The sequence below is a fragment of the Fundulus heteroclitus genome, chromosome 7, assembly GCF_011125445.2.
Source record: "Fundulus heteroclitus isolate FHET01 chromosome 7, MU-UCD_Fhet_4.1, whole genome shotgun sequence".
NCBI classification, from domain to species: Eukaryota; Metazoa; Chordata; class Actinopteri; order Cyprinodontiformes; family Fundulidae; genus Fundulus; species Fundulus heteroclitus.
The window spans coordinates 10,595,572-10,720,230 of NC_046367.1; the positions used below are offsets into that span (position 1 = coordinate 10,595,572).

At 41.2% G+C, this 124,659-nt stretch overlaps 6 protein-coding genes and 2 long non-coding RNA genes across 9 annotated transcripts; 6 read left to right on the top strand and 2 right to left on the bottom strand.

The window, feature by feature from the left end:
* Nucleotides 1-3,523: 3,523 nt before the first annotated feature.
* Nucleotides 3,524-5,014, top strand: LOC118563807 (trace amine-associated receptor 13c-like). The gene is made up of 2 exons (XM_036139732.1): nucleotides 3,524-3,864; nucleotides 4,198-5,014. The coding sequence occupies exons 1-2, from the start codon at nucleotides 3,692-3,694 to the stop codon at nucleotides 5,012-5,014; spliced, it is 990 nt and encodes a 329-aa protein (XP_035995625.1). The 5' UTR covers nucleotides 3,524-3,691.
* A 10,026-nt stretch (nucleotides 5,015-15,040) lies between these two features.
* LOC118563595 (trace amine-associated receptor 13c-like) lies at nucleotides 15,041-16,698 on the top strand. The gene is made up of 2 exons (XM_036138680.1): nucleotides 15,041-15,219; nucleotides 15,493-16,698. The coding sequence occupies exons 1-2, from the start codon at nucleotides 15,047-15,049 to the stop codon at nucleotides 16,316-16,318; spliced, it is 999 nt and encodes a 332-aa protein (XP_035994573.1). The 5' UTR covers nucleotides 15,041-15,046; the 3' UTR covers nucleotides 16,319-16,698.
* A 19,996-nt stretch (nucleotides 16,699-36,694) lies between these two features.
* Nucleotides 36,695-38,186, top strand: LOC118563808 (trace amine-associated receptor 13c-like). The gene is made up of 2 exons (XM_036139733.1): nucleotides 36,695-37,035; nucleotides 37,370-38,186. The coding sequence occupies exons 1-2, from the start codon at nucleotides 36,863-36,865 to the stop codon at nucleotides 38,184-38,186; spliced, it is 990 nt and encodes a 329-aa protein (XP_035995626.1). The 5' UTR covers nucleotides 36,695-36,862.
* A 3,741-nt stretch (nucleotides 38,187-41,927) lies between these two features.
* On the bottom strand, nucleotides 41,928-42,397 carry LOC118563596. Its single transcript, XR_004931289.1, has 3 exons — nucleotides 42,261-42,397; nucleotides 42,073-42,170; nucleotides 41,928-41,980 (listed from the first exon to the last, which is right to left on the bottom strand). It is a non-coding gene; the product is annotated as an uncharacterized LOC118563596 (long non-coding RNA).
* Nucleotides 42,398-46,090: 3,693 nt separating this feature from the next.
* Nucleotides 46,091-47,134, top strand: LOC118563597 (trace amine-associated receptor 7e-like). The gene has a single exon (XM_036138681.1). It carries the CDS (start codon nucleotides 46,140-46,142, stop codon nucleotides 47,010-47,012), a length of 873 nt encoding a protein of 290 aa, XP_035994574.1. The 5' UTR covers nucleotides 46,091-46,139; the 3' UTR covers nucleotides 47,013-47,134.
* Nucleotides 47,135-58,596: 11,462 nt separating this feature from the next.
* LOC105923009 (trace amine-associated receptor 13c-like) lies at nucleotides 58,597-60,033 on the top strand. The gene is made up of 2 exons (XM_036138682.1): nucleotides 58,597-58,769; nucleotides 58,971-60,033. The coding sequence occupies exons 1-2, from the start codon at nucleotides 58,597-58,599 to the stop codon at nucleotides 59,785-59,787; spliced, it is 990 nt and encodes a 329-aa protein (XP_035994575.1). The 3' UTR covers nucleotides 59,788-60,033.
* A 9,381-nt stretch (nucleotides 60,034-69,414) lies between these two features.
* Nucleotides 69,415-70,201, bottom strand: LOC118563598. Of its 2 annotated transcripts, none has more exons than XR_004931292.1 (3): nucleotides 69,931-70,201; nucleotides 69,576-69,754; nucleotides 69,415-69,504 (listed from the first exon to the last, which is right to left on the bottom strand). It is a non-coding gene; the product is annotated as an uncharacterized LOC118563598 (long non-coding RNA). The 2 variants fall into 2 exon arrangements; XR_004931291.1 differs by having other exon boundaries at nucleotides 69,576-69,815.
* Nucleotides 70,202-97,560: 27,359 nt separating this feature from the next.
* Nucleotides 97,561-99,596, top strand: LOC105923136 (trace amine-associated receptor 13c-like). The gene is made up of 2 exons (XM_036139734.1): nucleotides 97,561-97,640; nucleotides 98,400-99,596. The coding sequence occupies exons 1-2, from the start codon at nucleotides 97,561-97,563 to the stop codon at nucleotides 99,214-99,216; spliced, it is 897 nt and encodes a 298-aa protein (XP_035995627.1). The 3' UTR covers nucleotides 99,217-99,596.
* The last annotated feature ends 25,063 nt before the right edge of the window (nucleotides 99,597-124,659 follow it).

Genomic DNA, 124,659 nt, shown 5'->3' on the forward strand with positions numbered 1-124,659 from the left:
TTAACAATGACCAGCCGCTTTGACGTTTTCCAGTCAGGTTTTGGTGCTCACCACAGCACAGAGACCGCCCTTATCAAGGTGTTTAATGACATCCATATAAATGCAGACCATGGAAGAACCACAGTGCTGGTATTAATGGACCTCAGTGCCGCATTTGATACTGTCGATCACTCCATTCTGTTAGAACGCCTGGAAAACTGGGGTGGCCTTTCTTGTACAGCACTCAATATAAATCCTACTTAAAGGACGGGGACTTTTTCGTGTCAGTAGGTAACTACGTCAGATATGACAAAAATCACATGTGGGTTTCTCCAAGGGTCCATCCTGGGTCCCCTCCTATTCAATATCTACATGTTCCTTCTACTTTAGATCATAAAAAACAAAATCAGCTACCATAACTATACCAACGATACACAGCTCTACATCACCATGTGACTATGAACCCATTCAAGCACTGGGTAAATGCTTAGAAGAAATCAATGCATGGATGTGCCAACATTTTCTTCAATTGAACAAAAACAAAACTGAAGTAATAATCTTTGTACTAATAAAGGAGAGATCAAAAGTTGGCACACAGCTTCAGTCGCTTCAGCTAGAAACCACTGATCCGGCCCAAAATCTGGGAGTAGTGATGGACTCAGGCCTGAAACTCCAAATGCATGTAAAGAAAATTACAAGGACGGCCTTCTATCACCTGAAGAACATTTCCAGGATTAAAGGACTAATGTCTCAGCAGGATCTGGATACATTATGTCAAGTTACATTTGTAAGAACGAAAACAAGTGAGGAAACCTAAATAGATTAGAACCATGGTCAAGAAAAGAACTTTAATAAGCAATGTTTAACAAATGAGTGATCAGTAAATGGGTTTACCTTTGCTGAAACAAAAATCTTAGGTATTTTAAAAAGGGTTAATGTTTTAAAAACTGAAGGGGTGACACATTATTCAAAAGAGAACCAAAAAATCAGCTTGGATGACCTTTAAACTTAGAGAAAACCTGTAGTGTTAGCTTGACGCTCCCATTATTTCTGGCATAATTCTTAATAAAAAGTAGATAAATACATAGTTCCTAGAGATGAGGTACACTTACTTCTCTGCAAAACAGTATAGGAAATAGGAAAAAACAACTTTTCCGCTATTTGTTAATGAAAATGGAGACATAAAATGAGAGGCGATAAAACACTGTTCAGCTCAAGTCCACATTTTGTCCCTCTGGACTTTTTTCCCGTCTCATGAATCCAGGGCTTTGTTAGCAGTATAAGTAGGAGGTCGCCATAGACCTCACTCACACCATTTTAATTGAACAATTATTAACAGTTTATGCAGACAACACAATTAAATATTTTGTTAAAGACAGAAGTTTTACTAACCATGCATATGCTTACCTATATGTAGCCAATCTGTCCTGACTCATCTGTTTTATGTACTCTGCGTTGTGCGTATATGTTGACCCAAGAACCAGCAGACCAAGACCAACAATAGGGCAGGTGTATTCTGTTTAAAACAAATATTTTCAACACAGAAATTTAATCAACCATGCACACCTCTCCCCAGCCCAGCTCAGCGCGAACTGAAGTGAGCAACAGGAACACATGGGAAATGATGCAAACAAGAAGTAAGAAAATAAAAGCTTCTTCACCAAAATAAAATACAATATGTAAACCAAGAAAGACAAACATGGACAATAAAAATGAATTTGGGATAAAATATTAACTTGGATTTGTTCATACCTGTTACAATCAAGAAGTTAATTACCAATCAGGATAGATGTAAGTTCTACATATTTACAATACGCAAATTGCGAAAGACGAGTTATGCGCAGGCCAAGGGAAATAGTTGATCAGTCTTAGAAATACAAAGATGACAGTCATATAAGGTGTTAATTTCAGTGATGAACTGGTAAATAAGATATTTTGGAGATTAATACACGAAAATGTATTGTAAATGGGAAATTTAGTCATCTCAATTTGTCTTATATGTTAGAGGGAATTTAACATATCTAATGGCTAATTACACTTTAAACCTGTTTAAAACACAGGGACAAATGAGTTTTAAAAGACAAATTTTAATTTGTCCATAAGAAAAGTTGAACATGGAGTTGACCAATGTGTTAAATTTTGTTTAGTTGCAGATAAACTAAATAGCTTAAAGGACTTGATATTATAACATAAATGCAAGGAAGTTATTTGGTCCATGATAAACAATATTCTTTAACGGATCTATAAGGCCCGTTTACACTACACTTTTTTAACCGAGCCGAGACCAGTCCGGGCTCGGTAACCGAGATAACTCTTGTGTGTAAACGGTCAGCAGACTTGTAACGTTGTCACAATTATCTGACAATAACAGTTTTTTTTTAATGAAGGATAAATTATTAACTTATAACTTATAACTCTCTAAATTGTCCTTAGGTGTGAGTGTGTGCGTGAATGGTTGTTTGTCTCTGTGTTGCCCTGCGACAGACTGGCGACCTGTCCGGGGTGTGCCCCACCTCTCGCCCAGTGAACGCTGGAGATAGGCACCAGCAACCTCCGCGACCCCGTGAAGGATTAAGCAGGTCAGAAAATTGATGGATGTTCCTATATCTTGGGGTGGAGTCATGGTTCATGGACGACTGCGTGAAGTGTTATCGAACAAGACTGTGACTGATGAGATACTGAGAAAAGGTGAGTATACTCAAGCAATCTGTTTATGTAATGACTCTGCTTCATACTGCCCACATATTTGCATATTCTGCAAAGATTGAACTGCTATTTTCTCTGTTCTTAATCATTTTTGTGTTTTTTAAAGTGGGCTGGCATAGTTTGTGGTTTTGTTTTGATTTATGTTTTCAGGTGGGTGATCCAGGAAAGTATCTATGTTTTGGTAGTTACTGTCTGTTCAGCCTTCAACCAGCCTGTTTAGTCTTTACCAGCCTGTTCATCTCGTGTTCAGCCTGCCATTTCTGTATGTCAATAAACCTTTTAGGTGCAACACCTTGTCCAGCTGAATTATCAGGTTCTCTCTTAATTTCTTAATAGTACTACATTCTTTGTATATTTCTATACTTTATATTCATGATTATTCAATATTTTATTTATCATTTATTCATCCTAATTACATTACTTTAACCCGACCTCCTGCTCAAACTAATTGGTTTCCCCTATGGGTATGACAAAGTTTATCTTATCTACATACTAATAATTATATGATTGTTAAAAATATTTGTGTGCTCATTTACTCCACTTAGGTGATGACTCAGTCAAACAGCTCTCTTTCCACCATCTTCCCTGCTTATGACATTCAAGGCTCGCTAAAAGTCCTCCTCATTACTCTTAAACATTTTTTCACTTCAGGACTTCTCTTAAGGACTAAGAAGTTTTGCTTTTGTCTTACAGAGGTAAAACTATGAGAAAAAAATCTTAGTATTCAAGAAATTCTAAGATTTTTCAAAAATGACACCACTAAGAGCTACTTTCCGTATTAGGATTTTTTGTGAATACAGAGTACAGATTGTTTGCATCACAACAGGCCACCAGGTGCTTCACCTCCATTCTGCAGGCGAGTTTGCTGTTGTCCTTGATGAGACCCACCTCTGGTAAAGTATCCAATCGACTCTGTCAGATGGAAAGCAGGAGGAGTCAGTTAGTCAACAAATGCTTCTTGACATAGTTTAACTTCAGCAGGAGGGGTTGCTGTTAATCACTGAAGATGAAGACTCAGAACAGTGTAGACCTCTGCTATCCACATCTCTACAATAACTCCTGCAAAAAGCCTCTGTCTCTTTGGACTGAAGTTGTTCTTGTTCAGATCATACTGTCCTTAATATCTATGATCACTGTGGTTCTCAACTTGCTTGTAATCATCTCAGTTTCCCACTTCAGGTAGAGATTTTATTTTACCTACCTATCTTCTTATTATGCCTGTTAAAATAGTAGTTTGTAATGAATAATTTTGTCCCTGGTAGCATTAGACTTTTAACAGATTCTTAAGTAAAAGATTGGTGGTGCGCGTAACCGTCAAAGGCAAAGCTTTCTTAGTTCCTTGGTCGTGGGCTCTCATCACTTGGGGATTTTAAATCAAATCTTCTGAATGAAAAGGATTTGTCTTCATCAAAGCCTGCCGATCAGGAAAACTTTGTGTCTGCAGAGATGCAATGTTTAGAGAAAAAACATTGATACCTTGTTGGTATAATTGTCTTTTTCTCTTCCATCCAGGCAACTCCACACACCCACTAACATCCTCCTCCTCTCTTTGGCTGTGTCAGATTTGCTTGTCGGTTTCTTAGCAATGCCAGGGGAAATCTACCGAAACACAAGCTGCTGGTTTCTTGGTGATAATATTTGTTGTATATATAATTACTTGTGCTTTATCATCACTGCTGCCTCAATAGGGGATATGGTGCTCATATCAATTGATCGTTATGTGGCTATTTGTGACCCCCTGCATTATCAAACTAGAGTCACTGAGAGACGAGTCAAAGTCTGTGTCTGTCTGTGTTGGCTCTGTTCGGCTCTCTATGTAATTTTATTTATAAAAGATGATCTGATTCAGGCAGGAATGAATAACTCTTGCTATGGAGAATGTGTGACAGCTTTTGACATCATTGCAGGAACTTTTGATCTTATTCTTACTTTTATTGCTCCAGTTACAAGCATTATAGTCCTGTACACGAGAATATTTGTGGTGGCTATGTCTCAGGCTCGTGCCATGCGCTCTCACATTACAGCCATCAAATTACAGCTTTCAGTTACAACAACAGCAAAGAAATCTGAGCTGAAAGCGGCCAGGACTCTTGGTGTTCTTGTGGTTGTGTTTCTAGTGAGTATCTGCCCATTTTATTGTATCTACCTCACAGGGGTTGAGTTGTTCAGTAGCTTCTCTGTGTTAGCAGTGGATTATCTGTTCTATTTTAACTCTTGTGTAAACCCTGTGATTTATGCCCTGTTGTACCCTTGGTTTAGAAAAACTACTAAGCTTATTGTTACACTACAAATATTGAAGCCTGGCTCCTGTAAAACCGTAATACAGTAACTGAAATAAATGTTTAAAAAATCGAAACAATTTCCAGCGTTTAAATACTTGTATTTGTCCGTTTTCACACGTTCCAAACAAGTGTCCTTGTTGTCGAAGCGCAGATATTTCATCATTATATCTTGAAACCGGTTTCAAGGCATTGTGGCTTTGATATGTGAATTCCCAAAGTCTTTGGACCACAAATCCCGCATGGCGCCAACACTCCCCTGTGCTGCCTTCATGAACAGAACTGCAATGAAAGCCATCAGCTCATAAACACTCATTTTCCAGCCCTGCTCTGTTCTGCGACCCTGGTAGACTGTGCAGTCTCTGATGGTCATCAGCATACCAATATCCACCAAACAGAAGATGCTTTGGAGGCGACTTGTAGTTTTACGTCTTTCCGTCAGTTGGCCCTCCTATCTATCTATCTATCTATCTATCTATCTATCTATCTATCTATCTATCTATCTATCTATCTATCTATCTATCTATCTATCTATCTATATATATATATATATATATATATATATATATATATATATATATATATATTTATGTATGTGTCATGGTTGAGTTCTGGTTTGACTTTATTTATTGTTAGTTTTCATTGTCATCAGTTATTTTCTGTCATCTTCACTTCACCTCCTCAGTAGTAAGTCACACCTGTTAACAATTTACCTGTGAATTAGCCAGACTCTTGTTCCACCTGTTAAGTGCTCTATTTAAACCTCCCTCTGCCTTCAGTTCAGCACTGGGCCGTCTTCTGCTATCCACCACTCCATGCCAGTCCCGCTGTAAGTCTTTGTGTTCTGCTGTTCGTTCCTGGAGAAGCTCTGCTCTGTGTCCTGGTGTCTCCTGATAACTGCTAACCTGATTAGCCACCCAGAAGAAGTTCTGCCCCAGTCCTGGTGTTGCTATGAGGCCTGCTATCCGAGCAGCACTAGCGAGTGTGGACTCTCTCTCTCTCCGGGCCGTTAGCTTCTGCCATCACCTACATCCCTGACCTTCTGCAGCCCTGAACCTCCAGTCTTCATCATCCACCATCCAGCACACTTCCTTTAAATAAAGACTCTTAAACTTTAGTCCCGTGTGCGCTTCCTGAGTTCTTCGGTAAACAAGTCATGACAATATATGTGTATATATGTATGTATATATATACGTGTGTGTGAGAGATTGCGCTGAAGTGACTTGAGTTATATTTGTCCCCTAGTAAATAGAGCAGATGGTCATTATTGTATAAATATTCTTGTTGTCCCTCTGCATCTCTTCTGCCTTAGATTGCCTGCGAGCCTGACCCTCTCTGTCCATGAGTTACCGAGCCTGCCTAACCCCTTGTATCTCTGAACCTGCTTGTTATCGGACCTGGATCCACCTTCTGGATTGCCCCTTTGTACAGCTGTTTTGGATCTCGTTCTCTGGACATCGAACCTGGACCGTCACTGAATCACGCCAGTCAAAGTCCCCAGCAGACCGTCAGCCACTCCCGCAAGCCTTGTCCGCAATTGGACGTCCGCCCCGGACCTTAGCCCATCTCAGAGCCGGTCCCAAGTTCTGAAACCCACTGACAGGGGATTTCCAGCCTGAGAGCTACCTGCGCGCTCCCAGCGCTGCACTTGTTTATCCTCCTAAATAAAATCTGTTGCATTCCACTGACCTGTCTGCGTTGAATCTTAGGTCCTATTTCCTGTACGTTACAGCCCCAGGTCGATGTAGAGTGGAAAGGACAGTCCAAAGAAGGATACACCAAATGTAAAACTTGCAGGCCGACATTATGAACCGCAGCGGGTGGCTAGCCAACAGCTGCAACGGTGTCGAGTCGAGAAGACAGGTGGAGAATGAGGTTAGTTAACCTCATTCAGAGACAAAAGCATCGGGATGGCAACAATGTAAGGATGATCAAAGCGAAGGCGAGTGCTTTTCCTATCACTTGAGTGTAAATACACGGCCAAGTGATCCATAAAAACGTTAAAAATAACTTAAAAACAGGTAGCGGAGCGGCTGCAAAACGCGCCAACTTCTACTCAACCGGCCAACCAACTTAAATGGTAAACTAATATGCCTGTTGTCTCGCAATGGTAAAATTCTGGCATAACAGTGGCAAAAACAATTAGACTGGATACACCAGACTTACCCACTAGATTTAATAATATAATACATTTATACTGATTTTCTAAAGCAAAAGAGAATGGACATATCAGAGAGGAACAGAATACAGCAACATTTTAATTAGTTAATATTCATGCAGTGGTCAGGTCAAAATATAAGAGAGCATATGAATTTATATAATGAGGTGAGAGAATTATACTATATTGTACACTGCATGAAAAGTGAGATTTTCGTCCCCGTAAACTACCGCAGATCTCCCTCATTTTCGGCAGTTAACGACAATTTGCAACCCATGCTTGTCGCCGTTTGTCAGTGCCACAAATTGTCGGAACCGGACTCTGACGTATGTGGAGAGCGATCAGCTGTACTAATGGCCCTAATTAGCATATGAATGCAGCGAACCCGCGTGGCTGGCCAGGTCTGGCTTGAATAACCTACTCAGTATTGGCTGAAACCACTATTTTCACTATTTTCCCAAGTAAAATCGCTCGTGATTGGCAGCAGAACCACACGTGGCCAGGCCAGGCTTGAATGTTCTTACTCGTGATTGGTTGGCATATATATATATATATATATATATATATATATATATATATATATATATATATATATATGTATATGTGTATATATATATTCATATTCATATTCATATTATGCTGTATATTCATGTTATCCTACACTACTACACTATTATTAGGCTACCAGGAAATGAACATTTGCCAGGAAGATGTTTATGCAATGAAAGAACTTTATTAAAACAAACACAACTATATACAACGCGAGGATCTGCCCACACATGCGTATCCAAAAACTACAACTCCGTGAACTGTCCGTTTGCCTCCTCTGGGTTGTAGGTAAATGCTGGCAGCATTCTCTCCGAGGCAGGTTCGATGTGCAGACGCCTACTGTGCGTGGCTCTGCACTTCGGCGTCGCCTCTAACCGGGACTGCAGCTTCACACAGAGTTCAGAGAAATCCGGTGTTGTGCGCAATTCTGTTCCCCCGTGAAAATGTATGTATGTGTCATGGTTGAGTTCTGGTTTGACTTTATTTATTGTTAGTTTTCATTGTCATCAGTTATTTTCTGTCATCTTCACTTCACCTCCTCAGTAGTAAGTCACACCTGTTAACAATTTACCTGTGAATTAGCCAGACTCTTGTTCCACCTGTTAAGTGCTCTATTTAAACCTCCCTCTGCCTTCAGTTCAGCACTGGGCCGTCTTCTGCTATCCACCACTCCATGCCAGTCCCGCTGTAAGTCTTTGTGTTCTGCTGTTCGTTCCTGGAGAAGCTCTGCTCTGTGTCCTGGTGTCTCCTGATAACTGCTAACCTGATTAGCCACCCAGAAGAAGTTCTGCCCCAGTCCTGGTGTTGCTATGAGGCCTGCTATCCGAGCAGCACTAGCGAGTGTGGACTCTCTCTCTCTCCGGGCCGTTAGCTTCTGCCATCACCTACATCCCTGACCTTCTGCAGCCCTGAACCTCCAGTCTTCATCATCCACCATCCAGCACACTTCCTTTAAATAAAGACTCTTAAACTTTAGTCCCGTGTGCGCTTCCTGAGTTCTTCGGTAAACAAGTCATGACAATATATGTGTATATATGTATGTATATATATACGTGTGTGTGAGAGATTGCGCTGAAGTGACTTGAGTTATATTTGTCCCCTAGTAAATAGAGCAGATGGTCATTATTGTATAAATATTCTTGTTGTCCCTCTGCATCTCTTCTGCCTTAGATTGCCTGCGAGCCTGACCCTCTCTGTCCATGAGTTACCGAGCCTGCCTAACCCCTTGTATCTCTGAACCTGCTTGTTATCGGACCTGGATCCACCTTCTGGATTGCCCCTTTGTACAGCTGTTTTGGATCTCGTTCTCTGGACATCGAACCTGGACCGTCACTGAATCACGCCAGTCAAAGTCCCCAGCAGACCGTCAGCCACTCCCGCAAGCCTTGTCCGCAATTGGACGTCCGCCCCGGACCTTAGCCCATCTCAGAGCCGGTCCCAAGTTCTGAAACCCACTGACAGGGGATTTCCAGCCTGAGAGCTACCTGCGCGCTCCCAGCGCTGCGCTTGTTTATCCTCTTAAATAAAATCTGTTGCATTCCACTGACCTGTCTGCGTTGAATTTTAGGTCCTATTTCCTGTACGTTACAGCCCCAGGTCGATGTAGAGTGGAAAGGACAGTCCAAAGAAGGATACACCAAATGTAAAACTTGCAGGCCGACATTATGAACCGCAGCGGGTGGCTAGCCAACAGCAGCAACGGTGTCGAGTCGAGAAGACAGGTGGAGAATGAGGTTAGTTAACCTCATTCAGAGACAAAAGCATCGGGATGGCAACAATGTAAGGATGATCAAAGCGAAGGCGAGTGCTTTTCCTATCACTTGAGTGTAAATACACGGCCAAGTGATCCATAAAAACGTTAAAAATAACTTAAAAACAGGTAGCGGAGCGGCTGCAAAACGCGCCAACTTCTACTCAACCGGCCAACCAACTTAAATGGTAAACTAATATGCCTGTTGTCTCGCAATGGTAAAATTCTGGCATAACAGTGGCAAAAACAATTAGACTGGATACACCAGACTTACCCACTAGATTTAATAATATAATACATTTATACTGATTTTCTAAAGCAAAAGAGAATGGACATATCAGAGAGGAACAGAATACAGCAACATTTTAATTAGTTAATATTCATGCAGTGGTCAGGTCAAAATATAAGAGAGCATATGAATTTATATAATGAGGTGAGAGAATTATACTATATTGTACACTGCATGAAAAGTGAGATTTTCGTCCCTGTAAACTACCGCAGATCTCCCTCATTTTCGGCAGTTAACGACAATTTGCAACCCGTGCTTGTCGCCGTTTGTAAGTGCCACAAATTGTCGGAACCGGACAATGACGTATGTGGAGAGCGATCAGCTGTACTAATGGCCCTAATTAGCATATGAATGCAGCGAACCCGCGTGGCTGGCCAGGTCTGGCTTGAATAATCTACTCAGTATTGGCTGAAACCACTATTTTCACTATTTTCCCAAGTAAAATCGCTCGTGATTGGCAGCAGAACCACACGTGGCCAGGCCAGGCTTGAATGTTCTTACTCGTGATTGGTTGGCATATATATATATATATATATATATATATATATATATATATATATATATATTATGCTGTATATTCATGTTATCCTACACTACTACACTATTATTAGGCTACCAGGAAATTAACATTTGCCAGGAAGATGTTTATGCAAAGAAAGAACTTTATTAAAACAAACACAACTATATACAACGCGAGGATCTGCCCACACATGCGTATCCAAAAACTACAACTCCGTGAACTGTCCGTTTGCCTCCTATGGGTTGTAGGTAACTGCTGGCAGCATTCTCTCCGAGGCAGGTCCGATGTGCAGACGCGTACTGTGCGTGGCTCTGTACTTCGGCGTCGCCTCTAACCGGGACTGCAGCTTCACACAGAGTTCAGAGAAATCCGGTGTTGTGCGCAATTCTGTCCCCCCGTGAAAATCTGTTTCCCCCGTGTCGGGAGCGCGCTTTGCCGCAGGTTTTCCCGGCGCTTCTAATTGATTTCTCGGTAAAACAACTCATATAATCATGTCGAGGTTGTAACATTCAGTTTAATCCGCAACTGTTTACAAAATTGTAAAATAAAACAAAACAGCGTAAGAAGACCTTGTTTATTTATTTTTATTTTACAATTTTGTAAAAAGCTGCCAATTAAACTGACTGTTACAACCTTGACATGATTATATGAGTTGTTTTACCGAGAAATCAATTAGAAGCGCGGGGAAAATGGCTGCAAAGCGCGTTCCCGACACGGGGGAAACAGATTTTCACGGGGGGACAGAATTGCGCACCACCCTACGAAATGACGGCGGCGGTACAATCCATCCGGAGACTCCGCCAACGACGCCATCTTCTTCGCCAGACATGAGGTCGATGGTGGCGGACTTCCAGAGTTCCACTTACTCATCCGCCAGCTGTAAAAAAACAAAAACCAAAAAAAAAACAATGAATCAGTACTATGCGATGGGATGCACTGCGTATGGACACAACACATCTATCAATGCACCTGAAAAATAGTCACCAAATAAAGTGTTACCCTCTTTCTTCTAGCTCGACTCCGAGCTGAATTCGTGGCAGCTTCAGCTCCTGCGTACCGTCTCATAATACGTCTTACAAGCGGCTGGAAAACAATTAAATGAGAGTGGTATGAATAAAAATCAAACGCAAGTCACAGTAACAAGGAAGGAGAAAACAGTAAAATAAGTCACTTACACACAATGTCGTCTTTATCAACATCGTGTAAATCTGGACTTGCATATATTGCTCAGAGCAAATAGGAGGTCACCGCCTCATTATGAGGCGAGATTAGTCTGTGAAAACAAAATGTACAGTTATGATCGGTATCTATCCGTATCTATTTCCTTTTACCGCAGAATGAAAGCATATTCTTTAAATCTTACCCTTGCGCCGGTTCATAGCGCCTGCAATTTGTCTCCGAGTTGTGAAGACGGCGTCCTGCTTACTGAGAATCACAAAAAATACACTTTAATCAAGCTTGTTCTTGCAAGTTGAAGGCGAGTTGAACGCGAGACGTCATCCAGCCATTGATCACTTACCAGCTGTGGTGGTTTTATTTCATCTTCAGGCTCAGAAGAGGACATGAACACACAGTAGCGGAGCGCTCAGCACGTTTTTTTTTTCTTCTTCTTCTTCGTCTTCTTCTTCTCTTCTATCATGGCGGATCGCAAGCAACTTTAAGGTGCATACCGCCACCTACTGTTAATGAGTGTGTAGCAACACTGTTTTACATCTATTAAATTCTATTTGTTCATTTTGTATTCTGAAGATAATAAATAATAAACAAATAATGCTTTCCTTAATCTATAAATATCCTTTATATTTCCTTTATTTCCCAATTATCCTTTAAGACACCATTCTTGGCATGTCCTTTTATTCCCAACAAGTTTGTAAAATTGTTGAAGTTACATTTTCATCCATACTACTTTTAATTTTCATCCAATATACTAAACCTAATTTCATTCTTCTGAATTCCAGTGGAGTTTCTCCAGTCTCTACTAAAAGAGTGTTGATAGGTGTTGTTTTCACTGCTCCTGTGCATATACGTAAAGCCCTACTTTGTAATCGATATATTCTTTGTAATGTTGTTTTAGCTGCTGCTCCATAAATAAAACTGCTATAATGTATTATTGATCTCATGAGAGCCCTATATATGTTTAATAATGATTGTCTATCTGCACCCCAATTATTTCCAGCCACAGCCTTCAGTAAATGTATAACTTCTAACTAAATAACACATTTTACGAAGTGATCAGTCCACAAGTGAAAAACCAGGAGACTTGTTGATGAAACTTCTGGCCATGATGCTTTTGTCATGGCAATCAACCTTCAAGATTTCTGACAATGCCATCACATCATTCTTCTGTGCATCAAGTCTGTGAAATGTGGCTCTGTCTTGCTAAAGGTGCGTTTGTATAGCTCACAGCATTTTCATTTACATGTTAAAGCCTCCCCTAGAATTAGAAGGAGGGGGGTCATGGGGGGACAACTGCCACGTCAATTTCTGACAATTCATGGCAGTTTTCGGTGTTGACTGCAAATTACCGTGAACAGCCGTTAACCTGAACTTCCACGACAATCTACAGTGCCGCATAGTGACGAAAATCACACTTTTCAAGCAGTGTGTTATCAAAGTCTGTCAACATTATTTCTGCTAGGGCTAAAAAGCATTCTTTCACTATTTCAGAATCCATGAATGGCTTTTTTGCCCTTGCCAAAATCCATGAAATCTCAAAATATGCCTCTTTTAAGTGCTCTTTTATAGAAGTTGTCCTGTGTTTAAGGTTTTGTTGTTCCTGAAGCGATACGGAAAGCTGTGCTATTTGTCTGTTTCTGAGTTCGCAGCCAAGTGGGTAACTTTTGTTGAATTTTGGATGTGTGATTTGAAATGTTGCTCTAAATTACTTCATTTGAAACACGCACAGCTTAGTTTGCAGATTAGGCACAGTGGATTCTTGCCGTGAAGAACAAATTAAAAAAAAGAATCCGTCCTTTTGTCCTGAAATTTTCTGTGTTCATCTTACTGTGAATGTGCACCTGCCTCTTGGCCCCCTCTCCCAAAGCATCTTTGTGTTGAATTTCGTCTTTTTGTCGTCTGAATCCTTATCCTCTATATTCCTTACAACACTGGAAGTGGATCTGGTCGAGTTTATACATAAAAGACAATGTGTAGAGCTGAATGATATAGAAAAAAGCACAGTGATGAAATAGAAATCCTATTGATCAATATTGATTGATCAATAGAACTCTGGATTCAAACTTAACCCTTTATCCTATCAATGTCATAGTTCTGTTTCTGTTTAGTATAACTTTACACTTTGAAGACTTTTTCTGTTCATTCGTTCACCATTTCAGCGACCAGCAGTTATCCTTCCAGCTCAGTTTGCCTCCAGCCACTACCCCACTCTAGATTATCTCCACCTGTTCCCACTAATTAGTTACTCAGCTCACCTGTTCACCAGCCTAGTTATACCTGCCTCTGCCTACCCTTCTCTGCCAGAACGTCTCACTCACTTCTTCCTGCTCCTCATCGCTCACTTTCTTCTTAGTTCTCCCCGTGTGGTGTGCCTTTGCTTCACCTGCTCATGAGTACTCTGCCAGCTAGACTCTCCTGCTAAGGTCGCCGGTATCTGCACGCTGCAGTTCAGCCTGTTTCCTGCTCTACCGGATCCTGTGTGCCCCGCCAGCTGAATTCTCCTAGTTGAGATTGCCTGAATCTCCATGCTGCTATGTTACCTGTTCCTCCGTGAGTCTCAGCTGCTTGCTTACCCGTTCTGGTGGTTCTCCAGTCCACACAGCCTGCTGGTTCTGTCACTGGCTATAACTCCTGGTTCTCTACTTGTCCTGGTAAACCAGCCCTTTCTACCAGGATTCTCTGCCAAAACTGTAACTGTCTGCCTGCTTCATCTGCCATTATTCACCCCTTCAACAAAAACCTTTGAAACGTAATTCTGTGTCTGGCTGAAAATCGGGTTTACCTGCATTAAAGTGTGACAATCAACATTTTACCAAAACTGGAACTTTTTGAAAATGGAAGACAAAATGGAAGACATGCTCTCTGGACTCTTTGAAGGGGGCGGAGCTTGGTGACGGAGCATTCTTGGGTCTGTGTTTGTGATTTGTTGGGAGGATGTAATGACTATAATATTAACTTACATGGCTATAAATATAAAGGAAGGAAAACTGTCCTTCTGTTGAACCTTTCAGCGGCTCTTTTTTTCTATCAACGATATATTGATCAATGTATATTGTCATTGAATTCTCGTCCAGCCCTAATGTGCAGACTTTGTATCGCATTTTTCTGTGAAACATTGATATATCATTGCCTGCAGCTTCTGCACGAAGCCACCAGCAGCTCTCACTTGATACTTGACACCATGGACAACAAGACCTTTATCTGTGAGGTAGAAAATACAACTCATCCCTTTTATAAAGACATTAGATAGAGAGATTAAAAGAGCAGGTATGCGAGACGTGGGTAGTACTGGCCTAATAACGACTTCACTGGATTGTTGTTCTATTTATAGCCTACAAGTACACTACTATGATGCAATGATGCAATTCATGTGTGATCTGAGTCCAACTGTGCAGTGGTGCTCTGCTCTAAAAAACTCCTAGTGGAATAGGATGCCTGGCAGAAAGTGCGGCATAGCTGCACTACAGCACTCCCGTAACACTTCCACTTTCAGTGGAACCCCTGGGTCACTACAACTTGGGTAAATTATCCAATACACTCTGTCAGAAGGAAAACAGGAGGAGTCAGTTGCTCAACTGATTCTTCTTAACATAATGGTTTGATATCAGCAAGAGGGGATAGTCTCTACTGATCACTGAAGATGAAGACTCAGGACAGTGCAGACCTCTGCTACCCACACCTCTACAATAACTCCTGCAAAAAACCTTCATCTCCCCGGACTGAAGTTGTTCCTGTTCAGATCACACTAGCCTTAATCTCTATGATCACCGTGGCTCTCAACCTGCTTGTAATCATCTCAGTCTCCCACTTCAGGCAGAATTTTTATTTTACCTTTCTTTGTTGTTTTTTTTAAACCATGATTATCAAGCTTTTTATACGTGTAATGCTTTATTAAGATTTTCTGTCTTGCAAAGTCATTTTTAACAGATTTTAAAGTAAAAGGTTGAATTTCAAACAAAAAAATGTGTAACTACAGATGAGATACATTAGGCAAAGCATTTATTTTTGCACTGTGAATATTGTGATTTTAGAACAAAAAATGTTGTTGCCTTGTTGGTTTAATACCATTTTTTCTTTCCTATCCAGGCAGCTCCACACACCTACTAATATCCTCCTCCTCTCTCTGGCTGTGTCAGATTTGCTCGTGGGGTTCATATCAATGCCAGGGGAAATCTACCAAAATACAAGCTGCTGGTTTCTTGGTGATAATATTTGTTTTATATATAATTACTTGTGCTCCGTCATCACCGCTGCCTCAGTAGGCGATATGGTGCTCATATCAATTGATCGCTATGCGGCTATTTGTGACCCTCTGCATTACCAAACTAGAGTCACAGAGGGAAGAGTTAAAGTCTGTGTCTGTCTGTGTTGGCTCTGTTCAATTGTCTACAGCATTTTATTTATAAAAGATGATCTGATTCAGGCAGGAAAGAATAACTCTTGCTACGGAGAATGTGTGACTGCTGTTGACTTAATTTCAGGAACTTTTGGTCTTGTTTTAAACTTTATTGCTCCTGTTATCATCATCATAGTCCTGTACATGAGAGTATTTGTGGTGGCTGTGTCTCAGGCTCGTGCCATGCGCTCTCAGGTCACAACCATCAAACTGCAGCTTTCAGTTACAACAATAGCAAAGAAATCTGAGCTGAAAGCAGCCAGGACTCTTGGTGTTCTTGTTGTTCTGTTTCTAATAACTTTCTGCCCAGGTTATTGTGTCTACCTTGCAGGGGTTGAATCATTCAGTGATTCCTCTGTGTTTGCAGTGGATTTTCTGTTCTATTTTAACTCCTGTGTAAACCCTGTGATTTATGCCCTATTTTATCCTTGGTTTAGAAAAACTGCAAAACTCATTGTCACCCTGCAAATATTGAAGCCTGGCTCCTGTGAGACCATAATACAGTCAATTAATTAAATATAAAAATATCAATTTTTTTTCCCAAGATAGTATCAAAATATCATTGTTATTTTCAGTGTTCAAAGCCACTTAGATTACCAAATGTTTTGATGTTGTTTTAATGTGTTATGAGTTGTTTTATTTCCCACCTCATCATCTACATTAAGGAAATGATTCTTCTCTTGAGAGAAATCATGCAGTGGTGGATTTCTCATTATCAGTTCCCTTTTAACTTGCTTAAACTTGTATCTATGGGGAAATTCTAGCAGAATCATCACTTTCTTAAGCAAAATTTATAGATTTTCTTGGAGAGCAGATAACAGGAATCAGCTTTTTATTGGCCACCTAATGTCTTTTCATAATGTCTGCACTGTGTATTCTAGCTTCTGTTATTGTACCAGCTGACATTTGTAATGCTCTTGTTTCTTAAATATTGTTTATTACCTTGTTTTATAAGATATATATATATATATATATATATATATATATATATATATATATAGTTAAATTTCAAGGGATATTAAAATTTTAAAATATATTGAATGAAAGCATCTAATCAGTACTTTGATTTTGAAACATATCATGAATGAAAAGAAGCACCATGAGCAAGAAATGTATAATAGACATCCTAACCTTTAGTGTTAATTCTGAACGTGAGACCATGCCTATATACTGCAATTAATATTTGTCATGTTTGCCTTGAGATGTCGGGCCCACATGCAGAAAACACACTCGGTAACTCAGGTCAGAATTCAAGGGTTTTATTTTTAACTCGGGAGCACACGGAGCGCAGCGCTAGTCTGCGGGACGGGAAACGATGACGGCTCGAACTACCCTGGGACCAGGGGACCGGACCAGTCTAAGGAGGTAAGGGGAATGTGATTAGTAGTGGTAATGAGTGGGAGATAAGGCTACAAACGTAAGCTTACCACGAGGATTGGATAACCGAACGGGGAGACGGTAAGGAGGACTCAGCTGGGTTGTCTTGAGCAGGCGTTCGGGTCGACGGAGAGCGGGGCGAAGGGGTCCGAGCAGCACCGAGGAAGTCCAGGGGTCCAGAACAGCGAGAGGAACCGGAGAGAGGGTTGGTGTGACTCGCATCCAGAGTAGAGGTACGTCTGATCGAGTCGGAGAGCTCGAGAGTCACGCAGGGTTCACGCCGACACAGGGAAACCTTGAGAGAACAAACGTAGAATTAGCTTCTAGAAACTAGGGCTGGCTAGAGGTCGAGGCTGTCACGCATACCGCAACGAAACCACTCTGGCGTCCTCTCGCTGTTCGAACGCAGTTCTTGTAGGACGCTCAGATGCTGCCGAATGAGCCACAGGTGTGCGCACTCCGCCCACCGACCAACCACGAACACCTGTGGAGAAGCAGAGGTAACGGAGCTGGCAGCAAGCTGCACAGCCCTGCCAGCTGAGTCCTGACACCACCCCCCCCTCAAGGGTCGCCACCTGGCGGCCCAGAGGAGGAAGTGGAGGGACGGGAGGAGAGGAATGCATCAATGAGAGACTGGTCAGGAATGGAGGAACCGGCGAGCCAAGACCGCTCCTCAGGACCGCAACCTACCCAGTCGACGAGGTACTGGAACCCCTTACCTCGCCGACGGGAGGCCACAATCTGCTGGACCTGACGTCCCTGATGGTCCTGGGCGGGTGGAGGGGGTTCGGCCGGAGGGCACAAGGAACTAGTGAGAACAGGCTTGATCTGTGAGACGTGGAACGTGGGATGAACCCGGGAGTGGGACGGGGGAGACGAAGGTGAACGGTCATAGGGCTGACTATGGAGGTGATCTCGTAGGGGCAGGCGAAGCGTGGAGACAACTTCCTGGACGCTGCTCGGGAGGGTAGGTCTCGTGTGGAGAGCCAGACTCGCTGACCGGGACGGTAACTTGGAGCTGGGGTGCGTCTACGATCAGCGAATCGGCGGTTCTGTTCTGCAGTGTTCTTGAGAGCTTGAATAGTCTGAGTCCAGTAATGCCTGCACCGGGTGATGTGGTCCTTTACTGAGGGAACTGTTACTCGTGGGTTGTCATCAGGAAGCAGAGGGGGCTGATAGCCTAGAGAGATCACGAAGGGGGACAGGCCGGTAGCTGTGGAGACGTGACTGTTGTGTGCGTATTCGACTCAGGGGAGAAACTTATTCCATTCAGAAGGGTTCTGGGAGGTTAGGCAACGGAGGGCGGTCTCCAGCTCCTGGTTCATCCGCTCTGTCTGACCGTTGGTCTGTGGGTGATAGCCGGAGGTTAGAGTGTACCGGGCCCCAAGGGCCACGGCAAACTCCTTCCATACCCTGGAGATGAACTGGGGACCACGGTCAGACAGGATCTCCCGGGGGATTCCGTGGAGGCGGAACACGTGTCGAACCAGGAGCTGGGCCGTGAGAAAGGCGGAGGGGAGCTTACGGAGTGCGATGAGGTGACAGGCCTTAGAAAAACGGTCAACAACTGTGAGGATGGTAGTCATCCCCTGGGACGAGGGGAGCCCGGTGACGAAGTCCAGGGCGACGTGGGACCAGGGACGATCGGGGACGGGTAGCGGCTGTAGGAGGCCTGCAGGTGGTCTGTTCGACGGCTTGTTCTGAGCACACACGGGACAGGAGAGAACAAAAGCCTTCACATCCTGGGACACGGTGGGCCACCAGAAATGGCGGGAGATGAAGGTGCGGGTTCGGTAGACGCCAGGATGGGCAGAGAATCTTTCAGAATGCGCCCACTGGAGCACACGGGAACGAACAGAGGCGGGGACATAGTTCCGGCCGGGTGGTCCAGTACCTGGGTCAGGGTCTGACTGCAGGGCCTGAGCGATCAAGTCCTGAATCTCCCACTGGAGGGCTCCAAAAACACAGGATGAAGGGAGAATGGTGGCTGGTCTCTCTTCAGAATCGGGGGGGGGGGAGTAAAGGCGGGACAGAGCATCAGGCTTCTGGTTCTTAGATCCGGGGCGAAACGTGATGGACAAATTAAAACGAGAGAAGAAAAGGGACCAGCGGGCCTGTCTGGGATTCAACCTCTTCGCTGTCTGGATATAGGCCAAGTTCTTGTGATCGGTCCAGATAAGGACGGGCTGCTCGGACCCCTCAAGCCAGTGTCGCCACTCCTCCAGGGCGAGCTTGATGGCGAGCAGCTCTCTATCCCCCACATCGTAATTGCGTTCAGCCGGGGTCAGGCGCCGGGAGAAAAAGGCGTAGGGGTGAAGCTTCTGGTCCGACTGTGAGTTCTGGGAGAGAATTGCTCCGACTCCTGTATCGGAAGCATCAATCTCCACCACAAACTGTCTACTGGGGTCAGGATGAATGAGGATGGGCGCTTGGGAGAATCTTTTCTTGAGGTCGGTGAACGCAGAGTCTGCTTTGGGGCTCCATGAGAAAGAGGACTTGGTGGATGTGAGTGCGTGGAGAGGAGCGGCGATCTGGCTGTATCCCCTAATGAACCGTCGATAGAAATTAGCAAAGCCAAGGAAACGTTGCAGTTGTTTCCTGGTTTCGGGAACCGGCCAGTCGAGTACCGCCTTAATCTTCTCCGGGTCTGAACGGACTTGTCCTCCCTCTAGGATGAGCCCGAAAAATGACACTGAGGACTTGTGGAACTCACATTTCTCCGCTTTCACAAATAGCTTGTTCTCTAGCAGGCGTTGGAGGACCTGTCGAACATGGTCTTGATGCTCTGAGTGATTACGGGAGTATATGAGGATGTCGTCAAGATAAACGAAAACAAATACGTTAAGGAAGTCACGGAGGACATCATTGACCAGAGCCTGGAACACAGCTGGGGCATTGCATAGGCCAAAAGGCATAACCCGGTACTCGAAGTGTCCCAGGGGGGTCTTGAAGGCTGTTTTCCACTCGTCCCCCCGACGGATCCGCACCAAGTGGTAAGCATTACGGAGATCTAGTTTGGTAAAGACCTTAGCTGACTGGACTGGTTCTAGGGCGGAGGAGAGTAGTGGAAGGGGGTACTTGTTTTTAACAGTTATCGCGTTCAAACCCCGATAATCGATACACGGACGCAGAGAACCGTCCTTCTTGGAGACAAAGAAAAATCAGACCTGCCGCTAAAGACTCCTTTATGTACTTCTCAAGGGCCTGACGCTCAGCCAGAGAAATATTATAAAGGCGGCTAACCGGCAACCGGGCACCAGGCAGAAGATCGATAGCACAGTCATAAGGCCGGTGCGGCGGCAAAGAACAGGCTTGGGATTTGCTAAAAACCTGTCTTAGATCATGGTAGCACTCGGGTACTAGTTCCACTAACTCAGGATCTGCCTGGACGGAGGACTGCGAAACGGCCTGACAGGGAGGGACTGCAGACTGTAAACAGACAGCATGGCAACTAGAGGACCAGGACTCTACCCGACGGTCCACCCAATTTATGTGCGGGTTATGCCGCTGTAACCAAGGGACACCTAGAACTAAGGTGGCATGTCTTACTGGGAAAACAAGAAACGCTAACCGTTCTCTGTGATTACCGGAAACTACTAACTCAAGTGGTCTAGTGCTATGAGTAATGCTAGGAAGGACCCCGCCATCCAGGGCTGAGACGTGAAGGGAAGAATTCAGCGGAACCGTTTCGAGTCCGGCCCGACGGACGAAAGCACTATCGATTAAGTTAAAATCACAACCGGAATCCACTAGGGCTGATAATGAAAAGGAGTCACGAGAGGATACTACAGTCGCCTTTAAACAAAGTCGCGGAGGGGAAGAAGACGTTAACTGAGGCTGGTCCGTCGGCTCCTCCGCTACAGCCGGCGGACCTGATCTTTTCGCCGCTCTGGGCATTCCCTAATAAAATGAGCAGGGGAGGCACAGTATAAACACAGCCTAGTGGACATTCGCTGCTCCCTCTGCTCAGGAGTCAACCGCACCCGGCCCAGTTGCATGGGTTCAGGAGGCGGGGAACGAGGTTCCGCTGGACTAGGTGGTCTTCGCTCGGGGGGATGAGGACGGAAAACGAGAGGCCCGAGGGGGCGACTCTTAGAGAGGGAGCGAAGACGATTATCTAACCGGATGGCCAATGCAATAAACTCATTGAGAGTAGCGGGTTCCTCCTGACGTGCTAGCTAATCCTTAAGAGACTCATCTAACGCCTGAAAAAATACAGTCTTTAAAGCGCGCTGCTCCCAGCCAGCCGCAGCGGCCACTGTACGGAATTCAACAGCGAAATCAGCAAGGCGTCTTCCCCGCTGCCGGAGAGCTAAAAGCCGCCTGGAATCCTGCACCTGATCTACTTCAGCTGCAAAGACCATCTTAAATTCAGACAGGAACTCGTTAAAAGTACAGCCAAACTGCTGGCAATTGGGGAACCGGGCCTCTGCCCACCTGAGAGCGCGGCCCGTGAGTAAACGTAAAATAAAGGAAATCTTAGCCTCATCTAAAGCAAACAAACGAGGGGACCGATTAAAAACTAAGGAGCATTGGAAAAGAAACCCCCCACAATCACTGCTGTCTCCGGAGAATTTCTCCGGAGCGGGGGAGGAAGTCTCGGGACCGGATGGTGACGACACCGAAGGCGGAGCTGGGTCGGAGGCGGAACTAGGAGGGGCCGAGGCTGCGGGCTGCTGGCTAGCACTTAGCATCACCGTTAGCTGGTTGATCTGACCGGCTAGGATCTGTAAATGGCCCTGTAGGCTTAAAACTGTGGACTCTAAGCCCCGAATCTGATCCTGTTGGGCCGCTAACGCCCCACCGAGTGTGTCTGCTGGGTCGCTTTGTTGGCCAGAGTGTTCTTCTGTCATGTTTGCCTTGAGATGTCGGGCCCACATGCAGAAAACACACTCGGTAACTCAGGTCAGAATTCAAGGGTTTTATTTTTAACTCGGGAGCACACGGAGCGCAGCGCTAGTCTGCGGGACGGGAAACGATGACGGCTCGAACTACCCCGGGACCAGGGGACCGGACCAGTCTAAGGAGGTAAGGGGAATGTGATTAGTAGTGGTAATGAGTGGGAGATAAGGCTACAAACGTAAGCTTACCACGAGGATTGGATAACCGAACGGGGAGACGGTAAGGAGGACTCAGCTGGGTTGTCTTGAGCAGGCGTTCGGGTCGACGGAGAGCGGGGCGAAGGGGTCCGAGCAGCACCGAGGAAGTCCAGGGGTCCAGAACAGCGAGAGGAACCGGAGAGAGGTACGTCTGATCGAGTCGGAGAGCTCGAGAGTCACGCAGGGTTCACGCCGACACAGGGAAACCTTGAGAGAACAAACGTAGAATTAGCTTCTAGAAACTAGGGCTGGCTAGAGGTCGAGGCTGTCACACATACCGCAACGAAAACACTCTGGCGTCCTCTCGCTGTTCAAACGCAGTTCTTGTAGGACGCTCAGATGCTGCCGAATGAGCCACAGGTGTGCGCACTCCGCCCACCGACCAACCACGAACACCTGTGGAGAAGCAGAGGTAATGGAGCTGGCAGCAAGCTGCACAGCCCTGCCAGCTGAGTCCTGACAATATTAATAATATTCTGTCATTAAAACATTAAATGATTGTAAAATGTATGAATTTAAAGTTGTGTCTCATATTCGTCCATTCAAAAGGACATACAGTGCCTTACCAGTTTTCCACAGTCGTTAATCATATCCAAACTTCATCATATTAAAACTACAAACCACGTGTATTTTATTGGATTTTAAGGAGGTAGACCAAAACAAAATTATTTATTAGATCACTGGGAAGCAGAATGAAAATGACAGATGGCTTTCAAACCTTTCCACAAATAAAAATCTGAACTTACACATTTGTTATTTATCAAACCTTTATTTAATCAGACAAAAGACCCAATGAGATTGAGCGGTTTTGCAAGGGGGACCTGGCAGCAACACATGTCATAGTGGACAAAACAAATAGAAAAACAAAAAAAAAACATTGACAACATAAAGTTTGAATGGAATTGACACATTACTTTCATACTCTTGCAGTGTAATTAAGAGTAATGTCATGATTTGGGTTTTGTTATGGTTTATGCTGCTTGATTAAATAGTTTACTCTCCTGCCTTAAGTTCAGTTTCTGTTTTAGGTTTGGTTTCTAAAGCTTGTGTTTTGTTTAGTCTTAGGTTTAGGTTCCATATCAGTTTTGGAATAGTTTGGGTTTTATTGTGGTTTGAGTTTGTTTTATGTTATCAGTTTTTCTGGCTTGCTCCGAACACTTCTCTCACTTCTCTTCTTTCACCTGCCAGCATTGTTTCACCTCTTAGTCACCACCCTGTCACTCCCCTTTTCCAGTCACCATCCTTTTAGCTTCAGTTTACTTCCAGTCACTTCCCTTTCTCTGATTAGCTCCACCCATGCCAGTAATTAGTTTCACTCCATTCACCTGCTCACTCCCCTACTTATACCTGCCTCTGGCCCCTGCAATCTGCCACATCATTGTTTTTTTTTTTTTTTTTTTTTTTTTTCATGCCTATGTGTGAGTTTTGTCCAGCATTTCCTGTTCCCTGTTATATGTTTCTCCTGCCTGATCTGACTGTGTGCCTTTTTTGCCTTGGACTGTTTATTTACCACAAGCTAGTGATGGGTTGATGAGGCGTCATAAAGTGTTTCGACACATTGCCAAACTATTGATACTGTGCCACTAAATACTGATACCTGTTGGACCTCAAAAATCCCTACAGGCAACCTAGTTGACAGATTTAACTGACACTGATTTGATGACCTAGTATACACAATATTTACAATTTAAGTCATTGTATGTTGCATAGAGCTGTGCAGTGGGTAGCATTGTTGCCTTGCAGCAAGAAGGTTCTGGGTTCAAATCCAACCCTGGGTCTTTCTGCATGGAGTTCGCATGTTCTCCCTGTGCATGCGTGGGTTCTCTCCGGGTACTCCGACTTTCTCCCACAGTTCAAAAAAACATGACTGTTAGGTTAATTGGTCTCTCTAAATTCTCCTTAGGTGTGAGTGTGTGCGTGAATGGTTGTTTGTCCTGTCTGTCTCTGTGTTGCCCTGCAACAGACTGGCGACCTGTCCAGGGTGTACCCCGCCTCTCGCCCAGTGAATGCTGGAGATAGGCACCAGCAACCCCATTAGGGATTAAGCGGGTTAGGAAATGGATGGATGGATGGATGGAAAAAAAGTGTTGCAGCTGTCCCCAGTCTCCCCCAACATTTGAAAAATTTAAAACCAGTAATAAGTAAAGATGTAAAAGCACAAGCACTGTTCAAATGATTCCCGTTGTCAATTTCTCAAGATAGAGTGGAAGGCTCTCTGTGAAACAAGTTCTGATAGTTTCAGTGGTGATTGCAGGGTATTCGAAGTAGAGGGAGCAGATAAATTGAATATTGTTTGCCTTTTCAGTCCAAACATGTGGTACAGAGAGATGCAAAATGTCCTTAGAATTTAACACATATCTATCAGTTCTCTCCAAACAAAAGTACACAAATAAGTTGGAACCAAACCACTAACAGTCTTCTTAACCAGGGTCATCCAATATGTATAGAGCCTTACACTCAAAGGCATGCCCACTTTAGCATACAGTTCAAAGTGATTAATGTGGAAGCTACAACCGGTAATAAATCTCAATGCACAGTGGTAGATAGGAGTCAAAGACTGAAGGCAGCTGGTTAAAGCACACCCTCTGGGGACCACCACAGTCCCATAACCAAATACAGGTAAAACAAAGTAGCTGATATCAAAGCTGTCCAAGCTCTGAGGGAGGAATACCATTTTTTTCTAAAATGGAACCAAAGTGTTACCTTTAATTCAGAAATTGATCTTGTATGTGTCATGGTTTTCAGGTGACGAGCCCACATGCAGATACGATTGGGAGGCAAAGCACAGTTTTAAGATGTTTATTTTGGAAACAGGCAGATCTACGGACGGAACTACAGGCGATTCGGCAGGGTCAGAACGTCACGGCTGGAGAGTCTGCAAGAGAGAGGGAGTAAGTGACTCTGAAAGGAGAACCAGGAGAACTGCTAGAAGTTGCGCTGCTTACCATTGGGCTGGGCGGACCTAACCAAGAAGAAGTAGCGTTGAGGGAACTCTATGATTCTACTCTGCTGATGATAGGCGGCTAGTGGCTGAGGACGGCAGATGTAACTGGCGAGGGATCCTGAGCGAGCCTCGTCGGCAATGGTGACAGATGGATTGACCAGAGTGAACGCAGAACCAGCAGAATCCGGGAGAGGGGATCTCAGGCCTCGCTGGGTAACATCCAGGAAGTATGAGTGGAGCGCCAGAGCAAAATCTGAGCAGACGGATTCTGCCGGTCTGTTTCTTCGGACTAGACGTCAAGACAGGTGAGTTTTTCCAAGCACCAAAAATCTGAGACAAAAACAGGGAGAACTGAAAATTAGTCAAAGTCAAAAGAGCAAAAAAAACCTCACAAGCTGGTTTCCGAGAGTTGGGACAGAGGCCACGTCGTACCACGACTGGTTAAGGCTCTGGCGTCTTCCATCTGTCAGCGCTCTGCTTAAGAAGCCAGAGGAAGCCGCCTGCAACGAGCTGCAGGTGTGGGCCACGCCTCCTCAGCCAACTAGACACACCTGAGGAGTAAAGTTAGAGCAGAGCAGCACAGAGAACCCTGACACTACCCCCCCCCCCCCCAACGGCCGCCTCCTGGCGGCCCAGACGAAGAGGTGCTGGGTCGAGTAGCCCAAAAATCTAAAATCAAATCCTTATTTGGGATGGTTGCTGCAGAAACCCACGAGCGCTCCTCAGAGCTGCAACCCTCCCAGTCGACGAGGTATTGGTGGCCCCTACCTCGCCGACGGGCATCCACAACCCTGAGAATGCGAGGGTTCTGACTGTCCTGGGAGGGTGGAGGGGGTCTGGAAGGAGGGCACAAGTTGCTGTCCAAAACGGGCTTGATCTGGGAAACATGGAAGATAGGGTGTACTCGGGAGTGAGGGGGCAAACGTAGACGGACGGTGGTCGGGTTGATAATTGTCTCTATCTCATAGGGACCAGTGAACCGGGGAGCAAGCTTCGTAGCGGACGGGTTGGACAAAACGTCTCTGGAAGATAACCAAACCTTCTGACCGGGGCAATAATGGGGATCTGGTCTGCGGTGCTGGTCGGCGAACCTCTTGCTCCGCTCTGCGGTGCGAGTGAGTGCTGTAATAGTAGTTCTCCAGATGTCCTGGCAGCGAGCAATGTAGTTGTTGACGGGGGTGAAGGGAATCCAGAGTTCATCTGTGGGTAGGAGTGGAGGTTGATATCCTAAAGCAACTTCAAATGGTGAACGTCCAGTGGCTGAGGTGATGTGTGAGTTAAGGGCATACTCTACCCAGGGCAAAAACTTATTCCAGTCACAAGGTGAAGATGACGTGAGGCAGCGGAGGGTGGTCTCTAGTTGTTGATTCATGCGTTCAGTTTGGCCATTGGTCTGAGGATGGTATCCGGAGGTGAGTGTGTAACGGGCACCCAGAGCAGAGCAAAAGTGCCGCCAGACCTGGGAGATAAACTGAGGGCCCCGGTCAGAGAGGATGTCAACTGGGATGCCGTGAAGTCTGAAAACATGTTTGATGAGGAGCTGGGCTGTCTGGAGGGCGTTGGGTAATTTACGGATGGGAATAAGATGACATGATTTTGAAAACCGATCAACCACTGTCAAAATAGCTGACATACCTTGGGACAAAGGGAGACCTGTAACGAAGTCAATAGCAATGTGGGACCATGGACGTTTGGGGATGGGGAGAGGATTTAACAAACCGGAAGGTGGCTGGGTAGAGGACTTATTCTGGGCGCAGACAGGACAGGCTAAAACATACTCTCTAACATCCTTGGTCCATGATGGCCACCAGAAGCGCCGGGACACCTGAGACTGGGTTCTAAAAATACCTGGATGGGCGGAAAACTTAGCATCATGACTCCAGCGTAGAACCTCAGGACGAACAGACTGGGGAACGTACTTAAGTCCAGGTGGACCTGTACCTGGGTCCGGGTCTAATAGTTGGGCCTGTCTGATCCTGTCCTCCAGATCCCAATGCAGGGCTCCAACAGTACAAGTAGGGGGAAGAATCGGTTCCGGCTCCCCTTCCTGTTCAAAAGTGGCAAACTGATGAGAAAGTGCATCGGGTTTGACATTTCTGGAGCCAGGTCTGTAGGTGATGGTGAGGTTAAATCGAGAGAAAAACAAAGACCAGCGGGCTTGTCTGGAGTTGAGTCGACGGGCTGACTGCAGGTAGGAGAGGTTCTTGTGATCTGTCCATATTATGATGGGCTGCTCGGATCCCTCTAGCCAGTGCCGCCACTCTTCCAAAGCTAGTTTAATGGCTAGTAGCTCACGATCACCTTCGTCATAGTTCTGCTCAGCCGGGGACAAACGACGGGAGAAAAACGCACAAGGATGTAATTTACTGTCAGCCTCAGACTGTTGGGACAAAACCGCTCCCACCCCGGTATTAGAGGCATCGATCTCTAGAATAAACTGTTTGGCTGGATCGGGGTGAACGAGTATGGGAGCCTTGGATAAACGAGATTTGAGTCTATTAAAGGCCTCCTCAGCCTCAGGACTCCAGATGTATGGGACCTTGGAGGAGGTGAGAGCATGTAATGGAGAGGCTACCTGACTATAGTTCCTGATAAAGCGCCTATAGAAGTTTGCGAAACCTAGAAAGCGTTGGAGCTGTTTGCGCGACTCAGGAACGGGCCATTCCACTACTGCCTTTATTTTCTCCGGGTCTGACTTCACTTGTCCGCCTTCTAAAACAAGACAAAGAAAAGAAATAGAAGTCTGGTGAAAATCACACTTTTCGGCTTTAACGAATAAGCGATTCTCTAATAGTCGCTGGAGAACAAGACGAACATGTTGTTTGTGTTGTTCTAGATCACGAGAGTAAATCAGGATGTCGTCCAGATAGACGAAAACAAAAACATTCAAAAAGTCCCGAAGGACATCATTCACCAGTGCCTGAAAAACTGCCGGAGCATTGCACAAACCAAAAGGCATGACTAAGTACTCGAAGTGACCTAACGGGGTCTTAAAGGCTGTCTTCCACTCATCCCCCTGTCTCACCCGAACCAAATGATAAGCGTTGCGCAGATCAAGCTTAGTAAAAATCTTGGCATTCTGGACTGGCTCGAGAGCTGAAGATAATAGAGGAAGCGGGTACTTATTCTTAACGGTTATTTGGTTGAGCCCTCGATAATCGATACAGGGTCGAAGGGTCCCGTCCTTCTTGCCGACAAAAAAGAAACCGGCGCCTAATGGGGAGGATGAAGGACAAATTAACCCTGTAGCTAGAGACTCCCCTATATACTTCTCGAGTGCTTGACGTTCTGACCTAGAAATGTTGTAAAGCCGACTCACCGGTAGTGGAGCCCCGGGCAATAAGTCAATGGCGCAATCGTAAGGGCGATGTGGAGGAAGTGAACAAGCCTGAGTCTTACTGAATACCTTCCGTAAATCGTGGTATTCCTCCGGAACGCGAGAGAGGTCAATAACGTCTCCGGATTCTGTCAAGGTGGTAGGGGAAACAGATACGGGGCGAGCGGACTGTAAACAACGGGAATGACAAGCTGGGGACCATGATTCCAGTCGGGACTCAGCCCAGTTAAACTGTGGGCTGTGGACAGTTAACCAGGCTAAACCCAAAACCACGGGTGAACGCTTGACTGGGAAAACAAAAAATGAAAGTTGTTCCCGGTGGTTACCAGAGACTATCACCACTAGTGGTCGGGTGCGATGGGTGATCAAAGTTAGCCTCTGCCCATCTAAAGACGAGACCTGAAGAGGTTCGGGTAATGGCTCGACAGGCACACGGAGCTGGTCCACTATGGCTTGGTCAATAAGATTAAAATCTGAACCAGAGTCTACTAGAGCCGAAACATCAAAGCTATCCTGGTATAACATTAAAGTGACTGGCAAACATAAGCGAGAGAGAGAAGGCGCCTTAGTGGCTACCCGGGGAATTGTTCCGTCACCGTCCACCGTTCTCCCCGTTACGAACGGCGGACTCGGTCTTTTGGCCGAACAGGACAGTCTCTTAGGAAATGACCTTCACCTCCACAATAAAGGCATACATTTCCTGAGATGCGCTGCTGACACTCCTTATTAGTTAAACCGACGTGCCCCAACTGCATGGGTTCTGGAGGTGGTGTACTGGACCGGGGTCCCCTATGGGTAAACGTAGAAAAAGTGGATGATCGCAAGGCACTCCTAGACACACCTGAGGAGTAAAGTTAGAGCAGAGCAGCACAGAGCAGAGCAGCACAGAGAACCCTGACAGTATGTTTTATTTATTTGTTTGGATTTCAAACCAGTGTCAATTTCTCCAAGTGAATCTGCTCTGTATTGAAAGCTTTATGAAGAAAGTCAAATGCCTTTGTAAGGCAAGGTGTCATGGTTTGTCGGTGTTTGGCCAACATGCAGAACACAGTTGGGAGACAAAAAGCAGTTTAAGATGTTTTATTGTAGGCTCGGAGATACACTGAGAAGTAATGCTCAGAGTGAGTGATCAAGATGCCGGGATCGCAAACACTGTGGGAGAAAAAGGAGATAAGTTAACTGAGGCAAGTGCGGGGATTTGTTTATTTATTCATGACTGAACGTTTTATTTCACATACTATTATTAATGTACTGTCATTTTTAACTAAATATTAAAATAATGAAATATGCGTCAGCTCTGATGGCAGCTACAGTTTACAAGATTAAAATACAGGAAATATAAACCAGAATAAAAGCAAGTAGGAATAAAATGTAGAAAAATGTAAAAAAATAGAAACTAAAAGCATACATTAAAAACAGTTGGACTACAAAGTTGAACTAATGATGTTTCAGTAAAACAGTTTAACTAGAACAGTCGAGGGCAATCCTAAACAAATGTGTTTTTAATCTTGATTTAAAGGAACTCAAGCTTTCCGCACTTTTACAGTTTTCTGGAAGTTTGTTCCAGATAAGCAGAGCATAGGAACTAAATACTGCTTCTCCTTGTTTAGTTCTGGTTCTAGGTATGCAGAGTAGGCTGGAGCCAGAAGACCTTAGTGGTCTGGAAAGTTGATACACTGATAACAAGTCTGTAATGTATTTAGGTGCTAAGCCATTTAGGGATTTATAAACTAACAGAAGTGTTTTAAAGTCTATTCTCTGAGATACAGGGAGCCAGTGTAAGGACTTTAGAACTGGGGTTATGTTCTCTACTTTCTTAGTCTTGGTGAGGACGCGGGCAGCAGCGTTCTGGATCAGCTGCAGCTGTCTGGTCCACTTTTTAGGCAGACCTGTGAAAACACCGTTGCAGTAATCAATTCTACTAAATATAAACGCATGGATTAGTTTTTCCAGATCCTGCTGAGACATTAGTCCTTTAATCCTGGAAATATTCTTCAGGTGATAGAAAGCTGACCTTGTAACTGTCTTTAGGTGCTTTTGAAGGTTCAGGTCTGAGTCCATCACTACACCCAGATTTCGGGCCTGATCAGTGGTTTCTAGCTGAAGCGACTGAAGCTGTGTGCTAACTATTGATCTCTCCTGTATTGGTCCAAATATTATTACTTCAGTTTTGTTTTTATTCAATTGAAGAAAGTTTTGACACATCCAGCAAGATGTGCACCAACAATTTGTCCTCCTTTGAACTCACCCATGTCACCCATAATGTTGTGTGCATTGCAATATTTTGAGCAAAACTGTGCTCTTACCCTGCTAATTGGACCTTCACACTCTGCTCTTATTGGTTCAATGTGCAATTAATGATGATTGGCCACCAGGCTGGTCCGATTTAGCCATGAAACCTCCCACACTAAAATGAGAGGTGTTTCAGTTTCATTGTCCAACCCCTGTATATAGTGTATTTCACTTAATGAATTGAGTTACTGAAATAATTGTCTATATTTTTATTTATTAAGATTTAATTCTAGTGTTTAACTAAGGCAGACGTTACAAATGTAAACGTTACGACCTTTTGTTTGGACCGTTTTTGCCTTTTCTTCTTTCTATAAGAAATGGCTCTAAGAGAAGAAGTGGAAACAACGCCCCCAAAATGACGCTTGTGGCCAAAAAGTGTATTACGTCAGTAGTGGTTTAGAACTACCATAGCAAATGAATGGCAAACGTTGACTGTCGGCTGTCGCCAATTAGCTCATTAGCTGCGTCTCAGATCGATATACGCAGTTTGCATCTCTGCAGACACAAAGTTTTCCCGATCGGCAGGTTTTGATGAAGACAAATCCTTTTCATTCAGAAGATTTGATTTAAAATCCCCAAGCGATGAGAGCCTACGACCAAGGAACTAAGAAAGCTTTGCCTTTGACGGTTATGCACACCACCAGGCGGGCGCCTTCTTCAACTTCTTCAGAAGTTGAACGATTCTAGTTAAACAATGTTGCCACTCCTCCACCTTTCCTCTGTCTGCTCTCACAAAGAAAATTGTAGTTTGGAGGAGTCGACCCCAATGGAATATGTGCTTCATTAAGTTCATGTAACTATGTTTCTGTTTAAAAACACAACATTAAGATTATTGTCAATAATGAAGTCATTAATTAAAAGAGGTTTTCCTGACAGAGATTTAATGTTTAATAAACCCAGTTTATATTACTTAGTGGTTGATGTCTCTGCGGCAGGTTGCATCTGACAGATTATGGCTTTTAAGTACTTTTATTCCTGTTTGTTATCTTTTTGTTTTTTGTATTTCTGCCACGTATCATCAGATATTCCATAATAATAATAATAATAATAATAATATAATAATAATAATAATTGAACTTTATTGATCTCACAATGGAGAAATTCACTTCTGCATCTTAACCCATCCCCTTGGGGAGCAGTGGGCTGCCACTGTGCGGCGCCTGGTGAGCAATTTGGGGTTAAGGGTCTTGCTCAGGGACCCAGAATGGCAGCTTGTGGGAGTTGAACTCAGAACCTCTGGGACTGAAGCTCTGTGCTCTAACCACTAGGTCACCACTCCCCCAAATCTCCGACAAAAGGCCCAAGCTGATGCTGGAAACTGTCATGTCTGATAAACTTGCTGCTAGGGCCCGCTGTGTATCACAGAGAAGTGATCTGAAGGTCCTGAGCAGAGGCATGTTCCGTAGAGGAGGAGGATCTGGGGCTCTGCGGCCTTTGGAAGATGCTGGTTTAATCACAGCGCTGGGGTTGTCAGAATGGCTATGTGGAGAGGATGTCAGCTAGACGCCAATCTTAAAAACTTTGTTCATGTTATGAGAAAATTCCAGAAAAGGAACATCTGGGCTTCATGGAGAAGAAGGGGAGGTGGGTGCAGTCTGGACCGATGTTCGTGGGGATGGAGGTTTTTGGTCATACCGTCTGATTTGACTCAAATAATAAACACGTCCCTTCTGTCATGAATTTTCCCCCAGTTCCCAAAAACAGCAATTATCAAGCAATTGTTTAAAATTAACAATTTAGACAAACTACTACTGCAGAACTACAGGCTGTTGAAAACATCTTGCTTCCCCGGGTTCGTTAATTCATGTGCAGGACTTAGAACAAAAAACTCAGCCATGGACGCAGAATTCAGTTTCACCTTCGCGAAGGGAGAGCAGGTGCGCCCGCCGCATCTGCGGGCCGCGACTCTGACTCTCCCTGCCGTTTCAGCTTGTTTTATTAACTTCAAAAGAGTCACACGAACAAAATGACACATACAGTTCTGTTCTACTCCCTAACATCTGGTATACCATAAATGGAGTTGTTGTTCTTATTTCTTGGTTCGCTGGTGGTGGCCTTGAAAACATTTCCTCTGCTAATTGCTGACCTGGCCTTGGGACTCTCCTCCGGTACCTTGCACGAACAGCACATTTTACCCTAATCTACTCCCATTCTACTTTGAAGCATATAAAAGCATATAGAAGCATATAAAAACATGTGAAACCTTCATACAAGTGTATAAAAACGGATCAAAGTTAATACATTCCACAAGGCCCATCTCAAACCTCTCCTTTATCAGTAAGATTATTGTAAAAGCTGTTTCTCAACAATTAAACACCTTCTTAACAATGACCAGCCGCTTTGACGTTTTCCAGTCAGGTTTTGGTGCTCACCACAGCACAGAGACCGCCCTTATCAAGGTGTTTAATGACATCCATATAAATGCAGACCATGGAAGAACCACAGTGCTGGTATTAATGGACCTCAGTGCCGCATTTGATACTGTCGATCACTCCATTCTGTTAGAACGCCTGGAAAACTGGGGTGGCCTTTCTTGTACAGCACTCAATATAAATCCTACTTAAAGGACGGGGACTTTTTCGTGTCAGTAGGTAACTACGTCAGATATGACAAAAATCACATGTGGGTTTCTCCAAGGGTCCATCCTGGGTCCCCTCCTATTCAATATCTACATGTTCCTTCTACTTCAGATCATAAAAAACAAAATCAGCTACCATAACTATACCAACGATACACAGCTCTACATCACCATGTGACTATGAACCCATTCAAGCACTGGATAAATGCTTAGAAGAAATCAATGCATGGATGTGCCAACATTTTCTTCAATTGAACAAAAACAAAACTGAAGTAATAATCTTTGTACTAATAAAGGAGAGATCAAAAGTTGGCACACAGCTTCAGTCGCTTCAGCTAGAAACCACTGATCCGGCCCAAAATCTGGGAGTAGTGATGGACTCAGGCCTGAAACTCCAAATGCATGTAAAGAAAATTACAAGGACGGCCTTCTATCACCTGAAGAACATTTCCAGGATTAAAGGACTAATGTCTCAGCAGGATCTGGATACATTATGTCAAGTTACATTTGTAAGAACGAAAACAAGTGAGGAAACCTAAATAGATTAGAACCATGGTCAAGAAAAGAACTTTAATAAGCAATGTTTAACAAATGAGTGATCAGTAAATGGGTTTACCTTTGCTGAAACAAAAATCTTAGGTATTTTAAAAAGGGTTAATGTTTTAAAAACTGAAGGGGTGACACATTATTCAAAAGAGAACCAAAAAATCAGCTTGGATGACCTTTAAACTTAGAGAAAACCTGTAGTGTTAGCTTGACGCTCCCATTATTTCTGGCATAATTCTTAATAAAAAGTAGATAAATACATAGTTCCTAGAGATGAGGTACACTTACTTCTCTGCAAAACAGTATAGGAAATAGGAAAAAACAACTTTTCCGCTATTTGTTAATGAAAATGGAGACATAAAATGAGAGGCGATAAAACACTGTTCAGCTCAAGTCCACATTTTGTCCCTCTGGACTTTTTTCCCGTTTCATGAATCCAGGGCTTTGTTGGCAGTATAAGTAGGAGGTCGCCATAGACCTCACTCACACCATTTTAATTGAACAATTATTAACAGTTTATGCAGACAACACAATTAAATATTTTGTTAAAGACAGAAGTTTTACTAACCATGCATATGCTTACCTATATGTAGCCAATCTGTCCTGACTCATCTGTTTTATGTACTCTGCGTTGTGCGTATATGTTGACCCAAGAACCAGCAGACCAAGACCAACAATAGGGCAGGTGTATTCTGTTTAAAACAAATATTTTCAACACAGCAATTTAATCAACCATGCACACCTCTCCCCAGCCCAGCTCAGCGCGAACTGAAGTGAGCAACAGGAACACATGGGAAATGATGCAAACAAGAAGTAAGAAAATAAAAGCTTCTTCACCAAAATAAAATACAATATGTAAACCAAGAAAGACAAACATGGACAATAAAAATGAATTTGGGATAAAATATTAATTTGGATTTGTTCATACCTGTTACAATCAAGAAGTTAATTACCAATCAGGATAGATGTAAGTTCTACATATTTACAATACGCAAATTGCGAAAGACGAGTTATGCGGGGGTCAAGGGAAATAGTTGATCAGTCTTAGAAATACAAAGATGACAGTCATATAAGGTGTTAATTTCAGTGATGAACTGGTAAATAAGATATTTTGGAGATTAATACACGAAAATGTATTGTAAATGGGAAATTTAGTCATCTCAATTTGTCTTATATGTTAGAGGGAATTTAACATATCTAATGGCTAATTACACTTTAAACCTGTTTAAAACACAGGGACAAATGAGTTTTAAAAGACAAATTTTAATTTGTCCATAAGAAAAGTTGAACATGGAGTTGACCAATGTGTTAAATTTTGTTTAGTTGCAGATAAACTAAATAGCTTAGAGGACTTGATATTATAACATAAATGCAAGGAAGTTATTTGGTCCATGATAAACAATATTCTTTAACGGATCTATAAGGCCCGTTTACACTACACTTTTTTAACCGAGCCGAGACCAGTCCGGGCTCGGTAACCGAGATAACTCTTGTGTGTAAACGGTCAGCAGACTTGTAACGTTGTCACAATTATCTGACAATAACAGTTTTTTTTAATGAAGGATAAATGATTAACTTATAACTTATAACTCTCTAAATTGTCCTTAGGTGTGAGTGTGTGCGTGAATGGTTGTTTGTCTCTGTGTTGCCCTGCGACAGACTGGCGACCTGTCCGGGGTGTGCCCCACCTCTCGCCCAGTGAACGCTGGAGATAGGCACCAGCAACCTCCGCGACCCCATGAGGGATTAAGCAGGTCAGAAAATTGATGGATGTTCCTATATCTTGGGGTGGAGTCATGGTTCATGGACGACTGCGTGAAGTGTTATCGAACAAGACTGTGACTGATGAGATACTGAGAAAAGGTGAGTATACTCAAGCAATCTGTTTATGTAATGACTCTGCTTCATACTGCCCACATATTTGCATATTCTGCAAAGATTGAACTGCTATTTTCTCTGTTCTTAATCATTTTTGTGTTTTTTAAAGTGGGCTGGCATAGTTTGTGGTTTTGTTTTGATTTATGTTTTCAGGTGGGTGATCCAGGAAAGTATCTATGTTTTGGTAGTTACTGTCTGTTCAGCCTTCAACCAGCCTGTTTAGTCTTTACCAGCCTGTTCATCTCGTGTTCAGCCTGCCATTTCTGTATGTCAATAAACCTTTTAGGTGCAACACCTTGTCCAGCTGAATTATCAGGTTCTCTCTTAATTTCTTAATAGTACTACATTCTTTGTATATTTCTATACTTTATATTCATGATTATTCAATATTTTATTTATCATTTATTCATCCTAATTACATTACTTTAACCCGACCTCCTGCTCAAACTAATTGGTTTCCCCTATGGGTATGACAAAGTTTATCTTATCTACATACTAATAATTATATGATTGTTAAAAATATTTGTGTGCTCATTTACTCCACTTAGGTGATGACTCAGTCAAACAGCTCTCTTTCCACCATCTTCCCTGCTTATGACATTCAAGGCTCGCTAAAAGTCCTCCTCATTACTTTTAAACATTTTTTCACTTCAGGACTTCTCTTAAGGACTAAGAAGTTTTGCTTTTGTCTTACAGAGGTAAAACTATGAGAAAAAAATCTTAGTATTCAAGAAATTCTAAGATTTTTCAAAAATGACACCACTAAGAGCTACTTTCCGTATTAGGATTTTTTGTGAATACAGAGTACAGATTGTTTGCATCACAACAGGCCACCAGGTGCTTCACCTCCATTCTGCAGGCGAGTTTGCTGTTGTCCTTGATGAGACCCACCTCTGGTAAAGTATCCAATCGACTCTGTCAGATGGAAAGCAGGAGGAGTCAGTTAGTCAACAAATGCTTCTTGACATAGTTTAACTTCAGCAGGAGGGGTTGCTGTTAATCACTGAAGATGAAGACTCAGAACAATGTAGACCTCTGCTATCCACATCTCTACAATAACTCCTGCAAAAAGCCTCCGTCTCCTTGGACTGAAGTTGTTCTTGTTCAGATCATACTGTCCTTAATATCTATGATCACTGTGGTTCTCAACTTGCTTGTAATCATCTCAGTTTCCCACTTCAGGTAGAGATTTTATTTTACCTACCTATCTTCTTATTATGCCTGTTAAAATAGTAGTTTGTAATGAATAATTTTGTCCCTGGTAGCATTAGACTTATAACAGATTCTTAAGTAAAAGATTGGTGGTGCGCGTAACCGTCAAAGGCAAAGCTTTCTTAGTTCCTTGGTCGTGGGCTCTCATCGCTTGGGGATTTTAAATCAAATCTTCTGAATGAAAAGGATTTGTCTTCATCAAAACCTGCCGATCAGGAAAACTTTGTGTCTGCAGAGATGCAATGTTTAGAGAAAAAAACATTGATACCTTGTTGGTATAATTGTCTTTTTCTCTTCCATCCAGGCAACTCCACACACCCACTAACATCCTCCTCCTCTCTTTGGCTGTGTCAGATTTGCTTGTCGGTTTCTTAGCAATGCCAGGGGAAATCTACCGAAACGAAAGCTGCTGGTTTCTTGGTGATAATATTTGTTGTATATATAATTACTTGTGCTTTATCATCACTGCTGCCTCAATAGGGGATATGGTGCTCATATCAATTGATCGTTATGTGGCTATTTGTGACCCCCTGCATTATCAAACTAGAGTCACTGAGAGACGAGTCAAAGTCTGTGTCTGTCTGTGTTGGCTCTGTTCGGCTCTCTATGTAATTTTATTTATAAAAGATGATCTGATTCAGGCAGGAATGAATAACTCTTGCTATGGAGAATGTGTGACAGCTTTTGACATCATTGCAGGAACTTTTGATCTTATTCTTACTTTTATTGCTCCAGTTACAAGCATTATAGTCCTGTACACGAGAATATTTGTGGTGGCTATGTCTCAGGCTCGTGCCATGCGCTCTCACATTACAGCCATCAAATTACAGCTTTCAGTTACAACAACAGCAAAGAAATCTGAGCTGAAAGCGGCCAGGACTCTTGGTGTTCTTGTGGTTGTGTTTCTAGTGAGTATCTGCCCATTTTATTGTATCTACCTCACAGGGGTTGAGTTGTTCAGTAGCTTCTCTGTGTTAGCAGTGGATTATCTGTTCTATTTTAACTCTTGTGTAAACCCTGTGATTTATGCCCTGTTGTACCCTTGGTTTAGAAAAACTACTAAGCTTATTGTTACACTACAAATATTGAAGCCTGGCTCCTGTAAAACCGTAATACAGTAACTGAAATAAATGTTTAAAAAATCGAAACAATTTCCAGCATTTAAATACTTGTATTTGTCCGTTTTCACACGTTCCAAACAAGTGTCCTTGTTGTCGAAGCGCAGATATTTCATCATTATATCTTAAAACCGGTTTCAAGGCATTGTGGCTTTGATATGTGAATTCCCAAAGTCTTTGGACCACAAATCCCGCATGGCGCCAACACTCCCCTGTGCTGCCTTCATGAACAGAACTGCAATGAAAGCCATCAGCTCATAAACACTCATTTTCCAGCCCTGCTCTGTTCTGCGACCCTGGTAGACTGTGCAGTCTCTGATGGTCATCAGCATACCAATATCCACCAAACAGAAGATGCTTTGGAGGCGACTTGTAGTTTTACGTCTTTCCGTCAGTCGGCCCTCCTATCTATCTATCTATCTATCTATCTATCTATCTATCTATATATATATATATATATATATATATATATATATATATATATATATATGTATGTATGTATGTGTCATGGTTGAGTTCTGGTTTGACTTTATTTATTGTTAGTTTTCATTGTCATCAGCTATTTTCTGTCATCTTCACTTCACCTCCTCAGTAGTAAGTCACACCTGTTAACAATTTACCTGTCAATTAGCCAGACTCTTGTTCCACCTTTGAAGTGCTCTATTTAAACCTCCCTCTGCCTTCAGTTCAGCACTGGGCCGTCTTCTGCTATCCACCACTCCATGCCAGTCCCGCTGTATGTCTTTGTGTTCTGCTGTTCGTTCCTGGAGAAGCTCTGCTCTGTGCCCTGGTGTCTCCTGAGAACTGCTAACCTGTCAAGCTGCTCTGGTGAAGCTCTGATCTGTGTCCTGGTGTCTCCTGATAACTGCTAACCTGATTAGCCACCCAGAAGAAGTTCTGCCCCAGTCCTGGTGTTGCTATGAGGCCTGCTATCCGAGCAGCACTAGCGAGTGTGGACTCTCTCTCTCTCTCCGGGCTGTTAGCTTCTGCCATCACCTACATCCCTGACCTTATGCAGCCCTGAACCTCCAGTCTTCATCATCCGCCATCCAGCACACTTCCTTTAAATAAAGACTCTTAAACTTTAGTCCCGTGTGCGCTTCCTGAGTTCTTCGGTAAACAAGTCATGACAATATATGTGTATATATGTATGTATATATATACGTGTGTGTGAGAGATTGCGCTGAAGTGACTTGAGTTATATTTGTCCCCTAGTAAATAGAGCAGATGGTCATTATTGTATAAATATTCTTGTTGTCCCTCTGCATCTCTTCTGCCTTAGATTGCCTGCGAGCCTGACCCTCTCTGTCCATGAGTTACCGAGCCTGCCTAACCCCTTGTATCTCTGAACCTGCTTGTTATCGGACCTGGATCCACCTTCTGGATTGCCCCTTTGTACAGCTGTTTTGGATCTCGTTCTCTGGACATCGAACCTGGACCGTCACTGAATCACGCCAGTCAAAGTCCCCAGCAGACCGTCAGCCACTCCCGCAAGCCTTGTCCGCAATTGGACGTCCGCCCCGGACCTTAGCCCATCTCAGAGCCGGTCCCAAGTTCTGAAACCCACTGACAGGGGATTTCCAGCCTGAGAGCTACCTGCGCGCTCCCAGCGCTGCACTTGTTTATCCTCCTAAATAAAATCTGTTGCATTCCACTGACCTGTCTGCATTGAATCTTAGGTCCTATTTCCTGTACGTTACAGCCCCAGGTCGATGTAGAGTGGAAAGGACAGTCCAAAGAAGGATACACCAAATGTAAAACTTGCAGGCCGACATTATGAACCGCAGCGGGTGGCTAGCCAACAGCAGCAACGGTGTCGAGTCGAGAAGACAGGTGGAGAATGAGGTTAGTTAACCTCATTCAGAGACAAAAGCATCGGGATGGCAACAATGTAAGGATGATCAAAGCGAAGGCGAGTGCTTTTCCTATCACTTGAGTGTAAATACACGGCCAAGTGATCCATAAAAACGTTAAAAATAACTTAAAAACAGGTAGCGGAGCGGCTGCAAAACGCGTCAACTTCTACTCAACCGGCCAACCAACTCAAATGGTAAACTAATATGCCTGTTGTCTCGCAATGGTAAAATTCTGGCATAACAGTGGCAAAAACAATTAGACTGGATACACCAGACTTACCCACTAGATTTAATAATATAATACATTTATACTGATTTTCTAAAGCAAAAGAGAATGGACATATCAGAGAGGAACAGAATACAGCAACATTTTAATTAGTTAATATTCATGCAGTGGTCAGGTCAAAATATAAGAGAGCATATGAATTTATATAATGAGGTGAGAGAATTATACTATATTGTACACTGCATGAAAAGTGAGATTTTCGTCCCCGTAAACTACCGCAGATCTCCCTCATTTTCGGCAGTTAACGACAATTTGCAACCCGTGCTTGTCGCCGTTTGTCAGTGCCACAAATTGTCGGAACCGGACTATGACGTATGTGGAGAGCGATCAGCTGTACTAATGGCCCTAATTAGCATATGAATGCAGCGAACCCGCACGGCTGGCCAGGTCTGGCTTGAATAACCTACTCAGTATTGGCTGAAACCACTATTTTCACTATTTTCCCAAGTAAAATCGCTCATGATTGGCAGCAGAACCACACGTGGCCAGGCCAGGCTTGAATGTTCTTACTCGTGATTGGTTGGCATATATATATATATATATATATATATATATATATATATATATATATTCATATTCATATTCATATTATGCTGTATATTCATGTTATCCTACACTACTACACTATTATTAGGCTACCAGGAAATGAACATTTGCCAGGAAGATTTTTATGCAATGAAAGAACTTTATTAAAACAAACACAACTATATACAACGCGAGGATCTGCCCACACATGCGTATCCAAAAACTACAACTCCGTGAACTGTCCGTTTGCCTCCTCTGGGTTGTAGGTAACTGCTGGCAGCATTCTCTCCGAGGCAGGTTCGATGTGCAGACGCCTACTGTGCGTGGCTCTGCACTTCGGCGTCGCCTCTAACCGGGACTGCAGCTTCACACAGAGTTCAGAGAAATCCGGTGTTGTGCGCAATTCTGTTCCCCCGTGAAAATCTGTTTCCCCCGTGTCGGGAGCGCGCTTTGCAGCAGGTTTTCCCGGCGCTTCTAGTTGATTTCTCGGTAAAAGAAGTCCTATAATCATGTCGAGGTTGTAACATTCAGTTTAATCCGCAACTGTTTACAAAATTGTAAAATAAAACAAAACAGCGTAAGAAGACCTCGTTTATTTATTTTTATTTTACAATTTTGTAAACAGCTGCCGATTAAACTGACTGTTACAACCTTGACATGATTATATGAGTTGTTTTACCGAGAAATCAATTAGAAGCGCGGGGAAAATGGCTGCAAAGCGCGTTCCCGACACGGGGGAAACAGATTTTCACGGGGGGACAGAATTGCGCACCACCCTACGAAATGACGGCGGCGGTACAATCCATCCGGAGACTCCGCCAACGACGCCATCTTCTTCGCCAGACATGAGGTCGACGGTGGCGGACTTCCAGAGTTCCACTTACTCATCCGCCTGCACACTCTGCCTCGATTCCAGCAGCTGTAAAAAAAAAAAAAAAAAAAAAAAAAAAAAACAATGAATCAGTACTATGCGATGGGATACACTGCGTATGGACACAACACATCTATCAATGCACCTGAAAAATAGTCACCAAATAAAGTGTTACCCTCTTTCTTCTAGCTCGACTCCGAGCTGAATTCGTGGCAGCTTCAGCTCCTGCGTACCGTCTCATAATACGTCTTACAGGCGGCTGGAAAACAATTAAATGAGAGTGGTATGAATAAAAATCAAACGCAAGTCACAGTAACAAGGAAGGAGAAAACAGTAAAATAAGTCACTTACACACAATGTCGTCTTTATCAACATCGTGTAAATCTGGACTTGCATATATTGCTCAGAGCAAATAGGAGGTCACCGCCTCATTATGAGGCGAGATTAGTCTGTGAAAACAAAATGTACAGTTATGATCGGTATCTATCCGTATCTATTTCCTTTTACCGCAGAATGAAAGCATATTCTTTAAATCTTACCCTTGCTCCGGTTCATAGCGCCTGCAATTTGTCTCCGAGTTGTGAAGACGGCGTCCTGCTTACTGAGAATCACAAAAAATACACTTTAATCAAGCTTGTTCTTGCAAGTTGAAGGCGAGTTGAACGCGAGACGTCATCCAGCCATTGATCACTTACCAGCTGTGGTGGTTTTATTTCATCTTCAGGCTCAGAAGAGGACATGAACACACAGTAGCGGAGCGCTCAGCACGTTTTTTTTCTTCTTCTTCTTCTTCGTCTTCTTCTTCTCTTCTATCATGGCGGATCGCAAGCAACTTTAAGGTGCATACCGCCACCTACTGTTAATGAGTGTGTAGCAACACTGTTTTACATCTATTAAATTCTATTTGTTAATTTTGTATTCTGAAGATAATAAATAATAAACAAATAATGCTTTCCTTAATCTATAAATATCCTTTATATTTCCTTTATTTCCCAATTATCCTTTAAGACACCATTCTTGGCATGTCCTTTTATTCCCAACAAGTTTGTAAAATTGTTGAAGTTACATTTTCATCCATACTACTTTTAATTTTCATCCAATATACTAAACCTAATTTCATTCTTCTGAATTCCAGTGGAGTTTCTCCAGTCTCTACTAAAAGAGTGTTGATAGGTGTTGTTTTCACTGCTCCTGTGCATATACGTAAAGCCCTACTTTGTAATCGATCTATTCTTTGTAATGTTGTTTTAGCTGCTGCTCCATAAATAAAACTGCCATAATGTATTATTGATCTCATGAGAGCCCTATATATGTTTAATAATGATTGTCTATCTGCACCCCAATTATTTCCAGCCACAGCCTTCAGTAAATGTATAACTTCTAACTAAATAACACATTTTACGAAGTGATCAGTCCACAAGTGAAAAACCAGGAGACTTGTTGATGAAACTTCTGGCCATGATGCTTTTGTCATGGTAATCAACCTTCAAGATTTCTGACAATGCCATCACATCATTCTTCTGTGCATCAAGTCTGTGAAATGTGGCTCTGTCTTGTTAAAGGTGAAACCTCCCCCTGCAACACTGATTTGCGTTTGTATAGCTCACAGCATTTTCATTTACATGTTAAATCCTCCCCTAGAATTAGGAGGAGGGGGGTCATGGGGGGACAACTGCCACGTCAATTTCTGACAATTCATGGCAGTTTTCGGTGTTGACTGCAAATTACCGTGAACAGCCGTTAACCTGAACTTCCACGACAATCTACAGTGCCGCATAGTGACGAAAATCACACTTTTCAAGCAGTGTGTTATCAAAGTCTCTCAACATTATTTCTGCTAGGGCTAAAAAGCATTCTTTCACTATTTCAGAATCCATGAATGGCTTTTTTGCCCTTGCCAAAATCCATGAAATCTCAAAATATGCCTCTTTTAAATGCTCTTTTATAGAAGTTGTCCTGTGTTCAAGGTTTTGTTGTTCCTGAAGCGATACGGAAAGCTGTGTTATTTGTCTGTTTCTGAGTTCGCAGCCAAGTGGGTAACTTTTGTTGAATTTTGGATGTGTGATTTGAAATGTTGCTCTAAATTACTTCATTTGAAACACGCACAGCTTAGTTTGCAGATTAAGCACAGTGGATTCTTGCCGTGAAGAACAAATAAAAAAAATAATCCGTCCTTTTGTCCTGAAATTTTCTGTGTTCATCTTACTGTGAATGTGCACCTGCCTCTTGGCCCCCTCTCCCAAAGCATCTTTGTGTTGAATTTCGTCTTTTTGTCGTCTGAATCCTTATCCTCTATATTCCTTACAACACTGGAAGTGGATCTGGTCGAGTTTATACATAAAAGACTGAATGTGTAGGGCTGAATGATATAGAAAAAAGCACAGCGATGAAATAGAAATCCTATTCATCAATATTGATTGATCAATAGAACTCTGGATTCAAACTTAACCCTTTATCCAATCAATGGCATAGTTATGTTTCTGTTTAGTTTAACTTTACACTTTGAAGACTTTTTCTGTTCATTCGTTCACCATTTCAGCGACCAGCAGTTATCCTTCCAGCTCAGTTTGCCTCCAGCCACTACCCCACTCTAGATTATCTCCACCTGTTCCCACTAATTAGTTACTCAGCTCACCTGTTCACCAGCCTAGTTATACCTGCCTCTGCCTACCCTTCTCTGCCAGAACGTCTCACTCACTTCTTCCTGCTCCTCATCGCTCACTTTCTTCTTAGTTCTCCCCGTGTGGTGTGCCTTTGCTTCACCTGCTCATGAGTGCTCTGCCAGCTAGACTCTCCTGCTAAGGTCACCGGTATCTGCACGCTGCAGTTCAGCCTGTTTCCTGCTCTACCGGATCCTGTGTGCCCCGCCAGCTGAATTCTCCTAGTTGAGATTGCCTGAATCTCCATGCTGCTATGTTACCTGTTCCTCCGTGAGTCTCAGCTGCTTGCTTACCCGTTCTGGTGGTTCTCCAGTCCACACAGCCTGCTGGTTCTGTCACTGGCTATAACTCCTGGTTCTCTACTTGTCCTGGTAAACCAGCCCTTTCTACCAGGATTCTCTGCCAAAACTGTAACTGTCTGCCTGCTTCATCTGCCATTATTCACCCCTTCAACAAAAACCTTTGAAACGTAATTCTGTGTCTGGCTGAAAATCGGGTTTACCTGCATTAAAGTGTGACAATCAACATTTTACCAAAACTGGAACTTTTTGAAAATGGAAGACAAAATGGAAGACATGCTCTCTGGACTCTTTGAAGGGGGCGGAGCTTGGTGACGGAGCATTCCTGGGTCTGTGTTTGTGATTTGTTGGGAGGATGTAATGACTATAATATTAACTTACATGGCTATAAATATAAAGTAAGGAAAACTGTCCTTCTGTTGAACCTTTGAGCGGCTCTTTTTTTCTATCAACGATATATTGATCAATGTATATTGTCATCGAATTCTCGTCCAGCCCTAATGTGCAGACTTTGTATCGCATTTTTCTGTGAAACATTGATATATCATTGCCTGCAGCTTCTGCACGAAGCCACCAGCAGCTCTCACTTGATACTTGACACCATGGACAACAAGACCTTTATCTGTGAGGTAGAAAATACCACTCATCCCTTTTATAAAGACATTAGATAGAGAGATTAAAAGAGCAGGTATGCGAGACGTGGGTAGTACTGGCCTAATAACGACTTCACTGAATTGTTGTTCTATTTAAAGCCTACAAGTACACTACTATGATGCAATGATGCAATTCACGCGTGATCTGAGTCCAACTGTGCAGTGGTGCTCTGCTCTAAATAACTCCTAGTGGAATAGGATGCTTGACAGAAAGTGCGGCATGGCTGCACTACAGCACTCCCTTAACACTTCCACTTTCAGTGGAACCCCTGGGTCACTACAACTTGGGTAAATTATCCATTACACTCCGTCAGAAGGAAAACGGGAGGAGTCAGTTACTCAACTGATTCTTCTTAACATAATGGTTTGATATCAGCAAGAGGGGATAGTCTCTACTGATCACTGAAGATGAAGACTCAGGACAGTGCAGACCTCTGCTACCCACATCTCTACAATAACTCCTGCAAAAAACCTTCATCTCCCCGGACTGAAGTTGTTCCTGTTCAGATCACACTAGCCTTAATCTCTATGATCACCGTGGCTCTCAACCTGCTTGTAATCATCTCAGTCTCCCACTTCAGGCAGAATTTTTATTTTACCTTTCTTTGTTGTTTTTTTAAACCATGATTATCAAGCTTTTTATAAGTTCAATGCTTTATGAAGATTTTCTGTCTTGCAAAGTCACTTGTAACATGTTTTAAAGTAAAAGGTTGAATTTCAAACAAAAAAATGTGTAACTACAGATGAGATACATTAGGCAAAGCATTTATTTTTGCACTGTGAATATTGTGATTTTAGAACAAAAAATGTTGTTGCCTTGTTGGTTTAATACCATTTTTTCTTTCCCATCCAGGCAGCTCCACACACCCACTAACATCCTCCTCCTCTCTCTGGCTGTGTCAGATTTGCTCGTGGGGTTCATATCAATGCCAGGGGAAATCTACCAAAATACAAGCTGCTGGTTTCTTGGTGATAGTATCTGTTTTTTATACAATTACATGTGTTTTATCAATACCTCCACCTCAGTAGGCGATATGGTGCTCATATCAATTGATCGTTATGTGGCTATTTGTGACCCTCTGCATTACCAAACTAGAGTCACTAAGAGAAGGGTCAAAGTCTGTGTCTGTCTGTGTTGGTTCTGTTCGGTTGTCTACAACATTTCATATATAAAAGATGATCTGATTCAAGCTGGATGGAATAACTCCTGCTATGGAGAATGTGTGACTGCTGTTGACTTAATTTCAGGAACTTTTGGTCTTGTTTTAAACTTTATTGCCCCTGTTATCATCATCATAGTCCTATACATGAGAGTATTTGTGGTGGCTGTGTCTCAGGCTCGTGCCATGCGCTCTCACATTAGAGCTGTAAAACTGCAGCATTCAGTTACAACAACAGCAACAAAATCTGAGCTGAAAGCAGCCAGGACTCTTGGTGTTCTTGTTGTTCTGTTTCTAATAACTTTCTGCCCAGGTTATTGTGTCTACCTTGCAGGGGTTGAATCATTCAGTGATTCCTCTGTGTTTGCAGTGGATTTTCTGTTCTATTTTAACTCCTGTGTAAACCCTGTGATTTATGCCCTATTCTACCCTTGGTTTAGAAAAACTGTAAAACTCATTGTCACCCTACAAATATTGAAGCCTGGCTCCTGTGAGACCATAATACAGTCAATTAATTAAATATAAAAATATAAATTTTCCCCCCCAAAATAGTATCAAAATATCATTGTAATTTTCAGTGTTCAAAGCCACTTAGATTACCAAATGTTTTGATGTTGTTTTAATGTGTTATGAGTTGTTTTATTTCCCACCTCATCATCTACATTGAGGAAATGATTCTTCTCTTGAGAGAAATCATGCAGTGGTTGATTGTATGTTATCATTTCCCTTTTAACTTGCTTAAACTTGTATCTATTGGGAAATTCTAGCAGAATCATAACTTTCTTAAGCAAAATTTATAGATTTTCTTGGAGAGCAGATAACAGGAATCAGCTTTTTGTTGGCCACCTAAAGTCTTTTCATGTGTCTGCACTGTGTATTCTAGCTTCTGTTATTGTACCAGCTGACATTTGTAATGCTCTTGTTTCTTAAATATTGTTTATTTCCTTGTTTTATAAGATTTTAAATATAATCATTTGGAATTAGTTAATATATATTATATATATAGTTAAATTTTGAGGGATATTAAAATTATAAAATATATTGAATGAAAGCATCTAATAAGTACTTTGTTTTTGAAACATATCATGAATGAAAAGAAGCACCATGAGCAAGAAATGTATAATAGACATCCTAACCTTTAGTGTTAATTCTGAACGTGAGACCATGCCCATATACTGCAATTAATATTAATAATATTCTGTCATTAAAACATTAAATGATTGTAAAATGTATGAATTTAAAGTTGTGTCTCATATTCGTCCATTCAAAAGGACATACAGTGCCTTACCAGTTTTCCACAGTCGTTAATCATATCCAAACTTCATCACATTAAAACTACAAACCACGTGTATTTTATTGGATTTTAATGAGGTAGACCAAAACAAAATTATTTATTAGATCACTGGGAAGCAGAATGAAAATGACACATGGCTTTCAAACCTTACCACAAATAAAAGAGTATGAAAGTAATGTAAGAGTAATGTCATGATTTGGGTTTTGTTATGGTTTATGTTGCTTGATTAATTAGTTCACTCTCCTGCCTTAAGTTCAGTTTCTGTTTTAGGTTTGGTTTCTAAAGCTTGTGTTTTGTTTAGTCTTAGGTTTAGGTTCCGTATCAGTTTTGGAATAGTTTGGGTTTTATTGTGGTTTGATTTTGTTTTATGTTATCAGTTTTTCTGGCTTGCTCCGAACACTTCTCTCACTTCTCTTCTTTCACCTGCCAGCATTGTTTCACCTCTTAGTCACCACCCTGTCACTCCCCTTTTCCAGTCACCATCCTTTTAGCTTCAGTTTACTTCCAGTAACTTCTCTCCGGGTACTCCGGCTTCCTCCCACAGTTCAAAAAAACACGACTGTTAGGTTAATTGGTCTCTCTAAATTCTCCTTAGGTGTGAGTGTGTGCGTGAATGGTTGTTTGTCCTGTCTGTCTCTGTGTTGCCCTGCAACAGACTGGCGACCTGTCCAGGGTGTACCCTGCCTCTCGCCCAGTGAATGCTGGAGATAGGCACCAGCAACCCCATGAGGGATTAAGCGGGTTAGGAAATGGATGGATGGATGGATGGGAAAAAAAGTGTTGCAGCTGTCCCCAGTCTCCCCCAACATTTGAAAAATTTAAAACCAGTAATAAGTAAAGATGTAAAAGCACAAGCACTGTTCACATGATTCCCGTTGTCAATTTCTCAAGATAGAGTGGAAGGCTCTCTGTGAAACAAGTTCTGATAGTTTCAGTGGTGATTGCAGGGTATTCGAAGTAGAGGGAGCAGATAAATTGAATATTGTTTGCCTTTTCAGTCCAAACATGTGGTACAGAAAGATGCAAAATGTCCTTAGAATGTAACACATATCTATCAGTTCTCTCCAAACAAAAGTACACAAATAAGTTGGAACCAAACCACTAACAGTCTTCTTAACCAGGGTCATCCAATATGTATAGAGCCTTACACTCAAAGGCATGCCCACTTTAGCATACAGTTCAAAGTGATTAATGTGGAAGCTACAACCGGTAATAAATCTCAGTGCACAGTGGTAGATAGGAGTCAAAGACTGAAGGCAGCTGGTTAAAGCACACCCTCTGGGGACCACCATAGTCCCATAACCAAATACAGGTAAAACAAAGTAGCTGATATCAAAGTTGTCCAAGCTCTGAGGGAGGAATACCATTTTTTTCTAAAATGGAACCAAAGTTTCACCTTTAATTCAGAAATCAATCTTGTATGTTTTATTTATTTGTTTGGATTTCAAACCAGTGTCAATTTCTCCAAGTGAATCTGCTCTGTATTGAAAGCTTTATGAAGAAATTCAAATGCCTTTGTAAGGCAAGGTGTCATGGTTTGTCGTGTTTGGCCAACATGCAGAACACAGTTGGGAGACAAAAAGCAGTTTAAGGTGTTTTTATTGTAGGCTCGGAGATACACTGAGAAGTAATGCTCAGAGTGAGTGATCAAGATGCCGGGATCGCAAACACTGTGGGAGAAAAAGGAGATAAGTTAACTGAGGCAAGTGCGGGGATTTGTTTATTTATTCATGACTGAACGTTTTATTTCACATACTATTATTAATGTACTGTCATTTTTAACTAAATATTAAAATAATGAAATATGCGTCAGCTCTGATGGCAGCTACACTTTACAAGATTAAAATACAGGAAAAATAAACCAGAATAAAAGCAAGTAGGAATAAAATGTAGAAACAAAATAGAACCTGGAAAAATAGAAACTAAAAGCAAACATTAAAAACAGTTGGACTACAAAGTTAAACTAATGATGTTTCAGTAAAACAGTTTAACTAGAACAGTCGAAGGCAATCCTAAACAAATGTGTTTTTAATCTTGATTTAAAGGAACTCAAGCTTTCTGCACTTTTACAGTTTTCTGGAAGTTTGTTCCAGATAAGCGGAGCATAGGAACTAAATGCTGCTTCTCCTTGTTTAGTTTTGGTTCTAGGTATGCAGAGTAGGCTGGAGCCAGAAGACCTTAGTGGTCTGGAAAGTTGATACACTGATAACAAGTCTGTAATGTATTTAGGTGCTAAGCCATTTAGGGATTTATAAACTAACAGAAGTATTTTAAAGTCTATTCTCTGAGATACAGGGAGCCAGTGTAAGGACTTTAGAACTGGGGTTATGTGCTCTACTTTCTTAGTCTTGGTGAGGACGCGGGCAGCAGCGTTCTGGATCAGCTGCAGCTGTCTGATCCACTTTTTAGGCAGACCTGGGAAAACACCGTTGCAGTAATCAATTCTACTAAATATAAACGCATGGATTAGTTTTTCCAGATCCTGCTGAGACATTAGTCCTTTAATCCTAGAAATGTTCCTCAGGTGATAGAAAGCCCACTTTGTCACTGTCTGTAAATGCTTTTGGAGGTTCAGGTCTGAGTCCATCACTACTCCCAGATTTCGGGCCTGATCAGTGGTTTCTAGCTGAAGCGACTGAAGCTGTGTGCTAACTTTTGATCTCTCCTCTATTGGTCCAAATATTATTACTTCAGTTTTGTTTTTATTCAATTGAAGAACGTTTTGACACATCCAGCAAGATGCGCACCAACAATTTGTCTTCCTTTAAACTCACCCATGTCACCCATAATGTTGTGTGCATTGCAATATTTTGAGCAAAACTGTGCTCTTACCCTGCTAATTGGACCTTCACACTCTGCTCTTATTGGTTCAATGTGCAATTAATGATGATTGGCCACCAGGCTGGTCCAATTTAGCCATGAAACCTCCCACACTAAAATGAGAGGTGTTTCAGTTTCATTGTCCAACCCCTGTATATAGTGTATTTCACTTACTGAATTGAGTTACTGAAATAATTGTCTATATTTTTATTTATTAAGATTTAATTCTAGTGTTTAACTAAGGCAGAGGTTACAAATGTAAACGTTACAACCTTTTGTTTGGACCGTTTTTGCCTTTTCTTCTTTCTATTAGAAACGGCTCTAAGAGAAGAGGTGGAAACAACGCCCCCAAAATGACCCTTGTGGCCAAAAAGTGTATGACGTCAGTAGTGGTTTAGGACTACCATAGCAAATTAATGGCAAACGTTGACTGTCGGCTGTTGCCAATTAGCTCATTAGCTGCGTCTCAGATCGATATACGCAGTTTGCATCTCTGCAGACACAAAGTTTTCCCGATCGGCAGGTTTTAAAGAAGACAAATCCTTTTCATTCAGAAGATTTGATTTAAAATCCCCAAGCGATGAGAGCCTACGACCAAGGAACTAAGAAAGCTTTGCCTTTGACGGTTACGCGCACCACCAGGCGGGCGCCTTCTTCAACTTCTTCAGAAGTTGAACGATTCTAGTTAAACAATGTTGCCACTCCTCCACCTTTCCTCTGTCTGCTCTCACAAAGAAATTTGTAGTTTGGAGGAGTCGACCCCAATGGAATATGTGCTTCATTAAGTTCATGTAACTATGTTTCTGTTAAAAACACAATATTAAGATTATTGTCAATAATGAAGTCATTAATTAAAAGGGGTTTTCCTGACAGAGATTTAATGTTTAATAAACCCAGTTTATATTACTTAGTGGTTGATGTCTCTGCGGCAGGTTGCATCTGACAGTTTATGGCTTTTAAGTACTTTTATTCCTGTTTGTTGTTATCTTTTTGTTTTTTGTATTTCTGCCACGTATCATCAGATATTCCATAATAATAATAATAATAATAATAATAATAATAATAATAATAATAATATAATAATAATTGAACTTTATTGATCTCACAATGGAGAAATTCACTTCTGCATCTTAACCCATCCCCTTGGGGAGCAGTGGGCTGCCACTGTGCGGCGCCTGGTGAGCAATTGGGGGTTAAGGGTCTTGATCAGGGACCGAGAATGGCAGCTTGTGGGATTTGAACTCAGAACCTCTGGGACTGAAGCTCTGTGCTCTAACCACTAGGCCACCACTCCCCCAAATCTCCGACAAAAGGCCCAAGCTGATGCTGGAAACTGTCATGTCTGATAAACTTGCTGCTAGGGCCCGCTGTGTATCACAGAGAAGTGATCTGAAGGTCCTGAGCAGAGGCATGTTCCGTAGGGGAGGAGGATCTGGGGCTCTGCGGCCTTTGGAAGATGCTGGTTTAATCACAGCGCTGGGGTTGCCAGAATGGCTATGTGGAGAGGATGTCAGTTAGACGCCAATCTTAAAAACTTTGTTCATGTTATGAGAAAATTCCAGAAAAGGAACATCTGGGCTTCATGGAGAAGAAGGGGAGGTGGGTGCAGTCTGGACCGATGTTCGTGGGGATGGAGGTTTTTGGTCATACCGTCTGATTTGACTCAAATAATAAACACGTCCCTTCTGTCATGAATTTTCCCCCAGTTCCTAAACACAGCAATTATCAAGCAATTGTTTAAAATTAACAATTTAGACAAACTACTACTGCAGAACTACAGGCTGTTGAAAACATCTTGCTTCCCCGGGTTTGTTAATTCGTGTGCAGGACTTAGAACAAAAAACTCAGCCATGGACGCAGAATTCAGTTTCACCTTCGCGAAGGGAGAGCAGGTGCGCCCGCCGCATCTGCGGGCCGTGACTCTGACTCTCCCTGCCGTTTCAGCTTGTTTTATTAACTTTAAAAGAGTCACACGAACAAAATGTGGAGTTGTTGTTCTTATTTCTTGGTGTGCTGGTGGTGGCCTTGAAAACATTTCCTCTGCTAATTGCTGACCTGGCCTTGGGACTCTCCTCCGGTACCTTGCACGAACAGAACATTTTACCCTAATCTACTCCCATTCTACTTTGAAGCATATAAAAGCATATAGAAGCATATAAAAACATGTGAAACCTTCATACAAGTGTATAAAAACGGATCAAAGTTAATACATTCCACAAGGCCCATCTGAAACCTCTCCTTTATCAGTAAGATTATGGTAAAAGCTGTTTCTCAACAATTAAACACCTTCTTAACAATGACCAGCCGCTTTGACGTTTTCCAGTCAGGTTTTGGTGCTCACCACAGTACAGAGACCGCCCTTATCAAGGTGTTTAATGACATCCATATAAATGCAGACCATGGAAGAACCACAGTGCTGGTATTAATGGACCTCAGTGCCGCATTTGATACTGTCGGTCACTCCATTCTGTTAGAACGCCTGGAAAACTGGGTTGGCCTTTCTTGTACAGCACTCAATATAAATCCTACTTAAAGGACGGGGACTTTTTCGTGTCAGTAGGTAACTACGTCAGATATGACAAAAATCACATGTGGGTTTCTCCAAGGGTCCATCCATATAAATATATATATATATATATTTATATGTATGTATGTGTCATGGTTGAGTTCTGGTTTGACTTTATTTATTGTTAGTTTTCATTGTCATCAGCTATTTTCTGTCATCTTCACTTCACCTCCTCAGTAGTAAGTCACACCTGTTAACAATTTACCTGTCAATTAGCCAGACTCTTGTTCCACCTGTGAAGTGCTCTATTTAAACCTCCCTCTGCCTTCAGTTCAGCACTGGGCCGTCTTCTGCTATCCACCACTCCATGCCAGTCCCGCTGTAAGTCTTTGTGCTCTGCTGTTCGTTCCTGGAGAAGCTCTGCTCTTTGTCCAGGTGTCTTCTGTGATTTGCTAACCTGACAAGCTGCTCTGGAGAAGCTCTGCTCTGTGCCCTGGTGTCTCCTGAGAACTGCTAACCTGTCAAGCTGCTCTGGTGAAGCTCTGATCTGTGTCCTGGTGTCTCCTGATAACTGGTAACCTGACTAGCCACCCAGAAGAAGTTCTGCCCCAGTCCATGAGTTACCGAGCCTGCCTAACCCCTTGTATCTCTGAACCTGCTTGTTATCGGACCTGGATCCACCTTCTGGATTGCCCCTTTGTACAGCTGTTTTGGATCTCGTTCTCTGGACATCGAACCTGGACCGTCACTGAATCACGCCAGTCAAAGTCCCCAGCAGACCGTCAGCCACTCCTGCAAACCTTTTTCCGCAATTGGACCTCTGCCCCGGACCTTAGCCCATCTCAGAGCCGGTCCCAAGTTCTGAAACCCACTGACAGGGGATTTCCAGCCTGAGAGCTACCTGCGCGCTCCCAGCACTGCGCTTGTTTATCCTCTTAAATAAAATCTGTTGCATTCCACTGACCTGTCTGCGTTGAATCTTAGGTCCTATTTCCTGTACGTTACAGCCCCAGGTCGATGTAGAGTGGAAAGGACAGTCCAAAGAAGGATACACCAAATGTAAAACTTGCAGGCCGACAATATGAACCGCAGCGGGTGGCTAGCCAACAGCAGCAACGGTGTCGAGTCGAGAAGACAGGTGGAGAATGAGGTTAGTTAACCTCATTCAGAGACAAAAGCATCGGGATGGCAACAATGTAAGGATGATCAAAGCGAAGGCGAGTGCTTTTCCTATCACTTGAGTGTAAATACACGGCCAAGTGATCCATAAAAACGTTAAAAATAACTTAAAAACAGGTAGCGGAGCGGCTGCAAAACGCGCCAACTTCTACTCAACCGGCCAACCAACTCAAATGGTAAACTAATATGCCTGTTGTCTCGCAATGGTAAAATTCTGGCATAACAGTGGCAAAAACAATTAGACTGGATACACCAGACTTACCCACTAGATTTAATAATATAATACATTTATACTGATTTTCTAAAGCAAAAGAGAATGGACATATCAGAGAGGAATAGAATACAGCAACATTTTAATTAGTTAATATTCATGCAGTGGTCAGGTCAAAATATAAGAGAGCATATGAATTTATATAATGAGGTGAGAGAATTATACTATATTGTAATGTTCTGGCACTGAAGCTGATCTGATTACAACTCTTTACACCTGCTCCATTCCTCTCCCTCTGCAATTAGTCCTCACTGGTTCCACCTGTTTAACACTCATATATACTCAGTCCAGATCAGTCTCCAGTGCCAGAACGTGTTGTATTATCATCACCCGCAAGCTACTCGGTAAGAGCACTTGACCCTTGCTTGTTTTAGTTTAACCTGCCTGTCTGCTAGTTTTTGCTCGTACGTTTTCCTGCCCGCCTGTTTTTGGAGTCCGATTCTGTCCCAGCTTGTTTCTGTTCTTTGCCTGAAGTCTGCCTTTTTGCCTCCTGGATTTTGTTAATAAACCCTTTTTTTAAGCTCCAGCTCTGTGTCCTTTACTTTTGGGTTCTTCCATCACAAATAATCACATTACGTTCTGGCCTCATGAACCCAAAGCCGACACGTTGTTTTCGTTCTGGAAGAGCTATGCTTATTCAGGCTAGCGCTCCACTCACCCTCCACAGTCGAGATGTTCTCTCACCAGACGTCCGCTGTCAGCCCTCCTCTGCTCTGTTCGTTCCAGACCCAGAGATTTTTATGGAGGTCGAAGCGGAGGTGGTGCGGGATTTGCACCCGGATCTTTTCCCGGAGCCGGCTCTGCTGGAAGCACCAGCTTCGCAGCAAGTTTCTCCGCCACGTCGTCGGAGGAGGAAACGACAGGCTGCGGCTTATTCCTGCTCGGCGGGCCGGCGTCCTCCACCTTCCGGTGCTGTTACTCCCACAGCTCCTCCTAGTGGCACCACAGACGGTGACCACAGATTGTTGGAGGACAAAATAAGATCCTTTGCCCCTGTGATTAAACGTCTGAGGGAGGCTCTGCTTTTCCGTTACTCTGAGGATTTGGATGCTAAATTAAAGAAGGTGGAGGGGTATTATAGGTCGGCCCTCCGGACATTCTACAGCCGAACCACACCTGCCCCCGAGGGTCCGGTCGACGCCTCGTTCCCTGAGTCTGTTCCCGAGGTTCCGGAGGACGCCTCGGTCCCTGAACTTGTCTCTGAGGGTCCGGCCGACGCCTCGGCCCCTGAACCTGTCCCCGGGGGTCCGGCCGACGCCTCGGCACCTGAACCTGTCCCCGAGGGTCCGGCCGACGCCTCGGCACCTGAACCTGTCCCCGAGGGTCCGGCCGACGCCTCGGCACCCGAACCTGCTCCCCAGAGTCAAAATGGAGCCCTGGAAGGTCCGTCCCCATCCAAGCATTACAAGGAGGTCCAGGAGATCCCGCCTCTGTCCAGCCTCTTAGAGGGGGTTCTGAAGGGTCTGCCTCCGCCCAGGTCCCTAGAGGGCGTCAGGCAGGACCCGCCTCCGCTCAAGCCCCCGGTGGAGACCCAGGAGGGTCAGTCGCCGTCCTGCGACGCGGCGACCCAGGAGGATCAGTCGCCGTCCTGCGACGTGGAGACCCAGGAGGGTCCGCTGCCGGCCCATATTGTGTCGACCCAGGAGGGTCAGTCACTTCCCCACAGTGGTTGGGTCCAGGGGGTCGGGGCAATCGCGTTCCCCGCCGAGGCAGAAGAGGACGCATACGTCGCCCAACTCCTCGATGGGTTGGCCGACCCCTAGGGTCTCGGAGGAGGGCCAAGAAGTCAAGATTCCCTCAAGACCTTAGAATCTCTGGACTTCCCCAGAAGTGTTCACCTCACGCCTCTCCACTCACCCTGTGTGACAGTCAGCTGTCTGAGTTTTTATACTGGCTGTCACTCCCGGAGCCCCTTCAGAGACTGATTGGGCGATTATTCTTTGTCAAAGGACTGGCTGAAGCTTGTAGCCCGGGGCCCCCTGAAGCCTGTAGCCCGGGGCCCCCTGAAGCCTGTAGCCCGGGGTCTCCTGAAGCCTGTAGCCCGGGGCCTCCTGAAGCCTGTAGCCCGGGGCCTCCTGAAGCCTGTAGCCCGGGGCCTCCTGAAGCCTGTAGCCAGGCTTCCCCTGTAGCAGCCTGTAGTCAGGCTCCCTCCTTAGCAGCCTGTAGTCAGGCTCCCTCCTTAGCAGCCTGTAGCCAGGCTCCTTCTTCAGTCGCCTGCAGCCAGGCTCCTTCTTCAGTCCCCTGTAGCCAGGCTCCCTCTTCAGTCCCCTGTAGCCAGGCTCCCTCTTCAGTCCCCTGTAGCCAGGCTCCCGCACCGGTCCCCTGTAGCCAGGCTCCCTCTTCAGTCCCCTGTAGCCAGGCTCCCGCACCGGTCCCCTGTAGCCAGGCTCCCGCACCGGTCGCCTGTAACCAGGCGCCGCCGTCTGTAGCCATTAACCAGGCGCCTCCCTTAGCATGTAGTCCGGCGCCCCCCTTAGCCTGTAGTCCGGCGCCCCCCTTAGCCTGTAGTCCGGCGCCCTCCTCAGCCTGTAGTCCGGCGCCCTCCTCAGCCCGTAGTCCGGCGCCCTCCTCAGCCCGTAGTCTGACGCCTTCCTTAGCCGGTAGTCTGACGGCTTCCTTAGCCCGTAGTCTGGTGCCGGGTTCTGTTTTCTCCCTCTCCAGGCCCCGCCGACAATCTCTGAGGGTCCTGCTGTGCCGTTGGTCACCGAGGTTCCTGCTCCGCCGACGGCCTCCTGGACGTCCGCCGGAGAACCTGTCTCGCCGGGGCCGTCCGCCGGAGAACCTGTCTCACCGGGGCCGTCCGCCGGAGAACCTGTCACGCCGGGGCCGCCCGCCGGAAAACCTGTCACGCCGGGGCCGTCCGCCGGAGAACCTGTCTCGCCGGGGCCGTCCGCCGGAGAACCTGTCACGCCGGGGCCGTCCGCCGGAGAACCTGTCTCGCCGGGGCCGTCCGCCGGAGATCCGGTCACCTAGATTGTTTGGACTCTTTATTTTTGGGATTCGCGCTTTGAGGGTTGTTTTTTGTTTTGGACTTGTATTTGGTTGTGTGTTCTTTTTCGGACTCTAAGTCCTTTTTTAAGTCTATTGATAAGGCTCTAATTTCATTCATATGGAATGGGAAGAAGCCTAGAATACAGTTAGAACTGTTACAGAGGCCTAAAAACCAAGGTGGCTTAGCCCTTCCAAATCTATGTCACTACTACTGGGCCTCAAATGTTCAAAAAATCATGTACTGGCTCCACACTCCTGATGCAGATTGGTGCCACTTTGAAGCTGTGTCTTGCACTCCACTTCTCTCAGAGCCCTTATTACCCCCAGCCTTCCCCTCCCTTCCTCACAATACACTAACAATCCTATAGTCATAAACACCCTCAAAATATAGTCTCAGATTAGATGGAGCTTTGGGTTTAAAAACCTTCTCCATCTGGGTCCCATACACAATAATTCACCGTTTGCTCCCAGCTAAGATAGACTCTGAATTTAGTCTTTGGCAGAGACGTGGCATTCATAATTTTGAGGTGACCCAGTTGATATCTCAACACCTGATTAAACTGCATTTTCATACTTCATAATTTACTGCCATCTCCTTTCAATGCCTTTCATAATCAATGTGCCCCCATCTCCTTTAGTCTTGAATGAGTGAAGTGTGAGAAAACAGCTTTATTTCTCTGTCAAATAACTCATGTCGCTCATGCATTGACTTTTTCAGCAATTCTCTGCCACTAACCTGCTTTTTCCGCAGCAACAGCATTGTTTCTTATGGTTTAATATTCTCCATATGCCTTCATTATAGATTTCTAATTCCACTCACGGGAAATGCGCACTTCCAGGCTTCTGTGCTCGCTGAATTCAGATGCAGTGCGCAACTGCGCATGCGCGCAGCTTCAAGGGAACAGAAGTCACAATGCCTCTGATAAAATATCCAATCCACTCTGTCAGAAGGAAAACAGGAGGAGTCAGTTACTCAATTGATGCTTCTTAACTTAATGGTTTGATATCAACAAGAGGGGCTAGTTGCTGCTGATCACTGAAGATGAAGATTCAGGACAGTGCAGACCTCTGCTATCCACATCTCTACAATAACTCCTGCAAAAAGCCTTCATCCCCTTGGACTGAAGTTCTTCTTGTTCAGATCACACTATCCTTAATCTCTATGATGACCGTGGCTCTCAACCTGCTTGTAATCATCTCAGTCTCCCACTTCAGGCAGAATTTTTATTGTTATTTATTTTTATTTTACAGATTTACAGATTTTAAAGTAAAAGATTGAATTTCAATGAAAGACAACAACAGATGAGATACATTAGGCAAAACATTTATTTTTGCATTGTAAATATACTAACTTTAGTTTTAGAGCAAAAATATGTATGCCTTGTTGGTTTAATACCATTTTTCTTTCCCATCCAGGCAGCTCCACACACCCACTAACATCCTCCTCCTCTCTCTGGCTGTGTCAGATTTGCTTGTGGGGTTCATATCAATGCCAGGGGAAATCTACCAAAATACAAGCTGCTGGTTTCTTGGTGATAGTATTTGTTTTTTATATAATTACTTGTGCTTTATCATTACCTCCACCTCAGTAGGGGATATGGTGCTCATATCAATTGATCGTTATGTGGCTATTTGTGACCCTCTGCATTACCAAACTAGAGTCACTGAGAGAAGAGTCAAATTCTGTGTCTGTCTGTGTTGGGTCTGTTCGATTGTCTACAACATTTTATTTCTTAAAGATGATCTGATTCAAGCAAGATGGAATAGCTCCTGCTATGGAGGATGTGTAACTGTTGTTGACTTATTTTCAGGAACTTTTGATCTTGTTTTAACCTTTATTGCTCCAATTACCATCATCGTAATCCTGTACATGAGAGTATTTGTGGTGGCTGTGTTTCAGGCTCGTGCCATGCGCTCTCACATTAGAGCTGTAAAACTGCAGCATTCAGTTACAACAACAGCAACAAAATCTGAGCTGAAAGCAGCTAGGACTCTTGGTGTTCTTGTGGTTCTGTTTCTAATAACTTTCTGCCCAACTTACTGTGTCTACCTTGCAGGGGTTGAGACATTCAGTGATTCTTATGCATTTGCAGTGGATTTTCTGTTCTATTTTAACTCCTGTGTTAACCCTGTGATTTATGCCCTATTCTACCCATGGTTTAGAAAAACTGCAAAACTCATTATCACCCTACAAATATTGAAGCCTGGCTCCTGTAAAACCATAATAGAGTAAAGTGATTAAATGTAAAAATATCAAATTTTTTCCTGAGATAGTATCAAAATTGATTATAATTTTCAGTGTTCAAAGCCACTTAGATTACCAAATGTTTTGATGTTGTTTTAAGGTGTTATAATATATTTTTTTCCACCTCATAAACTAAAATGAGGACATAACTCATCCTAAGAGAAATCATGCAGTGGTTGATTTCTTGCTATTAGTTCCCCTTTTAAATTGCTTAAACTTGCATCTATAGGGAAGTTCTTGCAGCATAGTCACTGGTCTTAATGTTATAGATTTTCCTGAAGAACAGATAATACAAACGGCAATCAGCTTTTTATCGGCCACCTAAAGTCTTTTCATAGTGTTTGCACCATGTATTTTAGTTTCTGTTATTGTACTAGCTGACATTTGTAATGCTCTTGTTTCTTAAATATTGTTTATTTCCTTGTTACATAGGATTTCAATCCCATTCAGATTTGTTTGTTAGTATATATTACATTTATAGTCAAATTTGGAGCATATAATTAGTACATTGATTTTGAAACATATTATGAATGAAAACAGGCACCATGAGCAAGAAATGTATGATAGATATCCTACCTTTTAGTGTTAATTCTGAAAGTGAGACCATGTCCATATACTGTAATAATATTAATAATATGCTATTGTTAAATCATTAAATTATTCTAGAATGTATGATTTTAAATTTGTGTCTAATAATCATCATGTTCATTGGGAAGCAGAATGAAAATGACAGATGGCTTTCAAACCTTTCCAGACATAAAAATCTGAACGTATACATTTGTTAGTTATCAAACCTTTATTTAATCAGACCAAAGGCCCAATGAGATTGAGCTGTCTTTTACAAGGGGTACCTGGCAGCAACACTTGTCATAGTGGACAAAACAAATAAAAAAACAAAAAAAAACATTGACAACATAAAGTTTGAATGGAATTGACAATTACACTGCAAGAGTATAAAATGTAAGAGTAATGTATTTTCAGTAGGGGAAAGTGGGGACTGTTGCAACAAGGGACAGTTACAAAAAGCGTTTTTCCTCAGATCAGAAACATGCTGGATTGATTACATTGAAACTGTATGTGCCCAGTTGGACCCTCCCCTCTCAGCAACAGGACAGAAGATACATTCAAGATCATCTAAGTTTTTTGGAAAAAAAACTTGTTTGTGGGGTATGAAAGTAATTTTTTATGAGATATTTTTGTGATATTGTGCTGAGCATTTGTATGAATTAATTAGAACTTAGTTAGATTGAATCATTGTTAAATTTACTTCTAAGTTGCATTGCTAGCATGTGGTAAAATAGTGTTTAATCAGCACGTAATAGTAATATCATCTTTATTGTCATTGAAACATACATTACAACGAAATTTGTTCTCTGCTTTTAACCCATCACACTTGGGGAGCAGTGGGCTGCCATGTGCAACGCCCGGGGAACAATCTGGGGTTGAGGGTCTTTCTCAGGGACCCTGAGTGCAGGCAGTTGGAATCGAACTGGGTACTTGCATCCTTCTCAGAGTTCAAGCGCGCTGCTCTAACCACTCGGCCAGCAGGGGTGCACATGCTGGCACTAGGGGGTGCGCGAGATAAAGAATTTAATGGCGGTCTGTCAGTCTTTTTTCCCCACACACTGAAAAAAACAACTCATAAGATACTTAAAAAATATATTGTAAGTATTTGCACTCAAAATTTAAGTAAATTTTAATGATGCAATATCAAGTAACACTCACTTGCCAGTATCAAGTGAATTTTACTTTCCATTAAACATTACAGTTGTGAAGATATTAAGTAACATTTACTTAATTATATCCAAGTTTTAAGTTAGATTTACTTAAAAAAAATTAAGTAAAGTGAACTTGCATTTTACTCAAAATTTTAAGTAAATTTTATATTCCTGTAGAATTTGCTGTTGTGAAGTAATTATGAAGATTTTATTATTTTCCTGTGCTTGAGTTTTACTTTGCTTCATTATGTTACATTACTCACTAATATTAGGTAATCATTAAAGATGATCAATAAAGATGATATTACTATTACATTACTACTATTAGTATCTTCCTAACCAGTCACAACGCAGACCCAGGAACCAGGCTCCAACCCCTTCAAAGAGTTCAGAGAGGATGCGTACTTTTTTTCTTTTTTAAAAACTTGCAGTTTTGGTAAAAAGGTGGTTGAATAAAAGGTTGAGTCTGTGTTTGTATGTTTTATCTAAAAATGGGTTGCTAAACAACAACATAAAATGGCTATGGCTGATTTTTAAATATATGTTTTGAATTTGTTGATAATTATTGATATCAATCAATATGATTTCTACTTTTACTATTAATAAGGTTTTTCTCTATATCGTCCAGCCCTACTGTCTGCTCAATTTCACATGAAAAATTTCGCATGGAAAATACAATTCTATAAGAGTTGCTTGCGAAATACAACCGCAATGGTAGATGGCAGTAATTCCTACACAATGTCCCTTCAACCCGCCATAAAAAAATATTTTTAAATGACTAAAATCATGCCATACCAAGCAGTCTTCAAAAAGTTCATCTTCCTTCTCCCCAAGGTACAGTACAAGGGTGCGAATAACGGTTTCTCGTCTCATCTCAATGCTCTGTTTCTGTGAACAGATTAAGAACATGAACATAACCATTATATATACACAATGAACTGTCAGGTGTAAACTCCCTGATGGACATCATTCTAAAAATAATTTTCTTCCCATAAAGACAACATTTGGAGGGAGTGGGGGCTGGTTTTGCCCGCCTTGTCGGGAACGAGGCCTTCAAAGCAGCAGTTGGTCCCATCGATGGGTGCCACGTGCGAATTGTTCCACCTGCAGAGCCACAAAAGAAAGAATATTTAAACAGAAAACTCTTCCCCTCAATCATCCTGCAGGTTGTGTGTGACGCACAGGGAAAGATTTTGAATGTTTGCATCAACAATATCGGCTCTGTCCATGACTCACCGGTACTGTGGCGCTCTCCGTTGTATAAAAATGCTTTATACCCACCTGAGGGCTTTTTTCTACACTGCAATGGTGCATTACCATGCCTCCGGTACCCGATCACCCTCCTGACGCCCTATCGCCAGCCTGTTGCCAGTAAGATCTCTTACCTTCTTGTCCTTAAATAGAGCCAACAACGACACACTATTGATACATGGATTATATTAATTGGATAGAAGATTAAGACATATCAGCATATTACCTAAATTACAAGTTATTTTATATTTGGTACAGGTCAAGTGAAGGCATGCTACAACATTTTAGTTAATCTGTACAATATCCTTCAACCCTGAGCTTTCTCTGGTAACACCAGAAATGTGGTGTGAATAATACATAATGTGAGCTAATATTATACCAGTGTGCCACTTCTTTTTTGCCTGCTTTTGTGTGACCTTTAGGCCAGAGGTTCTCACAAAATCACTAGTTGAATAGAAAAGAAGTTAATTGTCACAAGAGCTGAACATAAACATTTAGGTAAAAATTACTTACTGCCATTTGGTTTTGGAGGAGTTCCTCGTGTCAGTAAATGGGCCCTCTTTGGGAACATGCCAGTTGATGAGGGCCTGGATTCCTTCTGTGGCCCCTGTTTAAAATATAAATGTCAATTAAGGAATTACTTCATAAAAAAAGACGAACAGACAATAGAACCCATGTTAAAACTAAAAGCAAGCCCATTTTCCGACTGCTTCTGCTATGTGTAATTAACATGACATTCGCAGACCGAACATATTTTGTAACCTATATAATAGCTGGTAACTAACCGCTTCTTCTGCTTATTCGTTTTGTCTTGAATCCTGCTGTCGTCCGTGGGAGACATTTACAATTTATTCCAGCAAGTATTGAGTTAATAAAGCAACACAAATCAGTCAGATAAACACAAAACAAATGAACGTTTTGCACAAACAGATACTTCGATATATACACATTTTAGCTTTTAACTGTTTCCAGTGTCTAAACAGAATAACCATCTCATATCTATGAATCAATGCTACTCTTTTAATCCAAAACCGAAAATGCTGTACTGTCCCTGTCTCTGACTCGCTTCACACAAGCAGAAAGTTCGCTAGCATTAGCATTAGTTAGCTTTTGATGAACATGTCCCCATAGACATCACATACGTGGACGCTGCCGGCTGCTACGCTGACGTGCCTACAGGGCAGCCATCTTGGGTCAGACCACAGATCAGACAGCTACTGTCAGAATGAATAGGAGGCAGCTCAGATCTCATTTTAATCATATGTTCACAATGCTGGTGACCTTTCAGACAGTTTATACATATCTATTCAGAACCAAAACTATTTAAACTGAAGTCAAACTGGATGAAAAATGTACACGCACTTACATATTTTGCAGTTACATATTAATCTAATATACACACAAATTATACACACATAAATCTCTCTCTTACTTTCTTTCAATATATATATATATATATATATATATATATATATATATATATATATATATATATATATATATATATATATATATATATATTGGCCCCTGTTTAAAATATAAATGTCAATTAAGGAATTACTTCATAATAAAAGACGAACAGACAATAGAACCCATGTATATATATATATATATATATATATATATATATATATATATATATATATATATATATATATATATACACACAGACACCGATCTACAGACAACAGCACTTATCTACATAGGAGCAAAACTATATACAGACAAGTGAGAGCAACGGTGCTCATAACAGCATTTAAAAATTATATAATACAAACCGTGATCTGGGGAAAAAAAAACACCTAATAACGCATCTTAGCAGGGACGTGCAGAGACCATTGGAGGGGCAGGTGCTCCAAGTTAAAAGAGGGCACATGGGGCACTGATTTAAAACATGATACAGAAACATACCTTGCTATACAACCGGTTGAAATGTACCAACTCATACTATAAAGAATGTAACATGGAATCAAGGGTGTAGGTTAGATTTGAACTTTGATTTGAACTTTAAACGTAGGGACACTTCATCGGTCTGACATCATTGGTCCTACGCAATATGCATGCTCCTATTTCTTTATGCTTGACTTGAGCGTCATGAAGTTTTTCTTCTGTCTAAAGAGAAAAGCAGTATTTATTGCTACATTTATACCAATTTTATAACAATGACACACACTAGATGCTTTTTCTTAATCTGGTGGCCTAGTGGTTAGAGCATTGAGCTTGGGTCCCAGAGGTTCTGAGTTGAACTCCCACAGACTGCCACTCTGGGTCCCTGAGCAAGACTCTTAACCCCGATTGCTTCCCAGGCCCCGCACAGTGGCAGCCCACTGCTCCCCAAGGGGATGGGTAAAGATGCAGAAGTGAATTTCTCCATTGTGAGATCAATAAAGTTAAATTATTATTATAAAGGAGCATCCGATCTGATGAATGTTGAATTGGGACTTTTTTCCCCACTTTGAAAAAGTTTGCATTTGAACTTACCAGCAACAGAGACAGATGGTAAAAATGTGCCAATTAAACCAAATATATTGAAAATATGTCTGTTTCTAGATATATCCTGTATTTTCTTTAGAAGATATAGAAATGTGCAGAGATAAACCCCGCCCTTATTTTTTTTATCTAAGATACTCTGTCTGCATCATAAAACACAGCAAAAATGTACATTCAAGGGACTGCAAATAAATGTATTGTATTTACTTTGCACTGGAAGTAGAAGTGTCACTGACACTGACAGCATTTCAAATATTAAATTCAAACTTTAACAAAAGTACAACTGGGCTGTGTAGCCCATTTCATGTAATTTATCTTAACATTCCAAAAACAGTTCTTACATCATATATCTGAAGTGTAGATAACAGCTTCTCCTTACCTACATCCTCTCAGACAACTAATTATTTCCCTAACAATAGTGAGTTGTCAATGTTTAAATGTGCAGTAAACCTTTTTTTTTTTCTTTCCCAGTGTCCTGTCTAGCAATGTGGCAATAAGAATTGATGTCTTAATGCCAAATAGAGCTCAACAGATTTTGCTTTCACAAGTAGAGCAAACAGCTTTCGCCATAGTGCTCCGCTTGATTTGTGCATGTAAATAGCTTTATTGTGATTCCTGAAGGGAGAATTTCAAATTATATGGACACTGGGAAAATAGGAGAGTAAAGGGAGAACAAGAAGAGAAAAAAAAGAAAGAGAAGAGGTGAAAGAAAGAAGAGATAAAAGGGAGAGAATGATAAAACGTCCTCTGTCTGCTCCATCACCTGGAAAGAGACACAAAAAGAACAGCACAACCAACAGACATAAAGCAACAGATACAATCGAGTAACACCTTGATGCCATTGCTAAATCATATGTATTATTATTTAAGCTAACGTGTTATGTAATACCTGAAAAAAGAAAGGAAATCTGCAACCCCCCCCCCCCCCCCCCCAAAGGAAAGAGGTGAGACGACCCCGAGGAAATCCCCCAGCCACCGCAATGCCAACGCCCCCAAGAGCTCATGGGCTCGTCCCCGCAGTAAACCTAAACCTAAACCTTATGTAAACCTTATGTAAACCTTATTAAATTAATTTTGTGACCACATCAAAAGATTAAATAATTTTTACTTTTTTGGTGTACCAAATTACCCTCATATTGATGTAATATTTTATGGGCTAAGCCCCTGGTGATTAAAATGTCTAGCTCTGCCCCTGGTTTGCACTAATTTACTAATGAACAGTGTGAAAACCATTGTACAACAAAAATCATGTAAATGGTGTTCCTCGGTTGTATTTGTCGGAATTCTAATTCTAAAAGTAGAAATAGTGAAATAAATAACACTATTATTATGTGGAATCCTAATTATGCTATTATAAATAAGCAAAAGTCTAAACAAAATATAGCAATTGTTTATGTGGCATCTAGTGTTGTTGTGCTGTATATCATGTAAAAGAAATAACACCTGCTATTTATACCTGAACTGCATCAAAGGGTCAACAAAAAATGAAAGCAATAATAGCAACGGAATATTGGTTTCTTTTTTCAGGCAGCTGTGGCTAAGAATCTGAATTTTTAATATCCTACAGTCTTTGCTTTTCCATCTTTCCAGCAGTCTTCAGAACTCCTGCCTGGCACAGAATATTTAGTTTTCTAAAAGAGATTAGGTTTCTGTTGATAAATGTGTTATACTTTAGAATTAGATGCTATTTTGAGATGTTAACATTGGTTACTTACATTTCTCAAGTCCACAAATCAAAACAGTCTCTCCAGCTTCTTTAAAGAACTGCACTCAGCGGCTTTGACTTATTTTAGTGCTGATAGTATTTAGTTTCTTAACTGGGACTAGTTTCGTAATCTAGTATTAATTGTGGTAAGCGCAGTATCCCGGTATGAATCAAAACTTAAATCTCGCGCTCCTAGCAAGAACGCACACGCACGCACTAGAAAACAGCCAATCAGAAAGAGGGGAGGCGGGATTTAAAGCAGTGTAACCAATGACAGTGGAGTTAAACAGGACAGAGCACAGTCACGTGTGCTGCAGATTCAAAGGGGCAGGACAGACCGGGCAGAGCGGCAGTAGCCGTGAGGCAGCGGAGCTGCGAGAGGAAAAGTGAGGGCACGTTATGTGGATCATGTAACCGGCTACGGTTACCATGGCACGGTAGATCTAAATTATTATTGCTTTTGGACATGCACAGACACACACACAAACAAACACACACACATAAAAAATAAAATAAAAAATAAAATAAAAAAATAACACTGACAAAAGGGCACTTTGGGCATCAAGGGGCAAAGGGGCAGGTGCTCAAGCACCCTCCGCACCCCCCCCCCTTGCACGTCCCTGCATCTTAGAATCAAATACATTACAAAATCATAGCAAAACCAAAAATACTGTATAATATTTTACACCCCCCCCCCCCATAAATCATGCTTATCCAGTAATTTAGGACTATTTTGTTTGTTTTTGGTGTTTAATGTACTTTTCTCTACTTCCATCCCTGCTACCCATTAGCACATATTGTGTTTATGCCGGAAAAACTGTAACTGTAAAGCATGAGGATGATCTATCAGACAATCTTCCTTATGCAAGGTAATTCCCCAGGATCTGGTTCCTAGTGTCCTTTTATTTGTGCACCCATAAGCGGAGTAAAAGTCGGGCTTCCTGGGATGTAGCTCTGGAAGTTTGCTTACTTTCAATACAAAATCGAAATTATTTATTAAGTTAGACAATCATTTAATTCAATCAATTGGTCCCATGTAGCCCCTAAAGGGGTGACGTCAGTTGATTTATCTGGAAATCGGGTGAAAATTCACCGGATTCAGAGTGTCTGAAAAGATAAAGTACATTTTCCTGAATTGACGTGTATGTCTGACTGCAGCTTGGTCTGACCTAAGATGGCCGATCTGTTGGCACAACTCTATGGCAAGCCGATGGGGCCAAATATCGTCCGTACAATAACGCGCAGTTCCAACCCGTATTTTACGCGAGCACGCGTTTTTTACGTCACCACGCGTTCTGGGTGGAAACGCGGGGTGACGTAAAATACGTGTGGTGGCGTTAATAACGTTTGGTGGCGTTTTTTGCGTATTATATTATCAGGAGGTTGTCTTTTAAAGGTGTTTTACCCAATAAGAACACTGCAGCACCAGACACAACCAGGAGGTCCCTGATCGTTGGGGAAAGGCAGAAAGAAGATACACCTTTCTTTCTGATCCTGTCTAAATCCTGCTTAGTTCAATAATAAAGTCTGATATTACACAAAACTCACTCTGCTTGTTCTCCTTACTTATGCCCTTGGTGAAGATAAATGAAATCTTTAACAGAAATGTTATTAGTAATGCTGAAAATATTATCAAGGCTATGGCTTAAAACCGGTCGGACTTCAAATGCGCAAAGCAAGTTGCTGAGTGAACATAGATAAATATTGACTGGACTAATTACTGTTTTCCTAACACACTCCAGGTCCTTCACATCATGTGTTCCACCAACCAGCTTTCTTAAGGCCATTTTTGTTCAGGTTGCAATTGAAAGCTTCATTTATATTTTTCACCAATATGATTGTTACAATTTGTCAATTTTTTTTTTTTTTGATTTAGTCCATTTAACGTATTTAATGTATTACTATGCAAGAAGGATCTGTGTCTATCATCACAGTGTTGCTCCAAAATCAGACTGATGCAAACTTGTAAAGCATGTTGCTGTGTGAGCAAAAATAAAACTGCACTGCTCTATACTTGATGTTTTTTTCTTGCTTTGGTGCTCATAACCTATGGATCAGCCTCAATTATATTGTAGAGTATGCTTAATTTGCACACATGCTTCAATTTTACTCCTTAGTGGGATATGTTTCATCTCAAACAATGGGCCATCTTTAAGTGCACAGCAATTTTGTATAGTATGGTTCAATGAGTCCATAATATAAAGCCTTAAACTGGTTTACAGTATACATCTAAGAGAACCATAAGAAAGGTCAGAAAACGGATAACCTTTGAAACTTTTATTATCACCAGGTTTTTTTTTTTCCAAAGCCATGTGAGCCCTTGATGGACATTTCCATCATGGCTTTAAATTGCTCCTCACACTCCACTCCTCTTGGAAGGAAAAGGGTGATGCTGCAGGTAGAGGAGTATGGCAGGCGTTGCTCTCCTGGTTCCTGGTCAAAAAATTCAACTGTTGGGTTTGGTGAACCCAAGCGGGGGAATGGTATCCGCCCCTGACACAAACACAAGTATTTGCTCAAAGGAGATGTCTACTTCTCCATCTGTAGAAGGATAGGGAGAGGTCACTCACCATTGATTCAAATGCAAATTAAGGAAAGGTGTGTAAATTTACCTTGAATAGCAACCAGCCACCAATCCCACCAGAAAATGGTCTGCTCTTCAGCCTCCCTGCGGTTGCTTCCAGGTGGACTCCATTGTATGGTGAAGAGAGACTGCATGCAGCTTCTCAAAAAGTTTTTCACCTACGTTTGTAAACACAGGGAGAAACTGCATGCAGTGTCTTTCCACCACCTGCCAGAAACCCCCACATGAGTTGAACCCACTTATATATTGTTTCACCATGCTGGCCAATCTGTAAGTAAAAAAAAATGTGTAAAAACACACTCGTCTTTTGATTTTCTAATTATAACAACCAAACAAACAAAAATCTCCTTCAATACTTTTATTGCATTTGTAGTTGTTTTTACCTGTGGAAAACATAGTGCTCAACAACTGCTGAACGCAGGGATGGCAAGTCCTCCATTGTAGCCCCATAGATGCCAGGCATGCCACAGGAAGCCACCCAGTCCCCCAGGTCTTCCTTCAGCTGCTCCAGCAGGTCAGATGAGGAACAATTCCAAACCTTCAAAAAAATATCATTTATACTGTTGAGTACAATTTATTATTTGGGATTGCCTAGCAATATTTGATCAAGCTTAAGGCTTTGTTGTGTTGTGACGTAAAATAAAAGCAGAGGCTCCGTTTCTCTCCTGCAAAGTGTTGAATTCAATATGTTGTATGCTGAGCAAACTGGAGTAGTGCAGCTACAGATTAAACAGAATATAATGTCTGTGTCGAAACGTACGGCCTAACTGAGAGCACTCAGTTAACTGACTGTTAGGACCGATAACCAGTACTTTTCGCTTGCAGGTGGTCACGTGACTTTGGCGCAGGAAGACATCCCAGATTAAACAACAATTACCATTTATTTTTAATTTATAATAAATATACCAAATATTACTAAAAAGTTTTTTTTGAAAACTAAATTAACTTTGTAAGTTATGTCACACTCTGGTCTATTCGTAAAACATTGCCTGCTCTATCTTTGCTCTCTCACACCAGCAAAACAAACCCCATTAGGCATTGTGAATGCTCTGCTCTTGGTAAGCATTCTGAGATATATCTGCCTGTCTAATGACCTTTGATGTACACTACTTTTCAAGTTTCATTGTGGGAAAATTTAAGTGCACTACTACTTCATACAGTAGACATTCGAACACCCCTACAAAATGGCGTAACCTCTAGTGCTCTATGTAGGGGTTAGGACGTACGTTCGGACATAGCCAGTGGTTCCTGTCCATTACAGGATTAGTGACTAAGTCAGTGGATCTGCAAGGATGTCTGTCAGAGATCTAGACACTAAAGAAGGGTGTATCTTGTTTTAACAAAAGAACTGCTGCAGAAGAGTCAACATATCCCAATGATAAACCACATGTCACTACAGTGACTTAAAATAAACTTTAACTATTTGATATTAGCTAAAATGTTGCACATTTCAGATATAAGGCACTTCTTTAATGTTTCCTTTAAAAAAACAAGTTTTAGAAAACTGACACTCCTGAATTGAAGGTTTAACTCTATTACAAAGTTTGTGAGAAAGTCTGTTTCAGAGATAAACTTTGCACTTACACATTACCTTTCAATGTTCTGTTGAACATTGGAGTCAACAGGCAGATCTGGCAGCTGTGCAGAGACATCTGCTCTCTGACCACACATCATGTGGTAGAGGGTCTTATTAAGTCCTCGAGGGCCTGGGCCATCGTGAAAGATTGCCCATGCGGTCAGCTTCCCGGCCAGAAAATATTTATTTTTCGAAAGTGCCTCTACATCATAGGTGAAGAACATGTTCCCTGGCTGACCCTCGAACACTCCTAATGAGGAGTGTACTTCCACCATCAGAAGCCTGGAACCAGATGACCAAATTAAATAACCATTTCTACAGTAGTTATATTATTAAATAAAATAAAATAAAATAGATAATACCTAAGAAATTCCCTTTTGGGACCCCCATAGTCATCCGCCATCTCGCCCACAAAGTCCACTTGTGAAATCTTCTTCCAGCAGAAGCTCTGTCTCGCCATAGCCATGGAGATGCTTTGAATAGACTTCTGTTGGCGTGCAATCACTGTCACCTTTTCTTCTTCTTTGTTCTTAATTTGAAAAATTTGAAGGATTTCTCCGAGTACCAAATCACTCTGTAAATACAAAACCCAAACATTTTACAGTATATAGCACTGTAGTATGTAGGAGTAATGTCTGGTATCACAACGTAATCTCAAGATGTTGCCTAAAAAATACCTGTTCTAATATGAGGGACGAAGAAACAACAAAACATAAATAAATGTACATATAAATATATATTATTAAAAAATATACATAAGAAATTTGGTGAGTTGGTGATCTGAGGCTGCTGCCTGCTGTTAGCTTCTCCAAAACGCGGTTGGTCGTGATGGTCCCTAAGTGAACACCATGCAAGGAAAAGCGAGCAGACAGAGAGCAGCAGCCCCAGATCAGCCGACAGATCAGTTGCTCTGGTGGCAGACCCCTCCGAAACTGCAACATCTTTATTTCTCTCAATTTTGTTTGCCAATGACCTTAAGTCAATAAAGCCACTTGCATTCCCATTTCATGTCTTGCCAGGTGAATCTCTGGAGGGTTTAGAGTAGGCCTTAAACTATATAAATAAAAGGCAGTATTAAAGTTGTTTTTTGGAAATGACTTTTCAACAACTGGATGCTTACCAGGATTGTTCAGCTGATGGTGGGTGCTGTCTGTCAGAAACTTAAACCAAATTTGGTTATTGAATCACTTTCAGTTGATGACTGATCATGAAACAAATTGAATTATAATGCAAAACAAAAAAAATAAAAAAACAAGGAAGAAGTCCAAATGATGGCTTCATTTATTCACGGGACAAAGTTATTCAAAGAAACCAAGCCCCATGCGAGAAGTAATTGCCCCTGTTGAAAAAATACTGTTTCACATCATTGTACGTTTTTTTGTGTAGAATATCCATGTTTCTGCACCAATAGCAAGAACCACCACCTACTGGGTATAGATTTGACCGACTGCTCTGTTGCTGTGGATTTTCCCAGGGCATGTCTCCAGCAGAGGAATTACCTCCTGTCTCCCGTTAATCCGGCAAAGCTCAAAGCTCTCAGTGAGCTCAGGAATAGCATTCCTGAGAGCTAGCCTGCATTGGTGGGAATCTTGATTTAGGGGAACCACTACCCTACAGGTAGCAGTGGCATCTGAAAGAAAAAGTCAACATTACATTTTTGCTTATAAAGATCTCAGTAATATTCATTTTGCAGAAATTAAATCCAACCCGTTTTAAAGTTACATTTGTAAAGTCACATCCTATGTTTAATAAATTTACTTACCTTTCCATGACAGAAGGTACCCTATAAGTTGTATCACCTTCTTCGTTTAAAATGCGATCAAAATTAGCATTAAGACGATCTCTTATGTCGCTCAACCTTCTCCTGTAATCCGCCATAATTTGAAAGGTAGGTGTTGGCGGGAGGTAATGGGTTAAATAGCAAACGGAACTACTTAATGCAGCGCAATAAAATATTTTACCAAGTTCTTGGTGCGTTCGCACTGCGCATTTATACCTTTTAGTGAAGGATTCTGGACCATTAATTAACGCGGTAGTTACTCTGCCGATACACTTTGGCAAGTCATATAAACTACTTCTCACCGCAACGCTAGAAGAACTATGCCTCGAAGAGATTTTATTTTGCGTTGCCAGAACGTCTTCAATGACTGCATAAGGCGTGTGGAAATGAACAACGGACCCGAAGTGCGCAATGTGGTGATGCTCAGGTAATCCTACACTACCTTTTTGCTTTGCTTAATGTTAATCTCAAGATATTGAAATGAGCAATTATAATGGTCAACGCTGCTATATCAAGAGACTAGGTGAAGATTTGTCTTACTGCTTAGCACATAGGACCAAAAACAATTTTTTTATTTTTTTTTATTTTGGTAGGCTTGAGGCAATACAGAGAAGCCTACAGTGGCCCCGGGGAGATGGGTTAACGAGACATCCGCTGATCGTACTTTGACTGACTTGGCAGAACTAATGGAAGTTATCAGAACCTCATCTCACTCGGCTCAACAAGGTAATCATTGCCCCCCGTTTGTGACTCCAAAATTGGTTCTATATATGACTAATATTTAATACCACAATTGAGGTTTTACACTACACCCTCCTCTTTGTATTCTCTGCCTTTTTGTCTTTTTCTTTTTAAAGGGCAATAAAGAAATAAATCAAGAAGCAAATTAAAAAATGAATAAATTAAAATAAATAAATTAATAAATATATACTGTCTCCATACCTAAAAACACTGCATTTTCTGGATATTTTCCTACAGACAGCTATGGCTTTGAGGCTCCATTAGTCACTAGTGGATCCAGGCTACAGTATCGCCAGGGAACAGATGACCTTTTTAAGATCCTGTGGATTCACAGCATCATAAATGGCGGCTGCTATGAATGTCTCTGTACGAACTGTCAAGCAACGCCTAAGGTAATGCTTTCCTTTCTGAAAAATAGTACTTTAATCAGTAATTAATAGAAATTCCCCTTCAAGACAATGCAATGTATATTTTTGTGTTTTTGAATTAGTTACCAGCATTCTGTCTACCACCTTGAAATTTTGTTCTGTCATTTGCTTGCAGAGAGACGCTGTGAGAAACAACCATTTAACATGACATTTTACGTTTTCCACAGATATTAGGTTGATTAGAACAAGTACATTATGATCCAAAGATAAAAGTAAAATAATTGGGCCTTTTTTGGGGTATCAGAGGTGTTATTGTCCTGTTTAATTTAAAAATGTTAGAGTTCAGCTCTTGATCACATCAATCTGGTACCTCTTTTTAGATAAGCTTGATTCTGTTACAGCATAATATATAAACGTCGGCCCGTCCATCCATCTATCCATTATCCATCCCTCCATCCATCCATCTTATGCTTATCCGAGGTAGGGTCGCGGGGGTAGCAGCTCTCCTCAACACCTTGGCTGCACCTAGAAATTCTGTCTATAGAAGTTATAAATACAATCTGTGATAAAGGGGAACCTTGTCAGAGTCCAATTGTCACCTAAAACAAGTCTTACTTACAGCGGACCAAGCTGTGATTTTGGTGATAAAGAGACCTAACAGCCCTTTTTAGAGGGCCCAGTACTCCATACTCCAGGAGTACGCCCCACAGGACACCCCACAAGGGACACTCAGAAACATTCTTATCCACCCCTGGAGCCTTGCCAACAAGGAGCTTTTAGACCACCTGGGTGATCTCGGCACCAGAAATGTAAGAACTCCAGGCTCTGCTTCCTTAATGTAAGACGTTTTGGTGGCATTAAAGAGGTCTTTGAATCATTCCGCCCACCGCCACACGACGTCTCGAGTTGAGGTCAGCAGCATGCAGTTAGCACAATAAACAGTGTTGGTACTGCACTGCTTTCCCTTCCTGAGACACCAGATAGTGGACCAGAATATCCTCAAAGCCGTAAGGAAGTCTGCCTCTTCAAACTCTTCCCACACACAAGTTTTTGCCTCAGCGACCAGCAGAGTCGCCTGCCACTTTGACTGCAGGTATATATCAGCTGCTTCCAGAGTCCCACAGGCCAAGAAAGCCCAATTGGACTCCTTTATCAGGTTGACAGCTTCACTCTTGTAATACTCCGTGGTCTAGGTGCGGGCCTGTTTTCCTTGCTCTCTCTTCCCTGCAGGGTTGGCCGGGCAGGTGTGATTCATCAGAGCTAATTGCCACCCTTTATAAGGAGCTGGAACCTGGAGGAGGGCGTCAGTTCGTTTGCGCTCTTGCGTGGTACAGACCTATCCTATGTTCTCTTGTGATTTCCTGAAACCCGTTACTAACCTTGTTCTTGTTGCCTCCTTGCTCCAGAAACTAGTTCATCTGACTTCAGCCTGGAAACCTTGTCACATTGTCAGAAGCCAACCTGGATCAGTCCACAAGAACCGAGCTGAACCTACGGAACCCTGTTTGCCGTCCTGCCTGCGCTCACCTGCCTGTCCACCCTCCAACCAGTCACAACACCGAGAAGGAATCAGGACTTGCACCGACAACCCGGACGTATGCTCAGTACCTCTCCTCTGCACCAAACCCAAGCTACCGCCTAAGTGAGTTCCCGACCAAGTCTCATCTTCACAATAACTAAGCTCAAGTTGTTCACCACCTTCTCCATCATTCTGGCAGAACCCGTGAAACCTTCAAACCTCAGAAAGAACCATCCATCTCCAACCATACAATAAACCTTTTAAAATCTACCTTTTCGTCAGTCATTCTTCAGAGTCACATTTACATAGATATGACAACTCTCTGCTCATATATAAACACTATGGTTGCATTCTCCATAATCACCCTTGACAATGTTGTCAAACAGTAAAAATACCAGGTTTTATACTATTTTATACTTCAAAAACAGTATAAAATAGACAATGAAAGAGAAGTCACAGAGCTATCTTTTTATGCTCAGCAAAGGAAAGGGGCTTTGATTTGCTGACCTAATACACAGGACATCCAGATGCTGCACCTCAGAAAAGGTGTACACCCCTTAAAGGATTTAAATAAAGAATAATTATTAAGCTAACTTTGAAAGGGAAATCTTACAAAGTGGATCTTGTTATTCCATAGATTGGAAGACACAGTAAGAAGATTGGGTATCATGAATGTTTTGACCAAACTTATCACTATTAACAATAAAACTACAAAGATACTGCAATGGTGAAGGGGCAGAAAGCATGACCCATATACAGATGCTTCAGAATGCAACAACCATCCTGGGTTTTGTTCCCAACTGCGTTCTGGTACCGTGTGTGTTTCGTCTTCAAATTTTTCTCTAAGTAAGACTAATAAAGAATTAAATTTAATTATGAGCTTTATTAGCCATTTAATAACTATTACATATGCTAATCATCTCTTCCCCCACACGTTGGTAACAATCAGGCCTAACACTGTGAGGTTTTTATTGACATCTGTAACAAATTTATTTTCATTTCTGATGCAGTTTTGACTCTGTTCATATTTAAAGTAAAATTTAGTAATTACATGTTTTACAATATCTTCATGCGTTGCACTTTCTTTTCCTTCAGACAGTTCCAGCGTCGTCGATCATATGCTGACTTGAGTGAAGCAGCCTTGGATGAACTGGTGCAGCAAATTGTGGCTGGAAATGACCTGATTGGCCCGGAATCTGTTCGAGCATCTCTACGATCACAGGGGATAAAAATACAGAGAAGGAGAGTTAGGGAAAGCATGATCAGGATAAATCCAAGAGGTGTTGCTTTGGGAGGGCTTTCAAACAGACTACAACGCCACTGCTACAGGGTTGCTGGCCCAAACTCATTGTGGCATATAGATGGCAACCACAAATTGATCAGGTAATAAATTATGTCTTTTTATGATTTCATTGTAGAATTACATATGAATAGCTGATTGTAACCTTTGGATCTCCTTTTTCTACTCTCCACAATGTGCTTTTTATAGATGGCGGATTGTCATCCATGGGGGTGTAGATGGGCACAGTCGGCTCATTGTGTTTCTGCAAGCTTCCAACAACAACCGCAGCAGCAATGTCTTAAACGCTTTCCTCCAAGCCATTGCTCGCTACGGCCCACCTTCAAGAGTCAGGACTGACAGAGGTGGGGAGAACAATTCTGTTTGTGCCTTAATGAACATCTTCCGTGGACGTGAGCGTGGAAGCGCACTTAGAGGCAGGAGCACACATAATCAGAGAATCGAGAGACTCTGGGGAGACCTGTGGCGAAGAATGACAAATGTGTATTATGATTTCTTTTATTTTCTCGAAAGTGAGGGCATCATTGACATTGACAATGAACTGCACATATGGGCTCTTCTTTATGTTTATCTTCCTCGAATTAAGAAAGACCTCAAACACTTCATGGGCACCTGGAATCATCATGGATTGAGGACTGAGCATCACATGACTCCCCTGCAACTTTTTGTAAGTGGTTGCCTACAACAGCAGAGACGTCAGACAACGGCAATGGAGGACATTTTTGGAACAAGCCAAAGTAGACAGATCACTGCAACAGATGTTATGCCAGCTGTGGAAGTTCCTGCCAGAGCAGATTTGGCATCCTTCAGACACCTCCACATCTGGAACACATGATCATTTGCTGGACTGGCCTGAAAGAGTCACTGTGCCACCTGTTAACTGTGCATTGCCAGAAGAGTTGATGGAACATATAACAACACAATTTGATCCACTGGGAGGTGAAAGAGATGATTTTGGGTTGCATATCATCACAGGATTAATGTTGTTCTTACAGTCTGAAGCAGTACTGTTAGTTATGTCACAAAATAAACTGATTTCTGCAAATGTACCATTGATTTATTTACAGGTTTGAGTGAATGTACAAGGACTAAGCGGAACAGTGATCTTTCTGGTTATATGGAGAAATTTTACACATCACGGTCCACATTTCATTTTTTTATTGGCAAATTAACAGTTTATATTGCATTTATCTGTATTTGAAGGTTTAAGAACATTGCACAGCACTGCAAAAAAGGTAACTAAAAGTAGGTAAAATTTCTGGAAATGTATATTTTTGTCTTAGATATGAAAAGGGATGTGCGAGTACTAGCAGACTCCAATTAGTACTTTTTGCATGCTTTAAACTCTATAGAAAAAAATATTAGTATTTGTTGTTTACTATGTTATTAGCTGCATCTTTTGTCTATTGTCTGTTGTTTGTAACTTAAGCCATGCCCTAAAAAATGTCATTAAAGTAAGATGCCTTGACAGCTTCTTGATTTTAGTTTTTTTACTTCTGAGGCAAGGCAAATGTATGCGTATTAGATTATTCTTGTTTTTGACACTCATTTTTAATAGCTAAGCTAGTGCTTACTCCTTGTCAACTTGTAAAACTTAAATTAGTTGGAAATTGTATTTTTTTAATATCAGCAAGCCATACAGTATTTGGTGTGACAATTTAATTCAGGATTCTGGCTCCTGGAGCTTTGTTAGACTAACGTACAGTCTGTAAAATTAGGTTATAATACAAACAGTAGTACTGAGGCATTTAAAGAAAGACACAAAGATAATAAAACAGTACATACAGACAAATAAAATGAAGCTTAGCGTCACATAATACTGTTTATTCCCTGGAAAATGGTATAGTTTCATGCTCACTTTGCATTCTTGGAAATTTAATATGTTTAGACCGCCCACTGATGATTCAAATCACAAAAAAGTGGTAGACAGACGTTTAAAAATTGACTTCAAACATTTAATCTCATGAATTTGGGCTTTCACTGCCATCTGCTGTCATATGAGAGTAACTACAACTTGACGACCATAAGCTTTTTCACATTTCTTTTGTCATTTTAAACATGAAACTACCACAGCACAAGCCAAGTAGTAGAACTAAATGTTGAAAAGAAATTAAAAGCTAAATCAAATAAACCAGGTCACTTAATAAAGCTGCATTTTCTGTATGCTTTGTATTTATATTCACATGATAATATTTTCAGAATTAATAACATTTCTGTTAAAGATTTCATCTTCTGCACCAAGGGCATAAGTAGGGAGAACAAGCAGAGTCAGTTTTGTGTAATATCACACTTTATTATTGAACTAGGATCAGAAAGGAAGGTGCATCTTCTATCTGCCTTTCCCCAACGATCAGGCACCTCCTGGTGCTGCAGTGTTCTTATTGGGTAAAACACCTTTAAAAGACAACCTCCTGATAATAAAATATGCAAAATCACCTTTATATCTAGTGGGCGCGCTTTTTTTACCTCACTGCGCGTTTCCAGCCAAAAAGCGCGATGACGTAAAATACGGGTTGGAACTGCGCGTTATTGTACGGACGATATTATAACCCGGAAAATTAGGGATACATATATATATATATTAAAAAAATGATTTTGGGGTACCTATTTGCATGCTTCTTGTTTCCATTTAATCATAACTTGTTTAGCCTCTCTACACACTAACTCTGTAAACGGGCCATAAAAGTATAATGTTATCACCTCAAACGATCTTAAAACATACTCTTAAAGAACAACAGCAGCAGCTGCAGAAAATGTATTTTTTTAACTTACCACTTTGAGAGCTCAGTGGTCCAGAATCAAGCTGCGGCCGCGGAGTATTCTGGGAAGGGGCCAGTCGTCTGCTCTGATGCAGGGTCGTTTCCGGGGAGCCAGCCCTTGGCCAATAGTTGTGAAGCTTTGCAGGTGACGCTGCCCCTTCCCTCCCCCTCCCTCCCTGGCATCGTTTTGACATTACCAGCTGCAGTCAGATGGACCAAGTAGAAATACACAAAGTGGAAATACACAAAGTGGAAATACAGACAGAAATAAAAAGGGCAGGCAAAAATATGTTGGGTAAAAAAACAGTTAGAAATGTTGGAGGCAGAAATAAATGATTGTTTCAGAAATAGAAGGTTAAAATAAAATAGAAATATTTATGGTGGAGTTAAAACATGCTTTAAAATGTTGTTTTAAAAACACGAAATAGAAATACACTAAGTGGAAATACAGAAGGAAATAAAAAGGGCAGGCAAAAATACGTTGGGTAAAAAAAACTTTTAGAAATGTTAGATGCAGAAATAAATGATTGTTTCAGAAATAGAAGGTTAAAATAAAATATAAAGAAATATTCATGGTGGAGTAAAAACATTTTTAAAAATGTTACTTTAAAAATATGAAGTAGAAATAAACGAAGTGGAAAAAGGGGAGAAGGAAATAAAAGAAAATCCTTTGGGTAAAAAAACTGTTAGAAATGTTAGAGATAGAAATAAATCATTGTTTCAGAAATACAAGGATGTTAAAATAAAAGGAAAGGAAATATATATGATGGAGTGAAAACAGGCTTTAAAAATGTTGTGTTGTAAATAAGAATGAAACAAAAATTAAAACATATTTTAAAAATGTTGGTGTAAATAAATATCAAACAATTAAAAAGGTTGCAGTGGAAATACGGAACCAAAAAAACCCACTTGAAATAAATACACAAAGACAAAATAAAGACTTCAATAAAAACGTATAACAGAAAACAAGTGGGTTAAAAATAAGTCAGCATAAAAACAAGAAGAAAAGTAAAAATAAAAGTGTAAGTTAAATTATATATTTTTTGATGAATAATTGATCAATTGTTGAAGAAATGTCTTCTTTTTGTTATTTTGCCACATTTAATGGCACACAAATTCATATTATTAGGTACTTTTTCAGGCCATTTTATATTATTAAGTCCTTCATTTATTTCTGTGTGTATTTTTAATTATGGCAGGATTGGTCCTCCATAAAAAAGAAATAAACCGGGTGCAGGCTCAAAAGTCAAACTAAGAAAAAACTGAAGTGTCAGCCCTCACAAAAAGACATGCCATATTTTTCGGACCATAAAACACGCCAGATTATAAGGCGCATTACATATTCTTCCATTAGTGTGTAATATCACTCCGCCCCTCTAGTAGGGTGACCAGACGTTCCCCGATTTCCAGGGAAAGGCCCCGTTTTGGATAACCTATCCCCGGCAAAACCTGTCCCCAGCAATATCCCTGATTTCAGTGTATCATGATGGAGTAAACAAAAGTGTAGCGGTATTTGCCCAGTCCAGCTCCTTTCCTGACATAGCAGATTTGCCGAATGCACCTCTCCTACCCCCCGTCGACATTCCAATCCAGACAAAACAAACCAACCCTCAGGCAGAGATTTTGTGCTTAATAAAATCAGAGACGTCCCCAGTTTTCGTCAGACAAATCATATCTGGTCACCTTAAATAGGAAATATACTGGCAGCGGCGCAGCTTACCACAATTTTTTTAAAAGTGTAAATTTACACCAGATGCTGAAAAGTACGAAGCTCACTGAGCTATATTATACAGTGGAGTGCTGATTTTGCCGAAAAACTGAAGTCACTGGCCGCCATCTTGCTACTCCCTACTCTGACAGAATCCCATAGGATTTGGTTGCAACAACAAGCAGTTTTCTGGCTGTGTGAAAATGTTTCATAGGTAATTCTACAGTCAGTGGATGTACTAACACTATCAACTACTAGGAAATTAGGTGCTGAAATATATTACATGTTATTCATATTATATATATATATATATATATATATATATATATATATATATATATATATATATATATATATATATGAAAATTTCCATCGCAAAACGCGATATGCGCCAAATTTGCGCCGCAGAAACAAAGAAGACGATGCCCGCGCTCGCCGCATTGCTAAAAACACATTGCACAAAACTGGATCAAACACAAGAAAATGAACACTTTTGACGGCTTAGAGGAACCAATACTACTCGCCCCTCGTCCACGGAAGCGGGGGCGATCTACGGAATACCACGAACGCGAGAAAAAGCGCAAAATCAGGCATTCTGGTGGCGGAAAAATTCCCCAGATTTCCTGCGCTCACACTGCTTGAGAAAATCCTCATCTGTGCCATGCTGAACTCATTACGGACGCAGACCTGGCTCTAAATCATGCCAAATTCTATGACAATCCTAGTAAGGTAGTCCAGGATGCCTTTATTCTGAGTCTAATGGACATTTCTGAACCAAAACGCCGGCGTGTGCAAAATGAAAATGTTTGAAAACACAAGGATGTGACTGTGAAGTACACACTTCTCTCTGAGAAAGAACACCCAAAAAAGATTCCAGTTTGCAAGAAAACTTTTGTTAAAGTGTTTGGTAAGTCAGATTTGTTTTCTTGTTTTACGTAGTTAACTTTTTGATAACGTCAGCAGCGCAAATTCTGCAAGCTACTAGCTGCTAGCTAGCAGCTAGCTGCTCGTATCCCTAGTGCTTAAAGTGGCTGGCTTTTGATGTTTATTTAGGTTAAGATGATTATGAACATTGAGGCTAAATTTATTTATGTCAAGCTGTCATTGTCTCATGAAGTGTTAGAGAGGATGGGTACACACCATAATATAAAACGTTATTTTGTCACCATCACAAATAAATTTATTTTGTTTTTGTGTATCATAAAATTGAGAAATAAGACAAACACACATTAAAGAATACAGACAGGAAAAAATCTTTGTCCTCTTAGTGTCTACTTTGTTGAAAGTACTTAGTTACATTAAAAATAAACACAAAAGATGGGTCAGGAATGATGGGTAAGAAGATGTCACAGTGGTATATCGCAATATTATTATTATTAATATTATTATCATCATTATTTTAGGAGACAAACAATTTAGATGGGGAGGACATTTTCTACATTTATGTTTAGTTCTGTAGGGGAAAGCCGATTGCGTAAGCAGTTATGCATCTGTTTGGATGAAATAGATCTTGGTTTCATGACATGTATATTTTTATTCTAAGCTGTGCTTTTCTTGTGTCATTTCAGGCATCAGCAAGGACAGACCATCCCGCATCGCCCAGTATTACTCCACCAATGCAGAGCCTCGTCCTGAAAACCGCGGAAGGCTGCACAATGCTGAAGAAGTGGTTAGGAAGCGAGAGCAGGTCAAGACACACATACAGACTTTCACCTGTCGTGCAAGTCATTATGGACGGAGAGGAGCCCCTGGACGCAAACATTTGCCTTCTGATCTTTCAGTTCGACGCATGCATGAACTATTTAAACAACAGAACCAGACCAAGTCAGCTCTGTACTACACAATTTTTTCCAAAGAATTTAATCTCGGGTTTGGGCATCCAGCAACTGATGCCTGTGCCACCTGCACAAAACATCGACTCTCTATGAAGGATCCAAGTTTGACAGATAAAGAAAAAACGAACAAAAATTGCAATGTTCCTCCTGCATCGGAGATGAGCTTGAGTATTTTACGACCAGCTGAATATTGTGGACCCCACTGCACTCACCGTTTGCTTTGACATGATGCAAAACATGGCTCTGCCACGAACACCGATCGGGCAGGCATACTATTCAAGGCAGCTCTACCTGTATCTGTTTGGCGTGGTGGTACATCATGGTGAAGGCAGTAATCAAACGAAAAATTATGTCCATCTTTATGTGTGGATGGAGCATGAAAACAAAAAGGACTCAAACATGATTGCCTCTGCACTGGACGACTGCTTTCGAGTTCAGTTGAATGGTATTCTGCATCAAAAAACTAAACTCAGACTGTTCAGTGACTAAACTCAGACTGTTCAGTGACTCCTGCTTTGGGCAGAACAAGAATATGAATGTACTGTCCATGCTCTGTGCCTTACGAAAGTCTGCATTTCCTGACACTGAAATTGAATTCACATTCCCCATTCGTGGACATTTTTCTGCCAGCTGACAGAGTGTTTGGGCGGATTGAGCAGATGATACCCCAAAGACTACTATGCAATATTACGTAAGCACGGTAACTTGCCCATCTATGGCACTGATTGGAATGATGCACTTTGACTTTGTGTCATTTGTTCTGATGATGCACTATGAATTTGTGCAATTTGCTTATTCTGTTCAGTTAGGATGGTGAAATACTAACCTACTACAGTTTTACAGTCACTACACAGTGTTTTATATAAACTGTTTTAAAAAAGTTAATCTCAGGAAGTTATGTTGGTTTACTGACAGTTGAATGTCTGGGGGGGGGGGGGGGGTTCATAAAATCAGTTTGAATAATATTCAAGCAGTAGCAATGTGAAGATGCTGTTTTCAATCCGAGATGGATATGTCTCATTTTGTAAAATTATTTGCACTTGAATATGTTGCGTTTTGCAAAAAAAGTTATGAAATTTACATTTTTCTCAAAAATGTTACTTTTTCAATATATTTTTAATGCAGTATTTTTATGCACTTATGAAATAAAGTCTAAAAAAGATTATATGGTTTTCTTCCTTTGTTATATATGATTATAGTAAAAAAAGTAATTTTTCTCAAATATGAGAACCCCAATATATATTTGTACTGTAGTCACAATCTTGAAAAACACAATTAACGGTTTCGTGCTTTTTCAGATCAGTCCCAAGGTGTTCGAAATATTGCTTCTCTGTGTTAAAACTACATGAATTACACACAAGACACAAGAATGAAACTATCTACCCTGATTGAGTCTGTGTATGATTTGTAGACAACTGTGCATTAAGTGCTCCCCAACTTCTAAATAAGCAAGGACAAGCAGAGTAGTGACCGCCCTTGGCCAGTATGTGGATGCTTCAACCTATAATTGTCATGGTTTAAGTTTTGTCTGGCTTCTTTGTTATTTTGTAGTTCACTTAGCTCTCCCTTGCTCAGCTTTAGTCACTCCTCTGGACACTAATTAGTTTTCTTTCCCGTCACCTGTCAGGCAGCAATTACCCCTGATCTCTTGCCACCTGTGTTCACGTCTTTATAAGACTCACCTCATTCTGTTCTCGTCGCCGGTCCATAGCGTTCACTCCCGCTCAGTCTCTGCCAGAATCGTTGTCAGCTCAGTTTTTTGTTACAGTCAGCCTGAAGACTCCCTTCAACTTGGTTTTTTGTTACAGTCAGCCAATAGACTTTCCTTCAGCTTTGTTTTGTTCCAGTCTCAGCCTAGATCCAGCTCAGCTCTGTTCACACTCCTGTTCTCATCTCCTGGTGAGCTGTTCCGCTCTCAAGTCCACGGTTCAGATGTTCTGGTCTCCAGTGCACGGCTCAGATGATCTGCTCTCCAGTGCACGGCTGTGTTTAGACGCCCTCTGTTCTCGGTTCTCCGGCATGTTAGAACGTCCTCAGTTCCCTGGTGTTTAGGTCTTGGTTTCCTGGTGTTTAGATTCCTGGCGTTTAGATTTAGTGTTCCCTGGCGTTTTAGAAGTTCCTGTTTCCCTTGCGCCCCGGCGATCTCCTTCCTCGCGCCCCGGCGTTTTTCTCGCGTCCCGGTGTTCTCTTCCCCAAGCCCCGGTGTTTCCCTCACGCCCCGGTGGGTTTCCCCTGGCGTTTCTGTACACCAGTCGTGTTCCAGCATGTGTTGTTGAGCCTTGGTGTTTTCGTACGCTTGTTCTTCCCTCTGGCGTTGTCGTACGCCTGTTCTTCCCTCTGGCGTTGTCGTACGCTTGTCCTTCCCTTTGGCGTTGTTGTACGCTTGTCCTTCCCTTTGGCGTTGTCGTACGCTTGTCCTTCCCTTTGGCGTTAAGTACGCCCGTTCCTTCCCTTTGGCGCTGTCGTGCGCCCGTTCCTTCCCTTTGGCATTAAGTGCGCCCGTTCTTTCCCTTTGGCGTTAAGTACGCCCGTACCTTCCCTTTGGCGCTGTCGTGCGCCCGTCCTTCCCTTTGGCGTTTCCTTACGCCCGTCCTTCCCTCTGGCGTTTCCGTACGCCCGTCCTTCCCTCTGGCGTTTCCGTACGCCCGTCCTTCCCTTTGGCGCTGTCGTGCGCCCGTCCTTCCCTTTGGCGTTTCCTTACGCCCGTCCTTCCCTCTGGCGTTTCCGTACGCCCGTCCTTCCCTCTGGCGTTTGTGCACGCCTGTCTTGTCTCCCTGGTGTTTCCTTTCGCCTGTTTCCCAGAGTTCTCTGGACTTTCGGTTCCCCAGAGTTTTCTAGCCTCTTTGGTTCCTCCGTGCTTTTGACCCCTGGTTTCCCTGTATTCTCTAGCCCCTTTGGTTCCCTAGTGGTCTCTAGCCCCTTTGGTTCCCTGTGTTCTCTAGCCTTTGGTCCTCGGTGTTCGTGACCTTTTGGTTTCCCGTTTTCTCTAGTTTTGTTGGTTCCACAGTGTTTCTCTTAGGCTTTTGGTTTCCCTGTGTTCTGTTTTTTGTTTGACAAAAAAAGCAGCAGTGGGAAAAATTTCTCATCAAAAATGTTTTTATTGCCGGGGTGCATTTACACACAAGTGAATAAACAGATACAGGAAAGTAAAAGACAACACATGTAGACACAGATACTGCACCCTACACCTCCGTCTGTTGAATGACTCTGATCCCATCATCATCCATCTTCCACACTTTTCAATAAACTCACTCTTAAGAACTAGCTCTGTGTGTGCGTGCTGTGTCCGGGTTCATCCTTGAAAAATATCATAACAATAATGTTTTATGAGCGCTAACCGTTTTGATGACCTAAAATAGCATCTTTTGCACGACCATCTCATATCACAACAGGCCTACTCTTTCTCCCAGATTAATTCCTCCTCTGCCTCCTCTCCCTAGACCTCAAGTCCAACTGTCCACTGGCTCCTCCTGAGGACACCCTAAAAAAGAAGAGACAGTTTGTGGTATTTAAACAATGGTCTAAAATATTCAGCCACAATTTTAATTTTATTTATTTATAAACATTTATTAGAGGATCAGCCCCATGAGATGAAACATCTCGTTTTCATGGGGGTCCTCAGTAACATATCCAAACAATGTAGAAAATTATTACATTTTGATGGATGAATAAGGGCTAATATAAGACAATATTCTATCATGCATACATTATTTTCCACCTACCTGAATAATGAGGATAATGTTTTTATGTGATTTGCTTCCTGTTGATAAATAGAAAAATATTTTAATAAGACGGTGTGGCAATGTGCAGTACTGTCAGTCACTTTAATGCAGTTGCAGGCATGCATATTGACAGGCATATTTACAGTATATAAACAATTTCAGTGTCCTTGGTTTGGAAGCAGACAACCAGAAACAGGTCCTACAACTAGTGAAAATTTGTCTGTGACAAAAATGGTTAACCCATATTGGTGCAGACATGTGAAAATATATTCAATCCATTATGAGTATTGATGGGTTACATGAGGGGTAGCGGTGGGCTTCGCACAGCACGACACAGCGATGCTATTATGGAGTTATTTTGTGCCTTTGAACCAATCTGAGTGCACAGTGAGACAGGTATTGACGGGGGGATTGAAGAAAAAAAAAGAAATAAACAGAATATTTTAGCCTAGAATAGGGATTCCCAAAGTGTGGTGAGCTGCCACTAGGGGTGCAGGAGACAAAAACTGTAATGGCGCTCTGACCGTGTTTTTTTCCCCACACACAAAGACGTGTAAATAAGCATTTCCTTTGTAAAGCTTAAAATCAAAAACTGTAAATTTAATCAATGAATAAAAATGTATTGTAATGATCCGTATTAGACTTTATTGCTAAGTGCCGTTGCACACCTACTGTCTCTTTAAGTTTGGTTGTTTTGGGGTCATACGGGAAGAAATGTGTGACTTCCGGGGAGAGGAGAGGTGGCTCGGGGGACTGGAGGGGTGAAAGCTGTCCCATTTTGTTTGTCCTAAAATAAAGTGTTAGCAGCAAGACCTCGGTCTGGTGCTTGGGTGTCATAACGGAACGTTACAGTATTCACACAAAAATTCATGTATTTAATAGAAATCTTATTTTATTCTTCATTTTAAGATGAAAAATCCACATTGTGCTGTAGCTTGTTGTCTCTGTTTCAATCATTCTCGCAAATACGCTCAATTGGCTTAAATCAGGGAAACAGTTGAGACATCTTAGGTGAAAGTTAGACAGCTGTTTGGGAACCCCTGGCCTAGCAAATTTAGCCTAAAATATATAGATTAAATTGTTGAGTCCAGTCTTTAGCCAAGTCATTTTATTAGATGTTATCTCTTATCTGATGTATTTCTGATATCTGGCACTTTGTTCTACCTCATGTTGAAGTGCTATTTAAATAATGATGACAATGATCACAAGAAACCTTTGCATCACCTCCAAGAAGCTGAAAAGAAAAGAGACAGCAGCATTTTTCACACCTCACTTAGTAGCTCAAGTTAATATTTTAGTCTTAATTTTTAGCCTAAATATTTCAGGCTAAAATATTAAACTGTTAATTTTTTTGTCTTTGCTTCAATCTCACCATTATGTCTAGTAATTTCTGCCAAAAGCTGCAGCATTTTGATTTAATCCATCCAAAAGCATTATTTGCAAGCCATACTCTGATTGTATGGAAAAAAGGTTTTTGGAGTCGCAAGCTCAGAGACAGAGCCGAGCAGACAAAGAGAAACAGCCGAGTGAGCGCAGCTGGTGTTTGCCGTGGAAGGAGCAGGTTGCGCGCGTGAGCAGACACAGAACAAGGCACGAGGGTAGTGGGTTGAGAAGAGTTTATCAGAGATGAGCGCGCAAAAACAGGTTTGAGCGCGCATGGATGTTTAAACGCTGAATTCCTGTCTCACTGCGCGCTCAATTTAGAGGACTTCATATGCTATTAGCCATGCTAACAGCTAATGTTAATAGCCATGCCCCGTAATATAAAGACGGCGGGGCGCCAGACTTTCATTCCCCCCAAGGCTAAGCGTTGTTCATTTGTCTAAAATACCTCGAGCTCCCGGTCGAATTAAGCTAACGCTAGCTACATCCATGTTGCCGCCAAAAGTTTTACAAAGAACCGAAACATGTTCTACGTCAGTTAACAAACTCATGAGTGATATATCACGCGTCAAACTACAACGCAGAGCAATGATAACTTACCTTAAGAATGACTGTAGTTGGGACTACCTCTTGCTCGTGCGTGATCCTGTACCATCTGGAGTGGACTCGGACCAGAATCAGTCCTGCTGTGAGCTACAGTGCGCATGCGCCGTGCGACCGTTTCAAAATTCTACATTTAAAGTAAAGTTTATGCAGTATTTGTAGGTTTATGTACATACTGCTATTAAACATTTAAGGGGGTTAAGTAAATCTAAGTAAATCTTACTCTTTCCCCAAGATTCATGTATTAGATTAAAAAAAGGTTTAATTTTACTTCAGAAACTCTAGTTCTTACTGAAGCTTAAAAATAAAAAGTAGAAATTATGACGAATACTCTAATAGACTTTACTGCACCAAAAAGTCATTTTTTCAGTGCACAATAAAGACGTGTAAATAAACATTTCCTTTGTAAAATTTTTAATAAAAAACTAAATATAAATAAAAATTTATGTAACGATCCGTATTAGATTTCTTGCTAAGTGCTGTTGCACACTTACTGTTTCTTTAAGTTAGGTTGTTTTGTATGGAGGACCAAGTGTTCCATATTTAAAAATAAAAACAGAAATAAATAAATGCTCAATAAATAAATAAGCATACAATTAATTGCCACCAAATAAAAAAAATGTAGGTAGAAATTAAATTATACTGTGAGACATAAATGTATATCTCTTTTAATTAGCTTCTTTATTTATTCGCCTTTGTAATAATTACCTTATTTATTTATTGTCCGTTATAATCTTCAACTTTATTTATTAATTACATATTTTTTTATGGGCATGTTATAATATTTTTGTCTGTTTTATTCTTACTTTGTATTTTTTTTACCCTATATATTTCTGTGATGCTATTTATTTCTGCCTGTCGTTTTTACATTTCTGCCTGTCCTTTTTACATTTCTGTATGCATTTCTGCCTCATTATGCAAATGAGGAGGGCTGTGTCTTAAGGGCTCAACTTCTTCCCATTGGTTGGTTAGCATTTTACTGTGTCGGTCAAATCTACATGGCTTTTCCCCGCACTAAAGCTTAAGTAATGTCAAACTCAGCAGGCAGACGTTCAGTGTCCGACCTCTTAAGGGAAGCTGCTAATAGACTGGAATCTTCTGGCTCCAGCATTCTGCAGAATGTTGCAAGAAACTCAGGAAAATGGCAGATTCCAGGCTAATATAAATTCTGCTATCATTAGTGTCCTTTTTAAGCCAGGCAAAGACCCTGTGGTAACTACCAGCTATCATTACATGTCCCTTATTAATGTTGATATTAAAATAGATAAAGTCACTCATCTCATAATACACATGGGTCAAAGTGGTTTCATTAAAGGAAGGTTGTCATCCACAAATGCACACAGATTACTTAATTTAATAAATTATTTCTGTAATAAAAACATTGAATCCAATAAATTGTTGTTGTAGATGCAGACAAAAACGTTTGATAGAGTTAACTGGAAATTGTTATTTGCTACTCTACATAAATTTGGTTTTGGAACTTTTTTATAAATTGGTTAAACATTTTATACAGTTTCCTAACAGCATGTGTCAGGACAAGTAACCAAACATCTTCCAGCTTTTGCCTCCAGAGGTGCACCAGGTAATGATACCCACTTCCCCCCTCACAGGATAAAATCTCTCTCTCTCTCTCTCTCTCTCTCTCTCTCGAGTGCGCATGTGTGAGCGTCTGCTGCATGTGTGGGGTGGAAGGAGAATGAGTGTGAGGTTTTCTAAAGGTTTGAATGTCACTTTTTACAGTGGGTTTTCACTTGTTTCGCACTTTAACACATTTCGGTTTTCACTGGTGTTTAGTGTCTTTTCCGGCAGCACCAAGCTTTTTAGCTTGGTGCGATGGCTGGAAAAGGTTATGGTGCTGAAGGCTTTAGGAGCCTGTCACGTTGACATGGTATAAAAATACCGGTTGGTGTGGATTTTTCGGTTGAGGAGTGTGGTTTGGCTGTTGGGGAACTTGTTGGGTGTGAAAGTATGAAGGCAGCGTCTAGGATGAACAATGCAGTGGTTATGTTTTTGGACTCGATTGATAAGGTGAACAGCGTAGTTGAGAGGGGGATTGTTTTGAGAAATACGCAAACTACTTTTTTTTCTTTAATGAACCCTGCTAAAAAGGTCATCCTGTCTAAGTTGCCACCGTTTATCAGCGATGAGGTGTTGCTGAAGGAATTGTCACGTCATGGTCAGATAGTATCGGCAATGAAAATGCTCCCGTCGGGTTGCAAATCAGCAACGTTGAAACACGTTGTTTCTTTTAGAAGACAGGTGTTTATGATTCTCAAAAATGACATAGAGGAACTGAGTATAGTGATGAAATTTAAGGTTGACGGCTTTGATTACACTATTTTTGCGACAACGGAAACTATGAGGTGTTTTGGATGTAACCAGGAGGGCCATTCAGTTCGTAATTGCCCTGTAAATATTCAAAAAGAGAACGTTCGGGTTAACGAAAATCCAGAGCCAGGGACATCAGCGGATAGTGTGAATGGAGCCACAGTGGGGGTAACTGGGGAGGGAGCTCAGGTGGCTGACGCGGGGGAAGGAGATCCAGCGGCTGATGCTGGGGAAGGAGCTCAAGATAACGCTGGGGAAGGAGTTTCAACAGGAGAACAAAAGCAGTCAGATGTTTCAGAATGTGACAAGGAGGATGCCATTACTTATGTTGAACAGAGTGAAGAGAGTCAAGTGACTACACAAGAAGGACTACAAGAAGAAATGGATGTTGGTGAATTAGTTCATAGTGAGAGAAATCTGATTAGGGATGATGAAAGTGTTTTTAAAGTACCAAACACTAAAAGAAAATCTAAAGAACCTAAAGGGGTAAAACCTAAAAAGACTCAGTGGAAAGAAAGTGATTCAGAGGCTCTATCTGATTCTGATAGTGACAGAGAATCTTCTGATTCCTCTATTCCTGATGGCCAGAGTACTAATGGATACAGTCTAGAACAGATTAGAAGTTTTTTGGAAGTGACAAAAAGGAAAAAGGGATGTAGTTATAGATGATTTTTCTCCAAATAAAAAATTATTTGTTGACTCAGTTAAATGGTTAATGAGACAAAGGACATCTGATGGGCTAAGGGATACTGAAGTTTATAGACTTCGAAACCTGGTGCAAAAGATCAGAGCTCGTTTTAAGTGAGGTACATGAAAGCTAAAAACCAGCTGATAAGACGCTGTATTGTTTTTTTTCTTTGGATCTTTTTTTGTGTGATTATGAGTAGATTTAAAATCTCATCTTTGAACCTTAACGGGGCAAGGGATATGAAAAAAAGGGCTGTTTTTTTGAACTCTTAAAATCTAAATGCATTGATATAGCTTTTGCTCAAGAAACTCATAGTAATGTTGAAAATGAGGTTGATTGGAAGAAAGAATGGGATGGGAATCTTGTTCTGAGTCATAAAACTTCGCTAAGTGCAGGAGTAGCTTTTTTTTTCTCAAGGAATTTTCTTCCAGTTTCTATTGAAATTGAAGATGTTGTAGCTGGAAGATTGTTAAAGGTTATTGTTAAGTATGAAAATATAAAGTTAATTTTACTGAATGTATATGCTCCTGTGAATTCAAGTGAACGTTGTGTTTTCTTAGAAAAGTTAGCAAATACACTATTAAATTGTGGGTCAACAGATTATTTAATTTTAGGTGGTGATTTTAATTGTACAATAGATGATTTAGATAGGAATCATTTAGAACCACATATACATTTAAGGAGAATATTGAAACGTATTATTGAAACTTATGATTTGGCGGATGTGTGGCGTTTTAAAAATGGAAAGATAAGGCAATATTCATGGGCTCATTGTAAAGAGAATTATATTACCTTGGCAAGATTAGATAGGTTTTATTGTTTTGGGCATCATTTACAAATATTTAGATCATGCACTTTGTGTCCAGTGGGCTTTTCTGATCATAGTATGATCATAGGGAGTGTGTTTATAAGTAATTTAAGACCTAAAAGTGCATATTGGCATTTCAATACTGTTTTGTTAAATGATGGTTGTTTTAAAAAAGGTTTTCCTTTTTTTTTGGAAACAGTGGAGACTAATGAAATGTCAGTTTTTATCTGTACAGCAGTGGTGGGATATTGGTAAAATTAAAATTCAGCAGTTCTGTAATCAATACACTTACAATGTTACAAGAGAAATGGTAAAATCTATTGAAGAATTAGAGACTGAAATTGTGGATATTCAGAGTTGTTGTGAGTCCACAGGAAATCGAGGCCATTTTCAGGCACTCAAACGAAAAAAAGCGGCATTGACTGATTTGCTTGGGCTCAGAGCACAGGGAGCTTTGGTACGTTCACGTTTTCAAAATGTCTCTGAAATGGATGCTCCCTCAAAATTCTTCTTCAGTTTGGAGAAGAAAAATGGACAAAATCGTCTCATTTATTGCATTCGTTCTGAAGATGGAAAAGAGTTGACGGATTCCACTGAACTGAGGAAAAGAGTTGTGGATTTTTTTTCAATGTTATATGCAAGTGAGTTTAAACAAGATTCTGTGACAACAAAAGAGTTTCTTGAGACTTGCCAAGGGTGTCAGACCAAAACAATGTCTTCTTGGAGCATGCTCTAACGTTAGAAGAACTGCAGGTGGCACTGTTGAACATGGAAAATGGCAAAGCTCCAGGAATAGATGGCTTACCTGTGGAGTTTTATAAATCGTGTTGGCCTGTGTTGGCTGAAGATCTGTTGGAAGTCCTCAATAACAGTGTGGCAAGGGGAATGTTACCCCTTAGCTGTCGAAGAGCTGTGCTCACTCTTATTCCTAAGAAAGGGGATCTTTATGAAATAAGGAATTGGAGACCTGTCAGTTTACTGTGTACTGATTATAAGATTTTCTCAAAGGTTCTGGCATGCAGATTGAGGAAAGTGATTGATCAAGTCATACATGTTGATCAGTCTTATTGTATCCCTGGCAGATCAATAAGATATAATATAACATTAATTTGAGATTATTTGGACGTCTCTAATTTATTGGGTTTAAACTTCGGTCTGATTTCTATTGACCAAGAAAAGGCATTTGATCGAGTGGAGCACCAGTATTTATGGAATAGTTTGAGAGCTTTTGGTTTCTCCTCTGGATTCATTGCTATGATTAAAACCCTTTATTGTGACTGTGTATTAAAAGTCAATGGTGGTTTAAGTGCACCTTTTAATGTAAAGAGAGGTATTCGCCAGGGCTGTGCAATGTCAGGAATGTTGTATTCATTGAGCATTGAACCTTTGTTATGTCGAATAAGAAAAAAGTTGCAGGGTGTAAGGTTAAATTAAGTTTCTTTACCTTTTCAACTTTCTGCATATGCAGATGATATTGTTGTGGCAATCACTAAAGAGTCAGATGCTGTTACTTTAATAGAAATTATTGAGTGTTTTGGTAAAATTTCTTCATCCAAAGTTAATTGGAGCAAGAGTAAAGCTTTGTCAATTGGTAAGTGGACAAAACAAGAACCTAAATTACCTGATGAATTAAAGTGGTCAAAAAGTGGTTTTAAATATTTGGGTGTTTATTTAGGGGATCGAATAGAGGTAATGAAAAATTGGCAGGGTTTTGTTGAACTGATGGAAGGTAGATTAAAGAAATGGCACTAGCTTTTGCCACGATGTTCTTATAGAGGTCGTACACTAATTATTAATAATCTGGTTGCTTCAACTTTGTGGCATCGCTTATCTGTTTTTGAACCCCCGCCAGGTCTTCTGGTAAAATTACAGACTATTATTTTAAATTTCTTTTGGGACAGATTACATTGGGTCCCTCAGAGTGTTTTGTTTTTACCAAAGGAAGAAGGAGGGCAAGGTTTGATTTATTTAGATAGTAGGAGAGCAGCCTTCAGACTACAGTTCTTACAGAGTTTTTTGTATGGTGATCAAAATGTTTTGTGGAGACAAGTTACGGAATGTTTTTTTTCCAAAGTTGGTAATTTAGGTTATGGTAAAACTTTGTTTATTGTTGACTTTTCAAAATATAGTGTGAAGTGTTTGTCATCTTTTTATGTTAGTGTATTAAAATCATGGAACCTTATGGAAACGAAGAGAGTTGAAACATCCACATCGTTAAATTGGTTGTTACTCGAACCTGTCCTCAAGGGATCTCGTTTGGGTTCAGCTTGGGACGATATGGCTATGATTTCTGAACTGATGATGAAAAGGGGATTGGTTACATTGAAACATCTGCTTGAACTTGTTGGAACAGGGATGGATAATGTCGTTTCTTTGGCTCGAGGATTGGAGATTCACTCTTTAAGAACTGTAGGCATTATGCTGGCAACATTTAAGCGGATATTATCAGAACATGACAAAAGACTCATAAAAGGATGGTTTGATGGACTTTTAACTCCTGATAAAGCAGATCCTTTTGTTAAGCTGTGTTTTAAGCCACAATTGGAAGATCTTGAATGTCCTGGACCTTTTTTGGAGGAAGAAAAACATAAATGGACACGTTTGGATTCTGTGAATGGAAAGATAATATATATGAAATGTGTAAAGGCTTTGAACAAGGTAAAATAAAAAAATAAAAAAGATACTCCTTGGAGAGATTTTTTTAAAGTTGATTTTGAGGTGAAACCGGTATGGCGGATGAAATTTGTGATAATGTAATTTGATGGGATGGGTCGCTTCGATTAAAATTGTCTTACCTAAAATTAATTTCTTATTCCCAATGATCCAAAATAAACCATAATTTGTGACATCATTAATTGTGGTTTAAAAAATTCCAATAAATACATTAGAAGTCGTGGATCTAAACTCCCCAAAACTATTGTCTAGATTATACAAGGTAATAATCCTGACAATTATATTCATGCACTATAGCAATGATACTCTACTTTCTCTTGATATTGTTCATGGTTGAAAATGTTGACTCACATGTGTATGTGTTCTCGAATAAAGACATCACCTTCTGTTCAAGTGGTTTTAAGGGGGGAAAGTCTGTTTCAGAATCCAAGCTCCAGAAGTGGCCAACACCTGCTCTGAGTTGACCTTGGAGAATGTCATTTGCTTGCAGGTCAATTATGTCACTTTTAAGAGACACGGCTGTTAAGGCAGAGGTGTGTGATGATTGGAGTAAGAGAGGATATATCCACATCAAAGGGATTTTCAGTTAAATTAAAAATGTGTTCATTCACATCACTGAATCTGGATTCAAACTCCCCATTCAGCTCCTTCAAAACTTCAACAAAACCACTGTAGCCGAAGTGCTACTGCAGACTAGGGTCACTTGTGCTTGTTTTTTTTTAATCTAAGGAAATGGGTGAGGTCTTTGTCAGGTATCCACAGAGCAGTTATTGTGTTCTGGAATGCTTTGATTGTCACTTGGCAGCTTGTCTTCTTCCCTGGAGTTGCAAATTGAGAGAGTTCAGGTGACTGGTAAATATCTGTTAGAAAGGCCAATTGTATGGGTCTTCTAACTCAGGTTGGTGTTTCCCTTTACTGTCCAAGAAAGTGCAAATTTCAGGAAGGAGGCTGAGAAACTGCTCAAGCACCTTTCCACGAGACAACCACCTTACTTCACTGTGCATCACTAAATCACTGTGCTCTATGCTCTATGTTAGTCTTCAATTAACTGTCTGAACTGCCTGTGGTTTAGTGCTCGAAACAATATAGTTTACCACAGGCACAACAGTTTGCATTACATTTTGAAAGTCATTATTTCTGTGCTTTGATACAATGGCAATGTATAATGCAATGAAAACTGAGGTACACCATTTATTTTATTCATAAGACCAGCAAGACCCTTCTCTTGGCCTCGCATGCTTGGAGCCCCACCAGTACATACACTTGCAAGTTCGGACCAGCTGAGATGGTTTTGCTCAAAAAAATTCAAGAGCGCATTCAGAACATTCTGACCTCCAGTTTGGCCAAGAAGGGGAAGCAAAGCAACTTTTCCTCCTTAAAGACATTTTCTTTGGGGAACGTCACTCAAACACACTGCTGAGCATTATCAGGGACATCCGTGCTTTCACCCAGTGTGATGCTGAAAACAGGGCACTGCACGCAGGTCAGTCAGCAGCTGGTCACCACAGTTAGGGCTGTACACTTCCTAACTGTGTCATCAGTGGAAGAACTGTGTCAACTCCGGGGTGTTATCTGGTAGATTTGTGCCATATCCTTGTGTCCGGTGCTATCAAAGTGTGGCATGAAGTTCTGGGTGAAGCGGTTTGTTCCACTTGACCCAGTTGATATCTTAACTCCTGATTAAACTGCATTTTCATACTTAATCATTTACTGCCATCTCCTTTCAATGCCTTTCATAATCAATGTGCCCCCATCTCCTTTAGTCTTGAATGAGTGAGGTGTGAGAAAACAGCTTTGATTCTCTGTCAAATAACTCATATCGCTCATGCATTGACTTTTTCAGCAATTCTCTGCCACTAACTTGCTTTTTCCGCAGCAACAGCATTGTTTCTTATGGTTTAATATTCTCCATATGCCTTCATTATAGATTTCTAATTCCACTCACGGGAAATGCGCACTTGCAGGCTTCTTATTTCCTGCCGTTGCCATAGTGAATCATGTTATCTGCGTTCCATTGATGAGGGCTTCTTTCATGCTCGTGTGCATGTTCACTCATTGTTGATAGGCACCGTGTTTAGTTACCTGATTGATATTACCAGTTCTGAAACCGAAAAAGTATGACAGAGTGAGTTAGACCTACTCAGAATAGCAGCTTTCTATTCAAGATAGAACAGACATATTTTCTGAAACAGGGCACCCTGAATAAAGACACACACTGCAACATGCCCAACTATAAAGACGTCTACCCCACCTATCAATCAGTGGTGCTCTCCGATCATCACCTGTCACTCAGAGTGAAACCGTGAAACACCATCTCACCAGAATTGCAAAATGGTCCAAAAATAACTTCATTTATTATTATTTTGTTTAAAGCTATGCTTGGATTTTATTTACTGCGCAGCATAGATTTGCTGTGCTCGCTGAATTCAGATGCAGTGCGCAACTGCGCATGCGCGCAGCTTCAAGGGAACATTAGTCACAATGCCTCTGATAAAATATCCAATCCACTCCGTCAGAAGGAAAACAGGAGGAGTCAGTTACTCAATTGATGCTTCTTAACATAATGGTTTGATATCAAAAAGAGGGGCTAGTCGCTGCTGATCACTGAAGATGAAGATTCAGGACAGTGCAGACCTCTGCTATCCACATCTCTACAATAACTCCTGCAAAAAGCCTTCATCGCCTTGGACTGAAGTTCTTCTTGTTCAGATCACACTATCCTTAATCTCTATGATGACCGTGGCTCTCAACCTGCTTGTAATCATCTCAGTCTCCCACTTCAGGCAGAATTTTTATTGTTCTTTATTTTTATTTTTTTAACCAAGATGATTAAATCTCTTATATGTGTAATGCTTAATAAATGATTTTTTCCCCCTTGTAATGTTACTTATGACAGATTTAACAGTAAAAGGTTGAATTTCAGTGAAAGACAATGTGTAACAACAGATGAGATACATTAGGCAAAACATTTATTTTTGCATTGTAAATATACTAACTTTAGTTTTAGATCAAAAAATATTTATGCCTTGTTGGTTTAATACCATTTTTCTTTCCCATCCAGGCAGCTCCACAAGCCCACGAACATCCTCCTCCTCTCTCTGGCTGTGTCAGATTTGCTTGTGGGGTTCATATCAATGCCAGGGGCAATCTACCAAAATACAAGCTGCTGGTTTCTTGGTGATAATATTTGTTTTTTATATAATTACTTGTGCTTTATCATTCCCTCCACCTCAGTAGGGGATATGGTGCTCATATCAATTGATCGTTATGTGGCTATTTGTGACCCTCTTCATTACCAAACTAGAGTCACTAAGAGAAGAGTCAAAGTCTGTGTCTGTCTGTGTTGGGTCTGTTCGGTTGTGTACAACATTTTATTTCTTAAAGATGATCTGATTCAAGCAGGATGGAATAGCTCCTGCTATGGAGGATGTGTTAATACTGTTGACTTGATTTCAGGTACTTTTGATCTTGTTTTAACCTTTATTGCACCAATTACCATCATCATAATCCTGTACATGAGAGTATTTGTGGTGGCTGTGTTTCAGGCTCGTGCCATGCGCTCTCACATTAGAACTGTAAAACTGCAGCATTCAGTTACAACAACAGCAAGAAAATCTGAGCTGAAAGCAGCCAGGACTCTTGGTGTTCTTGTGGTTCTATTTCTAATAAGTGTTTGCCCAACTTACTGTGTATACCTTGCAGGGGTTGAGACATTCAGTGACTCTTCTGCGTTTGCAGTGGATTTTCTGTTCTATTTTAACTCCTGTGTTAACCCTGTGATTTATGCCCTATTCTACCCTTGGTTTAGAAAAACTGCAAAACTCATTATCACCCTGCAAATATTGAAGCCTGGCTCCTGTAAAACCATAATACAGTAAATTGATTAAATGTAAAAATATAAAAAAATTTCCTGAGATAGTATCAAAATTTATTATAATTTTTAGTGTTCAAAGCTACTTAGATTCCCAAATGTTTTGATGTTGTTTTAAGGTGTTATAATATTTTTTTTCCACCTCACAAACTAAAATGAGGACAGAACTCTCATCCTAAGACAAATCATGCAGTGGTTGATTTCTTGCTATTAGTTCCCTTTTAAATTGCTTAAACTTGCAACTATAGGGAAATTCTTGCAGCATAGTCACTGGTCTTAATGTTATAGATTTTCCTGAGGAGCAGATAATACAAACGGCAATCAGTTTTTTTTTTTCGGCCACCTAAAGTCTTTTCATAGTGTTTGCATCATGTATTTTAGTTTCTGTTTTTGTACTAGCTGACATTTGTAATGCTCTTGTTTCTTAAATATTGTTTATTTCCTTGTTACATAAGATTTTACATAGAATTGTTTCGAATTTGTTTGTTAGTATATATTACAAATATAGTTAAATTTGGAGGGATATTAAAATTATTAAAAAAATTCTATGCAAGCATATAATAAGTACTTTGATTTTGAAACATATTATGAAAGAAAACAGGCACCATGAGCGAGAAATGTATGATAGATATCCTACCTTTTAGCGCTAATTCTGAAAGTGAGACCATGTCCATATACTGTAATTAATATTAATAATATGCTATCGTTAAATCATTAAATGATTCTAGAATGTATGATTTTAAAGTTGTGTCTAATAATCATCACTTTCATTGGGAAGCAGAATGAAAATGACAGATGGCTTTCAAACCTTTCCAGAAATAAAAATCTGAACTTATACATTGGTCTGATTAAATAAAGGTTTGATTAATCAGACCAAAGGCCCAATGAGATTGAGCTGTCTTTTACAAGGGGTACCTGGCAGCAACACTTGTCATAGTGGACAAAACAAATAGAAAAACAAAACAAACATTGACAACATAAAGTTTGAATGGAATTGACAATTACACTGCAAGAGTTTAAAATGTAAGAGTAATGTGTTTTCAGTAGGGGAGAGTGGGGACTGTTAAAACAAGGGACAGTTACAAAAAGCGTTTTTCCACCGATCAGAAACATGCTGGATTGATTACATTGAAACTGTATGTGCCCAGTTTGACCCTCCCCTCTCACCAACAGGACAGAAGATACATTCAAGATCATCTTCTAAGTTTTGTGGAAAACCCCCCCCAAAAAAACTTGTTTGTGGGGTATGAAAGTAATATTTTATGAGATATTTTTGTGATATTGTGCTGAGCATTTGTATTAATTAATTAGAACTTACTTAGATTGAATCATTGTTAAGTTTACTTCTAAGTTGCATTGCTAGCATGTGGTAAAATGTGGTAAAAAAAAAGTGTCTAATCAGCACGTAATAGTAATAGTAATAGTAATATCATCTTTATTGTTATTGAAACATACATTACAACGAAATTTGTTCTCTGCTTTTACCCATCACCCTTAGGGAGCAGTGGGCGGCCATGTGTGGTGCCCGGGGAGCAGTCAGGGGTTGATGGTCTTGCTCAGGGACCCTGAGTGTAGGCAGTTGGGATCAAATCGAGTACTTGCATCTTTCTCAGAGCACAAGCGCACTGCTCTTACCACTCGGCCAGCACTCCCCCGCACTGTGCTGGCCACCCGGCCAGCACTCCCCAGCACTGTCATGCTAAAGGTGACAGATTGGGGATGACTGCAACAAGTTTTGCAATTGTCCCATCAATGTGAATGGGAACATCATCCCACCAAAGTTTGTTTTCCCATGAGTGAACTTTAAATCCTATTTCATCCAGAAAACCGATTTTCTGATTTTCATGGAGCATTTCTAGCTTCATAAAAAGAACTCCTTGAATTCCAAAGTTCTTATATTTCACAACTACACTTCACACCAATCTGTGGAAGCCATACATTTCACTGCAGCCAAGGCATTCCCTTATCACTGCTCTCACAAGTTTAGTTGTTGATTACTTTTTAAAAACAATACAAGTACTTAGAATGATATCCTGATTGAGACAAAAACAAAAATTTAAATTTAAACAATCTATGACTTGTTGCACCTGTCCCTGAGAGGTGTTGCAACCATCCCAGGCATGGGTTTGATTACAGCAGTTCACTTTTTTAGTTTTTAATGAAAATTGTAAAAGATCTGTCCCGTGTAATCATATTTAAATTGTATGGGCAATTAGCAGACAGATGCAAATTTAATATATAAATAAATGGTTGTTCTTGTCATGGTTTGGTCTTTGTCTGGCTTTTTCCCTGTTGTTTTTCAGTTCCTCCTCCTGTCGCTCAGCTCACCCTCCGCTCCTTCAGCAACTAGTTACACCTGTTGGACACTAATTAGTCAGGATTCACTTCACCTACCAGGCTCCCTACATAAGCTCACATTAGTCTGTTCCTCTGTCAAAGTCTCAGTTTACTCTATAAATTGGTCAAAAGCTACAGTAGTGCCAATTAACTGCACTTTACAGAACCCCCTAGATTTACAACTACAGTCAGGGAGTTGGTAAATATTTGGTAATTAGTCAATACCAAATATTTGGTAATTACTGTGTCATCTAAAATAGTGGACCTAACAAAACTTAACCACACCCCTCTTTTGATGAAGATCGAAGATGATCTTGGCAGATGAACATGTTCCAAGAAAGGTGGGGAACATTGAGTCTGAGTGTACCATGTTCCGTGCCTTTATTGTTGAGGCGTCCAGTCGGAGCTGTGGCCGCAAGGTTGTCGCTGCTTGTTGCGGCGGCAACCATCAAACACGCGTGTGGACACCAGCAGTGAGGGAAGCTGTCAAGCTGAAGAAGAGTCCTATCGGCTTTTATTGGCCTGTAGGACTCTGGAAGCAGCTGATGAGTACCGGCAGTCAAAGTGACAGGTGGCTCGGCTGGTCACTGAGACAAAAACTCGGGTGTGGGAAGAGTTCGGAGAGGCCATGGAGAAAGACTTCTGTATGGCGTTGAGGCATTCTGCTCCACTATGCAGCATCTGGAATGGAATACTTCAAGGACCTCCTTAATCCCACCAATACGTCTTCCATTGAGGAAGCAGAGCCTGGGGACTCCAGGTCGGGTTCTCCCATCTCTGGTGCTGAGGTCATCAAGGTGGTTAAAAAGCTCCTTGGTGGCAAGGCCCCAGGGGTGGATGAGATTCGCTCTGAGTACCTTACGGCTCTGGATGTTGTGGGGCTGTGTTGGTTAATGCGACTCTGCAACATTGCGTGCACATCGGGGGCAGTTCCCCTGGATTGGCAGACTGGGGACTGGAGGGTGTGTTCCAACTACAGAGGAATCACACTCTTAAGCCTCCCTGTTGAGGTATATTCCAGGGTTCTGGAAAAGAGGGTCCATTGCATAGTCGAATCTCGGATTCAGGAAGTGAAGTGTGGTTTCCGTCCTGGCCGTGGAAGACTGGATCAGCTCTACAACCTCAGCAGGATCCTGGAGGGTGCATAGGAGTTTGCCCAACCAGTCTACATGTGTTTTGTGTATCTAGAGAAGGCATTCGATCGTGTCCCTCAGAGGGTCCTGTGGGGGATACTCTGAGTGTATGGAGTACCAGGCCCTTTTATTAGGGCTGTTAGGTATCTGTATGACCAGTGTCAGAGCCTGGTCCACATTGCCGGCAGTAAGTTGGACTCGTTTCCACTGACAGTTGGACTCCGCCAAGACTGCCCTTTGTCATGGACAGAATTTCTAGGTGCAGCCAAGGTGTTGAGGGGTTCAGTTTTGGTGGCCTTAGGATCGCGTCTCTGCTATTTGCGGATGACGTCGTTCTATTGGTTTCATCAGGGCGACCTACAGGTCTCACTGGAGCAGTTTGCAGCCGAGTGTGAAGCGGCCGGGATAAGAATCTGTGCCTCCAAATCCAAGATCATGGTCTTCAGCCAGCAAAAGGTAGAGTGCATACTCCAGGTTGGGGAGGATGTAGTGACCCTAGTGGTGGAGTTTAAGTATCTCGGGGTCTTGTTCACGAATGAGGGGAAGATAGGGGAGATCGATTGGCGGATTTGTGCCGCGTCTGCAATGAAGCGGGTGCTTGACCGGTTCGTTGTAGTAAAGAGAGAGCTGAGCCAAAAGGCAAAGCTCTCGATTTACCAGTCGATCTATGTTCCTACCCTCTTCTATGGTCATGAACTTTGTGTCATGACCGAACAAACGAGATCCCAGATACAAGCGGCCAAAATGAATTTTCTCTGTAGTGTGTATGGGCTCTCCCTTATAGATAAGGTGAGGAGCTCGGTCATCCGGGGAGGACTCAGAGTAGAGCCACTGCTCCTCCATGTCGAGAGGAGCCAGTTGAGGTGGCTTGGGCATCTGGTTAGGGTGCCTCCTGGATGCCTTCCTGGTGAGGTGCTCCGGGCATGTCCCACTGGGAGGAGACCCAGAGGGAGACCCAGGACACGCTGGAGGGACTATGTCTCTCGGCTGCCCTGGGAATGCCTTGGGGTTCCCCCGGAGGAACTGGCCCAAGTAGCCGGGGAGATGGATGTCTGGGCCTCCCTATAGAAGCTGCTACCACTGCGACCCGACCCCGGATTAGCAGAAGAGGATGGATGGATAAAAAGTGTATTTAAGCTAATTAACTGTGGTTTACAAATTCCAATACATGTATTAGAGTTCCTGGATCTAAACCCCCCCAAAACTACTGTCTTGATCAGGGGTCTACTTCATTGGTATGCTGTCATATGTACGTGTCATATGTGCTACCTGTACTGACCTATGAACTAGAAGAGTCAGAACTCACCTTAAGTTTATGTAATATAAAGATGTTTTCCATTTTTTAATTCATTTTAAATCTATGTACAGTAAGTACAAGCATGATTAAAAAGGAGGGTTGTGCTATTTTTTAACAGGCTTGAAGGTACTACATATGGTCATCGAGGGCTACCTGGTGACCACGGGCACCATATTGGTGTCCTCTGGTCTAGATTATACAGGACACTGTCTAAACTAGATGATTCAGTATCTCTTCCTATTGTGAAATGGGAAGAGGATTTATCAGTCAGCTTTGAACAAAAAGCCTGGTCTCAGGTGTGTTTAAGAACTTTTAAAATGATTAAAATAAGAGATAAGAGACTTTCTTGATCTCACAGTGGAGAAATTCACGTGTCACATCAGCTCAATAATCAAACGAGGGTGCCCAAAGGAGGAGAAGGTGCATGAGGAACCCAAATTTACAATTAATATAATACAAAATCCTTCATGGAGTACACTATACAGGTGGGGGTGGGGCTGGACCCAGTTTGCGGTTGACTCTGGGATACTGCCACATGTCTCTAGCCCCGCAGACTGTGGTGGTGCGGCAAGCGGAGCCTCTCTCTCCGGGTGGGTTTCTGAGGGGGGGCACTGGGGTTTAGACATCTGGAGGGGTTGATTATGTATGCTTCACCCCTGGTGGCTTCCTCAGCCCCCATTCGCATTTAGATATTGAGTGTTCTGGGTAGGGTGCTCACTTGAGCACTTTTTGGCACTCTCAGTTTTAAACACACCTGAGAGCCACATGCAATACCATGACTTTTGAGCTGCCGGAGGCAGGCTCGGGGTCTTTCTCATATCCCTGCTGTCCGGTTGTCACCTAGATTCCAGGGCCTGGAGGAAGAGCGGGCCCCCTTGTTGGGGTCTTGGATGGGGGTGGACATTGGGTCCTGGGGATCAGCTGGGGCTGGCGCTTTTTGCTCACCCCTGGAATGTAGAGAGGCTTAGGTATGGAGAGCAGGGTGTGGAGGAGGTAGCACCTCATGGTTTGTGGGGTGCGCTCTGGTTCGTTGGCCAGTTTGGTTCATGTTGGCCCCATCTCCAGGTGGATGGGCTCGTGGCTTGTCTGTGATCGGGTTGGGGGGTTAGAACTGGACTATGGACCAGGTAGGTCGGGTTGTGGTTCCCCCCACCCCCATCCCCATCTTCATGCTAGGATTCACCTTCCGGGTCCAGGGGCTGGATACTCCTCTGGGCTGCTGGTGCCTGGACCTGGGAAGATAGGATGTGTGCGGTGAGTGCAATTGTGTGTACTGCATCCCTCTTTATGGGTAGGAGTGTTTGTATGAGGGGACACTAGGGTGGGAAGGTGTGAATGTAACTGTGCATGGTTTTTCTGTTTGTCTATTTCACAATTTCACTTTCCACAGACATCTCAGGTCTCCACTAAGTGTCGAGCCTATCCCCCCTTCCTACTCTTCTCCATAGACTGGCACCTTGGCCAGCTAATGCGTTGGTGGTCCTCGGTGTCTGGAACTAGTTGCTTGGGTGAGCACCGGCTCACTCCTGGCAACTGCTTCACAGGACCTGGGTCCCCATGGCTCTGTTGGGGACTTCACTGGGGGAGCGGGGCGCCCCTGGGCATCAGGTCCCTGGGGCTCATGGCTGTATCCGCTCCGTAATAGCTGGCTGCCGGTGGAGCCCACGCGCTCGTCCCCATGGCTCCTGAGGTCTTTGGTGTTCTGGGCTCATCTCTTCTCTTCCCTGGGGTGTTGAGAAAGCTTTCCCTGTGTTGGCCCCTCTTGGGCACCTTTGCTCTGGGGGTCCCTTCGGGCATCTGGGGTTTTGGTTCCCTGGCATCTGCCTCGGTGCTCTGGGGGGCGGGTCATTGGTTGGTCTACTCACAACCACTATTGAGCATTTTTCTTGCAGAAAAAAACTTTCATACACAAGTGGACTCTTACAAACACCTACAGGTGCTTGGATACAGGCACTTACTGATTCACTTCTATACAGAAAATCCTTATTATTAAAGATTATTATTCTTGTAAACTATTATCTTTAGCTGTCATTTATCCATTTTGTATTAAATAATACCGTATATTCCTCAGCAATGATATCAAGGCATTGGTTGTTTGTACCTGTAATACTATATCAGTTTGTTTTGCTGTTGCATTTTTATAACTCTCTCTGCAGGTGTAGAAGCAGACTCGGAGGATGCTATGTTGCACTCTCCCTTTCCTTTCCTTTCCTTTCCTTTCTCCCTTTTAGTATTTTGTCTCATCTGTTTCTCTTCTTTTATTCCTCTTCTACCTTGCCGTATCAGTGTCCATTGAACATGAAATAGTCTAAAAGTTGCATAAAATCTAATAAAGCTTCTTGCATATATAAATTAAGCGGGGCACTATGGCGCAAGCAATAATGCTCCACTTTTGAAAGTGAAATCTGTTGCGTTTCCTTCTAAATACCATATTGTTAGACAGGACTCACAAAAAATAAACAAATTGGGGAAGAACGTCTGCTAATTAAAACATTTCAAACCTATTTTAAGTTAAAAAAAGAGATATTGCTGTTTTTTTATCAATCAATACTCCATAAGAAATTTTTCTACTGTAGCTAAATGGTGCAGCCTTTAGTCTCTAACATTGTTGCACATCTTGATGCTGCAATTTTTGTCTTCCTTTCAGAAGCTTAAGCTCTGTAAGATTTCACGGATAGTGTCTTTGTAATTAACATTCAAGTTGAATTTTGACCTCGTCTGACCAGATCAACTTCTTTTGCTAAGTCCACGTTGCCTCAGACAAACTATCCTGTCAATAGATTATCCCACATATTTGATAACAGCCCCTCACCCTTTCTGCATCAGAAATGCTTAGGCTCCCAAGTACTGACAAAAAGTGTTCCCACTCAACAGTAGTTTATTAATAATGTACCATCTTACATAAACATGAATAAATGTGGTAAAACAAAATTTGCCTCTTTTTGTAATTTGCATAAACTCAGTCAATACTTTTGAAAAGTCAGAACTTTAGTGTGACTTCATTTCAGAGGGGGGAAACCCATGCCAAGAAAAAAATGCAACTAAAGTGCCTTTAAAATTAGGTTAATCAGAGTGTGTCAAAAACTTCAATGAGTAATCAGTTTTGAGCTGTCTTTAAGCACTTTACTATTCACTTTGATTAAATTATGATTCAGAAGGGCACAATGTGCCTGTTAAATGTTTTTTGACCCATTTTGAGGGGTTCTGCTTTTTACGATCCTTAAAATAGAGTTGTCAATCAACATGACCTTAATTGAGTTTTGACATTTGTGAGCTGATTCATGATTGTCCTCTTCCAAATATCTTTGTGGATCTCCATTAATCAAGAAATAGCAGTTCACCTAATCTTGCCTAGTCAGAGCCTTAAACACAGTTAAAGGTGTGACAAATAAGGCTTAAACATTTGCTGCCAAAACGACAGATGAATTTACCTTTAAGCTTGTTATTAATAAAATAACAAAAGGTCTGTATCTTATAAAGTTCTACAAATGTCAAACTTTTTCAATAATTTCTTAAACGAGCAACAAGTGTGCTCTTTAGAGAAAATTATGTTCTTTATTGATTTTTTTTCTACAAAAAGCAGCTAAATTAGATATTTTATTCAGGACAACTTACCACTTTCAAATCCGAATTAAATTAAAACATGTTCTGCTTCTGTGACGAAGTATGAATTTTCCTATTAAGAGATTGTTTTCTAACTTGTCAGAAGATGGTGCTGTATATTTACTTTTTGCATGAGGGAAAAGAGGTGAGACCACTCATATTAAAGGGAGGTTTTTAACCACAACTGGGTAAAAATGTATAAAGTTGGTAGAACAGATGTTTAAAAAAATATATCTTTTTCTATACACAATCACAGTGACATTAACCCAGAATATAAACATGAAAAGCAAATTCTACAACTTTTTAGTTTTTTATTCAGTGGTCAACCAGAAGAGGTCAGTCTTGCACCACTGTTGAGCTACATTACACTTACCAACTTCACCCTTTTATGTTTACGGAGGTCACCTGTTAGGAAATTGTTGTCAAATGCTGGGTTCTCATTAGAAAACAGGTGTCCAATTTCTCCTATGTGTGGCTTCGTATTGCAACAAGCAGGAAGAAAGCAACAGCTAATATTGGTGGTTTGAGCTCTTGGCTGTTTTTTTGTCATCTGCTGTGAAAATGTTCTATGAAACAACACTGAAAGCAGTTTAGGGCTATAAAATTACCTTAAACACATACTAATTACCTTCTGTTGCCACCATTGTCATTATGATTATTGCTCAAATAATCTTTAATAAAAAATCACACCCACCTGAAACATGGACATTATGCTAGGTATCATGTCCATATTTGTGTGAACATGTCTGGAGTTGTCGCTGCACATTCTTCAGAGTCCAGGACATGGGAAGCTCAACAGGCAGATCAGAGCTACGGTAAAGCATGAAAGACAATGGGCCTGATAGGGTATTGTTGTATTTGCATATTTGATGCATTTGTGTTCATCCTCCTCAGTGCAGACTTTTCCCTCAACTTTCTAGGCTGCCATCTACGGAAGTTCTCAAATGACTGTCCCATAGTCTATCTCAGCAGAGGTGAGGAAAACTCAGAGTACAGACTGTGGTAACAGGACTTTGTGGACTGATGCCAGCAGTATCACGTCCTGATCAAAGCAGGGAAAAAACAGGGCGCTTTTGGTGGATTTCCATAAGTGCAGACCCACCACGCTGACAAGTTGTCACATCTTCTCTAACCTCCAGTTGGTCGAGGCAGATGACCGTTCATACTGAGCCTGGTTCTGCTGGAGATTTTTCCTTCCTGTTAAAGGGGAGTTTTTCTTTCCACTGTCACTTCATGCTTGCTCAGTATGAGCGATTGCTGCAAAGCCATGGACAATGCAGACGACTGTCCCTGTGGCTGTACGCTTCTTCAGGAGTGAACGTTGCTTGTCAAGACTTGATGCAATCAACTGGGTTCCCTTAGATTGGAATTTTATACAGGATCTGTATAATCTGACACAATCTGTATAATCTGATTGAATTTGACTTTGGAAAGTGCCTTGAGATGACATGTTTCATGAATTGGCGCTATATAAATAAAATTGAATTGAATTGACACCGGTGAACATCCAGAGAACTGACTTTGAAATAGTGGACTCTTATAAGTACCTGGGTGCTCACCTGAACAATAAACTGGTTTTTACCCAGTGCTCACACAGAGGGCGGTGCGAGTTGCAGTCCTGATGCATTTCCAGTTTTCCGCAATCCCTAACTCACATTGCTCCTAGGCCAGCTGCGGCTGCGGTTGCGGAAACGGCACTGGTGAGAGCAGGAGTTAATGTGGTCCTTTCGGTTACTATTAATCATAAATTATGAAAAAAAACCAGCCCTGGTTTTCATTTTTTAGGGCATAACTCATTATCTGAGCGCTTAAATATAATTTAAATCTGAAAAACTCACACAGAAAGAATAGACAATTAGAAGAATTTATTGATACAATATTTTAAGACTTTTGCGCTCAGACCTCGGCAGGAAACATTCACACTGAATTATACTTCAATATGCATAAGCAGGTGTATGAGAATAGGGATGTTCCCCCCAGGCCTGAAACCGATGGTGGAGTGGAGATAGATAAGTTAGTCTAGTCCATAGAGGCTGGTTTGCGAGACGATCTGCTTGAACTGAATTGGTGGGATCCAGTAGACTGGGTGAGCTGATACCAGTACTTCACTCAGGGACCCAGAAAGATAGATGTCCAACTTGGATAAACACAGGTTTGCATGAATCTGTCCATGATGAGCAAGCTTGAAGCGACTGTGGAGAGGAAAAACTCCCCTTTGGGAAGAAACCTCTGGCAAAACCAGGCTCAACATTGCAGTCTTCTGCTGGACCAATTGAGATGTGACAGGGAATTCAGTAAGAGTCCAGGAGGAATTACACTCTAATAGGAACAAGGTTGTAGGAGCACCATAGAAAGCCAGATGGAGCTGTGCTACAATGGTGGAGAAGGGGATGGAGGTGGGTTGAATCAAGTCATCAGAGTCCAGATCAGACATCATGTAGAGACTGCTTGCTTGCTGGGTAGAAGTTGAGACGGATTTAAAGTTCTTTTAAGATGGATCCAGGACGCTGATTGGCTTCGTGGAGGAGCAGTTCAAAGCTGATTGGCTAGTGTTGAAGGCGAATGAGTCTCTGATTGGATGGAGGTAGACAATGAGTTTCTTCAGTCTGAATTTCCGCTTTAGCTCCATTTTAATCTAAAAAACTCACACAGAAGGAATAGATAATTAGAAGAATTTATTGATACAATATTTTAAAACTTTGGCGCTCAGACCTCGGCAGGAAACATTCACACTTAATTATAGTTCAATATGCATAAGCAGGCGTATGAGAATAGGGATGTCCACCCCCCAAAAAATTGCAGAGGTTGAGCCCAGTGCGTCTGTATGCCCAGAAAGCAGAGAAATTTGAATTGTTAACTAAGGACAGAGAACAGCCAGATAGGCCGTTGCCACGAAGGCTTAACAAAACAGGGCCGTTGCCACGAAGGCTTACCTCCCCCCACACACATACAGACACCCTTCAGACATGGTTTGTAAAAAACAGTTCACAGTCCACCAACTTAGGTTTAAATTATGTCAGTCTTCAGTAAATTATTTTTCTGTGCACAAGGAAACTAAAAAGTCTGTTTAATCCTTAATGATAACATATCAGCCTAATACAGAAAATAGAGTGAAAGATCTAGTCTAAAGAACACATAAATGCCACAATTAGTAACTTCAATGTATTGTATCCCTACCCAGACATTAAAAGACATTTGTATTGCACATTAGTTGTCTGTTGACAACCTAGTCTGTATGTACACCACTGTATAACGAGTACTAGACAAAAAATCCAAAAACAAAGACAAGCCAATACTTTTTTAACAGTGGATCTCTGTTGACACACAATATTCAGTACATGGGATTCTACTTACTGGTCAAGTGCAAGTTTAACACTCCCCTCAACATGGGCCCTTGCTATGGTGGTGCCGCTGGCGGGGCCCCCTTCACCGGTTGGGCTTTCGGGGAGCGGGGGTGCCTATTGGGGTCAGTTGGGGAGCTGGCTCCCTGGGACTGCTGTAGGCTCCCCAGTTCTTTTCTCCCCATCCCCGGACTCCTCCCTCTGGCTGCTCCATCACGTTTTTATCATGCATTTTAGACACTTCCACTAAAAACATTTTCACAATGCACATTCATGTAGGCCATGGTATGGGTGGGGGTGGGGGTGAAGACATGTTGTGTGAGCCTCGCCTCGGATGGCTCCCTTCACCCCCTCTCCCATTTAGACATTGATGGTTCTGGGCAGTTGCTTGGAGGGGGTGCGCCGGCACCAGCTACCTTCCGGAGGGGGGGTGAACAGGCACCCCATTCGGTGCTCCCAGTTTTAATCACACTTGAGAACAACATGCAACAACACAACATCTGAGCGGGCGTAGGGAGGATCGGAAAAGTGAAAGATTTTGGGTTAGAACACCTTACCGTAATGTTTGGCATTACAGAAAGTTAATGAAAAAAACTAAAACTTACAAACCATTGAAGGAAATATTTCTAAAATATATTGGAGGAATTTTATAAACATGGCAAAACAGTTGTCATAAGTTTGTTCACTTATCTGTAGTGGGCACTTCAGCTAGTTTTTCGGAGCTTTTATGCTGTTTTGATATAAACAGCATAAAAGACTAGCATAAGTGCCCACTTTTATGCTGTTTATATCAATATTGTAATTATATTGTATAGAAATAAAGAATTATATTGTGTTATATTATTTTTGGCCATATTATCGAGCTGTATTGCAAAAATAAGAGAATTTGGAAAAACCTTTAGGAAATAGGAAAAAAATACAGAAAGACATAAATACAAAATTGTAATTCAAATTCAATTCAACTCAAATTCAAAAATACTTTATTTATCCCAAAGGTTAAATGAATAATACTTCAGGATCAGGACACTTCATGAAAGTGGAAGCTGCTTCAACCTCATCCTCAATAACAGTTATTGACTGCCTGCAAAAATAACAAAACAGATTTACATTTAAAAAAAAGTATTTGGTCCTTGTGTCTGTTACTAAAGTGAACCCAATACACACTTACTGTTGCACAGGTGACATATGGTGCTGAAAAGGTAGGAAAAAAATAATGAAAGTATTTTAGAAAAGTTATTATCAGGACAGTACAGGCATTTTTAAATGTTTGTTTTACAAACATTAACTGACCTGCAAAGACTGTTGGATAGCCATGGCTAGGTCCTCATCCATGTCCTCTCTGTGAAACCCCCACCCGCAAAACAGCATGGGTCATTAGGAAAATTACAGTTTAACATAAATGCGTTCTTTAAGATATTGATATGAGCATGGGCCATTCATTTCTTGATTCCTCTTGCGTACTGTAGAAAGAAGATAACCAAAGAAAAATTAAATGAGTCAGTTAAATTTTGTTACTCTACTGGACAGTTTATCATTTGCAAATAATTAGTTTGCACAGTTACCAGTTATCTTCCAATGTCTGATGTAATGCTCTATGTTTTTGAAAAATTAATTGTCATTTTTACCACTCCTGGATATGGTCAGCCAAGTCACAAAGGGGGGTTAAGGACTGGCAGGTGAGACACCTTTCCATCACTTTTGGGGCCTAAGCACATTATATATATATATATATATATATATATATATATATATATATATATATATATATATATATATATATATATATATATATATATGAAAAGTTGAATGTCCATACAATATAAAACAGGCACACGTTTTGGTAATGGTTGAAACCTACATCATCTACTGGCGGAGGCATCAGAGTAAGGCTTTGTTGGAGGGGAATTATGTACAAGGGAGCCCTTGTTGAAGCCGACCGTACATAGTTCAGGCTGTATCCCAATGGTGGTATGGGAAGCTCTTCTAACATCTCTCCCCTGCTGCCACGGGTCAGGACAAACCCACCAGCATCTCTAAGAGGGGGGAATGCAGAGAGGAGATGCTCGCTGAAGAAAGAATGGTCTCCTTCATTGTGTGGGAAAAATACTTTTTTTCCCCCCCAGTCCACAAGCTGAGTAGTAGCGAGACTCCTCAATTGTGGGCACAACATTTGATTGTGTCTCAGGCAAACAAATGAAGGTATGTGACCAAGGGGTCTCCCGCTTCCTCTTCCTAACCCCACTGGTGACTCCTCCTTGACGAGGCCGAAACAGCCTTGACAAGTGGGCCTGAACGTTGTCAGTATGGGGCTGATAAACAGTGTGCCGAGGTGGAACAGCTTGGAAGTGAGAAGCTGGGGCAGGTGGACTATGGCAAGATGGACCAGGCATGGTGTGGCTTTATTCAGCGGGCGGGGTGTTACAGGGTGATGCAAGCTGCAGCCGTAACACAGGTGGCATTTGGGAGTAAACTCTCTGGAACACAGTGGGAGAATGCTGGACTACTGTTGTTGTAGCTGGTAAGCTGGACTGTGATGGAGCAGATGGAGTGTGTTCCATTCAGTCCAGCAGCAAAGCTGTAGTGCGCTGCATTTACTGAAGCATTTCTCGCACTTCTTCAGGACTATTAAAGAAAGATATTTAGTCAATGGAGCAGTATTACATCTTAGAAGTCTGTCAACAATCTATAAACTGTATATTTAGGCCCGAGCAGCGAAGCGCTGCGAAGGCCTATTGTATCTGTAGTGTTAATTATTATTAGGCCCGAGCAGCTAAGCGCTGCGAAGGCCTATTGTAACTGCAGATTTTATTATTATTATTAGGCCCGAGCAGCTAAGCGCTGCGAAGGCCTATTGTAACTGCAGATTTTATTATTATTATTATTATTAGGCCCGAGCAGCTAAGCGCTGCGAAGGCCTATTGTAACTGCAGATTTTATTATTATTATTATTATTATTATTAGGCCCGAGCAGCTAAGCGCTGCGAAGGCCTATTGTAACTGCAGATTTTATTATTATTATTATTATTATTTATTCTTGGGACTTTTGAAACTGCTTTTTGGAGGCCTAAACATGCATGAAAACTCACCAAACTTTGCCCAAAATTGTCCCCCGTGAGAAATCGCATGATTTTAGTGTAATTGAAAGCGGGCGTGGCAAACCCGCTCAACAGCGCCAACTAGAGTGAGTTGGGCCAAACCGTAACACGTAGAAAGCTGAAATTTTTTACCTAGGTAGCTTTCCTAAAGTTATGAAAAAAAGTCTATTGTGGGTATGCTCTAAAACCCACAGGAAGCCTGCCATTTTGGGTCAAAGGGTAAAATATTGACGGTTTTTGCCTCGAACTTTAACGAACTAGTCCTAGGCATTTTAAGCTATCACTTTCAAATTTTTTCAGCATGGAGATGAGACCTTGAGGGTTAAAAGTTATCAAAGGTTTTATGAAATATGCATATTTGCCTGAGCTGTCACATTGCAAAAATCAGGTTTGTGGAAAACCATTAAAAACGCATTAAATCAGTAAGCCCCAAGCCATGCTTTGTCTGAGAATTATGAAACTTGGTAAGCAGATGTAACTTCTCAGTCCCTACAAAAAAGTCTCTTGGACCAATTGTGTAAACCCTAAAGAAAGTCAATTAATTTTCATCAAAGATGTCATTTTGTCATAAAAACGGGTATTATTTTTGACCACAAGATGGCAGCATAATACTTTGAACCTCTGATTTACCCATGTCTATTCTTAATCACTCTTACTTTTATTTATCGACTCTTTAGCTTTCTTATCAGCCATTTAATTACCTTTCACTCCTATATGTGCAGGAACCCAAAGAAACACAGCTGATAACCCCATCATCTGAATATGATATAATATTTGTTGAATTACTAATAAGATATCTGGACGGCTTTCTGAATGATTTCTTTTTAAACTGATCAATGATGAACTTGAATCTGAACATATGACAGCTCTTAATGGTCTCACTTCCTCAATCCATTCTACAGCACCTAATAATGCAATCATTTCTGCCGTATAAACAGATATTCCTTCATTTAATTTCTTCCCTATATGCAGTTTAAACTCTGGAATTATTACACCTACTCCAGTTTGTCCTAATTGATTTTTTTGATTCATCCGTATACATTTTTACATAATTATAAAACTGTTCTATATATTCCTCCACTATTAAAGAATTACATATATACATTTTATCTCTATTTTTCTTTTCCAATATTGTTAAATCTACTATTGTTTCAGGTAAAATCCATGGTGGTGTTATTGATAATGGTACTGTTGGACTAATATTTCAATGATTTAATCCTAATTCTCTTGCTTTCTGAATAATTGTCCAACCAAATGACTTATTATGAACCTTCTTTTTCACTGCAGGAATGTAAAAGTCAATTAATTTTCATCAAAGATGTCATTTTGTCATAAAAACAGGTATTATTTTTGACCACAAAATGGCAGCATAATACTTTGAACCTCTGATTTACCCATGTCTATTCTTAATCACTCTTACTTTTATTTATCGACTCTTTAGCTTTCTTATCAGCCATTTAATTACCTTTCACTCCTATATGTGCAGGAACCCAAAGAAACACAGCTGATAACCCCATCATCTGAATATGATATAATATTTGTTGAATTACTAATAAGATATCTGGACGGCTTTCTGAATGATTTCTTTTTAAACTGATCAATGATGAACTTGAATCTGAACATATGACAGCTCTTAATGGTCTCACCTCCTCAATCCATTCTACAGCACCTAATAATGCAATCATTTCTGCCGTATAAACAGATATTCCTTCATTTAATTTCTTCCCTATATGCAGTTTAAACTCTGGAATTATTACACCTACTCCAGTTTGTCCTAATTGATTTTTTTGATTCATCCGTATACATTTTTACATAATTATAAAACTGTTCTATATATTCCTCCACTATTAAAGAATTACATATATACATTTTATCTCTATTTTTCTTTTCCAATATTGTTAAATCTACTATTGTTTCAGGTAAGATCCATGGTGGTGTTATTGATAATGGTACTGTTGGACTAATATTTCAATGATTTAATCCTAATTCTCTTGCTTTCTGAATAATTGTCCAACCAAATGACTTATTGTGAACCTTCTTTTTCACTGCAGGAATGTAAAAGTCAATTAATTTTCATCAAAGATGTCATTTTGTCATAAAAACGGGTATTATTTTTGACCACAAGATGGCAGCATAATACTTTGAACCTCTGATTTACCCATGTCTATTCTTAATCACTCTTACTTTTATTTATCGACTCTTTAGCTTTCTTATCAGCCATTTAATTACCTTTCACTCCTATATGTGCAGGAACCCAAAGAAACACAGCTGATAACCCCATCATCTGAATATGATATAATATTTGTTGAATTACTAATAGGATATCTGGACGGCTTTCTGAATGATTTCTTTTTAAACTGATCAATGATGAACTTGAATCTGAACATATGACAGCTCTTAATGGTCTCACTTCCTCAATCCATTCTACAGCACCTAATAATGCAATCATTTAGTAAATTAGCCCAATAGTTTAGAGATAACTGAATTCTTCTCAATGTCGGGAAGTCTGAACAACAACTCTTAATGCATCACGTGACTTTTGGCACAAATTTACCGCAGCGTGGGTGGGATTGTTTCTTAGTCGAGCAGAGGCTGTTTTGTGTGTGCAGAGACCATTTTGTACTGGAGGAAAACTTATAAATGATATTTTGAGTGCAAGGTTGGCGGACAGTTTGCAAAACAATTTCTTTTGTGTGAAACACATCTTTTTGTGTGCAAAACAAGTTTTATTTGTGTGCAACACCTTTTCTGTTTACAACCTTTTGGCAGGAAACTATCTCCATAACTCTTGCTGCAGCATTTTGGATCAGCTGAAGACTTTGAACTGCATTTCAACCAGTAAACTAATGTTTAAACCAGGGGTGTCAAACGTACGGCCCGCCAAACGATTTGGTCCGGCCCGGTGGCCAAATGCAATATCATTATTCAACGGCTGTATCTCCTTGCTGCATCAACCGATCTGCACCTGATTTCACTGCCGAACGGGTTCGTGTGAATTGCCCGGTGGACGTGCGCGTAAAATGCGTGACAGCTTCTGCGGTGGCTGGCGGCAGGCGGTGCGCGTACCCCAGCGGTGCTTGGCTGCGAGGGCCGCTCATCGCCGCTTGCGGCTTTAATTATTATTATTATTTATTCTTGGGACTTTTGAAACGGCTTTTTGGAGGCCTAAACATGCATGAAAACTCACCAAACTTTACCCAAAATTGTCCCCCGTGAGAAATCGCATGATTTTAGTGTAATTGAAAGCGGGCGTGGCAAACCCGCTCAACAGCGCCAACTAGAGTGAGTTGGGCCAAACCGTAACACGTAGAAAGCTGAAATTTTTTACCTAGGTAGCTTTCTTAAAGTTATGAAAAAAAGTCTATTGTGGGTATGCTCTAAAACCCACAGGAAGCCTGCCATTTTGGGTCAAAGGGTAAAATATTGACGGTTTTTGCCTCGAACTTTAACGAACTAGTCCTAGGCATTTTAAGCTATCACTTTCAAATTATTTCAGCGTGGAGATGAGACCTTGAGGGTTAAAAGTTATCAAAGGTTTTATGAAATATGCATATTTGCCTGAGCTGTCACATTGCAAAAATCAGGTTTGTGGAAAACCATTAAAAACACATTAAATCAGTAAGCCCCAAGCCATGCTTTGTCTGAGAATTATGAAACTTGGTAAGCAGATGTAACTTCTCAGTCCCTACAAAAAAGTCTCTTGGACCAATTGTGTAAACCCTAAAGAAAGTCAATTAATTTTCATCAAAGATGTCATTTTGTCATAAAAACGGGTATTATTTTTGACCACAAGATGGCAGCATAAAACTTTGAACCTCTGATTTACCCATGTCTATTCTTAATCACTCTTACTTTTATTTATCGACTCTTTAGCTTTCTTATCAGCCATTTAATTACCTTTCACTCCTATATGTGCAGGAACCCAAAGAAACACAGCTGATAACCCCATCATCTGAATATGATATAATATTTGTTGAATTACTAATAAGATATCTGGACGGCTTTCTGAATGATTTCTTTTTAAACTGATCAATGATGAACTTGAATCTGAACATATGACAGCTCTTAATGGTGTCACTTCCTCAATCCATTCTACAGCACCTAATAATGCAATCATTTCTGCCGTATAAACAGATATTCCTTCATTTAATTTCTTCCCTATATGCAGTTTAAACTCTGGAATTATTACACCTACTCCAGTTTGTCCTAATTGATTTTTTTGATTCATCCGTATACATTTTTACATAATCATAAAACTGTTCTATATATTCCTCCACTATTAAAGAATTACATATATACATTTTATCTCTATTTTTCTTTTCCAGTATTGTTAAATCTACTATTGATTCAGGTAAGATCCATGGTGGTGTTATTGATAATGGTACTGTTGGACTAATATTTCAATGATTTAATCCTAATTCTCTTGCTTTCTGAATAATTGTCCAACCAAATGACTTATTATGAACCTTCTTTTTCACTGCAGGAATGTAAAAGTCAATTAATTTTCATCAAAGATGTCATTTTGTCATAAAAACGGGTATTATTTTTGACCACAAGATGGCAGCATAATACTTTGAACCTCTGATTTACCCATGTCTATTCTTAATCACTCTTACTTTTATTTATCGACTCTTTCCTGCATTTAAATTCTGACAAGACAGAAGTTGTAATCTTTGGGCCAGAGTCTTCAAAAAATAAAGTTCTTAATCAATCCCTTAATCTGGATGGCATTAACTTGGCCTCTGGTAATAAAGTTAAAAATCTTGGTGTTGTTTTCGACCAAGACATGTCATTTAAATCCCATATTAAACAGGTTTCCAGAGTTTCCTTTTTTCACCTCCGGAATATCGCCAAAATTAGAAACATTCTGTCCAGGAGTGATGCTGAAAAACTAGTCCATGCATTTGTTACTTCAAGGCTGGACTATTGTAATTCTTTACTATCAGGAAGTCCACAAAATGCAGTTCGAAGTCTTCAGCTGATTCAAAATGCTGCGGCAAGAGTTCTGATGAAAATCAACAAGAGGGATCATATTTCTCCAATTTTAGCTTCCCTTCATTGGCTTCCTGTTAAATCAAGAATAGAATTTAAAATTCTCCTTCTAACGTATAAAGCCCTTAATAATCAAGCTCCACCATATATCAGAGCTCTGATTACCCCGTATGTTCCTAACAGAGCACTTCGCTCTCAGACTGCAGGTCTGCTGCTGGTTCCTAGAGTCTCTAAAAGTAGAATGGGAGGCAGATCCTTTAGCTATCAGGCTCCTCTCCTGTGGAACCAACTCCCAGTTTTGGTCCGTGAGGCAGACACCCTATCTATTTTTAAGACTAATGTTAAAACTTTCCTTTTTGACAAAGCTTATAGTTAGAGTGGCTCATACCCTGAGCTATCTCTATAGTTGTGCTGTGATAGGCCTAGGCTGCTGGAGGACATCAGGGTCTAATTTTCTCACTCTACTGATTTCTACTGTTCTTCAGTCTACTGCTCTCCAGTTTTGCATTGTATTACATTGAAATGACTGTCGTCATTTCAGCTTTTAACTTTTTGCTCTCTCTCTTTTTCTTCATAGTAGGTACACCTGGTCTGGCGTTCTGTTAACTGTGACATCATCCAGAGAAGACGGCTCACCCGCTACTACCATCTAATGTAGAACAGATTACTAGATCAATGTGTGCTTCTGTGCTTGTTTGTCTGTCTTGTTGTGTCTCTGTTCTGTCTTCTGTAACCCCAGTCGGTCGAGGCAGATGACCGTTCATACTGAGCCCGGTTCTGCCGGAGGTTTTTCCTTCCCGTTAATGGGTGGTTTTTCTTCCCACTGTCGCTTCATGCTTGCTCAGTATGAGGGATTGCAACAAAGCCATGTACAATGCAGACGACTCTCCCTGTGGCTCTACGGTTCCCCAGGAGTGACTGCTGCTTGTCGGGACTTTGATGCAATCAACTGGTTTCCTTATATAGGACATTTTTGACCAATCTGTATAATCTGACCCAATCTGTATAATATGATTGAACTTGACTTTGTAAAGTGCCTTGAGATGACATGTTTCATGATTTGGCGCTATATAAATAAAATTGAATTGAAAAAATTGAATTGAATTGAATTGAATTGAATTGAATTGAATTTACCTTTCTTATCAGTCATTTAATTACCTTTCACTCCTATATGTGCAGGAACCCAAAGAAACACAGCTGATAACCCCATCATCTGAATATGATATAATATTTGTTGAATTACTAATAAGATATCTGGACGGCTTTCTGAATGATTTCTTTTTAAACTGATCAATGATGAACTTGAATCTGAACATATGACAGCTCTTAATGGTCTCACTTCCTCAATCCATTCTACAGCACCTAATAAAGCAATCATTTCTGCCGTATAAACACATTCCTTCATTTAATTTCTTCCCTATATGCAGTTTAAACTCTGGAATTATTACACCTACTCCAGTTTGTCCTAATTGATTTTTTTGATTCATCCGTATACATTTTTACATAATTATAAAACTGTTCTATATATTCCTCCACTATTAAAGAATTACATATATACATTTTATCTCTATTTTTCTTTTCCAATATTGTTAAATCTACTATTGTTTCAGGTAAGATCCATGGTGGTGTTATTGATAATGGTACTGTTGGACTAATATTTCAATGATTTAATCCTAATTCTGTTGCTTTCTGAATAATTGTCCAACCAAATGACTTATTATGAACCTTCTTTTTCACTGCAGGAATGTAAAAGTCAATTAATTTTCATCAAAGATGTCATTTTGTCATAAAAACGGGTATTATTTTTGACCACAAGATGGCAGCATAATACTTTGAACCTCTGATTTACCCATGTCTATTCTTAATCACTCTTACTTTTATTTATCGACTCTTTAGCTTTCTTATCAGCCATTTAATTACCTTTCACTCCTATATGTGCAGGAACCCAAAGAAACACAGCTGATAACCCCATCATCTGAATATGATATAATATTTGTTGAATTACTAATAAGATATCTGGACGGCTTTCTGAATGATTTCTTTTTAAACTGATCAATGATGAACTTGAATCTGAACATATGACAGCTCTTAATGGTCTCACTTCCTCAATCCATTCTACAGCACCTAATAATGCAATCATTTAGTAAATTAGCCCAATAGTTTGGAGATAACTCAATTCTTCTCAATGTCGGGAAGTCTGAACAACAACTCTTAATGCATCATGTGACTTTTGGCACAAATTTACCGCAGCGTGGGTGGGATTGTTTCTTAGTCGAGCAGAGGCTGTTTTGTATGTGCAGAGACCATTTTGTACTGGAGGTAAACATATCAATGATATTTTGAGTGCAAGGTTTGCAAAACAATTTCTTTTGTGGAAAAACCCCTTTTTGTGTGCAAAACAAGTTTTATTTGTGTGCAACACCTTTTCTGTTTACAACCTTTTGGCAGGAAACTATCTCCGTAACTCTTGCTGCAGCATTTTGGATCAGGTGAAGACTTTGAACTGCATTTCAACCAGTAAACTAATGTTTAAACCAGGGATGTCAAACGTACGGCCCGCCGAACGATTTGGTCCGGCCCGGTGGCCAAATGCAATATCATTATTCAACGGCTGTATCTCCTTGCTGCATCAACCGATCTGCTCCTGATTTCACTGCCGAACGGGTTCGTGTGAATTGCCCGGTGGACGTGCGCGTGAAATGCGTGACAGCTTCTGCGGTGGCTGGCGGCAGGCGGTGCGCGTACCCCAGCGGTGCTTGGCTGCGAGGGCCACTCATCGCCGCTTGCGGCTTTAATTATTATTATTATTATTATTTATTCTTGGGACTTTTGAAACTGCTTTTTGGAGGCCTAAACATGCATGAAAACTCACCAAACTTTGCCCAAAATTGTCCCCCGTGAGAAATCGCATGATTTTTGTGTAATTGAAAGCGGGCGTGGCAAACCCGCTCAACAGCGCCAACTAGAGTGAGTTAGGCCAAACCGTAACACGTAGAAAGCCGAAATTTTTTACCTAGGTAGCTTTTTTAAAGTTATGAAAAAAAGTCTATTGTGGGTATGCTCTAAAACCCACAGGAAGTCTGCCATTTTGGGTCAAAGGGTAAAATATTGACGGTTTTTGCCTCGAACTTTAACGAACTAGTCCTAGGCATTTTAAGTTATCACTTTCAAATTTTTTCAGCGTGGAGATGAGACCTTGAGGGTTAAAAGTTATCAAAGGTTTTATGAAATATGCATATTTGCCTGAGCTGTCGCATTGCAAAAATCAGGTTTGTGGAAAACCATTAAAAACGCATTAAATCAGTAAGCCCCAAGCCATGCTTTGTCTGAGAATTATGAAACTCGGTAAGCAGATGTAACTTCTCAGTCCCTACAAAAAAGTCTCTTGGACCAATTGTGTAAACCCTAAAGAAAGTCAATTAATTTTCATCAAAGATGTCATTTTGTCATAAAAACGGGTATTATTTTTGACCACAAGATGGCAGCATAATACTTTGAACCTCTGATTTACCCATGTCTATTCTTAATCACTCTTACTTTTATTTATCGACTCTTTAGCTTTCTTATCAGCCATTTAATTACCTTTCACTCCTATATGTGCAGGAACCCAAAGAAACACAGCTGATAACCCCATCATCTGAATATGATATAATATTTGTTGAATTACTAATAAGATATCTGGACGGCTTTCTGAATTATTTCTTTTTAAACTGATCAATGATGAACTTGAATCTGAACATATAACAGCTCTTAATGGTCTCACTTCCTCAATCCATTCTACAGCAACTAATAATGCAATCATTTCTGCCGTATAAACAGATATTCCTTCATTTAATTTCTTCCCTATATGCAGTTTAAACTCTGGAATTATTACACCTACTCCAGTTTGTCGTAATTGCTTTTTTGATGCATCCGTATACATTTTTACATTATTATAAAACTGTTCTATATATTCCTCCACTATTATAGAATTACACATATACATTTTATCTTTATTTTTCTTTTCCAATATTGTTAAATCTACTATTGTTTCAGGTAAAATCCATGGTGGTGTTATTGATAATGGTACTGTTGGACTAATATTTAAATGATTTAATCCTAATTCTGTAGCTTTCTGAATAATTGTCCAACCTTATTATGAACCCTTTCTTTTTCACTGCAGGAATGTAACATTCATAGCCAACTAAACATCTCAATATATTAAGTATCCTTTTACATTTTTCAATAAGCTTATCTATGTGCACTTTCCAGGATAGTTTTTTTTTACCAAACCATACTCCTAAGAATTTAAATTGCTTTACTCTCTCTAGATCTTTGTTCTGCCCTGAATAGGTTTAATATGTTTAAAAGACATTTAAAAACTACTTTGAAATGTTAATATACTGTTCTCTGTTTTAAATGAATTTGCGGTGCTTTTATGTTGAAAATCTTCCGAACCGGAAGTAGGAAGTAAAGACGCAAACAAGAGGAAGAGAGCGTGTGTGCATCGTCTCAGGGCAGCAACAATGCAGTTAATCTCTCCGAAAGCAATGGTTGTAAGTGTTGCTCATTGTTTACAGATTCGATAAGATATGTTAATATCTTTTATGGTTATTTTGTGTATAAAAGCAACGGTAAAATGTCGTGGTCTGTGTGACAGCAGAGTGTGTGTGTTTACTTGCTAATTTGCCGCTTTTCTAGCCGGCTGTGAAAATACCTGTTGAGTTAATATTAAGCAGCTGATACTTTGATACGTTAATACTGATATTTACATGGCTGTTTATTAAGCCATTTTTTTTGTATCTTTCTTTTCTAGTTTTACACTGGATTCAAAGCAGTCAGAAATGCTGACTAAATGTGTAAGAAGATAATAAAGGAGCAAGCCGCTCACTTCCTGCCTCTTGAATAAGGAGTTTGGCTGGCTGTTTATCTGTGTTCATGCAAGAGCAAAACACATAGAGAGAACAGTACAATCTTGATTATATAACTTCAGTTGTACTTCTTGATTTCTTTTCTGAGTAAAAAGCAATACTTTTGTTTTATCTACCGAAAATTTAAAACTCCATTTGTAAGACCATTGTTCAATCTTATGAATTGCTTTTTGGACTTTCCCTACAATAAATTTAACATTCCTTCTACGTTTCCAAATAGCTCTGTCATCAGCAAACAATGAACAACCCAATTCATTTTCTATTTCTTTAAGTGCATCATTTATCATAACTGAAAATAATAAAGGACTGATAATACTGCCTTGTGTGGTTCTTTTTAATTTCTCCCTGAAAGACTCTTACCAACTCTTACCTGTATTATCCATTCTGGCCTCTGGAAATAAAGTTAAAAATCTTGGTGTTGTCTTCGACCAAGACATGTCATTTAAATCCCATATTAAACAGGTTTCCAGAGTTTCCTTTTTTTCACCTCAGGAATATCGCCAAAATTAGAAACATTCTGTCCAGGGGTGATGCTGAAAAACTAGTCCATGCATTTGTTACTTCAAGGCTGGACTATTGTAATTCTTTACTATCAGGAAGTCCACAAAATGCAGTTCGAAGTCTTCAGCTGATCCAAAATGCTGAAGCAAGAGTTCTGATGAAATCAACAAGAGGGATCATATTTCTCCAATTTTAGCTTCCCTTCATTGGCTTCCTGTTAAATCAAGAATAGAATTTAAGC

Coding starts and splice junctions, on each gene's coding strand:
- LOC118563595 (XM_036138680.1), top strand. CDS start 15,047: ATGAAGACTCAGGACAGTGCAGACCTCTGCTACCCACACCTCTACAAT. Junction 15,220..15,492: donor ATCTCAGTCTCCCACTTCAG/GCAGAATTTTTA, acceptor TTTCCTATCCAG/GCAGCTCCACACACCTACTA.
- LOC118563808 (XM_036139733.1), top strand. CDS start 36,863: ATGAAGACTCAGAACAATGTAGACCTCTGCTATCCACATCTCTACAAT. Junction 37,036..37,369: donor ATCTCAGTTTCCCACTTCAG/GTAGAGATTTTA, acceptor TCTTCCATCCAG/GCAACTCCACACACCCACTA.
- LOC105923136 (XM_036139734.1), top strand. CDS start 97,561: ATGCCCAACTATAAAGACGTCTACCCCACCTATCAATCAGTGGTGCTC. Junction 97,641..98,399: donor CTGTCACTCAGAGTGAAACC/GTGAAACACCAT, acceptor TTTCCCATCCAG/GCAGCTCCACAAGCCCACGA.
- LOC118563807 (XM_036139732.1), top strand. CDS start 3,692: ATGAAGACTCAGAACAGTGTAGACCTCTGCTATCCACATCTCTACAAT. Junction 3,865..4,197: donor ATCTCAGTTTCCCACTTCAG/GTAGAGATTTTA, acceptor TCTTCCATCCAG/GCAACTCCACACACCCACTA.
- LOC105923009 (XM_036138682.1), top strand. CDS start 58,597: ATGAAGATTCAGGACAGTGCAGACCTCTGCTATCCACATCTCTACAAT. Junction 58,770..58,970: donor ATCTCAGTCTCCCACTTCAG/GCAGAATTTTTA, acceptor TTTCCCATCCAG/GCAGCTCCACACACCCACTA.
- LOC118563597 (XM_036138681.1), top strand. CDS start 46,140: ATGTTGTTGCCTTGTTGGTTTAATACCATTTTTTCTTTCCCATCCAGG.